Source organism: Azolla caroliniana, unplaced genomic scaffold (genome assembly GCF_043228905.1).
Source record: "Azolla caroliniana isolate FFs.n. ecotype wild unplaced genomic scaffold, voAzoCaro1.0.p SCAF_20, whole genome shotgun sequence".
Classification (NCBI taxonomy): Eukaryota; Viridiplantae; Streptophyta; class Polypodiopsida; order Salviniales; family Salviniaceae; genus Azolla; species Azolla caroliniana.
Window position 1 is genome coordinate 13,578,460 of NW_028230455.1, and position 114,593 is coordinate 13,693,052.

The 114,593-nt window shown below is 39.5% G+C and overlaps 11 protein-coding genes across 13 annotated transcripts; 4 read left to right on the top strand and 7 right to left on the bottom strand.

Annotated features, from left to right (window-relative positions):
- Nucleotides 1-33,939: 33,939 nt before the first annotated feature.
- Nucleotides 33,940-39,806, bottom strand: LOC147851130 (ARM repeat superfamily protein). Its single transcript, XM_087335863.1, has 9 exons — nucleotides 39,684-39,806; nucleotides 38,371-38,493; nucleotides 38,085-38,282; nucleotides 37,924-37,993; nucleotides 37,212-37,363; nucleotides 35,904-36,017; nucleotides 34,879-35,010; nucleotides 34,637-34,750; nucleotides 33,940-34,247 (listed from the first exon to the last, which is right to left on the bottom strand). Exons 1-9 carry the CDS (start codon nucleotides 39,747-39,749, stop codon nucleotides 34,215-34,217), a joined length of 1,002 nt encoding a protein of 333 aa, XP_087191989.1. The 5' UTR covers nucleotides 39,750-39,806; the 3' UTR covers nucleotides 33,940-34,214.
- A 13,030-nt stretch (nucleotides 39,807-52,836) lies between these two features.
- LOC147851131 (serine/threonine-protein kinase STY13-like) lies at nucleotides 52,837-54,985 on the top strand. The gene is made up of 2 exons (XM_087335950.1): nucleotides 52,837-53,779; nucleotides 54,287-54,985. Exons 1-2 carry the CDS (start codon nucleotides 52,977-52,979, stop codon nucleotides 54,627-54,629), a joined length of 1,146 nt encoding a protein of 381 aa, XP_087192076.1. The 5' UTR covers nucleotides 52,837-52,976; the 3' UTR covers nucleotides 54,630-54,985.
- A 1,048-nt stretch (nucleotides 54,986-56,033) lies between these two features.
- Nucleotides 56,034-60,401, bottom strand: LOC147851132 (transcription factor TGA2.2-like). Its single transcript, XM_087335948.1, has 11 exons — nucleotides 60,158-60,401; nucleotides 59,244-59,347; nucleotides 59,056-59,117; nucleotides 58,783-58,959; nucleotides 58,588-58,665; nucleotides 58,422-58,481; nucleotides 58,250-58,327; nucleotides 57,889-57,931; nucleotides 57,487-57,758; nucleotides 57,097-57,333; nucleotides 56,034-56,529 (listed from the first exon to the last, which is right to left on the bottom strand). Exons 1-11 carry the CDS (start codon nucleotides 60,259-60,261, stop codon nucleotides 56,383-56,385), a joined length of 1,362 nt encoding a protein of 453 aa, XP_087192074.1. The 5' UTR covers nucleotides 60,262-60,401; the 3' UTR covers nucleotides 56,034-56,382.
- A 12,720-nt stretch (nucleotides 60,402-73,121) lies between these two features.
- On the top strand, nucleotides 73,122-74,669 carry LOC147851133 (DNA/RNA-binding protein Kin17, conserved region). Its single transcript, XM_087335923.1, has one exon. It carries the CDS (start codon nucleotides 73,214-73,216, stop codon nucleotides 74,600-74,602), a length of 1,389 nt encoding a protein of 462 aa, XP_087192049.1. The 5' UTR covers nucleotides 73,122-73,213; the 3' UTR covers nucleotides 74,603-74,669.
- A 3,035-nt stretch (nucleotides 74,670-77,704) lies between these two features.
- LOC147851134 (clavaminate synthase-like protein At3g21360) lies at nucleotides 77,705-80,057 on the top strand. Of its 2 annotated transcripts, XM_087335824.1 has the most exons (4): nucleotides 77,705-78,162; nucleotides 79,131-79,387; nucleotides 79,590-79,693; nucleotides 79,784-80,057. In XM_087335824.1, the coding sequence occupies exons 1-4, from the start codon at nucleotides 77,776-77,778 to the stop codon at nucleotides 79,966-79,968; spliced, it is 933 nt and encodes a 310-aa protein (XP_087191950.1). In that variant the 5' UTR covers nucleotides 77,705-77,775; the 3' UTR covers nucleotides 79,969-80,057. The 2 variants fall into 2 exon arrangements, with proteins under 2 accessions (XP_087191950.1, XP_087191949.1); XM_087335823.1 differs by having other exon boundaries at nucleotides 79,590-80,057.
- Nucleotides 80,058-81,722: 1,665 nt separating this feature from the next.
- Nucleotides 81,723-84,454, top strand: LOC147851135 (photosystem II reaction center W protein, chloroplastic-like). Its single transcript, XM_087335760.1, has 2 exons — nucleotides 81,723-81,906; nucleotides 83,947-84,454. Exons 1-2 carry the CDS (start codon nucleotides 81,792-81,794, stop codon nucleotides 84,264-84,266), a joined length of 435 nt encoding a protein of 144 aa, XP_087191886.1. The 5' UTR covers nucleotides 81,723-81,791; the 3' UTR covers nucleotides 84,267-84,454.
- A 1,237-nt stretch (nucleotides 84,455-85,691) lies between these two features.
- LOC147851136 (protease inhibitor HPI-like) lies at nucleotides 85,692-86,618 on the bottom strand. The gene is made up of 2 exons (XM_087335946.1): nucleotides 86,492-86,618; nucleotides 85,692-86,007 (listed from the first exon to the last, which is right to left on the bottom strand). The coding sequence occupies exons 1-2, from the start codon at nucleotides 86,507-86,509 to the stop codon at nucleotides 85,786-85,788; spliced, it is 240 nt and encodes a 79-aa protein (XP_087192072.1). The 5' UTR covers nucleotides 86,510-86,618; the 3' UTR covers nucleotides 85,692-85,785.
- A 2,810-nt stretch (nucleotides 86,619-89,428) lies between these two features.
- On the bottom strand, nucleotides 89,429-90,517 carry LOC147851137 (subtilisin-chymotrypsin inhibitor WSCI-like). The gene is made up of 2 exons (XM_087335947.1): nucleotides 90,350-90,517; nucleotides 89,429-89,879 (listed from the first exon to the last, which is right to left on the bottom strand). Exons 1-2 carry the CDS (start codon nucleotides 90,359-90,361, stop codon nucleotides 89,658-89,660), a joined length of 234 nt encoding a protein of 77 aa, XP_087192073.1. The 5' UTR covers nucleotides 90,362-90,517; the 3' UTR covers nucleotides 89,429-89,657.
- Nucleotides 90,518-92,210: 1,693 nt separating this feature from the next.
- On the bottom strand, nucleotides 92,211-96,350 carry LOC147851138 (uncharacterized). The gene is made up of 7 exons (XM_087335758.1): nucleotides 95,784-96,350; nucleotides 95,655-95,686; nucleotides 94,280-94,377; nucleotides 94,104-94,186; nucleotides 93,914-93,991; nucleotides 93,402-93,551; nucleotides 92,211-92,704 (listed from the first exon to the last, which is right to left on the bottom strand). Exons 1-7 carry the CDS (start codon nucleotides 95,865-95,867, stop codon nucleotides 92,393-92,395), a joined length of 837 nt encoding a protein of 278 aa, XP_087191884.1. The 5' UTR covers nucleotides 95,868-96,350; the 3' UTR covers nucleotides 92,211-92,392.
- A 2,673-nt stretch (nucleotides 96,351-99,023) lies between these two features.
- LOC147851139 (protein DETOXIFICATION 54-like) lies at nucleotides 99,024-101,521 on the bottom strand. The gene is made up of 2 exons (XM_087335562.1): nucleotides 99,683-101,521; nucleotides 99,024-99,431 (listed from the first exon to the last, which is right to left on the bottom strand). The coding sequence occupies exons 1-2, from the start codon at nucleotides 101,519-101,521 to the stop codon at nucleotides 99,024-99,026; spliced, it is 2,247 nt and encodes a 748-aa protein (XP_087191688.1).
- A 1,916-nt stretch (nucleotides 101,522-103,437) lies between these two features.
- On the bottom strand, nucleotides 103,438-105,853 carry LOC147851140 (uncharacterized). 2 transcript variants are annotated; one of them, XM_087335773.1, is made up of 5 exons: nucleotides 105,259-105,852; nucleotides 104,883-104,957; nucleotides 104,397-104,471; nucleotides 103,743-103,856; nucleotides 103,438-103,652 (listed from the first exon to the last, which is right to left on the bottom strand). In XM_087335773.1, exons 1-5 carry the CDS (start codon nucleotides 105,796-105,798, stop codon nucleotides 103,590-103,592), a joined length of 867 nt encoding a protein of 288 aa, XP_087191899.1. In that variant the 5' UTR covers nucleotides 105,799-105,852; the 3' UTR covers nucleotides 103,438-103,589. The 2 variants fall into 2 exon arrangements, with proteins under 2 accessions (XP_087191899.1, XP_087191900.1); XM_087335774.1 differs by lacking the exon at nucleotides 104,883-104,957 and having other exon boundaries at nucleotides 105,259-105,853.
- Nucleotides 105,854-114,593: the final 8,740 nt, after the last annotated feature.

Genomic DNA, 114,593 nt, shown 5'->3' on the forward strand with positions numbered 1-114,593 from the left:
ATTTTCGGAAAACATTGTCACACAATATGAAACTACCAGAAAATGCACAATACAGCTGCATAAGTTAAAGGATTCAGTTTACCTGACGACCTAGATGTATATATTAAAAGTATATTTCACAGCATGAGAATTATATAGCAAAATATGTGAACTTGCTTATGCATCTTGAGATGACTGGCACCAATACATATTTTTCCTGAAATTTTGATCTAACGTATAGTAATGCTATTTATAATTAATCATGGAACTACAAAACCTAGAAAACAATGAAGAAACCTGATTGAAGATGTTAGGAAAAAACAGAACTAAACAATATTCGCAGCAGTTGTAACTTAACATTTATAAATTTATTCTCAGGAAACTCCTATCAGAAACAATCAACACAGACTTTCTCTTAAAGCAAAACCAAGATACAATGAGGAAAACACGCACTGAGCATATAACACATATGATAATGTTTGTGCAAAAAAGTAGACTTGTGAAGCATCATGCTCACGAATCAAATGCATTGCATGCATTTCACCTATATCTGTGTCCTTGATTGAAATTTTTTATTCGTTTATCAAAATTCAGGCTGATATAATAGATCAGAGTAGTTGCATCAGGATGTAAATTATGAAATCATAAATACATTGAAAGGAGGTGTGTGCGTGTGTGTATATATATATATAATTTTGTTCAAATGGATTATTCAGCATTGCCCTATAATGCTGAATAGTCCATTTGAAACAAAATAATGAATGGAATTTAAAAAATCAGGCTAGTTATAAAAGCAAATAGAAAAAATTGACTGACCGATATAGAATGAATGAATGAAACATACCACAGCAGGAACATCAGGCAATCTCATAGTAGTATCTGTGCAAAGCAGAATTGAAAAAAAGTCGAACGTATACCTTTTTCTCGAAATGTTTCTTGAAGAATGTGAATAGAAGAATATTGATCCATATTCTTTTGTGAGCAAGATAGCAGCATACATAACAAATATATTTGAAGTAAATCAAAACAAATCTTTCTGATTCACTTTAACTTAATTTATGTAAAATTAAGAATCGAGGGTCTATCACAACATAAGAAACAGGGGCCAGGTTGATCTGTAAATTTTTATAAAGTTTGATATTTTTAAGTTGATCCGTTAGTCTTCAAGGAGTTGCAATCAAAAGATTCACCTCCTTCACTAAATTTTCTGCTTCAGTCAGTTGATTAGCACCTCCCATGGGTTCATGAGACCCCCTTGCCACTCCACTTATCTACTGCAGTGTAATAAAGAAAGACTTTCTTAATATAATATTTACCGACACTTTGAACTGATCAATTTTGATTCTATACAAGCTCTCTAGAGTCGAAATTCCTTTGATTCTTTCTTAGCCCACTTTTGAAGTTTTCATGAGCTCTTTTATTCTTTCTTAACCCACTGTGAAGTTTCGATGAACTCTTTTGTTCTTTCTTAACCCAATGCCAATGTCTACATGAATTGTTAGTTTCCTTCTTGACTCAATATTGATGTCTATGCGCCTTCTCATTCCTTCTTAAATGTGAAATTCATTTTCCATGCTCTGAAGGATCTGAGAGAAGTTGCATAATAAACAGTTGAATCAGGAATGTTATTTTTGTTCTTCCATGTCCATATTCAATAGCTCTTGAAGTCAAACATGACAACACTACATGGACTGTGAAATGTCCAAGCGCCATTGGTTCCTAGACAAAAGGATCCAAGGCTGGCGTACTCCTAAACCTGCGTGCAGTAGGACCTGTGCCTACATCAAATCTTGAACTGTTGCCTTATAAATTCCTTTTAGGTTAGGCCCCACGTAAACTAATTTAAAAGCTATAAGGGAGTGGGCTAAGATACTTTTTGAGGAGACGATGCTTCGCATCACAAGCAAGAATTTACTCATTTGATGTAGCACTCAAAATTCAGATTTAGAGCTGATGGGGAGTCATTTTCAAGTATTGAAGCCTGCAGGTCTCATAGTTGCTTTCCTCCATTTACTACTATATGAATTGGAGTGTGCATTGGAAGCTCCGAGCTCTAGTTGCTGAAATATATAAAAGTCTTTTTAGGTCTTGGCCTCTTATCTTAATGTATACTCTTCTATTAGTCATCAATAAAGAAATACTGAAAAGGGTGCCAGGCTTTGGGGCAAACAAGATATCAAAAATCTTGTTCAGCACTATCTTCATTGATGTGAAATTCAGGTCTTTGTAAGTCCAAAATCTTACGAAGTTGTTTCTTTGTTCATATGAGATTTCTCATTGGTGAAAGTTCATTTGATCAGTGTTTTACTGTCCTCTGGAAGTTATACATGCAATTTCATGAGGTTACTCAATACAATATGCGCTGAGCTTTGTAGGAAATGCTATTTGCAGTACAATATCTTAAATGGCGATAACTATTGTGGGTCATCTGGAAGATAACTAACTCAAGCATGTTTAAGCACCATTTGTGTAAAATTCACCATAGATTGGCAATGCGTTTACTGAGAGATACATGTAAGTGTATAAAAGAAATAGCAAAAAAAACATACATCAATATATTAGCAATGAATCTAATATCACATACCTGCATAGCTAGTTCGTGTGGGAGGGAATATAATAACACCTGCTCTCCTATGAGGCACAAAATGTGCATTATTAAGAATGCTCTATTGCAGGTACAAGAAATACAAGTGTCTTTACCAAAACAGCCCTTGCAGCTCCAAGAACATCATTTCCAGTAAGAAGTGGTGGATAGTGGTGGAATCAATCTAGCTTGAATCTGAGAAATAGAAAACAAAGAAACTCTCTTCAGTAATCATAAATATCAGGGCTTATCCATTGTATACAACAAACTACTTAAAAAACTATGCAGATACAAAAATACATCAGAGACAGTCCATTAAATACCAGTAACAACATTAAAAAAAAGTGCATTAAAAACCAGTAGAGAATACATTTCAAAAAAATTATTCAACATTATAGGAAGTGAGACTCTATCTTCACAAATGTTTTCTTCATTTCTAGAACTGGCAATACTTTTGTTTTTTGCATTTTACTAAAGTACACAATCACTTATTCATGCATAACCCTTTACATGAGGTCTAATTTAGAAAATTGTAAACTGAGGGTCTTCAGATGTAATGGGTGGCATTAACATTTATCAGCTAGGATGTAATGGGTGGAATCAGTAACATTTACAATCATCGACAAGCAAAGAGAAGAGAATAAGTGAAACTAAGCCCACGAGAAACAAAACAGAAAAAAAATGTAAGAATCAAGAAAAGAAAGCAAAAAAATATGTTGATATGCCATTTGTAAGCTTTTAAAAACTAAAAGACCTGAATTGAAAGAGATCAGAAAACGCTGATGGTTTTGGGATAACCATTTCTTTATATGTATACAGGTAGCAATTCAGACAAACACTGGCAAGTAATTACCTAATTACAACATACCATCGTTTCTGTGCATATTAATGTAGTGATGCATAGTAATCCACACGAACACATGCAAGTAACTAACTAAGGCTACTGCTATACACCACTGTTTCTTTCACATATTAACATGTAGTGATCCATGGTAATCTTGGCAAGCACAGACCTTGGTAATTTGAGTGAATCTGATCTCTTTGAATGCGTTCTGTGTCAGACTAATGTAGTGAACGTTGAGGTGCTCATGATTCCAGAAAATTCTGCATCCTTTGATGTGGAAACATATGTGGTATTCGTGTCGTGATTATCACAATCTCCACCTGTACCTTGAATCCCTTCAGGTTGAAATCCTCTTCATCTATAATGTTCTTCTTCTTCATCATCTTATTCCTCCCTCTTCTTTTCTTCTTTTCTTCTTTTCTTCTTTCTTCTCCTTCACCCTCTACAGTTTGTTCATCGATTGAACTATCTCTTTTACCTTCTTAGCTTTCCTTCAGTATCATCATCACGATGATCACCACTAACTTCTTCTCCGCTTTCTTCTTCATCTTCATCCATGATGGCTTCAATCTTCATAATCCGAGATTGTCCGATCACCAATTCGGCCAATCTCACAGATCCCGAGGTCCAGCTGCTTTCTTTTTTCGTTTGCCACTTCCCGTTGCTTTTCAGAGACAGAATTACACGCCATTTCCACTTCCTTACTTCTTCCTCATCATCATCATCATCATCATCATCATCATCATCTTCTTCATTCCTCGAGCTCTTTCTTCTTCAGCTTCCTTCAGATTCACAGACCCACGACGACACGAGGGGGGGAGAAAGGGTTTTGGAGTAAATTACGAAGCTACCCTCCCCTGTTCTTCAAAATTCTCAGAAATACCCTCCTCCTCCTCCTCCTCCTCCTCCTCTTGATTGTTTTTGGGGGATAATGTGAAAACGGATGCTTCCTTATGATCTCGTAAAAATAAAATAAAAACAAACTCTGTCGTAGTTTGGATCGCCCATGGGCCACTGCAGGTCGATCTCCCTCTCTCTCAATTTATCTGCGTGTGATATATGTAACATAAAAGAAGAGGGCATCAGTTTTGCAGTTCGGTTCGGTTCCAAACCGCGAAAAGCACGACTTAACGGCTTAACAATTTAAACGATTCAGTTTGGTTTGGTTTGGTTCAGGTTTAGTTTTATGTAAACGGATTGGTTTGGTTTGGGGGTTTATCGGTTCGGTTCAGGTTCAGTTTTATATAAACAGTTTGGTTTGGTTCGAGCCTTTCTCTGTTTAAACAGTTTAAAACCGCAAATCAAATAGTTTGACGATTTAGGATTGACACTCGATCATTTTCTTATAAGTGTAATTTTGATATTTTAATAAAAATCTTTAAATTTTGGAATATTGAAAATTTTTAAGATTTTAAAATTAAAAAGTGAAATTTTGAATTTTGACTTAACTTGAAAACCAAATCAGAACTACGAAACCAGGGTTTTAACAGTTTAATGGTTTGAAAGTCTTTAAACCCATTTGGTTTGAGCTTAAATTTTTTGTAACCGTTCGCTTTAAGCAGTTTTGGTTTGAACGGTTTCATCGTTTGATTCGGTTCGGTTTAAGTTTCAATTTTTTTAAACGGTTTGACTTTGACACTCTCGAACCAAACCATTGCCAATTGTTAATAATTAGGAGAAAATGGAATGCCAAAGTGCAATGGAAATATGGAGACATGGGTGCTTCAGTAAATTTCCATGCTAAATGTCTTGCAAAACACTTAGGGCTTCATTATGAACTTGTTCGGATAAAAACTAGTTTTGAGATTTTAAAAGAACGTTGTGCATTTTGGCCAATTTCTCTAGCCTTTTGTTGAGCTTGAGGAGGCGTGTTGAGATATCAAGCTCAATTAGGCTTAGTGTTATGTACACATAACATAGGTGAGGGTAGGTCACTAATATTTACAAAAGTGAAGGGTATGTTCACTAAAGTTAAAAAGGGGACTAATGATTTTGGATTGAAGGAATGATAAGTGCATGCACTATTATGATTTGGAGAACCAATGAATGGAGAGGCTTTTAGAAAGGCACATTTATTCAAGGGGGTATGAGGCATCCGGCATTTGGTTTGGGTTTTGGCTTCGTCAGCTTCCGTCCGGTCTTCGACTTTCTTCGGCCTTTCCGAAGCAGTTTTGGTTCCTCCCCCTCAAGCTGGTGACAAAGGCTTGTAGTGTGAATTGGGCGAAGGCCGACTGCTTCCACCCATTGTGGGTCACGAGCCACTTCTGTAGAGCTCTCGGGCTCTTGTTCGACCGCCACCTTCATCGCAAAGGTATAATGATGGGCCATATACTCGTTGTAGCCAAGCTGAGTCACGGGGTTCTTCTCTCTAGATCCAGATGAGCGTCAAAGTTTTTCGCTTGCAGATGTCAGCGTCGTCTTTACTCCGGGTGTACACCAAACTCACTGTTTAGTGAGGGAGCCGACACATTTGAATCACTATCGTCGGGGTGGTCGACTTTGTATTCGGGCATCGTACCTTTGCCTTTGTCCGATGCTAGACTTGGCCGCGACGTGCTTAGGTCACGTGATGACTCATGTGGGCCATCTAGCTCTGTAGAGCTTGGATTGTCATTTGGTAAAGGACTTGGCTGAATATTGTCATTCGAGTTAACATCCACCTCTTCCTCGGTCAGGTCAGGTGGAGCCGAATCAAGCTCATACCATGATGCCAATAGAAGTTCGGCATGTGCTTCTCATGCATCATGGCGTGTGTTACCTCGAGTATTTGCCAATTCTTCATTTCGGCGACTCCATTTTGTTGGGGTGTGTGTTGGCATGATAATTCTCTCCGAATCCCTTCTCCTTGGAGGTAGGATATGAATTTGTCGGAGAAGTACTCCTTGCCTCCATCCGAGCATAAAGCATCCTTCGTTGTTGAAACGAACTTGCATGCCTTGCTCCACGATCTGGCTGACCGAGACCAAATTCTTTGTTATTATAGGCACGTTTTTGTGAAGGATTTGCTTCACGATATAAAAATGCCCTTAAATATTATATTCAATAATATTTTAGAGACTTAACTTGAACCTATAACCTCACACACCAAGTGCGAGTTACACACCACTAGATTAAGTTATTTGTTTTAAGGTAAATAGAAATAAAGGATATAAAAATGGACTTAAATAGTGTCACATTGAGTAACATTTGAGAGACTCAAACCCACAACCTTACATGCCAATACTACAAAGTATATACCACTTGACTAGGTTATTTGTTTTAGAATTATATTTTCATGATCATACTTATCCCATCCTATTTTCATTTTCATACATGAAAGCTCAAATGAGTGAGATGTCTATCGTATATCACATGCATGTCTTGTACCCTCGCATGCATGTGGGGTCACCTATAAAAAGAGGGGAATCAAGTAAGGGAGGGATCAAGAGAAAGTTAGAAAATAATATAAATTATCAAATAAACAAGCTAGCCCATTTGTGAAGTTTATTGTCTCTCAACGCTTGAGTCGAGGGTGTGAAAACGATCATTTGAATCTTCGAGGAAGCCAATCGTCAACATGCAAACAAAGCATGATTTGAGACATGCAAACAAAGTGACCCATGTATGTAGTTGTAAGTGTCACTTATAGAGAAGGTGCATTGTTTTATTGTCGCAACAACAAAACACAAAGCAACAATCTCAAAGCCATAGAGACTCATGTCATAATGTTGTCCATTCATAAGGAACACATCGGACATCATAAATTTTCAGATAAGAAACCTCTTCATCCATCAAGTGTTGTGTTAATATGTTCAAAGGCGAGTTTCTATGGGCATTATTGATTTGGTATGTAATGTTTGCCATTACAATCACATAATGATAAAACCAATGAAATGAACAATCAAACTATCATGGTTGGCATTGTGATTACAATTGCTAGAACCTAATAGAAGAGATTCAAGCGAATATTTATTTTTAAAAAACCCAATGAAAATAATTAATAGGCGATATTTGGCAGTGTTTTAAATAACCATGGTGTGTGTGTGTGTGTGTGTGTGTGTGTGTGTGTGTGTAATAAGGGGTTGTGTGTGTTGATTGAAATAAGGGGTTGTTCACATGGAGCCAACCAACCAATACAAGAAAGAAATGTATGGGGCGGAAACACCTCAACAACCTTGAGGTCGGAAACCGATGCGAGAATTATCGAGATCATACAACACCTCAAAGTTCTGGTGCAAATTGTTACCCACGATCTGAACGTCTTTTGTGTGTATGTGTGTGAACACTGGTATAAAGACGTTGGACTACAAGGAGAAATGTATGTATGTATGTATGCCCTTTTCTTTGTATATATGCCCTTTTGAGTATTTTTTCTGTGATATTACTAAACACATTCATACCACTATCATACATTCTCAAATATACTATGAAAAAGGTTAAAAATCCACCATTTTCATGATTTAAAATTAAATTTAAAAAGTGAAATTTCAAAAAGTTACATTCTCAATTTATATCACAAACTTTACGGCCAATGTTTTTCTCTTTTATAAGAAATGATATTCATAGGAATCGAAAGAAATCAAAACAATCATTGGGCATTCAATCATCGCCAATGTATACTTACCCGTAAAAGCATTTTCACTTCTAGTCTTGTACCAATACACTTTTATAGACTTGATCGTGTTTTCTATTTCATGCATTGGCACTTCTACAATTTTACCAATCTAAAATTGGTGGCCTTGTGAGTTGTCATCAGCAGGTGTTGCAATCAACATCCTCAGCCCGAGCTCTTGCAAATTGTCTTGCCATCTAGCTTCAGTTGTTTTCGTCATCCTTGGTCCCACATAAATGTCTCTTTGTTGTGGATGGACCAAACTATCAAATTTAATCGTGTTAGTTGGTTGCTCCGGAGTTTTATTTACACGATCCTGTTGTAGCGACCATGTGCATGACATTTCCAAAGTCCAATTATCACCAGATACACAATTTTTCAATAATTCCTTCCTCATCACTAAAGAATACATCCCACCATGACGTGTCTTGTTGTGCAGCATATTTCTTTGCAGCCACAATATGCTTCCTTTTTTCTGTTAAGCCTTGGATCCATAAGTGTTTTTGTTCTTCTACCAAGTCACTATGCAATTGTCCTTTCTTCTCAATTGGCATTTGTTTAGCTCCATAGATAGTTATTGTACTCGGCATACAAAGTAAGAACTGGCAACCGCCTTCAGGTTCCCATTTTGGAGAAGATGAATATTGCTTGGCATACAAAAGCGTAGAATCACTTATTTCATTTTTCTTTATCATAAAAATGTGATTGAAGCTTATATTGTTTCACTGGGCGAGCACTTTAACATTCCCAACACCCCCATATGATATATATCTCTGTCATGATATGGCAAGACTCAAACCCATGACCTTATGGTACATAGGAAAATTGATACATAAAATATTATTTTCATTATGTTTTATTATAGAAAATTGATTTATATTCCAGATTTCTCTGGAACATTCTAGAAACTTCAGGAGTACTCCTAAGAACACTATAAAAGGAGGCACAAGGCATTATTTTGAACCAAATCGGTTCAACGCCAGTCTTAAGCCTCCTAGCTACTATTGTATACTCTCTTCACATAATATATATCTTTTATCATCATTCTCTCACCCTTTCTCTCTCTCTTCTCTCTCTCGCTCACTCTTTCCTTCTCTAGAGAGTTCTACACCTCTCTTAGTACTAATCCTCATCTTTTAGTACTAATTCCTTCTCTGTCTTAGTACCGATTTTGCCGTCCTCCTGTCTCCTCCTTTCATCCTCTTCTTTTTATCTTCTTACATATCCCCTTTTTCTGGTCTTCTTTTCGGTTTCCCACATCTTCTTACCCCTTTCTTCCTTTCATACTAATCCTCTTATCCTCCCTAGTAAAATGGAAACTGTTACCGCTCAGGAATACCAATTTGTTTTCTCGGAGCTCCAGTGCTTAAAGGAGAAATTTGTAGCACTAGAACAAGAAAATCAATGTTTGTTGGGGGATCTTCAACAAATAGCGCTGGAAAAACAACAACACGGGGAGCTGACATTACGTGTGCAACAACTCGAAGCAACCATCGTAGCGATGCAACAACAAGGACCCAGAACACAAGGAATTCATAAAGAACCCAAGATCGGCCTTCCCATGAAATTCGATGGAACGCGATCGCAGTTTAGAGGGTTCCTTAATCAGGTATGACTAGTTATTCAAATGCATCCTTCCAGATATCCCACAGATGCATCACGAGTGGGTTTAGTAGGCACGTTGTTAAGTGGCTCAACGTTGGCATGGTTCGCTACGTTGTTAGAAAAAGAATCTCCATTACTAAAAAAAATTGAAGAATTTATGAGTTTAAAGCCTGTTTTGGAGATACTAACAGCATAAGGACAACAATCAACAAAATCCGACGACTACGTCAAGGCGATCGTCTAGCCTCAACATACGCTGCAGATTTTCGTCTACTCGTCTCCGATATCCCCTGGGATGATCAAGCATTGATGGAGAAATTTCGTTATGGTCTACGTAACGATGTCAAAGATTTACTCTTGACCTTTCCCGAAAAACCAAAGTCATTAACAAAAGCAATCAGTCGTGCAGTGAGATGCGACAATCGCCTCTTCGAATGGCGTTCGGAACGTTAGTTCCAGATGCCAAGGGCAAGATCTGAGCCTACCTACGCCTCAATGGTAGTGAAACCTTTTCCGAGGGAGTCATATAATGCGCCTCCAGTAAGTACTCCAACTCCGATGGAAATTGACACCACACATCGTTGTGGACCGCTATCGAAAGAAGAAAAGCAACGATGCCGAAAAAACCGACTATGTCTTTATTGCGATGGACCAGGGCATATCACGATAAACTGTCCCCATAGGCCAAGAAGGCAGGTAAACCAAATAGTTGCTAGTTCTAATTGTACTAAACCCGAGTCTATTTCAATAGGGATATCTGATAGTCGTTCGGAACGTCAGTTCTAGATGTCAAGGGCAAGATTTGAGCCTACCTACGCCTCAGTGGTAGCGAAACCTTTTCCGAGGGAGTCATATAATGCGCCTCCAGTAAGTACTCCAACTCCGATGGAAATTGACACCACACGTCGTCATGGACCGCTATCAAAAGAAGAAAAGCAACGACACCGAACAAACCGACTATGTCTTTATTGCGGTGGACAAGGGCATATCGCGGTAAACTGTCCCCATAGGCCAAGAAGGCAGGTAAACCAAATAGTTGCTAGTTCTAATTGTACTAAACCCAAGTCTATTTCAATAGGGATATCTGATAGTCCTAAGAGTACTAATAGACCAAATCTAGCGAACAAATTTGATGTCCTTAGTCAATTAGAAGAAGAGTTAAACGACTAAGTCCAGCCAAAATAGGAGTCGTTTGGTTGGACAGCCCTAGATCTGTGCAGCCTATTAGTGGTTCCATTCCCTCTAAGCAAGTTAGCAATGTGTTCGTAGCCCAAGTAACAGTTAGTACTAAAAGTACCCCGCTAGTACATGTATTAGCACTTTTAGATTCCGGAGCTAATTCTTGCTTCATGGATAGAAACTTTGCCCAAGCTCATCAGATATCACTCAGAAAACTCCCGTGTCCAGCCTCTGTAGTAGTCATTGATGGTTGTCCCATTGCTTTCGGAAATATCATAGAAGAGTCAGAGCCCGTTAATATTGTCCGAGATAATCTAGCATGTGTAGTATCATTTAATATAATTAGCATCCCAGAACACCCCATTGTTTTAGGATTACCATGGTTAGAATTACATAACCCAGACATAGATTGGAGAACAAGAGAAATCCGATATCGAAAAGCCCGAGGGTCTACTCATGAGATTGCAACCATTTCGCTACATCAGTTGCGGGAAGAAGGACACAAGGAAGAAATGTTTCTCTTCGAAATATCAATAAAGCCCTTAGACACCATTAAAGAGGAGTCCACCGTTCAACTTCCAAAGAAATATCATCATTATGCCGATGTGTTCGATAAAGTACAAGACAATACGCTTCCTCATCATCGACCGTATGATTGCCCCATCGATTTACAACCGAGGAAAGAGCCACCATGGGGACCGATCTACAATTTGTCACCAATCGAGCTAGAAGTCCTACAAGCCTATATAGAGGAGAATTTGGAAAATGGTTTCATTCGGCATTCAAAATCTCCAGCCGGCGCACCCATTTTCTTCGTTAAGAAAAGGGATGGATCACTTCGTCTCGTTGTAGATTACCGTGGCTTGAATAAGGTTACAATCAGAAATAGGTATGCACTTCCCCTTATCTCAAGTATTTTAGAATGGATCAATGGTGCCAAGTTCTTCACGAAGATCGACTTACAGGGGCCTATAACCTCGTACGGATCCAACCAGGAGATGAATGGAAGACCGCGTTTCGCACCAGATATGGGCACTTCGAGTATATGGTCATGCCGTTCGGCCTCACTAATGCGGCAGTAGTCTTCCACCACATGGCAAATGATATATTCCGAGATCTCTTGGATGTTTGCTTGATCATCTATTTGGATGATCTACTGGTTTATTCGAAGACCCAAGAAGAGGATGATTCTCATGTACTATTAGTACTAAAACGACTTTGAGAACATGGTCTTTATGCAAAGCTGGAAAAATGTAGTTTTGGGTGCAACCATGTGGAATTTCTGGGCTATGTCATTTCCTCAGAAGGCATCTCCATGGACCCAGCTAAGGTCAAAACTGTGGTAGAGTGGCAGACTCCACGTTCGGTGCGAGATGTGCAATGCTTTTTAGGCTTTGCCAATTTTTACCGGAAGTTCATACAGGATTACTCAAAGCTTGTTCTGCCTCTCACACAGCTTACCAGGAAGGGACAATCGTTCGTTTGGTCTAAAGAAGCAGACATGGCTTTCGAGAGTCTTAAAAAGGCATTTACATCGGCTCCAATTCTCTAAGCTCGTGTCGATCTGGAAAAACCATTCATTATCAAAGCAGACGCATCGGATTTCACATTGGGGAGCATTCTGTCACAACGGGGTAATGATGAGAAGCTACATCCTGTGGCTTTTCACTCACGCAAGTTTGACGCCACCGAAATCAACTACAAAATTCATGATAAGGAGCTATTGGCAATAGTGGACTCTTTTACGCAATGGAGGCATTTTCTAGAGGGATCCTCTCATCAATTCACCGTATTCAGTGACCACAAAAACCTTGCCTACTTTTAGGACACTCATGTGTTAAATCGACGTCAAGCTCGGTGGGCCCACTTCCTCACGCGTTTCGACTTCAAAATTACATATCGTCCGAGGAAGCACCAAGGGAAGGTAGATGCATTATCACGGCGTTCGTACCTACCACCACGTCCTGGCGAGCCAGCTTTTGATAACCAAAAACAAGTAATCTTGGGACCGACACGACTGCAAGCAACACAGGTCTTTGGCATGCCCATGGATTCCCACGTTATCGATACTACATGTGAGGACTTGAAGACCGATGCTTTCGCCCAAGCCATTCTAGCACAAATTGATCCCTCTCGAGCATCTTGTTCACAGTTGCAACCACCAGGTACGGACTATCGGCAATTCAAATACCATGATGGATTACTATTCTTTAATGAACTCTTGTATGTTCCTAATGGTTCTTACCGCCTTCGAGTAGTCCAAAACTATCATGACACATATACAACTGAGCATTTTGGTAGTACTAAAACATTAGATTTAGTACAACAATCATTTTGGTGGCCCCGTATGCGACAATTTGTCGAAGATTTTGTTCAGACTTGTGATACATTCTCCAAAGCGAAAATGCCAAGGCATCATCCAAATGGTTTATTAGAACCATTACCAATTCCAAGCAAGCCGTGGCAATCCATTGCTCTAGACTTCATCACAGATCTTCTAGTCTCTAAGGGGTTCAATGCAATTCTAACAGTCATAGATCGATATACGAAGATGGCTCATTCCCGGCTCATTTCTTGCCATGTACTAAGGAAATATCCAATGAAGAAACCGCTGAAATTGTCATGAATGAAGTATGTCGACATCATGGCGTTCCCGATAGTATCATCAGCGACCGTGGACCCCAGTTCGTATCAAAATTCTGGAAGCACCTTTTTAAAATGCTCAAGGTCACTTGTAACCTCTCCTCCGGCTACCACCCACAAACCGATGGCCAAGCAGAATGAACAAATCAAATGTTGGAGCAGTATCTTCGGTGCTTTCTAAGCTATCATCAGGATGACTGGGCAGATATTCTCCACTACGCCGAATTTGCCTACAATAACTTTGTCCACGCATCGACTAAAGTTACGCCATTTTATGCTTATACGGGTTCTCACCCCCGGTGGTGTGTATTTGAAACCCCAGAGTTGTCCACAAATCCTTGCGCAGAGGATCGTTTAGAGCGGTTACGCAAGACACAAGCAATTTATCTACTCATCTCCAACAAGCTCAACAAACACACAAGGTTTACGTGGATCGTCATCGACTTCCATCCAGTTTTAACATTGGAGATCGGGTATGGCTACTACGACGACACATCAAGACTACTCGCCCATGTGAGAAGTTGGATTATCGACGATTAGGTCCATTCCGTATTATAGGAAAGATTAATGATGTCGCTTTTCGTCTCGATCTACCTCCGCAACTTCGGATACATCCGGTGTTTCATAGTTCTCTCCTCGAACCCTATCAAGAGAGCACCATCCCAGGACGTATGACACACCCCGATCAAGCTTGAAGATGGACTTGAATACGAGGTTGTCGCCATCCTTGATTCCAAGATTGTTTGCAACAAGCTCTACTATCTAGTCGATTGGCTAGGATATAGTCCCAACGAGCGTACTTGGGAACCGATAGAGAATGTGACCAATGCCTGTGCTCTTCTTGAAGACTCCCATCGTCAATATCCAGACAAACCGGGTCCTCAATCTAAAACGACCCATGACACTCGTCGTTTCAAAAGGGGGATAGTGTCATGATATGACAAGACTCGAACCCATGACCTTATGCTACATGGGTCGAGTTCTTGACCATTAGACCATACATTGTAATACATAAAATATTATTTTCATTTATGTTTTATTATAGAAAATTGATGTATATTCCAGATTTCTCTGGAACATTCTAGAAACTTTAGGAGTACTCCTGAGAACACTATAAAAGGAGGCACAAGGCATTATTTCGAACCAAATCAGTTCAACATCAGTCTTAAGCCTCCTAGCTACTATTGTATACTCTCTTCACATAATATATATCTTTTATCATCATTCTCTCACCCTTTCTCTCTCTCTATCTGTTACGGGATATTATATGGTCATGCTCGTATAATATCCCGTAACACTATCTCTCTCTAGCTCACTCTTTCCTTCTCTCGAGAGTTCTACCCTCTCTTAGTACTAATCCTCATCTTTTAGTACTAATTCCTTCTCTGTCTTAGTACTGATCCTGACAATCTCTTAAAGTCATATACCTCCTTCAAGTGTAACACTTTTGGGCGTGGTGTGTATGCATCACAAATGAAATCAAATAGTTTAGGTAATGTGAAAGCATCATTCCGAGACAACTATCTGGAGAATGTGCTAAACGTCTGATCTATATGATCATGTGTGTGGCCAACCAAAAGAAAATTAACTTTCACTTTTCTAAACAATCCTTGGTTGACCAACATACTTAGATAGCCAAACACAATTGAATTTTTGTTCTCTCTACCAGTATTGTCCAATTGAATGTAGAGAACACGGGGGAACGGCTTGTCACGGATGAACAATTGGGGGTAAAGAGATGGGGAAGTTGATGAGATAGGGAGATCGAGAAGTTGATGACAATGAGTAAAAATATCTATTCCATGACTAGTGTTGATCTCCTTGATGTTAACAAGGGAGATCAACCCTTTTTATACATGTAGTGATGCATGATAAGCATGCTCATGCCAAGTCTTACATACTATAATATCAAGCATACTAATTCTTGCATGCCAAGTCTTACATATTGAGTCTTACATACTAGGTCTTACATACCACTCTTTATACAAAGGTTTGAAGTCTAAAGTTTGTCTAGGAGAAATATATATACAAGGGCCTAAGGTTCACATTCGAGTCGATGTTCATGACATTATCCTCCCCTTAAGTGCCGACTTCAAGAAGGTGCGGGTTTGTGAGGATATCGGAGATGAAAATCATGAACCACTTCCGGGACATTTAGTAAATTTCTAGTGGGCTCCCATGTAGCCTCAAAGATGGGATATCCTTTCCACAATACCAAATACTGGAGCTTTCGTCGGCTCTTGCGCGAGTCCAGAATGGTCTCGACTTCATACTCATCCCCGGTCGCCAAAGCCACAAGGGGGAGGTGGCTCAATGCTTCTTCCTAGAATTGAGGATGGATGATAGAGCTCAAGAAGTGATGCATGGAAGACATTGTGAATTCAGTAGTGTGATGGAAGAGCAAGACGGAAAGCCACAGTGTTGACTTTATCAATGATGCGGAATGGCGCCAACTTTTTGTAATCAAGTTTGTTGCATGGGCGAGTTGTTGGAATATGCCGACGTAATAGCCATACCATGTCACCGACTTTAAAATCAGGTGCAACCCAACGATGTTGATCAGCTTTCTCTTTGTGTCGTTCTTGAGCAATTGAGAGTTCTAGGGATAGGTCATGATGCACTTCTTTCATCAGATGAGCTCGTTCTTCAGCAGATGGATTCATTGAACCAGTAGGGATAGCTATACTAAAGCATGGGTGGAATCCATAATTTGCGAAGAAGGGTGTTACACTAGTTGATGTGTGGAGAGCATTGTTGTAGGCGAACTCAGCCATTGGAAGAAATTTGATCCAATCATCTTGTTGATAACTTATCATACATCGGAGATATTGCTCTAGGATCTGATTTACTCGTTCCGTTTGGCCATCTATCTTAGGATGGAAGGCTGTCGAAAATTTTGTGGAAGTTCCAAGAGTCTGGAAGAGGCGCTTCTAGAAATGAGACATAAATTGGGGACCACGATCAGAGATAATGTCATCCGGTAAACCATGAAGGCGTACAATATTTGTTAACAATAGATCTGTTGTTTCCATCCCTGAAATTGCTTTAGAACATGGAATAAAATGTGCCATCTTTGTGAATCTATCCACCACCACTAATACTGAATTGAATCCCTCAATGTCGGGAAGGTCGGTGATAAAATCCGTTGACATGGAGGCCCATGGCCTACTTGGAATTGGCAAAGGTTGAAGTAGACCGTAGGGACGATGATGTATTGCTTTGGCATGGGCACATGTTTTCACAAATTGTTTAACAAGTTTCCAAGGTTGTGGCCACCAATAACTTCTAGAGATTAACTCCAAAGTTTTTGCAATGCCAAAATGTCCAGCTAGGGCATCATCATGGCATTCCTTCATGATACGGATACGACAAGGACCATCTGGGACATACATTAAGTTGTTCCGAAAAAGAAAACCATCTCGAAACATAAATTGTTCTTGACTATTCTATACCTCCTTTATGGTTGATTTGTTGACTCGATTATCCTTAATTTCTTTTGCAAATTTGTCGGTGGTAGTATCTGTGGCTATTACATTGAGTAATGATTCATCTCCACCCATATAAGTTGCAAAGAGCTGAATCTGATGTGGTTGTAGGAGACAACGTGATTGTTGATTGTAGGTCTCATCTCCTGGTCGAATTTTGAATTCCAAACGCCGAGATAGGGCATCAGCTTTACCATGTTGGGCACCGGGACGAAACCACCTAACGTGTCCACCCCTAGATTCTGGAATAGCTACATGGATCAAATGACATGCCCAAGCTAGAGAACTGACTCCGAAAAGTCCGGAAAGGTGGTGGTTCAGGCGAAAACAATTTGAAAGTCATAGTCAGCCAGGAAGGTCGACCATCGTGCTTGCCTCCGGTTCAAAATGCGAGTAGTGGTGAAGTAGACGAGGTTCTTGTGATCGGTCACCACTTGGACACGGTGTTGTGCACCTGCTAAGTAAGGACGCCATTCTTCAAAGGCTGCAATAATGGCAGAGAATTCTTTGTCATAAACTGGGTAGTTGATCTCGGGAGGTGTGAACTTCCAAGAATAAAAGGCAACATGATGAAGAATCCCATTGTTATCTGATTGAGGGAGAATGGCACCGATGGCGAAGTCAGAGGCATCAGTTTCAATCGTAAATGGTTTGGTCAGATCTGGGTGTAGAAGTACCGAAGCCGAGGTAAAAGCTTTTTTTAGTGTCTCGAATGCTAGTTGGGTTGTGGGAGTCTAGCAAAAAGGGGAATCCTTCCGAGTGAGTGCTATAAGTGGTTGCACCAATGTAGAGAATCCTTGAATGAATCGATGATAGAAGTTGGCAAAACCCAAAAATGATTGCACATCCTTGACCTTGGTGGGGACTTCCCACTGTTGAACTGTTTCGACTTTCTTCTCGTCCATAGTGATACCATTAGATGAAATGACATACCCGAGGAATTCAACTGATGTTTGATCAAACTCACACTTTTCGGGTTTCACATAAAGTCCATGTTCCCGAAGTTTGGTCAAGATAAGTTGAACGTGCTTGGTGTGCTCTATGTAGTCCTGTGAGAAGATAAGTATGTCGTCGGGATAGATGACCACAAATTGGTCTAGATATTCTTGGAAGATGTCATTCATCATATGCTAGATCCTCTGAGATCGATTTTGGAGAATATACGCCCAGCCCGAACTCGATCGAGGAGTTCGGGGATTAGAGGTAGTGGATAACGGTTTCGAACCATGACTCGATTGAGCCCGCGATAGTCAATACATAGGTGCAACGTTCCATCTTTCTTTTTGACAAATAGAATAGGAGAGCCAGCTGGAGATTTTGAGTGGCGAATGAATTCCTTTGCGAGATTCTCTTCAATGTATATTTTGAGGGTCTTGAGTTCAGGTTCAGATAACCCATAGATAGGGCCAAATGGAGGACAAGCACCATCTTTCAAGTCAATTGGACAATCGTATGGGCGATGTTTGGGCAGGCGATCAACATTTTTCTTCTCAAATACATCAGAGAAATTATTATATTTTGATGGAAAAGAGCTAGTACGTAGGGTAGTATTTGGAGTGGACATGGCCGCCATGTCCTTAGAATTAGAAATGGATGCAATCAGCATTGTATCGCTTACCCGAGCAAGAGTTGGAATTGTTTCCGAAGCCGACACGGGACTAACTATCAATGTTGTTTCTATTGGAGCAACCACTGACATGGTTCTCGCTGAAGAGGAAATGGGAGCGACCGATAACGTGGTCCTCATCGGAGCAGAAATGGGAGTTGCCCCTGAAACATGAGTGGGAGCAACCGTTGAGACGGTCCTCACCAGAGTAAGCGGCCAAACAAATGGTGAAGCATTGGCTCGAAGACGGGTGGACGTAATACCTTGTGAGTGAAAATTTGAGGTGAAATTGATGGAGCGAGATCGCCAATCCACGACTGGATTGTGAGTTTCGAGCCATGATAACCCCAAGATGATAGGATGTCGAGGTGATGTGATGAGGTTAAAAGTGATTTCTTCTTGGTGGGCTCCTATGTGGAGACCCAAGGGAATTGTTGTATTTGTGATGGCACCAGATGAGAGCGTTCGGCCGTCGATCACTTCAACTGGAATCGGGACGGTTAATTTGTTGCTTGGAATGTTGTGTTTCCGTGCAAACATGATGTCAATAAAGCATGACGTAGCCCCAAAATCCAACAAAGCTTTTGTCTTCAGAGTGGTAGAGCCAAATTGAAGAGTGATCGGAATTGTGAAACTTGTTGTCGAGGAAGTCAGCTGATTGGGCCCTTGACATAATTGTTGACTCTTGTGATCCAGATGCACAACCCCTACTGCAACTGGACATTGGAGTTTTCCTGTTGGCCGAAAATGTCAACCCCATCCGCACGATGTGGTGTTTGACGGGGTCCCTTTTTTGGGCAAGAGCGAATCAAATGGTCAGGGCCGCCACAATAGAGACATAAATTGTTGGCTCGTCGATGTTGTCGTTACACATTAGTCAATGGTCGATAGCGAATTCGATCGATCTCCATTGGCGAGCTAGAATTTGTGGTAGGAGTTGAAGATAAAGTGGAGGATGACATGGGAGGCGGTGTCGTCAACCATGGTAGGTGACTTCGCGTAGCAGTTGGCCAAGGTGAATGGATCCGGTGAGGACGTTCCTCTTGCCGGAACTCAAAGAGACGGTTATCGCAGCGCACAGCTTGGGAAATAGCCTCATTCAAAGATGTGGGCTCAAGAAAATTAAGTAAATGATTTTTTATCTCACCTCGTAATCCTCAGCGGAATTGATCAAGGAGGGCTTGTCCGTCCCACTCGACATCGCACGCAAGCTGACGAAATTCGGATGCATAGATTGATGTTGCACAATCGCCTTGTTGTAACACATATAGTTTGTTGACTGCGGCTCGTCGTTTGTCGGTCTCCCCAACAGTTGCCTCAAATTCGGTAAGAAATGCTTGGAAGTCATTCAAGAGAGGTGAAGAGGTTTCCACTAGCGGGGCAAACCAAGCTTGTGCTTGTCCTGTCAGCAACGTGCCAATGAGCCCAACTTGTCGAAAGTCATCAAAATAGCATCGGGTCTGAAGACGAATAATAAGGCGGATTTGGTTGATGAAACCTCTTAGCCGTGACCTTGTTCCATCGAATTTATCTGGCAAGCTAACATTGGGTTCTACAGCATAAGGGTCAACAATCGGGTGAGGTATAACCGGTGTGGCTGCCTAAAGTTCTTGAACAAAGTTTCGCAAGTTCGCATTTTCATGTTGGAGTTGTTGCACGACTGCCAAAATTTGCTCAAGATTACTAGATGATTCTGAAATGATAGTGTATTGAGAAAGAAGGAAAGAAGGAAAGAAGGAGATCAATCTGTCACGGAGGAACAATTGGGGGTAAAGAGATGGGGAAGTTGATGAGATAGGGAGATCGAGAAGTTGATGACAATGAGTAAAAATATCTATTCCATGACTAGTGTTGATCTCCTTGATGTTAACAAGGGAGATCAACCCTTTTTATACATGTGGTGATGCATGATAAGCATGCTCATGCCAAGTCTTACATACTATAATATCAAGCATACTAATTCTTGCATGCCAAGTCTTACATACTGAGTCTTACATATTGAGTCTTACATACTAGGTCTTACATACCACTCTTTATACAAAGGTTTGAAGTCTAAAGTTTGTCTAGGAGAAATATATATACAAGGGCCTAAGGTTCACATTCGAGTCGATGTTCATGACACGGTGTTGTGAAGAAAACCGGCCATAGGCGGAATCGGAGAGAAAGCGCGTAAACCGGCCCCTACACGGATGGACGCGTGACTGGATACTTTGTACGCGAACCGGTGTATGTGACTACTAAGCCACACGCATTTATTAGGGGGGATTGTGCGTATCCCAAAGGGGGACAGGGGAAAAAAAGGCAAGAGGAGAAAAGAAAAGAGGATATCGCGCGCGAGGGAGAAGGGAAGCGATGCTGTAGAAGGGAAGCCGAGCTCTCTCTCTACTCCTCGAGCTGTCGTTCTCTGTGGGTCCGTCGCCGCTTGTGGGAGTGCGCTGCCTCTGCTTCGTGGATAGCCCATGTGCTTCCAACAGAGTCGCTCCCTTTTTCCCTTTGTTTCTTGGAGTCGGGTGACTGTCGTCGGTGTGCGTGAGTAAGGTCCCCGTGTCGGGTCCGTCCCCCCCACGTCAGTTGTAACTGTCAGGGATTGTAATCTCTTGTCATTATAATTAAGTGTTACGATTCTATCTCTTTCCTTCTCGCTTTTCGTGTCGGTGAATCTCTCTCTATCTCTCCCTCTCTCGCTCCTCGGTCCAAGACCCCTGTGGTCCCGCCCCTTTCCACACGTACGCGCGTAATAACGCGACATCTTTGGTGAACCCGACGTGAAGAGGCGGCAAAGGCATTGAAAGAAGAGGGGATCGGAGCTAGCGGAGGCAATGGCGGTCGCCGTCGACCGGCTGGTGAGCGCTCATGAGGGAACGGGTACCCTCGACAGCGCCATTGAATTGATCGTCGACTCTTTTAGCCGTTTCGGAGGGAAAGACGCCACAAGTTATTTGGAGGCTTACCGGGCCGAAATGATCATGAGGGATATCCTGGTGGACAGGCGGTTGTCCGGATTCCCCCGGGTGGTGACGTCAGGTATCCATGCGGAGGTGCTTGAGGTGCTGGCCGGATGCTAGGCTTGGGAGGAGTTCGAGCTGGAGCTCCTCGAGAAGTACGGGTTCGACAACTCGCTCCGGCTGTCGAGGCGGGACTTCATGGCGTGGGTGGAAAGCCCCAGAAAAGGGAGGAACACGTCGGTGCTCCTCGAGGAGTTCGAAAAACGGTTCACGCGGTTGTCGACGCTGGACCGGACGGTGCTCGAAACAAGTCGAGTGTTGTTGTTTGTCAAGTCAGTGGATGCGCTCGACAGGGAAAAGGTGGGTCCCCTACTGGAAACGGACGAAGGGCTCACGACGGATTGGGCCGTGGTAAAACGGGTCTGCAGCCGTTTCGACAAACGGCGCGATTGGAGCGACGGAAGCACGTCTGGGTCAGGGCCGGTCCTGGGGAGGAGGCTCGAGGAGCCGGTTTCGGTGCCGGTTGGGAGGAAGGAAGAGACCCGAATCTGGCCGGAGTCGTGGTCGGCATCGAGGGACGTGGTCAGAGGCCCATCCGGAGGAGCGGCTCTGGAGGAGCTAACACATATGGTGCGCGACCTGCAGATCGCACAAGCCCGGAGAGACAGCGGTGAACAACCTCACGACCGGAGGCCGCTGGTTGGGCAGCGGTGCATGTGGTGTGACACGAGCGGTCACATTCGGAAGGATTGCGCGGATTTCGCCGACATGCTCAGGATCAACGTGGTGTACCTCTGGAACGGGCGGGTGCACGCGAGCAAGACCCGGAGAGCCCTAGAACTGAATACGGGGCGCGGCGGAATGAAGAGGTTAATGGAAGAGGTCGCGGCATGGCACGTCGAAGCCGTTAACTACTCAATGTCGGCGGGAATTCGGGTCGGGGGTGATGAGACCCGGAAGGCGAAGGACTCTGGATTCTGGCCGCTAGTGCTAGAAGGCCTCTCCGGAGTTCGGCTGAGGAAGGAAGAGGCGGACCGCGCGGAACAGCGGTCCAGGAGGTCACCGGTTGGGACGATCTGGTCGAAGAGAAAACGGGCTTCGTAGAAGCCGCTTGCCAGAACTACGAGGTTCTGGTGGAGGACAAACGGGCTGGAAAGGCCGGAGGGGTTGGGGCCCCGAGGTATGAGACCCGGTTCGGACCGAAACCGACCGGTGCCGGCAACCCAGGCGTGCCGGATGGGAAGAAGCAGGCGGGGTTTCAGTTGAGCACCGAAATCGAGAGAGCAACGGACCTACGAAAGGTCCTTGAAGAGCGGATTGTCGACAGTAAAGTGGAGCTGTCGTTGCGGGAGGTGCTGGGAATCGCCAAGAGGGAGTTCCACGACTCTATCGTAGACTTGGTGAAGCGGAAGAGGCTCTCGACGGAGCCGGAACCGGAGAAGCCGGTGGAAGTGCAGACCACACACCTAGAAGACGGAGCCTTGGAAGATGAGCTAGCGGGAAGCCACTACACGAAGCCGCATTGGGCCAGGGCGACTACGGAAACCCCAGTACGGATCCGCAACGTTCTGGAACCAGTGGTGGCGTTGGTAGACCATGGATCCGAAATCAACCTGATGTCCATGGATTTCTACAAGAAGGGTAATTGGCCGATCAACACCAAGCATGGTTGGAAGATACAGGCAACGATGCGCGCCACGGAAGAACTACATGGGGCCTGTCCGAATGTACGGGTGAAAATCGGCGATGTCGAGATAGACCAGCAGTTCTTCATGCAGGAGACGTCCTCGCATCCGGTTATACTGGGAGAACCATATATCACAGCAGCACGGATGGAGACCAAGGTGCTGGACAACGGTTCAGCCTATGCAAGAGTCAAGAGCCAGGACGGGCATCACTCGGTCCAGTTCCTAACGGTGTGACCAAACCACGAGCATAACCGCGAGGCCCTCGGCAACGAAACCCGATTGGATTTTTAGAGAGGGCTGTCAAGGCGTGGGGCCGCGATAGTCCGAACACCCGGGAAGAACCCCACAAATGTACAGTACGAAAGAAGACATGTACCATAGATAGGAAATTTTGGTTCTCCGAACGCAGAGGTTGTACTATAACCAACGTCGGCGGCAGGGAGAGGAAGCGAGTGGAGGAGCGGCTCAGGGGATGCGGAGTCCTCTTCCCCGACGAGGGCATCAGCAGCGCCGTGGAGGCGGTCTCTTTTGACGACACCTTGGGCGAACTACGAAAGGTGATCGGTGAAGACCTTAGACAAGACCGGACCGTTCCGGTGGGGTCAATAGGAATGTACGAAGTCATCGCAGACTTAGGGGAAAGGATCGGGTCGAATCGGACGGCCCGCGTGGATACGAAATACAAGAATGTGGACCGGAAGGTGAGGCCAGTCGCGGCACCCTTGCCGGAGGGCAGCGAGGAGCGGATAAAGGGGGTCGCGTCGGACCCAAGTTTATGAAATCCGGCTGGCATAGGGCACCGGTTCACCGACATAACGCTACAGGAGCTCAAGGTCGGTGGGGGCGGCTTCCTACTGCCGGTGGAGGAGGACCGGTTTCGGAGAATGCTCGAGAGGCACGGGAAGGCTTTCGCATTCTCACAGGAGGAGATCGGGTGCGTAGACCCGACAGTTGTCGAACCGATGGTGATCTTCACGGTACCACATGTACCGTGGAATCTCAAGCCGATTCCGGTGCCGAGAGCTCACATCCTGAAGTTGATGGAGCTCCTAAAGCAAAAGATGGAGATGGGCATCCTCGAACCATCGAGTGCCCCGTATTCGAATCGGTGGTTTACGGTGCCGAAGAAGAACGACACGCTGCGCTTCATCCAGGACCTACAACCGGTCAACAAGGTGACCATCCGTAACGCAGGGATCGGACCGACCATAGACGAGTTCGCGGAGGCCTTCGCTAGAAGGTCGATCTATTCTGTCAGTGATCTGTACTCGGGGTACGATCAGTTCCAACTAACTGTGGAGAGTAGAGACATTACGACGATGCGGACTCCTCTCGGCCTGGTGCGGATGTGTACCCTGCCACAAGGAGGGACGAACTCAGTGGCTCACATGGTGAACGCGATGAACAAAGTGCTCAGGGATTGTATCCCGGACATCACCATGTCGTTCTTAGACGACATCCCGATCAAGGGATGCCCGGTGGAGAAAAGGAACGAGGCAATTGGGCCGAACGGATGTCGGAATTTCGTGGCATCCCACATCAATGACTGCGAGAAGGTGCTGCAGAGACTAGAGCGCGCGAGGCTCACCTTCTCCGGGGAAAAGTCGGCCTTCGGACAGTCGGAGATCTTGGTGGTCGGACACTTGTGCGGGCCTTACGGTAGGAAACCGTCTCCGGCAAAGGTAGAGGCCATCTCCGCGATGAGGAACGTTTGCGGGTCGGTCACGGAGGTCCGCAGATTCTTGGGGCATGCGTGTTCTACCACATCTGGATCCCGCACTACGCACATGTCGCGGAACCCCTCTACGGACTATTAAAAAAGGGGCGTAGCTTTGAGTGGAGGACAGAGCACACGGAGTCGGTTCGGAGACTAAAGGAGGCGCTTACGGCAGCGCCGGCTCTCCGTAAAGCGGTTTACGGCAAGGATGTTCCCATCTGCGTAACGGTGGACACCAGCCCGACCGGGATCGAGTGGGTAATCAGTCAGGAGGACAAGGGCGGCGCACGATTCCTGATCCGGTTCGGGGCGAAGGTATTGAGCGAGCGACAACGAGGGTACGCCAAGGATTATCTGATCGGGACGGAGGTGATTATCGAGACGGACTACCTACCAATACTCGGCATGGTTTCCGGATGCGTGACGCCGGACCCAGCAATGCTTCGGTGGATAGCGTACATTAAGTCCCTGAACCCGGAGATACGGCACATCTCAGGAAAGGACAACGCCATGGCCGACATGCTTTCGAGGGCAAGGTTCAACGACAAAGACGGCATGGTTTCTGAAGACGAAGAAGTCGGCGAGGACTTCTTCGGGTCGGCTAACGTAACGACGAGGAAAGGGAACACTCCGGCGCTTAACGAATTTGACGAAAGCAGGTACGACGGGGAGTGGCTCCAAATCGGGAGGTTCCTATGGACGATGACGCAGGACACAGCATGGGCGAGAGAGGAGGTGAGCCGGATACGGAGGAAGGCGTATCGATTCTTCCTGTGGGACGGGTGCATATGGAGGCACCCAAAGAAGAGAAGCGGCATTCCACTCCGAGTAGTGGCAAAGAAAGAAGAACAGGGGAAACTACTAACGGCATTTCACGAGAGCCCCTAGGCCGGACACCGCGGAACGTGGGCCACTTTCAAGAAGCTGAAGGAGAAGTACTGGTGGCCGGGGCTGTACCAGGACGTGCATCGGTTCGTAACGACTTGCGAGAGCTGTCAGATGCACTCCGTAGTCCAACACTAGGACGAGCTACACCCGACCTACCCGCCTACGGTCCATTTCAAGTGGATGGTGGACTTGGTGACGATGCCGATGGGGGTAGGACAGATGCAATACCTAGTGCTTGCACGGGAAAACTTAACGAACCAGGTGGAAGGCCGTGCACTGCAAAGCAAGACAACTGCAACGGTATGCCGGTTCCTGATCGAAGAAGTAGTGTGTCGATACGAGTGCGTCGGGAGGATCGTGGCGGACCGGGGAGAGCTGGATGCGCGGGAGGCCGAGGAGCTGTTCGACCGGCTGGGCGTCAAACTCTCCCTCACCACAGCGTACAATCCGGAGGCGAACGGAAAGGCGGAACGTGGGCACAGACCGATTGTAAAGGCGTTGGTGGGTGCATGCGGTGGGCAGGTCGGGAATTGGCCGCGACTCCTTCCTTACGCGCTATGGGCGGACCGGACTACGCACAGTTTGGTGACAGGGTTTATGCCGGCAGAGCTAATGTACGAACAAAAGCCGATCATGCCGGTGGAACGGACGGTTTCTTCGTGGGCGGCGGTAGATTGGAAGGACGAAATGAGCAGGGAGGAGTTGCTGGCGGCGCGGATTCGGCAGCTCGAGCGGAGGCCGGAGGACGTGATGCAGGCGAAGGAAAAGTTGTGAGCGGCGAGGGAGCGTAACAAGACCCTGTTCAACCGGACACACTGGTTGCGACCAAAGAAGATCGAGGAAGGCAGCTGGGTCTTGCTATACGACAGCAGCCTCGACAATCAGCACAAGGCGGTGCAAAAGTTTGCTAGGAGATGGTTCGGGCCCTACATGGTGACGAGTGTGAACGGCAATGGCACGTACCACCTCGCGGAGCTCGATGGGACACGGTTAGCGGTGCCGGTGGCCGGAAAGCGGATCAAAGCTTTCAAAAAGCGGTTCGAAGACGAGCCAGAGCCTACGGGCGGGAGCGACAACGACGAACAGTTTGGGTCCGGCAGAGAACCGGAGAGCAACAAGTGAGGTCGGGTTTCTTCAATATCTACCCGTCTCTGGCGCATACCGGTGGATGCGCGGTTTGGTGGGGGTGGATGTCGTGAAGAAAACCGGCCATAGGCGGAATCGGAGAGAAAGCGCGTAAACCGGCGCCTACACGGATGGACGTGTGACTGGATACTTTGTACGCAAACCGGTGGATCTGACTACTAAGCCACACGCATTTATTAGGGAGGATTGTGCGTATCCCAAAGGGGGACAGGGGAAAAAAAGGCAAGAGGAGAAAAGAAAAGAGGATATCGCGCGCGAGGGAGAAGGGAAGCGCTGCTGCAGAAGGGAAGCCGAGCTCTCTCTCTACTCCTCGAGCCGTCGTTCTCTGTGGGTCCGTCGCCACCTGTGGGAGTGCGCTGCCTCTGCTTCGTGGATAGCCTGTGTGCTTCCAACAGAATCGCTCCCTTTTTCCCTTTGTTTCTTGGAGTCGGGTGACTGTCGTCGGTGTGCGTGAGTAGGGTCCCCGTGTTCGGTCCGTCGCCGCCACGTCGGTTGTAACTGTCAGGGATTGTAATCTCTTGTCATTATAATTAAGTGTTACAATTCTATCTCTTTCCTTCTCGCTTTTCGTGTCGGTGAATCTCTCTCTGTCTCTCCCTCTCTCGCTCCTCGGTCCAAGACCCCCGTGGTCCCGCCCCTTTCCACACGTACGCGCGTAATAACGCGACAACGGCTCGCCCCAAGACATCAAAACTCGGTGAATCACTGTAACTGTTACGTTAGGGTCATTGTGAACATTGGGGTATGTAAAATGAAGACGTGACGTTCAACTGACCTATTATAAGCCAAGCATCCCACCAAGTGCATTTGAACAAGGCACTCATCATTGATGTCTTTGGGGAGCCTCCGCATATGCGTGTGTTTCTTTTGTTCTAATATCCATAGGGCTTCCCGATTTCTTTTCTTGACCAGAAATAGGGGCAACCACATTAGAGTCAATTACGTTGTTGTTAGGTTGACCACCCATGATCTTCGATGTTTCATTGGCATTACCTTCATTGTCTGTATCTTTATTGACATTGTATTCTTCGATAGAGAACTCTTCACATGAGTCGTTATTCACATGAGGTATAGGAGAAGATGAGCTCAAACAATAAAATCCATCGAGATACTTTCCCTTTTGTTGTTGGGAATATCTAAGGGATGTAAAAGACTAGCCGCTTTAAATCGTTTTGACTTATTAATCTGACATTGTAAGCATTGAGTCATGTATTTATGCATGCCAAAGCGCATGTTAGGCCAGAAAAAAGTACTCGAGCTTAGAACGAATGTGTGTTGTATTCCCGGATGACCAGAAGATGGTGCATCATGACATTCATGAAGGATTTTCTGTTTTATGTTTGGTAAATCTAGAACACAAACCTTTCCATTATGGTAGAGCAAACCGTTTGTAATGTGAAAGGTCGCCTTCGAGGGTAGGGTGCTAGTAACGACATTTAAACCAGATTTGGCTTTCGTCCAGTATTTCGAGAAATAACTGTCATCAACGTATTTCCCTCAGAGGTGATCTAAAAGATCAGATTTTATTTCCGTGAAGCTAAGCATGTTAACTTCTTTAATGCGACTAAGAGCATCTGTGTAAAGAATCGAGAGTGATTCTGCGCAGAGGAAGGACTGTGTGTGTGTGTGTGAATCGAGAGTGAATCGAGAGAGAGAGAGGGGGGGAGGGGGGGGGAGGGAGAGAGCTCTTAAAACAAGAAATTGTATATTACGTCCAACAGTAACTAGGTTACAAGAGGTTGGTTAATATACCAACTTCTCTAGGGCAAGTGCCCAAGTTTCTACAAATTACAAAACTATCCTAGTACGATGTCCACTGACTAGTGTGAACACTCTCTCTATGGGAAGTTGAGTTTGATGCTCAACACGCCCCTTTGATGTGTTTAGTCTATGCGTGGAATACCGGGTTTCGAGCGACGTAGATATTGCTCATGTTATCGCCGAAGAGGCGAATTGGATATGTTATGCGAACACGTAGGTCCTTCAAGCTGCGTTTAAGCCAGACAGCTTTTCACGCTGCGACTACTGTGCCCCTGTATTCGGCCTCCGGGGGGGAGGGAGAGAGCTCTTAAAACAAGAAATTGTATATTACGTCCAACAGTAACTAGGTTACAAGAGGTTGGTTAATATACCAACTGCTCTAGGGCAAGTGCCCAAGTTTCTACAAATTACAAAACTATCCTAGTACAATGTCCACTGGCTAGTGTGAACACTCTCTCTATGGGAAGTTGAGTTTGATGCTCAACACGCCCCTTCTCAACACGCCCCTTTGATGTGTTTAGTCTATGCGTGGAATACCGGGTTTTGAGCGACATAGATATTGCTCATGTTATCGTCGAAGAGGCGAATTGGATCTGTTATGCGAACACGTAGGTCCTTCAAGCTGCGTTTAAGCCAGACAGCTTTTCACATTGCGACTACTGCGCCCTTGTATTCGGCCTCCGTGCCCGACAGTGCGAATGTCAGTTGCTTCCTGCTGCTCCAGGAGATCGCTTTGCTGCGGAGGGAGAAGAGGAATCCAGAAATGGATCGTCTATCGGCTTTATAATCGGCCCAGTCTGCATCTGTTTACCCTTCCAGTTGAATAAGCGTATTCGACTTATACATGATGTCGTAATCCATCGTCGTACTGACATACCTAAGTATCCTATTAGCACAATCGAGATGATCATTTCGTGGATTCTGCATAAATTGGCTAAGTAGGCCAACTAAATAGTTGAGGTCGAGTCATGTAATCATCTAATCACTAACATCGATTTCGATTGAGAAAAGCTTGGAAGGGTCTGGTAAAAGAAGAGTTGAGCCTAACACACATGCTCTATGAGTGTCACAAATGATTTGTCAAGTTGTTCATTCCATAAAATTGGTTTGACAGACTTACGTGGATGATCTTTTAAAATGTTAGTTAATGGCGTAGTCAATTTAGAATATTAGGAATTGATTTTCGTAAAAATCCAATAAATCCTAAGAATGATCGAAGTTCACAAATATTACGAGGAATGGGCCAAAGTTTAACCTTTTCAATACGAGAAGTTTCAATTTCAACGCCATTTTCCATAATTAAATGACCTAGGTACACAATAGATTTTTGGAAAAAATCACATTTTGCATGCTTTGCATAGAAAGAGTTGTCACACAACTTTTGCAAAACAAATCGAACATGTTGAACATGATCTTGCAAGGTACGGGTATATATCAAAATATCATCCAAGAAGACGTCAACAAAATCACTGAGTTGATCGCAGAAAACGTCATTCATCGCTTGTTGGAATGTGGTTGGAGCATTAGTCAACCTGAAAGGCATGACTAAAAACTCATTATGGCCATAACGCGTACGAAAAACAGTTTTAGGAATATCATCCTCGGCCATGCGAATCTGATGATAACCTGTTCGTAAGTCAATTTCCGTAAAATATCGGGCCCCATGCAAACGATCAATCAAATCATCGGCACGAGGTAACGGATATGCATGTTTAATTGTCGAGTAATTGTTGTTCATAATGTGGTAATTTTGTGGCTTCAATAGAAAAATAATAAAATTGAAGTGCAAGATCAATTAGACACGAATAAATTAATGAACTAGAATACTCACTTAAAGATTTAGAAGACACAAGTGAACAAGAAGGACGTTTGGAATATTGAATAAAACGTTTACAATTATGATTGAGTGATTAACCCAATCAATGTACAAAGAAAGGTTTTTATTAAAAAACCAAGGGTATCCTAAAATGACATTTGCGGATTGTAGTTTCATAACATGAAAGTCAAGCTTCTCCAAATAGGTATCTATTTCAATTGGCAATTGACAAACAATGCCGCTGATGTATTGAACACTTCCATTTGCCATGTGAACTTGATAGGTATGATCACTTGCGTTTACGTGGAGTTGCATTTGCTGCACAAAGTGATCATTAAGAAAATTGTGAGAACTACCGGAATCAAACATGAAATGTGTTTATGTTCTATTGATATACCCGATTGCTCGGAGTAAATCATTACGTCCAAGTAAATGTGAAGGAAAAGTGCATTCACATGCACTTAAGTGGTTGGTATGAACTTCAATAACATCAAAAGACTCACATGTGTGACTAGTAGATTTGTCTTGAGGAGGGTTGTTGATTGACTTCCTCTCAAGAAGACGACAAGTATCCTTTGTGTAGCCCCGCTTCTGGCGATATGCACAGAAGAGGTTCGGTTTCTTGGAGTTGCGATCAAGAGTGTCACTAGATTGCTTACGTTTCCCAATGAACTTGACAGTTTTGGTGAACTCAGGTATATCGTGAACTTTCTTGGAAGTCCTATGGTACCGAAGTACAATATTGACGGCTTCCTTGAAAGTTGAGGAGTCATTATCATAAACAATCCAATGGTAATCCCCATTGGGAATACCATTCAAAAAACAAGCGACAAACTATTTCTCACTCGTAAGTCTTGATTTTTAGATCTAGGTTAGAGCATGATGCACATAATCCTCGAGAGAGGTAAATGGCTTACTCGACAACGTGAGCAAGTGTTGCGCTTGTTCGGTTTTAGAAGGTGGATGCAAGAACTATTTCTTAAAAACATCAACGAAACATTCCCAAGTTGTGGGTAAGTTCTTTGCAATCCTTAGGTCATGCCACCAAGCAGCAGCTTGGCCACATAACTCAAGACCGACATAACCTATTTTTACAGCATCCGGCTTGGGTCGAGCTCAAAGTGAGACTCCCAACGACCAAGGCAAGTGCTAATGGTCTCCATGGTTCTTTCTTTCTTATCTCTCTTGAATGGCGTGACTACGAAAGAAAGTTCACCTTCTTTCTTGGACTCAATAGTCAATTCTTGAATTTTCTTTTCCAATGCCATATTGGCCTGCCTCATTTCGGCCAATTGATTCAAGGTAGTAGTGAGCAATTGCTGAATAGTGATCCCAGCTTGTGTGTGAGATGCAAATTAGAGTTGAGAGGTCTTGATCAGAGAGATTGCCTGAACCACGTTCAAAACTTGTTCCATGATGCAAGTTGTGGGTATTCAATATAAATGAGGTTCAAAAAATACACAGCAAAATGAATGCTTGAAAATTTGATTGGAAGAACTTTACCAAGAAAGCATCTCATGTCTTTACTCCGCTACACGTATGAGATGTGATTCGAGATCCGATAACTATTGTAACACTATGGTGTTTTAAAAACCATGGGGGAAAACATAGCTAAGATGTCTTTCTTGGATCTCTATCTTGAATAATCATGGCAGTTCCCCGAGGCTCAACCATGGTTCTAACATCAATGTAGTTTCCTAATTAGCCTTATATTAGAATGTCAGCCCAACATGTATTGATATGGTCAAGAAAGTGTATTACGTGAAAAAAGAAGTGCACTCACAAGTAATATTCTAGTATTGTCAGTAACAAGCAAATGTCATGATAAAAACGATAAAATAAGGCACTACCCTAAGAGTTAAAGAGTGGCGAGAACAAGGGTAAAAGAGAAACCCATGTGCTACCTACTAAAAGAAAAAACAATTTCACAAATAAATTGATGGTGCGAGGTATGCACATATACATCCCACTATGATGGTTGTAATTTGCTCAATTGTGACATAAGCCACAAGTTGATACAAATGGTGGTGGTATTGTGTACAAAGATGTAGTACTAAAATTTATAAGTAAAACATCAATAGGGAAACTCATGTGGTTTCACTTGAGTTCTAAGGATCAATAATATGAGTTAAACCTAGATGACACGTTGGAAAAAAATGTTCAAGAAGTGGCATGATGCCCACTCCATACGAAAAAATAGTCTACACAAAAGCGTTACATCATCAGTAAACGCACGTAAATACTTCAAACATGAAAAAGAAGGGGAAAAAGAGAGTTAATTGTGGGTGGGTAAATGACAATTACAAGAAAATCATACAATTTGAAAAGTGAAACGACAATTTGTGTAATTAGAAATTAATTAGAATAATAATCAATTAGGTGTATGAAACATTATGCATGCCTTAAGGTAAGAAACCCTAGGGTAGTCTACATGCACCTCCTCAAGACCACTACATTATTCTTCAAGAAAATAGATTGGATAGATGAACCTGTTCCACCCGACCACCCCCAAGTTATGATCTAGACATAGCCAACCTACCACCCACGGCCCATACCACCGGATATAAGAATGACTAATACCTTGGAAGAGATAAACACGATCGTCGAGACGAAAGCCTAGCCCGCACCACCGGTGTCTAAGACAATAGCCTTCCAACGTAATGTCCTTATGAGGGTAGCTAAGCCTCATATTTATAACTATACTTCATTGGATTGGTTTTATCATACACTTCATTTGTACAAATTGCAAACTTATCAACAACCAACACTAGAAGGAAAATAAATATTACAACTCCTACAAGACATTCCAACCCATGACAAATTTGTTCAAGACTTCCACAACCATCTCCATATGGCACTGCTTAGATGATCTAGGTTGATACAACTATAAAAACTTTGAATGTATAAATAAGACAAAAAAAATGTGTTGCTCGGCTAGTAAAATACCATGAGATCCTTTCTTTTCTTTTTTGCTATAACATGGGCATTGTCATGTGTGTTTCTTCACAAATTCATCCGTTTGACAAAATTATGATCATTTACAACCTTCGGACTTTTGTTTTAACACCATTGTGTAGATAATTTCTTAACAGTTCCTAGTATATGTCTCAACCATCTTATTTCAGGTTATCATTTACATGTGATGGTCGGCATAGTCTTTACTGATCTGCTCAACTGCAGAACCAGGCTCATTGAGGATCAAAACGCTGAAATTCAACAACTAACTTAAGTTTACCATTTTACCTTTTATTTTTCTTCTTTATTCTACCGTAAATCCGTGGAGGACTTGGCCGCAAAGGGTGCTTCCTAACTATCGCTTGTCCATGGATTTATTGGCTCCCCATGAACGATAATATATCAGCATCATAATCTATCACTTTTCCAGCATATGATTAGATTTGGTGTAGATGTAAAAATGAAAGAAAGAAAATGAGTATGCCAATGTTGGAGAGAACATGTGAGGAAACAAAATTAAACCACCACTTGATAATAATAATGTTAAGAATATAGCTGAAAAGAAATCCTCTAAAAGTTACAACATTAATTCAAAACAAAATTCCAATTCAACGAAGAAGTTTGTCTCCAATTTTGGTATAGTTTGTTTCCGCTAAAGCAATCCTTGTACAGTGGGCAAGCCTTAGTATTTATATGCCTTTTTGAATAAGCGCATATGACCCACGCTTGCCATGCTTTATTAACGGACAACAAATGAAAATTTCTCGGTACATGTTGCATTATCAATAGTCCTCGACAACACTCTCATCAATCAACTGTAGATAAAAGAAAAAGGAAGTAAAAATCTCATTAATCTTAGCTATATCTAGTATTAAAATTAGTCTCTACCAACAGTTGAATGTTGCCTAGTGGTTTGACCACTTTCCTTTTATGCAATAGGTCAGGAATTCCACCCCACCATTTTCCCCAAAATGTGCCATTAACAGAAGCAAAATCAAAATATTTACCAATGATCCAAATCGTTCATATAGTTACATTACCTTAGCTATACCTAGCTATATCTGGTTAAAACATAGGCTTTACCAAGGGTAGGTTCGTTTGGCCTAGTGGTGTGACTACTTCACTTGCTTTTTAGGCAAAATAGGTAACGCATTTGCCTCCAAAACGCCCCATTCAGAGAAAAACAAAAAAATAAAAGATTTACCAGTGATCCCAATCTTTCATATGCCTCCATCACTTTAGGATCTTCTTCATGTTCATATCCAATTTCTAGAATTCTAGGCCCATTCACTGACCATAAAGCTCTTCGTCCACCTTCCTAGAGAAAAAAAAAGGAGAAAAAAATATAATTCAAAATAAAATCCAAGCACTATACTACCTATATCTCCGGAAGTAGACAGACAGGTTTTGATTTCTCGAAAAGTAACTTTTGAATAATCAACATACATGAAGAGCAATCAAATAGAGTGCCTCTGCGGCTTCAATTCGGATATGTGGATCTGTTTCTGGTTCTCGCTCATGTGAGAGGGGATTTGCAAGCTCCAGTGGCATTTTTGCTGTGTCTTTACTACTGTATGCCTGTGGAACAACAAAACTAAGATTTATTTTTTTTAACTAAGGCAGGATGGGACAGTAAGGCATATATATCCTTAGTATATATGGATTCCTCACAATTAAAATTTCTAATTGAAGTATAAAACACATGTATGGATTCAAAGGGTTTTGCTTTGGTATGGTTCCTTCAAAAATAGAAGGAGATGATACTGAATGCTTAATTTTTGATAGTACACAAGCATGTCATCTGGCAACATGCATGTGTATCAAAGAGGGGGGAGAGTGTGATGGATAGGACCCATTTCCATTGTAGAAGGGGATCTTAGAAGTGGACCATTCATGATATTTTCCTTCCTCTCTCTCTCTCTCTCTCTCTCTCTCTCTCTCTCTCTCTCTCTTCTCTCATATTATCGATCTAGCACACCACTAGTATTCTTCAATGCCAAGGAAATTTGTTTCTTTGGCTAAATTTGTTGAGTTTGATTTTGGTGTAGGCTGACTTTCAGTAGAAGAGGACTTCTTAGGATTGTCTCTTTTCTTTTTCCAACAATCAAGTTGAATGTGACCTTTGTAGCCACAATAATGACAAGTGAGCTCCTTGTAGGGAATATAGGCTTGGTATCTGTTCCCATCTCACATGTGCAACACAACATCATTCAACAGCTTAAAACTACATTTAAGGTCAAAGATGAAAAGCACATGCTTTAATGAGTACCAGGTCTACACAAATAAATTCTTAAGTTCAAAGATGAAAAGCACATGCTTTATTGAGTGCTAGGTCTACACAAATAAATTCTGATCCTCTTAAAAACTAAGAAAAATCTTACCATCTGATTACACAATAACTATACATATGCCAATTTTCCACTATCACCAAGGATTGACAGATATAGATACTAAAGTGCTTATTGAAATACCTGTTTTCCAGCAAGGGGTAGCAGAAGGGCAGGCCAAAGATATTGTGAAGCCAGCAGCAAACTTGGTAGCATATTGTCTGCCTCAAAACAGCAATTTCGAACTGTACCAGCCACCTACAGTTTGGAACTTTTGATTAAATACATAGATTTTATGATTAACAGTTAGTAATACCCATAGTGCAAAGGTTGAAATTCTTCTTGAGTCAATCCTCTACATAAATATTTGTCTCTCTTGCTATGTCTCTATGTCTCTCTACATAAATAATTGTATGAACACTAACAGTCCACATGTATGTGTCAAGTATCAAGTAGCATAAACAAATGTTTGAAAGTATGAAAGTATTATGAGCGTATCTAAACATAAAAATGTGAAAGTAAGAATGAACGTATGAAAGCAAGTATGAATGTCTGAGAGTAAGTATGAAAGTAAGAAGTAAGAAAGAAAGACAGTAAAGAAGTAAGAAAAAAAGGTATGAAAGCATGTGTAATGCATGTATGTATGTCTGTAGTATAGACATGGGTTTTGATGCTTAATGTCAGCCTATTGATAGAGAATATACTTTTGATAATAATCTATTTTCATGCTTTAGTGAACTACTTGCTGGAATGTATGATTCATACTGGAAGAAAAGGTTGAGAAAATTTTGGAAGGTTCTTTCTAAGTTAGGGAACACTTATTTTCATTGTGATGGCTACACTGCAAGATCACTTCAACACTCACCAAAATTGTGGGAGGACAGATGAAACAGTAACACATCTTGTATAGCGAGGCCGTGAATCTTTGATTTTATTACAATACGTATCTAACTGCGTACAAGTACTCTTTTCAGGTAAGACCATCAACAATTATTTTTGGCTATTTGGTTGCATCACAGTCCACATTAGCCAGAATGCAAATTTTTTTGTGGGTTTGTTCTGGACATTCAGGTTGGGATAACTTGTCCATGTTCTTTACATCTGGTTCAGGTTGTCCTAAAGGCAATTCCTCTATGATTGCTACTTAATGAAGCAAAAGAAGAGGGCACTTACATCCTCTCTTAATGTTTTTCGTAGATAATTCATTGCATAATCATTTGATGGATGATGTAGGAAAAGTGTTTGTTATCATACAGATAGGTCACTGAGTGTTAGTATTTGAAGTTAGAACCGACATCTTTTTTTTTTTCCAAAAAACCGACATCATTTTTTAGGACTTTTTACATATAAATGTGGATATACTTAGATCCTTCCTGTAGAGATTCAAAATAAGATACACGCTTCTCAATAACTACAGAAATCAAAATGGACATTTGAAGAAATCATATATACCCCTTTTCGGCGCACCATGCTCGGGGAATCAGATTGTGGCAGAATCTGCTTGAGTAGTCCCTTTTTGGAATCTAACAAAAGCTTTCTTCCTGCTTCAATGCGAGAAATATTCACAAGAATAGCTGAAACATGTTCATAATGGTCCGCCGATCCTATAAAGAATGCAAATTTTGGTTAAAAATTCATAGCTGTTCATGCACAATACAGAAATGCATAATCTTCAACTAGTCATTAATTTGCACAAAACCAATCATATTCATTCTTGCTTCTTATACCTTCTTACGTATCATATCAAATTGAATTTGAGACATATGTGTGTTGTTCATCAAACCATAACGTTAGCATCCTGACTTCACCTTAACTCAGATTTCTTATTCATATGAATAAAATGGCATATCATCATACTTTTTGTCTCATTACTAATCGCTTACATTCAAATCAATTAAGCATATCGTAGAATATTATAACTTTGAAAGTTCTTGAACATTAATCTGATGGTGAAGACTCAACTCATGAAAGTGTGAAAAGAGATTAACAATAGTTCAATTTTGCAGCTTCCAGAAGTCATCTCAACCACTAACCATTCCCTGTTGAGTTAGGATCACATCTGACTCTTCTGATTACATAATTAACCCAAAAAACATGTCTATGAATTGAGAAAACATGGAATGCATCTTGTATATATACTGAAGCATTGGCAAATAGTGCAAACCTTCCTCTGGTGACTTGGAAAAAAGTCTCACGAGTTTGCGTACATATAGGCCTTCCAATTGTTCAGTCTCCTAGTCCTTGCAGAAATCGAGAAAGTAAAAATGGAGATCAGATAGAACAAAGCTCGCATAAAGTTGTTTCAATACAATCCACTTTGTATACCTGAAGCAATCGGCTTGCACCAGACTCTGATTGTGTAAGGTTAACAATCAACATCACCAAAAGCCTATTTAAATTTGTGCCCAGCCTTCCGATGAACTCCATTGCCTTCTCAATCCCCCCAGCTCTAACAATTTTGTCTGCTAATTGTGGCTCTTGAGAGAGGTTAATAAGAGCTTCAATTGCTAGCTTTGATAATTCCTTTACAAATGTTCAATGCAAAATGATGAGCATAAATTTTAAAAGTTCTAGAGTTCAACTATATGTCCTCATTGAGATTATTAGATACCTCTTCACATTTAAAAAGATCTAAAAGTGGACCACAAAGTAAATCTGCTTCACTTGAAAGTGTTTTTATCCCTTCCTCGGTGCCAGTTAAGCCTTGCACAATCTCAACTGCTGCTTTCTTCACCTAAAATCATTATTTTGATCATGATGGAAAGTTCAGCTCCAATTTCTCAAAAGTCCACATAAAAGCAAAGACAACCTTCCACTGAAATTTATGAAGATAAACTTTCACTGAAAACTAACACAGCATGATTTGATTCACAGTGTCAACTATAACCTGAATCATTGTATGTAGATCAATGCAATTTTTAGACCTAACTTCCAGAAAATCCACTAAAATAGAAAAGCCAATCTTTCAAAGAGAATAATGAGGAAAACCTCTTCCAAAACCAACTAGCATGATTTGATTCAAAAGCAAATCAAAGTGTCCCAATAAACACATAATTGAGGTATGATTTGGTTCAAAGCAAAGAAAGGAATGATAGCAACGAATATAGTATTCCATAAAAATCAAAAGCAAACGATGTGCTTCAAAAGAAAAACAGCACATGATAATCACACATGCTTCAAGGTGCCTTTGATATATCTTCATTGCACCAGGTACCTTGGGTACGTCAGTTAAACACCACTATTCTTCAATACACATGTATATGTGAGTGAGTGTGTGAGTGTGTGTGTGTGTGTGAAATGGCAAGGACATGCAAAATATTCCAAGAGAATTCGACATTTTATTAACCATAGATCCTATAATCTAGCGCCATTTCGGATTTGCAAGCATTTAATCATCATTTTTCATATATTTGTACCATTATATACAAAGTGCATACTGCACCATAGGTTTGACACAACCAGTATGATAAGCAAATTTAATAGAAAGGTACATGTTTCTGTATGTATGTATTTATGCAAATACATAAACAGAAAAATTAACTCAGATTTGTACTATTCCATTAAAGCCCTAGGAGAGACACCATTCTACGGATGAGACAGTTGAATATTTTTCTATGTTCCTGCAAACAAGGGAATTGTTGTATCCCAATTGAATCTTTAGCTTAGGAAAGAATAGATCAATTTTCCATGGATGAAAAACAAAAACAAAATCCTTGTTTTCTGTACTCTTACTCTACACAATGGAAATTGGATTGGTAGTGTAGGTTTCTCATAAAAAGGAATTAATTTCTGAAAAAATCACGGCTGAGAACCAAAACAAACAAAAAAAAACTTTTCTCTGTACTCTGTATCTGCACGATTGAAATTGGATAGGTAAAGCAGGATGTTTACGAAAGATAACTTATTCATTTCTGAAACAATAACCTGGTAAGAAGAAGACGGAGATGAAAGGAATCCGATCAGCTCATCCAGTTCTTCTGAGATCGCCATAGCGCTCCGCTAAAACCTGAGAAACCTGAGGGGAGGCAAACAAGCCCTACAGTGTGTTTTTCATATGGTATAGAAATTGCTCAAATTGCCCCTCTGTTTTTCATTATTCTCCAAAATGCCCCTTCTTCATACATCATTGGGTAGAGGAGAACATCTACCTATTCTACACTAACCTCTAGATAGAAATGGTAGAGGTGGGTGACAAGAAGCGAGAGCTCAAATAGGTCCCAGTAATAGGGTAGTGGTGTTGTGTTCCTTTAGTCACAATGTAAACCATCACAAAAATGCACATTGTCCATGGTCTTTAGAAAAGGAACACATATCAAACAAAGAGGGTTAATTGCACACATTACACATCGTTGTCACACTCAAATTCTTGTGGTAGTGCTCAAGTTTAATAAAGATGAGTTAAGGCTAAGGCAAGCTTGAGCTAATCAAAGTTTGAGGAAGAGAATATAAATAGAGGACATCCCCATTCAGTATCTCTTAACCCATGATTGGAAACAACTTGAGCACTTGAGTTTAGGTGAGTGGGATTGTTCGTCCATGCCTTGTATTGGAGAAGCAAGATTCTTGAAAATACAAGCACTTGGATAAAAATAATACACAATTGAGTGAAATGATTGCTAATTATTTTACAAGATGTCTTTTGAATAGTTTATGTGATTCTCAAAATCAAGAGAATCAGATGTAAGTCCAAACCATGTGATGGTATTAGGATCCATACCAAAAAACTTGGAGAAATTTCCGAGTTGAACCCTCTTCTCAAAAAAGGTTTTTAAGAATGTGAAGAACACACACAAAATTCTCAATTTAATGGGCTAATCTACAAAAGAACATCACATGATGGTGAATTCAAATTTTAAGAGGATTGATGTGTATACCGTAAATAGATTATATGAATAGACTATAGGACCATATTAATCAATTCATTGATGCTAGAGGATCCAAGCTAAAATGTTATTGTGAAGTAGATATCAGAGAATGTTATTTCGAGGGAACAAACTCTTGGTTGAATGCTTATATGGAAATGGTTATGGGCCATGCAAATCCCAAGAAAAGTTGTGTTATTTAGATGGTTGTTGACACATTATGGCATTCTTGTGAAGTCATGGATGCGGGGGCATTGCCATGATTATAAAATGTGATAGTTGTGGTTCTCCCATTGAATCAGTTTACCATGTTTTATGGATATGGCCTATTGCTAGAGCAGTTTGGAAAAGAATGTTTAGAATCTTGTATCCTATTTATGGTAAGCAGGTGTACACATGGGTTTTTGTTAGATGGGGAAGATTGGCTAAAGAAATTCAGAACTATGGAAAGGAGTATGTTGATTTTCGTCTTCTCTCTTATGGAAGACATGTGTTGGAGGTCTCTTATACTACAACAATCCGTTGTTTGGAAGAGGACAAGGTTTGGTCTACAATATCTTCTTTAGTAGGTTGGGTATTGTGGAAGGCTAGATGTAAATGTGTCTTTCAGAAAGTTAAACAGAATGCGCTTGAGTTAGTCAAGGAGGTATGGTTAATGCTCTTAAATACTCTAAGAGGTCAGTATGAAACAATAACTAGTGAGCCTAAAGTTGTGATTCGTAAACAACAACAGTTTCGAGAATTTTGGAAAAAGGCAGAGGTCTTCACCTCTTTTGGAGAGAGAATAAAGTGGAGATATACTCCACCAAGATGCCTTTTTCCGCCCCCCGTCTTGGAACAACCCTACATGAGGGATTTTGATACTTGACATGCTAGTGCTGGTTAATGTGGATATGAGGGTTATAATATATTGTATGAATTTGTTGTAGCCTTTTGGCATCTTTCCATTAATACCAAGGTGAATCTTCTTCTTTTTTTAAAAGAATGTTATTTCGAGGGTGATTATTAGCCCAAGAAAGAGTTTTAACATCCATACCATAAACAACATAATGGAGATGGATATGAAAATAATTGATGTCAAGGTCACAGAGTGGACGACAACATGTCAAAGATGTTTGTTTATCATTATCTCATCAAAATTTCAAATAATATTATCTCGTGAGGAGGACATTGCATTAATGAAATATATTTGTGTCTTTAAAAAAATGGACATAATGAAGAAGGAAAAATCAACATGTAGTTGTTGTTTGACTACCGGAGCATAGAGTTTGCAAGTATAAAAAGGTGTGCGGTTGACATTGTTGCAAGTATAAAATTTTTGTGACTCTCATGTTTTCATATGATCTCATAAGTCAATTGTTCTTAATGCTAAACTGTACAACATATTTATTCCTTTGATGTATGGTGCCTATCATATGGACGGTTATAACACAATGTTGGGGCCATAAAGTCAAGAACGAGTTAGGCAACATATTGGAGAGGGTCAATCATAGGTGATGAAGTTGGTTGACATAAAAGTAAGAAATATGTGTGACCTGAAATGGTGATGAGGTAGATGGTAATGGAAAGAGAAAGCCATAGATCAACCAATAGGTAGACAAAAACAAACATTTCAAAGAAATTTAAATTGTATATAAACCAAAATTTACACAAGCATGATATTGAAAACACTTTTGGATCACATCGCTGATCCATATTGAAAATTTAAACAAGGCGAAAAGTTTGTAGAGAATGTATTTTAAACTAATTGATGACAAAAGGTTAGAAATAAGATTGAGATTTAGTAGTAAAGGATTAGTAGGAGACATGAGATAAAGAGAAACTAATAAATAACAAAAGTCATTACATGGATGAGGTGGATGAAATACTAATAAATGGCATAATCATTACAGGAGGCATCACTTAATGCTCAGGGATGACCTACCTTTACTACAAAGATCGTTAGTTGACCATGTTAGTTAGAAACATTCATTTATAAATGTCCAAAGGTCATTTGCTTACTTTCTTATTATGATAATGCTTATCATAACCCCTTAAAAATCATACACCTAACGCAACAACGTGGAACAACCTATCTTTGTGGTTCAAGATGAGGTGTTATTCTAGCAAATTGAAGTACGAAAGATTGGAAATCTTTTAGAGCTCCTCTTTTTCTTTTTCTTTTTCTTTCTTTGAGATTTTCAACATTTTTCTATGAAAGGGGAACAAAAGTTTGTGATAATGTACCTGCAAAGAAAACTTTTGCAACAGTTTCAACATAAAATTCATTACATCAGTTTCAAAGAATATATCAATTAACATTACATTACATTAGCATCAATTGCAAAAAGTAAATTGACACTATCATAACATTCTCAAAATGCAGATTTGCATTGCATTGGAATCAGTTCGCAAAAAATGGTTTGAGTGCAAAGATTTATAAACAAGATACTTTCCCTCATTGAATACACTTTATTTCTTGCAAATATAGATAATCATCCTTGTTGGACAATGCTTGAGTGTCCAAAAGTTTGGAAGAATCCTATTGCTACGGATCATTTAGTTCAATTCCAAGAGCTTCAAACCGAGCATTCTCACCATTTGCATGGTGATCAAAGCTACCCACAAGTTTGAGCATATCATAATTGTTATGGTTCCTCTCCGAACAAACCAATTTTTGTGTGATTATTATGGTGTAATGTGGGTTATACTAGATGAGATAAGTTAGATTATGAACACCTTCATCCATTTGTAATCCATAACATTGACATTCTACCTTCTTGTGGTTTCAATTGCAAAAGTTATATATCTATGGTAGAGGATGATTGAAGATAGTTGAGCAAAATTGAAACAATAAGAACACAAAACAAGGTACACATTCATTTAAAGATTGTGATACATATTAGAGAATTTGGAAATTCTCCTTGCATTAGCATATAATAATCAAGCAATAATAAAAAAGTGTGAAGATCACTATGAAATATATCTAAAACTTCTTAACATGATTTGTGTTCACTTCATTGGATTTAAAATATGTATTAGATGGAGACGTTCATAATGCTCGAGCACACACACACACACACCCAATATATGTATATTATGAAAGTATGTGTAGGGATGAGGAAGTTTTGAGCAAAGGATGTGGCACACTAAACCCTACACATTACTTAAACACCAAGTGATTGTATTAGGAGATTATCTACATTGTTAATCAAACCATATTATATTCACAATTAAATAAACATTAATACTTGAAAAGAAGCAAGAAATTAAACTCTTAAGCTTAGTATTGTTCTAAAATTGCATATGGATATTAAACTCTTCCAAAATTTGTTAACATGGTTGAGCAAATAATGATATTTAACTCTTCCAAAATTCATGATTATGTCAAAGTTCAACCCAATGCTTGATGTAAATTTGTAGTACTTGTTCTACTTGTTTATAATAAAAATCCCTTATCTTATTCTTCTTTTTATATTTATTGTTGTTTTTGGCTTCAATCCTAGATAGCCCTAAGCATCCATTTTTCTTGCTTTGCCTTTGTTTTAACTTCATAATCCTAAGATTGACTAGAGAAAGCGAGCAATCAAAGAACCTCAAAAAAGTCTAGAAATCTATAAGTCTCAGAGAAAGAGCACAACAATATTTCTTGCCTAGATAATGTCATATTTGAGATCCCGTCGATAAATGTCTCTTGCATTAGTGGCATAAAGAAGGGAGAAAAGAAGAAATCATTGTATTTGTGGGGTTAACAACTCCATCATCCATCCAAGGTAACCACAAGATCCAACTACATACCAAGTATCAAGAGGTCACAAATGTCTTTGATAAGGTGAAGGCCAATATGCTCCCTAGCATGGATTGTTAGGCAAATTATTTGTGTTTAGATTGTGGATATCCAAGCATATAATGATGAATTTCCTACATGAATCGAAAAGACAAGTAAACTAAGTTTGTTCTAGCAATAAATGTGACTGCACTTCTCAAGTTAGATCCAACAACCATAGTAGTTTCACTTATAATGCTTGGTCTAATAGCTTTGAAGCTTTGAGGCAACTAGATCATATGTTAAGTGAATAAGAATTTGAGCCATTTTCTTGGACAACCTAGAACATCTGAACTCTGGAGTTTGTTTCCAATATTGGTTCCATGTCATTGGGTGAAGTTAGCAGAGTTTTTCCACACACGTTGAACTCATTACATTTATGTTTGATCTAGTCCCTCCTTTTGCTCTCTTAGACTAAGGTGGCAAACTTGTTTCATGGGTCAAGAAATTACCATATTACAAAAAATCCATCGAACATCTGTAGTAGTGATCAATGAGAGCTTATTAGTTTGAGTATTTGTTGAGTGAAGACATAGGTCAAGAATTAGAGTGAGTTAGAGTGATTTTTTATTTTTTAGCATGTGAATTCCTTCAATGTTATCATTACAAGGATGGTAACCCACATGATACACCATGCCTACTTGTAGAACACATGCTATTCCTATTAAGACTACATTTGCAAGGATGCCTACTTCATCACAACTATCCTCTAGAAGCCGACTACTCGTGCCACACCAACTTGCGCAATGAACTCTCCCCACACCATAACTTTACTCACAATGATGCATCCATGCATTGTGCCTCTTTGCACGACTACCTATATCACAGATCCTCACATAATGACTGCTCGTACCATGTCTCCTTGCATATTGACTACCGATATTGTGCCTCCTTTTATGATGACTACCCACACCAAGCCTACTTAATAATGCAATAGCTCCCATCCACACCAAGTTGTTGACCCCTATTAAAGTGGCACCAACATCTTTAGGGACAAATACACCAATGAAGAAATAACAACCACCACAACCATTTCCATGTCCCTACAACTATCGGTACTGTCCAAAGGGGTGCACATGTTGCTCTTTCTTGAGACACATCCTAAAGGTGCCTACAACACCAACCTCAATCTAAGACACTCCCCCAACATCCCTCTCTAAATATATGAAATCGCCTCAATCAATTGTCATCCATTGGAAACCTGTTGTGCATTTCCCCTCTTGAGATCGCCATCCTTGATCCACCAACACCTCATCTCTTGGCCATGGATTTGCCTTCGTTGTAGATGACAAGTGGTTCATAGATCTTCCACCACAATCTTAGATCCTCCATTGCTGCCATTGTAGATTGCAAATCTATTGATGTCACTAGAGCATCAAACCTACAAATACCTCATCAATTTAGAACTAGGAAAAACTTTGAGAACAATGGGCCAAAATGAGTCATCATGGTGGCCAATTTTAGTCTCTTAGCGTCAAAGATTGAGGTTCTTTTGGGATATCTCGATAAGAATTTCACAAGAGGACTTAACTAAAATCTAGGTTCCATGATGGCACAAAACCCATCTTCTTCATTAAGAAGAAAGATGGTTCTCCTCACCAAGTCTTTGTTTAAGAATGACCTAGTTTATTTAAAGAATGATCGGGTTCTTAAATGACAAGAATTCTAATGCATTTCAATTTTGTGATGCAACAAGGCAAAGCAAGTGTGCTAACTTGACACTCCAATCTAGCATCTCCACCAAGAGAACTTGCTTTTGAAAGTCAAAACAAACTCTCTTGGGTTTGAATCCACCGACAACTAATGATGGCTCATGTCTTCAATGCACCCACATGATTGAGTCATCTTGACTCTATCTATACAAACATTTCTTCAAATGTTTTCGCTCAAGATGATGGATATGAGTTTTATTCCAAATCATGCATCTCATTCAAATTCTAAGAACTCTTGTAAGGATTATGACCACTCCAATGATGATGGCTCATGTCTTCAATACACCCACAAATTTGAGTCTTATTGACTCTATCTATACAAACATTTGTACAAATTGTTTACCTTAATGTTGTGGTAACTCTAGAAGCAAGGGTGATGATGAAGACGGGTGGTGCTTCCAGTTGGAAGGGATTCAAACTGTCACGAACACACCAACCGCGGACTAAGAAGAAACATGGATGATGAGACTGTGAGTGACGAGGCTATGACCGATATGAAATAAAGAACATGAGAGCATGAAGACAAAGATGAAGAAGGAGACAATATGGCCTAAAATGAGAATACTAGATTGATGTGTCAATGACTGGTGTTGAATCCCTTGAAAGGGACCAAGGAGGTTACAAGTATTTATACAAGTTCCGAGATTGAATATCTCTAGCATATACCAGTCTAGAATATTTTGACTCTAAAATGTACTACATGCTAGACTATACAATACTAAACTATTATATACAAATGCATGCTCATATCAAAATGGTTCAACATGATATCTTGTTGATGTGAGGTTGTCGGTTCAATCCTCACCAACTATGTATTCTATGTCATTGTGTCGTGACAAATGTGACCGAGATCAATTTTATTCTAGATCATGCTTCTCATTCAAGACCTAAGAACTCTTATAGGGATTATTACCACTCCAATTGACAATATGGCTTGCTCTTGTAAGTGAATCTTTTGTATGTTGTGAATCACACTTCTCATCCCCCAACACTTGTGGTAGTGTCATCAAGAGTCCACCTTTAAGATTAACTATAAAATGATGTGGATTGGCAATCAATAATTGTTCTTCTTTACACTTCAATTGGAAAATTGCCCTTAGCACTTCATATTGTTTTTTATTGCCCATTTAACATTTACATTTCTCAAATTTGGCAAGTTTTTCTACATTGCTACCTTACGCCCAAATAGTGTTTATTGGCACAATTTACATAACCTAACCAAGAATCAAAGATAAAGGTCATTTTTTGTCTTTTTGAGGTATTGGGGATTATATAGTGTTTGGAATACTCACGATGTTACCATGTTTAATGACGGTTAATAAAGGAGTATTGATGTGACATTTCTTGCATTTTAGCACCTCAACATGTCCCACAACCCATGTAACAATGGCACTAAATTAGTTATCATAACATTGTAGTGTTTTTACACTCAATGAATAAAATTACATGTAGAGAGAGAGAGAGAGAGAGAGAGAGAGCCCATATGGATGTAGCTCAGTTGGTGTTTCGAGAAATATTGCCTAACTTAATTTTCTCTATTTTTTTTATAACTAATGGAAGGAGTTTTTTTTGGAAAAAATAAAAAATAAAAATAAAAATAAAAAATCTCTATTTTTAGGGCTTTACATAATACTTTTGAAACCAGGGTTTTAAACAAAATATATTAGCTTGTTAAGAGGGGATGTTACTCAAATGAAAATATCCATCATTTTTTTATGTGGAATTCAGTGCCACTATAATCTATTGCATCCTTAAATCAAATTAACAATAGGAGGAACATTTAAATGCAATGGTTATCATTAGGATTATCAATATCGAATTGACAACCTACGGATCCATGAGACACATTTTTTATCTTTGTGGATAGTGTGTTTGTTATATGGTTTAAACAACATTTTATCCATGCTAACCACAAGCATCGAGAAGATTCTCTAAGTTGTGTGCCTAGAGACACATGTGTCTATTTCTAACGAACCCCTATCTTTAATTCTCTAATGTGACATAAAGCTGATGCTTTTACATTATGCATTATACCATATAATGTTGGCTTACTATTTGATTTAAATGGATTCCAAATATAATTGGGCTTTGTATATCTATTCTTTTGTTTTTATTCTAATGCAAATGTTTACCACTTTGGGTCTCCACGATGGAAACAATTATGTCTAACACTAATATTTTTATTCACATTCAAGACCATGTTACATGCAAACCTTTTGAGGTCAAATGGACAAACAATGGCAAAAGTTGGTGCTTAATTAAGGTTATGGGCTCCTGACTCCAACACTAGGTTTGATGTTATATTCCCCATATAACAAAGTCTTGAAGTTCTTAACAATAATTTCATGAATACAATACCATTACAATCCTATTTGAGATGCTTAAGAAGAGGTATTTACACTTTTACGTTCGCCATAAAAATGTCTTCAGTGTTTTAGTTTGAGACCATACAAACTAGCAATTTGCTCGGTAAAAATATGTCTTTACAGATTCACTTTCTCATAACACTCCCTACAAAAAAAAGGTCTTCGGATTTCCCGCTTGGGCGGTCTTCTCCAAATTTTCAAATTCATTGTCCACAAGAGTCACCTTGAGATTGTACACATTGTCTCCGAAAAATATGGCTTTAAAATTTACTCCCCTTATAACCCGAGGCGTTGAAATCTATATTGTTGCCTTCTTAACCCAAGGGTCCAAATATTTATGGGCAGAAAAAAGTGATAAACAAGTACAAACTAGATTGAATATTTAGAAGGGCTTTGATTGAAACTTGAAAATTTGATATCAAACGAGAACTTTGTTATCAATGCATCATATGTCAACGGATATATTGAAATTAGCAGCCATCCATAATTGGGGTCAACGATCTATTAACATTGTTTTCTCTTGTTGATTATCAACTTGTAAACCATCCCACATCACCTTCAGAAAGGATATCCCAAATATTTGTTTGCAACAATTGTTTGTTGCCCATCTAGTGTGCAATAAAGTGGAAAACTAGACATTTCTAATTGGGTTTTGAAGCCATTTTTAGTGTTTTCTCTTGTTGATTATCAACTTGTAAACCATCCCACATCACCTTCTGAAAGGATATCCCAAATATTTGTTTGCAACAATTGTTCGTTGCCCATCTAGTATGCAATAAAGTGGAAAACTAGACATTTCTAATTGGGTTTTGAAGCCATTTTTAGTACAAATAAATCTTTAAATCTAAACAATGAGATAGTGACATGCTATTTGTAAAGTTATTCAATTAACCTAAGGGGCACAATTATACTCAATGACGCAATTTTAAGATTCAATTATTAGTCTGTTGATTGATGGATCCTCATATATTGTTTAATTTAGTATTGATTCCATTCTATAATCGATTATGTGTTTATTAACTCTTTATGTAATCTATGTTGATATGTGGTACTGTGATACACGGTTATTACCTTTCAAATCCACTCTTACTTAATTGATATTATTTTTTCTACCAAGGTGTACGTGAGAGGTTGTGGGAAAGGACCAAGGTCAAAAGTGTTCGTGGTAGAATGTTACTCGAAGTGCATATCATCCTCCCAATAAGAATGTTAAGAGTAGGAAGTCAATTGGAACACCCTTAGGTAGTGTAAGATAGTCTAACCCTATAGTATTGTATTACGTTGTGTCTACTAAGCGTGTTTGTAAATATTGTGGAGAACATAAAAACCACAAATTGTGTAGATCAACTAGCAATTGGCAACGATTCAGTTTGAGAGGGTCAAAACTGAACCATTAAAATATTTTGAAACCTGAACCGAACCCTTAAAACCGCGGTTTCATGTTTCGGTTTTGGTTTTCAAGTTAGGTCAAAATTTAAAATTTTTACAATTAAAACATTTCATTATTTTAAAATTTTAAAATTTTAAAGAATTTCCTAAAATGTGGGAATAAGGCCTAAAAATGAAAAGATTGTTTAAAAACAAATTTTTTTTAAATGTTTTAAAATTTAAAAACCGTTTAACCGTTTAAACCGCAGTTTCTAACTATTGAAACCAAACCTTTTAAAAAACTTGAACTTGAATCGAACCAAACCGTTTAAACCGTTAAGTCGTTAAACCACGGTTTCGCAGTTCGGTTCAGTTCAAACCAAACCGTTGCCGACTGTTAAGATCAACATATACAACCAAAACCAATGACGATGGCAAAAAATAGTCGACATCAACAACCAACTAAGCATCGAGTTCAACATTTCAATTGTGATATTTGTATCATGAAGAGTATCATTAACCCTTGCAAGCTCAATTGTGCATGTTGTGATTGTGACCATTGAAAGGCATAGATAATCATTTTGGAACTTGGGCCATGTAACCGAACCAAATTCTCTTTAACTTGAATTTGCACAAGAAATAATTGTTTGCATTAGCTTCCAATAGTTACAATAGAGCCTAGGAGTCAAGTATTTATAAAGTTGTTCTCACTTCATGTGTCAGATATATGAACATATGGGATGTGTTCATATACATAACAATTAATTTGGTGGCTTCTCATTGCATATGCAAGGATGGGAGATGCTCTAACAAGTGTATGCCACTTTCTTATGTGAATTTCTAACCACATTTTCTAGCTCTTGAACTTGGAGACCAAACAATTACAAACATTTTGGAATCTATATATCGCCTTCTTTAATTGCAAGATAACTTTTTGTCAGTACAAGTTTAGCTTATGATGTTTTTGGAAGCCCCATCATAACGAATATTTCTGAAAGAATCGACAAGAAGTTCCTTTAATAATTGCTTATTTTGACCCATTGGAACACATGCATAAACCATTGTTTGGGGGGTGGGGGGGGCAATGGTTCTAGATAAGCTCCATTCATGGATCATCATGGAACACGTTCGGTAGAAAATTGAGTTTTGGGAATGCGACAACTATTAAGTCAAGTCTCGTATAACTTGTCTGCCCAATGCTTTCATACCTCTAAATTTGTAACTACATCCTACATCTTTTGTGATTTGGGGTCCATTAAAAACTAATGTGTTAGGGCACTTTTTAGTAGAAAATGAACAAAAGTTATTTCCTAACTCTGTTTCTAGTTTGGGTTTATCTTTGTGTTGAAAGGGAGTTTAACCTTGGATAACAAACAAACCAAAGAAAAGGCAATTCTCCATTTCAATGTTTTATCTTACGCAACGTAAAACCCTAAGCGTTAAACATGATTTCATGTAACCCATTACTAAGGGAGAGAAAGAGAAGACATAGAAAACGATCTTACCATTACATCACAACCAAGTGAGAGAGAGAAGTAGAGGTACTAACATCTTTGAAGACGCCAACACGGCCTATCATACGAAAATAATTTACATCTTATAAGATTTATTTGCTCTCCCTCTTTTAACTGACTTGTTCAAGTAAATACGACAATGACAGGTTAGATTGAGACTATGCCCTTGGATTCTATGATTCCACATAACATGATGAGTTCCACATAACAATGAGATACTTGGATAACCATCCAAAAGACCACATAACAACCAAATAACAAATGTCTTATACACACCTTATTTTTTATTGATCATAGATGACAACTCATTTTTTGCAGACCATTTTGTAATTCCTCGGAAGCATAAATTGGGCAGTTGATAGCAATGAGAAGTTTGCTCGTGGAAAGTCCTACGAGTTGGACACAAACAATAACAAGTTCAAATATTGCACATTGTCCAAAACAAAAGAGAAAAGGGTGTATATTCACATCAATTGCATGCCCTAAGCCCCTTTAACCATTGGATTTGTTTTGAGCCATGTGAACTAATTGTCTACGAACATTATCTCTTGTTACCTTTGGGCTCGAAAATGAATAGAAGTTATTGAGAAGTTGGCATGTGTCATCTTCATTTCCCTTGTACCTCCTTTGCTTTTTATTTGAGGTAGGTGTGCATAATTTATGACTTCTTTAATGCAAATTGAAGGGTAGTGATAAGAATTGAGCTTTAGAACACATTGTAAGAATGCATTGATTTCTCAATGCCACTCATCACAACACTTCAGTTTAATGGAGAATCGTCATCACAAAATCCTTTGTCAAGAGAACCTCACGTTAAAAGTGTAAAATCTATGCATTGTCTTCCAAGCTTTTAAAATTGATATACTTGGCAAGATTAGTCTCTTGAAAATCACTAAATTCCTGAGGACTTGAATTTCATAAGTGTAACGTATTTTAAGAGCGTATTTTCAAGAGAAGAATGTATGAATATTCGGTAACCATCATCCATATTTGTTGAAATGGTTTATTTAGCACAATGTCTTCATTATTTTTGCAAATGTGTTTAAAGCGTCATTCCTCAATCATTCCAAATGAAAAAACTTCATTAAAAGCTCTTAGTGTGTGTTAGAACATAACATTAACCAAATAGAAATCCGTCCACCTTATCTTCCTTTTTAGAGTAAAAAGTAAAGTAAAATTTTGAGCTTAAAAAATCCAATAGTCTTTATTATTTTTCTCTCTTATTCATTATGATGTAGTACATGGCACTAGAGTTTCAACAACATTTAAGAGTTTCCTTTCATAATGCTATTAAAACATTTAGTGGGACAATGCTTCTTTTTACAATACTTTTCGCTTTCGCATTCTAGCATTAAACATGTCTTGTCCTGCTTTTTGTGTGTGTCTGGAGGGGGGTGATGACATGGCTATGCTTGGTCAAATGAGTACACACACTTATTATCATGAACCTATTGAGCAATATATACTAAAAGGCTTTGGATATCTATGTGATGATGAAGATATAGTCTTTAGTAGTTCATTGATAGAGCTATAACCTTACACTTAGCTCTTCTAGATCTAAATACAAGAGGATGATATAACCAATCCATCATGGGTCACAATGATGGTTTCCCTATAGAGAGGCATTATCGTGTGGACGAAGTTTCTACCATGTCTTTTGATGCCTATCAGAGCTATGGAGGGCACAGTAGTGTTGGGTCCAACAATTCCACCACCCCAATGCTCGGTGTTGAGCCTAATAATGATTCTAATCCAGACTTGATGAGAAATACTAGCAAGAAGTTAAGGCATAGACTTACAGATGATGCCCTCTCGAATGCACTCTTTGATAATGGGTCATGTGTAGAAGGAATTCGAGGATATGAGAATTGGGTGATTGACCTAAGTAGGTTGACATTGGGCCCGGCTTTTGCGCAAGGTGCCTTTGGTAGGCTCTACAAAGGTACATATGCTTCCGGAAAGGATGTTGGTGTGAAAATACTTGAACGACCGCCCAATAATCCTCTTCGTGCCCAAATGCTTGAGAATCAATTCTCGAAAGAGGTTGCTATGCTTGCTACCCTAAAGCACGAGAATGTGGTCCAATTTGTTGGGTATTGTAGAAAGCCCTTGGTGTGGTGTATAGTGACTGAATACGCGAAAGGTGGTTCCTTAAGAGCTTTCCTTGTCAAACGTCGAGCTATATCTTTGCGACTCTCGATGAAATATGCCCTTGAGATCGCACGTGGAATGGCATATTTGCATAGCTTTGGTGTCATCCATAGAGATTTGAAGTCGGATAATCTTTTGATGGTTGATAATTCTATAAAGATCGCGGATTTTGGAGCTGCAAGGATTGAATCCCAAGATGAAATTATGACCCCGGAAACCGGGACTTATGCTTGGATGGCACCGTAAGTGTCTTTCGCTTCTTTTCCATGACTTTTGGCACAATGCTTGTAATGCACAAGTCACATACTCACATAACCATGAGTTAGGTTTGGGGTAAGACCCATTTGCCTATGGATGGTTATGCCCTATACACATTATTATTTGTGCAATATTTTATTATTGTTCGATCAAGATTAATCTAATCAATTACATTGTTAATATCATGATATAAGTGTAAGTTGAGCTTCTATCTCTCAACATAACAAATTTATGTTGGGATGTGTTTGAGGTTTTGTGGAACACAGTAATTGTGGATTGTAGTTTATCTATAAGTATGCACATATATGTATTCTATTATGCATAGAAAATATGTTTTGTAATGTGTATGAGGTTGCAAATGTATATTATTCGTAGTGTGTCTAGAGAGCATGAACCATCCTAAACCTATTATTAATGTGATGTGTCTAATTTACATGGAATTACATACAATTCGATTTCTAACCTTTGTTTTCGTATATATCTTTAAACAGGGAAATGATTCAGCATCGTCCCTACAACAATAAAATTGATGTTTATAGTTTCGGAATAGTTTTATGGGAACTAATCACAGGAAACCTCCCTTTCCAAAACATGACTGGGGTTCAAATGGTATCAGCAGTTTTGAATGGAGTGAGACCAGAGATCCCGCCAAACATTCCACCCACGCTTGCATACATTATGACACATTGTTGGGATTCGAACCCCGATGTAAGGCCACCTTTTTCAGAAATTATACAATTGTTAGAGGTTGCTCAAGAGGTGGTCCTTAGAACAGTTGGAACTGCGAAATTCCGAGGATGCGGATGTATAGCTTTGTCTCCTACCCTAGATTAATATGCATGTTTGGTTTTACATGTATATTTTTTCGACAAAAAGCTCCTCTTCGACAAACTCTTTATGACATGGCATCTTTTGAGTACAAAAAGTTTGTAACTTCTTCATATCCACAACAAAAGCTTTGTAACATCTTCTTATCCACTGACATTTCATCATAGAAAGGAATTGACAAAACTTAACACTTTTGCGAGTATTATTAACCCACATTATGTAGAGGCTAGCGCTCCTAGTGAGACTGATTCCAAAAGGGCTGGCAAACCTAATTATTTAGAATACTGAGGTACCTTTGCTTTTGATTATTACAAAGTATGTGATGCATCGGGTATCGAATGAAGTTTAGTTTTGTTATATGATCATGTGCCTTTGAATTGTTCTATTTTGAAGTAAGATTTCAATCTTCAAGAGATGATAGCATTTGATAACATGTGTTACCATGGGTATGTTCATAAGGATTTTATCCATTAAGACAGTAACAATATCGAGTATATTCACGCAAAAGAGCACACTTCCTCCTAGAAAGCAATGTAAATGTATGGGGTTATCCCTCTTAGCGCGGCTCCAATTTGAAGGAATAAAAACAATCCCAATGGCCTCATCATACTTTTCAAATAGTTTGATATTACCAAGGCTTTGCAACATATAAAAAAGAGACCATGCACATGCTTTAAGGTAACGAGTACAATGTTCTTGTGGGTGATTGATTCATCTTTAATTGCCCCTTTTGAGTGTTTAATGCATACATACATGATACTCATCACCCCATTTGAAACAAGTATGCACATTTGATGATCTACTAATGATGATGTTTCGGGCCTAGGCTATCCAAAGTAAAAAAATAATGTGGTAATTGAGTGTTTAATGCATACATACATGATACTCATCACCCCATTTGAAATAAGTATGCACATTTGATGATCTACTAATGATGATGTTTCGGGCCTAGGCTATCCAAAGTAAAAAAATAATGTGGTAATTGAGTGTTTAATGCATACATACATGATACTAATCACCCCATTTGAAATAAGTATGCACATTTGATGATCTACTAATGATGATGTTTAGGGCTTACTACATGTTGCACCAACTGTTTCGAACATCGACTGAGCTGTGTTGTAAGCTTAGGGAATGACCTAATTTAATGATCATGTTTCGATTGCCCAAAGTAAAAACGATAGTGTGGTTAAAAATGTCATTATCCATCATGAATTTCTAGCATAGGATTGCATTTTACATACCAGGATCAGGGCTAATACAAATCAAACATGGACATCCCACATACACAACATCTAGATAATCCAATAACATTTGGATTAGATGGTAAACGAGCAACATTTCAAACTTAACACCATTTACTTCATAAGAATATAAATATAAAGAGATGCTTCTTTCCTCATACCCGAATGATTCCAACACTGAAGATTGGTATTACACGACAAAGTGTTCCAAAATACAATATATTACAAAACGTTTCCATTGAGGGTCCTCTCTTTAAAGAGGCAGCGACACAAATGCGTCGGGGTAAGTATTACATTTTTCTTCATTCACAAAAAAAGGAATGAAAAGTGTACTAGTAGAATGACTGAAATGTTATGCCGTGCTCTCAAAAACTATCTAAAGAACAATTCAGATAGATACACCTTGTCCTAAAGTAGGCCATCTACAACCTTTTGAATCCATTTGGATATATCATCAAAAAATGTCATTCATCTTGCGATAACTACTAATGATGCATCTATGCATTAACAAGAGGCTACTCCCGAGGTCGGGCAATCCAGAGTGAGCTGAGTGCTCGTAATCGAGAGAAATAATCCCCCATTGCAAGTAAACCCCTTGCCGCTTGATGAGTTGTCAAAACACGATGCATTTGTTGCAATGTTTGCTGCCGAAGATTGTCAGCCTGCCAAACAAACCATTCCTATATTATTAGCATCAATGGTTTTATGTAGATACATGCAAATGCATGCATCGTACTGAAACCATCCATGTTAATGTATCATTAATTTTCTACCTCAATACAATGCACATTAGAGAAATTATCCATTTTTATCATCAAGTTTATGCAATCAATACTAATGCACATCAAGAAGCCCTTCATTTATCATCAGAATTTTCGTAAATTATAAATGAGAGGGAATTTGCATCACTTTATTTCTCCTTTTCAGGGTTGGGACTGTGCTAATGTTTCAGAATGTTTCAGTAAGAAAAATTATTGAAACAAAAAATAAGAACACCTAATTCGTTTTTAGAAACACAATGGGCATTCTGGTAATTTTCTAAAAACAAAACATCATTCTCATAAATAATCAATAACTGGAAGGACACCTTGTGTGTTTTTCCTAAAGTAATGCCTAAGGACACAAAAGGCATTGCTATAAAATTGGATAATGAAAACAGGACACAATGGTATTTTAGATTCTAAAAAGGATTTCAGTAAATACAACAAAATCCTGAGGGAAAATACTACCTGCCGAACAAAATTCTCCAATGTGCCTAATTTCCCCATTGCCATGGCCATTTGCCCCATGTAATTAGCTACATTTGGAGCTGCCAACGAAGTTGCCGATAAAGTATCAGCAAGGTTCTGCTGTAGTGCTTCCATTCCTTGAGATAACGCATCTTCTGCTTGTTGTGATGATTGTTGCAAGTTACACACAGCTAGAAGTTGCTGCTCCGTAAGAGGTTCAATCTGAGGAATGAGGATCTGGCAACATTTAAAAAACAAAATCCAAAAGACAAGGTTAAATAATCATAATTTTCATGCTGATTCATTGCACATAGTGCACCCCCAAAGATATTACTACTTAACATTGTATATATATCTTCTATTTTTGCCAATAAACAAGCAGAGATATACCTTTAAAAGCTCAGAAGGGCGAAAACCACCCATCCACATGAAACACCTCTCTGCTGGTGTTTTCCACATTCCAGAAACAATATGGAATACATCCGCCTTTACAGCAACTCCTTTAAGTCGGAAAAGCTCATCGTAATGAGCCATTCCAGCATCAACAAGACTCCGCATCTCATTGTCAGTCACATGAGTATTCAAGGCTGACCTAAGTTCCGAGAGCTTCCTATTTTGCTCTTCAAGCCATCGTGCATAGTCCATGTTAAATATTGCCGCACCTTCAAAAGAAAGAGAGATCAGAAAAACAAGTAATCATAGACAATATATCACAATACAAGCCCATCAAAGCAAAAGGTGCCATATATTACTTTTGAGTCTTTAATCACAAATAATGTGATTTGAACATACCTCTTCCAGAATCCCCACCAGAATTAGCACCAAGGTGGAGTCCCTATATGAGAGAATGCAACAGATCAGAAAAGTACAAAAGAGACGGCAAATCACTAATATTTTTAATATTTACAAGTATATCACCAACTTTTAAAAAAACTCCAATATACTAGCTTATAGCAGAAAACTCACACAAATAAGTAGTCTCGTTAATTTGGTGACAACCAAAAACATCGGGAAGTATAAGATATTATTTTTACCCATCCCAGAGATAAATACTCCAATCATAATTTTATATTACAGATATAATTCCAATTGTGAATTCAAAAGTATAATAACTATATGTTTTGACAACTGTACAATTACAAAATATTTTCACCTGTTGTCGAGCACGGTCAAGCTCTTGTTCGATTTGACTTAACTTCATCCTACTTGTCTCCAATTGTTGAACATATGCCTATAGTCATGAGTGCAATACATTAGGATCCCATCTTAACTGTTAGCACTTCTTTGAATATTAAAATATACATCAATTGAAAGAAACCAAATACCTTCTTTCTAAGACGACTCTTGCGAGCAGCTTCACGGTTTTGTGCCAGCCGCCTTAGTACCTAAGTACCATGCAAAAAATAAGAAGATTCATAGAAGGTTAGAGAGTCAAAAAGATAATTATATGAAAAGATTAGGTGGTGGTATTCTAATGAGGAGAAAAACTACCTTGGAATCCGTAATTTTAGTTCTATCATGATCAGAAGATTTGGATAGGACTACCATCTCACCGCGGTTCCCTTCCAACTGAGAATATATTCAAAATGACATTCATTTAAGAGTTAGATTTTAGCGTTGCCTTCCTTGCTAAATCTAAATGTGCCTCTTTGTGTAATTGGGTACATTTCAAAATTAAACACCTACCCTTTCATCTTTTCCTTCTCCCTCAAGGCTTCCCGAGGTCTCAGTTCGAGGGCTAGTTTCTGCCCAATCTTGAAAATGAGTTGCCGAAGGCGCGTCAAAATTCATGATAGTCTGTTGATTGAAAGACTTCACCCCAGTTTGGCAGTCATTACTTGTTGCTGATGGTGAGCTCACTTGCTATATATGCACATTACAACTACAAGGAATGAGCTCTTTGGGGAGGGAACATGATCTTCAAACTCTCCGCAAACATAATTCATCGCATTTTCATACCTCGCATGTTATGGTGGGCACAAATGGTATTGCATTTGGAAGATTGCGATCATCAATATGATCTATGGAATAAAGAAATCAGCAAAAAGAAGAATACAAAAAAATTCAAACATATGGGAACAGATTGTGGGCATTTTAAAGTAGGAAATAAAAAGAGGCAGAAGGAGTAGTGAAAAACAAGTACTCACTTTCATGAATTTGAGCATGAACAGAGCCAGAGCCAGAGCCATTGCATATGTTGTAGAGATCTGGGCAGTCTTTGAGAGGCTTCACTCCTTGGTGGTGGTTACTACTGAAAAATCAGCAAGGGAAAAGAAGAGAGTGTCAGGTTCAAGACAAGCAGAATTTGCTTGAATTTTTCCATTCAACACAGCTAAATGTTACACACGCATTGACTATGCAATAATGTGGTAGGGTATTATGTATGTGAAACACGCACAACCTTCATCAGGTGTCAAACATTATACAGCACAGACAGATTGACAGAAGTATGCATATAGGGAATTCACAAATGATCTGTTATCAAACACAAATGGTGCCTCTTAACCAAGGCTCTATATTTGTCGATATAAGAAAGAACATGTACAAGCATCTACTGAATTGAGAATCAACAAGAGGTAAGCAAATGCAATCAGCACAATTCGGAAAACGGAGATTACATAGATACAGGTATATACTTGCAAAATATATGCATTAACACATACATATACAGGCAAAATATATGCATTAACACATACATATACAGACAAACATACACACACAGAAATCCATTAACATGTATACATATATATACACAAATGTACATACACACACATTTAGAAACATATACACAAGTAGACATATGCATCCCCAGACATCAATTTATGCATACATATGCATACCAACACATACATATATCGATATGCATTACCTAAACACACACACACATACATATATACATATGCATAGCTACACATTCACATAGACATGTGCATATCGACACATACAAATACACATTCAAACGTATACATTCATAGAGCATATTTATACAGACATATACACACATTTACATTTATACGCACATATATGTATGTACATGGGCTTTGGAGAATAATTTACTCACATGAAGTGAGAGACATAAGCAGGAGAGAATGTCTGCTGCATCGAAGAGAATGGCATGTAGGCGGTGGTAGAATCAGATTCGATGTAGCCATTGGCCATAGGCATTCTTCACCATTACTTCTTTAGGTGAACAAAAACGAGAGAGAAAGAGAGGGCCAAGTTTTACTCTGTTCTTGGGAACAATTCTAGAGAGCACTTGGGTTATGCTGCATTGTATGTATGTATATATGTATGTATCTGAATGTCTTCTGCTTTTGCTTGGCTTGGCTTGTGGCCTGATAAACCCTACAAAAGAGGAATGCACAAAAGAAAGGGGGAGGGGCAATGGAACAGGGGAAGAGAGAGAGAGAAAGAGAGTCTTAGAGAATCTCTCTCTCTCTCTCTGAGTGTTGAAAGGCTTTATAGTGTGAGTGATGGGTGAATGAAGGAATGATGAAGAGAAAGAAAGGAAGAGGAGAATGATGGATGGATGGATGGATATTAAGCAAGCAGAGAGAGAGCATTAACTCCTTGTTGTGTGTTAAAATTAAAAGCAAGGCAAAAAAGACAGAAGGCAGAACAGAGCAGGGCAAGGCAAGGCATGGCATGGCATGGCCTAAGCCTCAAGTTAAGCCTCAGCCTAAGCCTCTCTCTTTCTCTCTCTCTCTCTCCTCTCTCTCTCTCTCTCTCTATGTATACAATAGCCTTCCTAAAAGCTCCTCTCCCTCATGATTTCTCACCCTAATCTTTCCAGGGGTACCCCTTGTAATTTGTTCTCGCACTCTTTACGGTTCGTCGTAGCCCGACCAACCAACCCCTCTTACCACCTTTTCGGTATGGGTTTCCTGGTTTTATTTATTTAACACACGCCTCCGGGTTGCTGTCTCCTCTTTCTGGGTGCTTTCGCCCCCCCAGCTTGCCCGTCGCTTTTCACGCCTGCTCTCATTCTCCGCCAAACAGCACACCAATCGTTTGGTTTGGTTCTCGAGCTGCCTCCAACAAAACATCGCGTGTCTTGTGTAGATTGGGTTCAAATGACCTTTTTGTGTTTGTTTGCTACCTCGAAATCATAGACGAGTCTCATTAGCCCTTTGATTGTTCAATGCATGTCTCTAACCCGAGGTTTTGTCATTGCCTCAAATTCTTCGATGTGTCTTGTTTGCTCCTCGACGTGATAGCCCTTTGACATTCGATCCAGATATAACATTCGCGATCAATTGGTCCATTGTTTGAATGCTTCTTGGAATTACTTATTATCGTTGTATTCACTGCTAACCATGTTGGTCGCTTCCAAAATAGACAATATCTCTCGCTTGCTTCCTAACTTGTTGATCCTCAATCTCCATCCACGCATTGCGTGAAAAATGCTAGTTGTTGGGAAGTGAAACAACCCTATAATTTGTATTTGCATGCCCACACCTGGCTATGTTGCTCCATGCCTCCACGAGGAAGAGATTCCAATCAATTTGATTCCTTGGTGTTTCAAATGTTTTGCATTCATACTTTTCCCTCATTTTAATTGAGCCACATGATGTTATGAGATGTTTATAGCACATACTCTAGGTTTCTATCGAGCTTGACTTGTGTGTAGCCACTAAAACACATAACAAATCATTAACTAAAAGAACGTTATTGCATATTGGCCATTGCCTTACATTGTAAATTTTTTGTGTATGCCTTTGAGTTTTTAAAGACCCACTTTTTCATGTCATTTGTGTAGCATAGCGGCCACACAATTTAGTTTTATTAGTTGGTTTTTGTTAAGAGCAACAATAATTTTAAGCATATTTATATGTAATATGATTGAGGGCTCCTTGTTGGGGTTAGATTTTGCTACTACTCTAACACTAATGGAGGCAATGCTAGAACTAAATTGTGTCAATATGCCACTCAAATATGTTGTTTTATCTCTTAGCATTTTAGGCCTTGAATTAAAATTTTGATGATAGATTTTTGGACGATCTACCTATCAATGTATGATAGCCAATTGTAAACTAAGTATGCAGATAACCATGGTTAACTAAGGTTGCACTAGGCTCATTGACTATTGGATGCCTATATGTTGACTAAAGTTTCGGAAACTAAGCTAGAAAATTTTCAAAAAAGACAAGAAAATGTTAAAATTGGGTCCATTGTAGCACGAAGCATATTGCAAGTGAAGACAAAAAAACAAAGGTAACACAAATGAGCCAAAACGGGAAAAACACTCGGCAGAAATGGTAAAAACATTTAATGGAACAAAATACATAGGTATTGGTTTGAGTTAACATAGTTCGTTCCATGGATAAATTGACTATGCACATGAAGAAACTACACGACCAAGTGCACTACATAAACTATACACGTGGGCGATTGACACACCTTAAGCCTACACACCCATGTATATGATCTCTCTTGTTAATGCTTGTTACATGCTCTCTCTAAACCATCAATCTCCGTCGTACGAGTGTGACCCGATGACTTGTTCATTGTGATGTGCACATTGATCTTAGATACAAGCTATTTGCCCATTGGCACATAATGAATCGAGGCATGCCTCTACCTAGGTGATCGGCCTTACATTAATGATTAGGGTAATATAAAGTCACAGTAAGAAGTCTAGCCTTTAGCCTTCTACATGCTTTGATTGACTAACCATACTTACTCGGTTAATAAAGATTTTGCACACCATAAACCTAAAATGGTGAATCTGTTTGCAATGAGAAACAAAATATCTTGTCTGGCGGTACAATTGTTTCGCTACTTGAACCTAATCTACCTATTAAAATAGAATTGCTATATATCAAGTGCCTCCCATATATCCAATGGATGCAAATGTTATCCCATTCCGAAATGTACACAAAAAAGGTTATGCAAATCACAGAGATGATCGTGATATGTTCAGTAGATCCTTTGACGAATTTAGAGCTCCATACATATTTGTATTGTAAAATCTAGGGATTCGTTAGTCATGGGGGAGAGGAAGGGTTGTAAAAAAAAATAGGCATCATGATCAATGGTCTCAAATTTAAAACGCAAACCTTCATTGGAATCTGGATATTAGGAGGTCATACTATGAATGCTTATGTCAAAATCTTCTACTTGTAAATAAAGGTGTATCCTGCAGTGGATTCAGCAAGAAATGACAGGGAAAGTGGTTTTTTCATTCTTCTTTTTCATATGTGAAGTTGCCATATACGGAATAGGCGAGCATATACACTCCACGAACACTTAATATTCTCGTTGCCACTTGCATTACTCAAGGACCCAAAGTTTTTTTCGATATTGATGTTTTGTGGTTAAAAGCAAGTGAGAAATGTGAGTTGATCATCTTTCTAACGTAGATATCTATGAATGCCAAACTATTCTTAAATAGAATAATAGATATGGTGGGAACCCCGACATATATATAAAAAATCACATTTGAAAATGTGTGTTGTGCATGATATTCATATCTATAACAAGGTGTCCTTACTGGAAAGCTGCCTTTGATGCTTTGAAGGATCGATGAAAATAATGTAGGCTTCCTCATTCATCAAAATCAATGGGCATGAGCGTTGCCATATTTTTCTACCAAAATCTACTTTCCCACAACGTTCACCTTCACTTGTCATAGTTTTTTCTAGAAATAAACAAATACATGCAAATTGCTTAGCAATTAAGATAAAGGGGAGGTGTCTCTGTTAACAAGATTTCTCATCCCAATGAAGGTAAGACAACAATACACTTTTAAGTAGAGGAATAGTACCAAACCTTGGAGATATCGTACCATCATGATTTATCCCACCCCTCTATGCCAATGGTCAAGTAGCAAAAATGTAGTTGCCTTGATTCCATAAAACCTTATAGTGATCAACAATAGAAATAGGGTGTTATCTTGCACACTCGCACATACACACACATTAGTGAGACAATCCTCTTAACATAATGTGTTTGTTGTATGAGGATGCTCCTATCCTATGTCCTTGTGTATGTATTGAATGAAATTTATGCCATGACAAATGGAATTTAAATGACCCATATGTTAAATTTGTCACATGCCCCTCCCTATTCGTATGTTCCCCAAATTACATGGCACAAATATGTTAGTTTTATGTGTGTTTGCTAGTGAATTTAGTTTTACTAGCTATATTGTATGTATCCTATAACTATTAATGATCAAACCACCTTATATGATCAAGTCGATCATGATAAGTACGCATTTGATACAAGAGCTTGAAGGATAGTAGGTTCTAACTTCTTCACAAATCAACAAGCTCTACATAAACAAAAATCACAAATGAATAGTATAATAGAGTGCATTCACATGTATAACACTCATAACATGTAAAAGATCAACTCGATTCTACTATGCTGACAACAATGACTTGACCTTATATCGACATGCTCTCACTATTGGCTCACAACATTGATCATGAGCCAACGAATGGAATGACCGGTGGTGACATTATGTCGTTGGCAAGGTTTAAGTTCCTTGGCTCAAGAAAGACTCATTCACGCTTGAGTGGTAGCGAGTGGTAGGTGTCTACATTTGATAGTGCTAGGGCGCGCGGTCTGGATTCGCGAGTCATGACCAAAATCTTAGGGAAATCATGCCATGCCTTCTAGACTCTAGAAAGAGACATGCTTGGCACTCGTTCCAAACCAAAACCCAAAAGTCAATGGCATTGTCATGACTCATGAAGAAGCAAAGATGAATGAGTAGAGAGGCATCCATCCATCTATGCATGTAGTATTAGTTATATTTATAGTTAATCTATGTGGTAGCAGTTAATGCATGCCTTGAAGTGATGATGACATGGGGGGTTGTGTGTGTGTGTGTGTGAAGTGCATTAATGAATGGTGAAACTAACATCATTTATTGATTGTAGGAGGAATCAAAGAATAAAAAAAGAAGAACACATAGAATTGTAAGTCTCAAATCCTTCCTTCAGGTCCCATGAAATGATGGCCACAAAAATAAAAGTAAAAGAAACAAAATAAATTAACTGATCAAACAATCTCTTGAGGAAATACAAAGACAAATTGTAGGAAAATTAGAAAATAAAACAAATGCAAAAATTTTAAGGAAATTTTAATTACTTAAATTAAAGAAAAAATAAAACAACTTAGAAATATTAAAGGAAATTTTTGGAAATTAAAAACAAATAAAGCTATGAAAAGATAGTGTTGTACACTTTGCACTGAGTCTCACAACTCCTCTTACACACACTCACTCACTCACTCGTTCTACTTTCTCTCTCTCTCTCTCTCTCTTCTCTTGGGATGCTCCACAATACCCTCCCAATCATGCATATCTCAATAATAATGCAGAAAATCGTCCTTGGACAAAATAGTTCAAAAAAAAGCCTTATACTAAGTTCTAACTATGGAGTGTTTCTCTAGGCACACACACATATGGCCTACAAGTCTACCTATAGAGTAAGACTACATTAGTACTATATTCTCTCTCTCTCTCTCTCCCCCCAAACAAAACAAGAGACAATCTTATGTGTTGTTTGTTGTGTGAAGTAGTTACATGGGAGGTATTTAGGTGGCCCCTCACATTCTTTTGACCACCTTGCACACTCCTTTCCCCAACCTCAAAAAAACAATTTTGTGCTTGCACATCTACAGATCCCATACGAATCGTTTTCCACTCCACTTTCTACAAGCTGAACCCCCCCTCCTTTGAATCATGTGATGGGTGGTAGAATAATAAAACTCTTGTTGCCTAAACTCCCTACATCAAGTATTCTCAATGCTAACTACCTCCCCATGGTACGAAACTAAATTTCTTACTATAAACCTACAAGTAAGGAGTCCCAAACATTTGTGCTTATGACACTCATACCAAGGATACAAAACTAGTTATTGATAGGCACAAATAGTATGATTCTCCGACCTTATTACGTTGCTTCAGACATTGTTATTTTTGAAGATCTCAAGCACATCGGGCAAAACAAGCCTTTTGACATGGTATTTGCGTTGCATGTCCTTTGAGGATACAATGGGGATTCACCAGCACAAAATATGCCATGATTTCAAGATCACTTTTGAAAGGTTGGAGTGTAATAATGGCATGCTAAAACTTCGAATAACATATTCCTTGAAAAAGTTGGAGATATTCTATTTGTGGATATTTATATATTTTTGCAGATAAGGGATTGATTTTTAAAGTGGATTTTAGAGTTTACCGAGGCATTTGCAATTTTCCTCTCATTCCTTAATAATGTCTTGTATCTTGACTAGTTTGCTATGATCTAAAATCTTGATTTGTCTAGCAACTCTTGTAAGGTTACTCTTCCTTAAAGTTTCCTACCTTGAGTTTTCTTTATCTACATGCATCATTGCTTTCTAATATGTATACAGTATATATATGTTTAACAACCCAAAAAACATTTGTAGTTCTTGTCACGTACCCCATATCCCCCTTTCAACAATCAAGTCTGTATAATTTGGTGAGATTTAACGGTGAATGGTTCATTATTAAATTACAGACTTCCACAGTGCCGGCATATGTTTTATTGAAAAGGAAAATACCACAGGTTTCCAACTCCCATAAGCCAAGATTTTCCAGCAGAGAATTAGAGAAAGATCATATCCCTGACCACCAAAGTTGACACATGCTTTCAATGAGCCAAAGCGTCATTAACAAACCAATGGGTACTACAAACAATCAACAAATGTCCCTGTTGTGTTCTGGTGTCCTTAATGTCATAGTTACTAAAATCCATGTATACAATATGTTGACAATGAAGATGCAACCAATTATATGCAAGGGAAATTACCTAGGTGAGTAATTATTTCAACTTATAATGTAATAAAGATGCAACATATTATATACATCATTGTTAACAAAACAAAATGCATCTAGTATGTTGTGATTACAGTGAAGTAAGATAGGCTATAAATTCACATAGACATGTATCAAATCATGATGCACAAGATTATATGAATCCTTCTTTGCTATATATAATGTAAAGACATTAATAAAATCAACTGAAGCGTAAAATTAATAACAATGCATTAAAAAGTAAACCACATCATGAAATCATCACCTTTAGACATCATATAGGAGACATTGCGCTATACCTAAATATATGGCCTTACACAAAACTTTTGCAACCCAACAGGTTGAAAAAGAATACCTTTGGCTTAAAGATTTCCCAAAGCATCCATCTTCTTAGAGGGGTAAATACCAGGAGAAAACAAAACAGAGTTCATTGACCTTGGACTCCTCATAAACTAAATAGAAGTAGCGATGACTATTGGAGAGTATAAGCTAGTATTAGTGTATAGTAAATTTGAAAATCAGATAATTTAAAATTGCGAGAATTCTCATATTAACTCGGTAAAGATAATGGGTAGATCTAACCACATTGCAGCTGAATAAATTAGTTTCAGAAGGGATCAGGATGTACAAGATAACCCACCCATTGGCATAGCTATATTCAAACAAATGGAACATGTGTGCGATTATATCCCTCACCTTAGTGACCAAATTAGAGACACATCTTACAACGCAATGTATTTGACTTCCTTCAATTAGAAGTTGCTTCAAAGACGAGCATAGACCATGCCACCTCAGATTGAATTAGAAAGGACTTAGTGCCAGAAGGAAACTCAAACAAATGCCTAGAAGAGGATCAGTTCTAATCATTTACAAAAGGTTGAAATAACATGAGCACAAAGATTTTTCAAACTTAGAGAAAGTAGGTCGAATGCCCCAAAAACGTGTTCAAGCAAAGATCCAGAGGCATCAATACAGAACTGATAACCTACTCTATCAGGATAGCCAATTCGCCCGCAGAAGCATGTATAACTCTCCTTGAATTGCATGGACAACAAACAAAAACTATCCACTAAGGAAAGGATCTATAGATGTTCCAACGAGGATGTTCACCGTTTGCTGTTTCACACAGTGGTATATTGTACTGTAGCTTTGTGATAGGCAAATACACTCATGATAAAGTCAAGCTGGACACAAATGCACACACATATCTATAGCTGCAAATTGTAATAAGTTTTCACTATTATCATTGGGCAGTAATTCTCACAAGTCTCCAATTTTGTTTGATAATTACTGTGCATCTTGCCTGATCATTCAATGCCAGATTTCTATCTTTTGTGAATCTCTCTGTAATTTAAAGGATTCATTCTTTGCATAAAAATATCACTCTAGCCATCTCAAGTGTACTAAGTTATACTAAACAAAGCATGGAAGGGTTTTGAATTCATTGAATATGAGACTATATTTTTATTCTATTTTGGTATGAACCTTCCACATTCACTGAAGGTGAGTTTTTGCCAGTTTTTCACCTCTCATAATCATGTGCACTTGTCAAATGCCTTCTAGATGGCAGCCTCCTTCACAATGAATCTAGTTTCTTGGATATAACATCCAGCCAAGCCAGTCTTAGTAAGTTCAAAATCATAAGAGGAATAATCAAGTTACATTTAGTAACTCAAAAGTTTTATGAATCTTTTAAAGTTACTCAACTCCAGCATTTACAGACATACAAAAGATTTATTGCTTTCTTGAAGGCTTGGTACATTGTTTTACTTAATATTAATTGCAAAACTTTTCATGCTGCTGAATGAAGAGTATCCTATAGCATATCAACAAGATGTAGGGTTTCAAGTGCATTATTACGATCTATTAGAATAGAACTTCTTGATGATTAGAAATACTTATCTATGGAATCAAGTATTGGAAATCCAATAATTTCGTATGCTGATAGTTTGTCAGTGTTATGAAAAAAAGAAATTATTTGATCCATCATAATGTGTATCTAGTTAGCTAAAACTAGCTACAAAACAAGATATTAAGGTTAAGCTTGTGTGACAGGTTAAAACACGTGCCAAAATGATACACATAGATATCGAAAAAAGTTATATTAACATATAAAAAAGGCATATACACACATACCGAAGAATTTATGTGCAGACATATCAAAGAAAGGGCATACAAAAAAATGAAAAAGTTAATAGATAACTATATTTCTATGAGAAAATATAACTAGATGTTTCACTGCAAGAAGTTGTACGTGTAAAAATGAAACGAGCTTAAAACAATTTTGGACCATTGTAAACACTAAAAATAATTCGGACCAAATCAAAGACAGAAAACACACACTCCAACTCCAATGGCAAATGCAAACACATCACACGACCACATTAAAATACATATATGTTTTTTTACATGTACATTTAAATTAAAAAATTTATTTTTCTCCTCATAACAAAAGAATCGAAGAATTTCTTCCCGCGTTTCTATTCTAGTAAGAAATATTTCCACGTTTTTGTCATTTTTACTATCGTCGAAGGGACAGAAATGGTTACATATCATCTTTGACTCAAGATTCCAGAAAAAATCCTTGCCCGACACATTGTAACTACACAGAAAAAAAAAATCCTTTAAATAAAAACTCGATCAATGAAGGTTATGGTTACAATCACAGTAAATCTGATCAGTACAAAGGCTGTTCATGATATCCTCATCCATCAAAACTAAACTGAGTGATGATCAAGCTTCATATCAATTCTCTTTCATTTGATATGTGTGTATGCTAAAGAGAGTCTAGAATAGTACAGTACAGTATAGTACATTTGTATACGCGTCATTCTCTATCGACATAACAAAGCCTGAAGTGGTAAAGATAACAAAACGATCACCAGAAACTTAGTTACACCGACCTGTGCGAAGACATCTCCATCTCCATCTCCATCTTCATCATCTTAACCTCCAAACTCCTTCACCATCATCGTTTCCATTTTCGTCTTCATCGTCGTGCTCCGGATTTCCTGCTGCATCATCGCATTCGCAATGGCGAAACCCTAAGAAACGGGAAATGGTTACCCTTCAAATTCATAAGGTTTGGAGTATTTCCAAAACTACCCCTACGTTTTCACGAAATTACCAGACATAACATGAGAGGCTCTTAGCCATGAGATAAAAGAAGAGGCTCTAAATTAATATTGACACTAGCCAAAGAAAAACTCCCTTGGGGAATAATCGTCTATTATAAGTTAATCATCATTCATAACAAAAGGGTTGTATCCGAACAATTTGCTTGTACGATGGATTGAACGTGCACGCTGGTGAATGAGTCATATCCATTACCAGATAGTTCCCAACAATAGACAATAAATCTCGAGTAAAACGGATACATGCATGCTTAGTATGTAAAAGAAAGAAAAGAAAGATTGGGAAACCAGATGATGTGATGCTCTGAATGTCATAGAAGTTCGAGAGGTTCTTCTTAAAGGTTTGTCTCACCAGATATAAGCATATTCTAGAAAGAAATATTGTGAAACTAGATGATGTGATGGTCCAAATGTTATAGAAGTTGGGGGTTTGTCGAAATGACTGTTTCTCTTAACATATAGTATCCTTTAGTATGATCACGATTCATGTCATCTCTTCCCCTTGTTCTAGCTTAAAACTCCTATGGACTCTTAGACTATGAGCGTTATCATGAGTCATTTGTACATTGTTCACTCTTGTACTATAGTATATGTGCACACGTTTCATATTCAACCATTTCCCGTAACTTTTTATCGAATGAGTGATTATTTAAGTTGTTTATTGAGGATCTTCAAGTATCCATAAATGTGATTGTGATATGTACTTATCCTATTGTGAGACTCTAGCAAGAAAAGGATGGATAAGTGCAACGATGAGTAAATGAAGCAAGGGAGATGTATTGAGAGAAATATCATATTAATGGAATGGGAGTGACCAAGCACATGCAAGAGGGAGCTATATACTTCCTTATGAGATCCATCAATATGACTTCCTACTTTAGTTGTTTACAAAACACATTGTTTGTCAAACGAGAAGGGATGAAAATGCTATATTTCAATCCTCCACGAGGTGATATGATTATAATTTATAACCATGTCATGAAGAACAAAGGGAACCATGTAATGCATAAATCCTTCAAGCACTTCCTCTCCCTCCAAAGGATTTTGAAAATTGAAGTATCATATTTATACAACATCCTCTCCCTCTAAAGTTGTTATAATAGTTACGTGGATGTAATTCATGTTTCTATTAGTCATGACAACCTTGTGTTAAAACAATAGATAACTCTTACTTTAATTACAACTTTTAGTCTTTAGGAGTGTGATTTATGAAATGGACTTATCCTACCATAAATACCATTTGTATATGTTAGATTGTTATTCTTTGTGGAGTGGAGCAAGAGATGAATATGTTAAATCATTCTCATGTAATCCCAAAGGGAGAAGTCTTAGTTGTGAAAGCAAAAATACCCTTCAAGAGAAATTCCAAAATATCTCACCCTTTCTTTCTATTTCCTAAGGTTCCATGAGGTTTTGGGTACATTTCATACCCATGATTGATGCTTGAAAATGGGTAATATGGGAGGGGATGCAGTGAGTATATCACTAATCACACATCACATGTAACAGATGATCGATATGTTGAATAATGCTCGTGAAACCTCGAAGGGAGGAGTTGATCTGTGAGTTTGGTGATACATTTGGAAGAAGTTTTGGGATACCCCCTCGTTTTTCTTTATTTCCTCGCATGCCCTTGGCTCTTTTGGACATTTTCCTATTGAATGCATGTTGGTCAACCCCAAAAAGTCAAGAACATGGGGTTTGGGATGAAGTGAATATGTATACAATTTATAGTTTCGTGGCATGCAATGGATGTGTTAGGGAGGTGTCTAAAATGTGACAGTCGGAAGGCCTTTTTCGAAACATGCCCCCTTTGTTCCTCTTTATTTTATTTTATTTTCCAAAACAACATATTCTTCCATTAGGTTTAAAAAGGCATATCAAATACAAAATACAAAATAGAGAAGTGATAATTCTTCCCAACCCGTCTTGTGTAAGACAATGGCTAGCCATGGATCCTTCATTTGATAGAAATGATTGAGCACTTCCTCAATTTTTCCCATTCTCAACATCTTGAGTATCACCACACACTTTCAAGCCAAAAACAAGTACAAATGTATTTGGCAAGATATTATGTGTTTGCATCTCCTTCATGAGGTTTAGTGCTTCCTCACCATGCTCATGTTCTACATAACCAATTATTAGTGCAGTCCATAGGATCACATCTTTGACTAGGAAGTTGTCAAAAACTCGATGTGCTACTTCAATCAATCCAATTGAAAATAAGAAGATCTTTGTTGAATCCTTTCTTAAATATCTAAGCATGCATTTGCTTGATGAATACTAGACTATTGTATGATTTCATGGAGCAAAGTAATGGTATAGTGTCTTGAAAAACACCTTTTTGTTACATTTTCTCAATACAACAGATTACCTTCTCAACATCCCCACATTCAATATATCCTAAAACTAATGCGTTCCACAATACTACATCTTTACTTGTGAGTTTGAGAGACACGTATTCCTCTTTATTTCTGTAGATGGCTCAGGGTTATTATGGTATTTGCCACCCGAAGGTGCATGCTTGGGCTCGAACAAGTAGAGCAAGGCAGAGGTGTTAGAGAGGTGTTTGATTCGTGACAGTCTGAAGGCCTTTCGGGAATGTTTCGAAACATGCCGCCTTATTCCTCTTTATTTCTGTATCTATGGCTCAGGGTTTTTCTGGTATTTGCCACCACGAAGGTGCATGGTTGGGCCCGAACAGGTAGAGCAAGGTGGTTGGCAGTATAAGTATACTCTCTCTTGTATGTATATTTATCTCTCTATTCTCTTTCTCTCTCTCTCTCTCTCTCTCTCTTCTCTTCATGTCCAAATATACTCATATAATATAATACCACATAAAATTGATCTCTTTTTGGAAGGTTGGCTGTCTAAGGTCATTTATGTAAATAAGGAAATCTCAGGGGGTAGTTTGGGTAATAAGTAAAACATAGAAGCATACATTTATAAATTCCTCTGAGTACTAAATTAACAAAGAAATCGTTCATATACATATATAACATAAAATGTTGTTTCTCTGCTCCTATGAGATTTAGGGTTAGGGTTTGGTCACCCAGGCGAAGAACCAGAGAGAGAAGGCCCACTGACAAGGAGGAACACAGAGACAGAAGCAGAAGAAAACAGGAAACAGCCGAGAGGAGATACAAAGAAGAAGAAGAAGAAGAGGAGGAGGAGGAGGAGGAGGAGAGGGATGGGGAAGAACGAGTTCTTGACGCCCAAAGCCATCGCCAACAGGATCAAAGCGAAAGGCCTACAGAAGCTACGATGGTACTGCCAAATGTGTCAGAAACAGTGCCGAGACGAGAATGGATTCAAATGCCATTGTATGAGCGAGAGTCATCAGAGGCAGATGCAGGTATTTGGTGATAACCCTAATCGTTTTGTGGATGGTTTCTCACAAGAATTCGAGAAATCCTTTTTGGAACATGTCAAAAGAAGCCATAGGTTCAGTAGAGTTGCTGCCACTGTTCTTTACAATGAATACATAGCTGATCGACACCATGTTCATATGAATTCTACTCAGTGGGCCACACTTACTGAGTTCGTTAAACATCTTGGAAAGATAGGTAAATGTAAGGTAGATGAGACTGAGAAAGGCTGGTTTGTGACTTATATTGATAGAGAACCTGAGACTCTTCTGAAAGAAGCTCTAAAGAATAAGAGAGAGAGGTCGGAGATGGCTGATGAAGAGAGACATGAGCGAGAGATTCAACAGCAGATCTCTCGAGCGTCAAAAAGTGGTCGGTTTTCTGATACGGGTGAGAAGGATGAGAATGGAGAAGGAGAAGGAAATGGCGAGGGTAATGGTGATGATGGTGATTCTCGCATTCTTCTTGAAGAAAAGAAATTACTTCAAAGAAGCAGTGAAGATGAGAAAGTTGTATTTTCGTTTAGCACATTGAGGCCAAAGGTCAACCATGAAGAGAACACTGTAACGAAGGGTAAGATCAATGGATTGGTTTCCTTTGAAGATGATTCTATAGGTATGAAAGATATTTCAGAGAATTTGAGTCTTCCTTCAAAGTCTAAATCTAAAGAGTTATCGAAGAATTCAAAGTCAACCATTAAAGATATACCTGAGAATTCAACTCACCAATCTCAAAACAGTAGTGTAATTTCTAGAGAAGATGAGAAGAAATTTTCAAGTGCTAAAGGTGGTAGAGATGCCCTTGCACAACTAATGGCCGAGGAAGAGAAAGCAAAAGAGAAAGTGAATAGGAAAGATTATTGGTTGACCGAGGGATTAGTAGTGAAAGTGATGAGTAAGAGTCTTATGGACCAAGGTTTATACAAACAAAAAGGAGTTGTAAGGAAAGTGATAGGAAAGTATGTTGGTGAAATCAAGATGCTCGAAAGTGGTATGGTCGTGAAGGTTGATCAAGCAGAGTTAGAGACGGTTATACCACAAATTGGAGGTATTGTAAAGATAGTTAATGGAGCATATAGAGGATCTAATGCAAGGCTGTTATCCATCAAAACATCGGATTTCACTGCAAAGGTCCAGATTGAGAAAGGTATTTATGATGGCAGGATGTTGAATGCTGTTGATTATGAAGACATTTGTAAATTCTCATCTTGAACTAATATCTTTGTATTTTTCTCTTCAATTTCTTATTGGAATATGTTATATATTGAGTGGCAAACTCGGACAATCATGTGTCCAAGAATGAATCTCTTGATGCTAGCTTTTAAAGTTGCCATTTGGGTGGTTGTGGAATGATGGTTTTAATTCTAGCCTTCCAAGAATGTAGGTCGTTTCGGATCTTGTTGAGCCAGGGGACTGACTTGCTTTATTTTCTGGTAGCTTTTTGGTTTAACTGATGAGAGCAATTGTAAAGGAATTGCATGAGGTCCTCCTTTAATGTGTGGATGTAGGACATTGTTTATCTTGGAATTTATGTTTTTTAATGTCCTCGGATGTTCCATTCTGATACTCCGTGAAACTTTTGATTTCAACATTTTTCATTTAGTGCTCTATAGACCTGATGAGTAGTCTTATGGATTTTTTTCTCAAATTACTATCTTGCATTGCTATATAGACCTTCCAAATCCTCCAGAAATGGTATTTTTTGTTAGATACATAGGTAAGAACCAGATTTCCAGTTAGTGCCTTTCTTGCGAACAGATCCTTTTGTAATCAGTGGTTCTCCCAGGTCTACCTTATTGTAGACTTCTTGAACCCAATTTTTTCTTGTTTCTATTGAAGAATTCACCTGATCATCGATAGTTGAGCCCTATAGATAAAGCTATGCAAAGGCTTAGGAAGGGTATGAGTGGTATGCTAGAACCATGTTTTGGATTGTATAAACTTAGTATCAGACAACATAGAAAGACAACTCAAGAAGGTAAAAAGGACAATTTGTAGACAGTATTGTTGAAACGATGGATCCCATGACTCCATACCATTGATTTAAGTGAGCTTGGACTACTTTCTCACATACACTTTTATTGGTTACATTTGCATAGCCATGACCATATTGGATTTATGGGAAGTAGATTGTGATTTGATTTGCCACTCACAACAATGTGGCAGTCAAATAGGCATCATCTTTGTATCACTTTCATGTGTAATATTTCACAGACAATGAATGGTAGCAAATGTCTTTTGTTTCCCTTTGCCTTCATATATTTTCTGTCATGTCTCTACAAAAACAACCATTTTCACGAGTATGGTATCTCTTCCACTCCGAAGATTTTTCTATTGAGGGTTCTATGTGAAGCTTATTTGGCATATAAAACCTTATGCTTCTTGATATACAAATAAATAATGGTTCATTATTGTAAATGCTTCCCTGGTTTATAAATAACTTGTAGATCTCAACTAAGTACCTTGAAGGGTAGTTGAATTAACTTCAATTCTTGAAGCCTTTGATATTTATTAGTATTTTTTATCCTTTCTAACTTTTAACAACTATTTGATGGTCATTATTATCAATTATTTCTAGGTGATTTGACTAGGCTTGTTGGTACATCAATTGAAGCGATATGAGTAATATTCTTATAAAGAGGCGGGAATTAGTGCACAATAAGTATTTGCTTCCCGAAGTGGACATCTCTTTGTAAACAAAGTGATAGAGAATCAAGAACATTCCATGTAAATGAGGGAACATTGCCTTAGAGAGAGTTCATGACATGTAGATATGAAGGTATGCATTAAAAAGAGCACCACATATATTGCATCCCAAGAATTTAAAATGGGTTAAAATTCATGGATGTAATACAACCAAACACCAATATCAATGTATTCTTAGAAATGGAGCCCCTCCACTACAACATCATTGCCATCAATGTGTGTTAACAAAAAATGAGGAGATATAGATAATTGTCTTTTGAATTACAATCTTAGATTGGTTGTAACTAAATTGGTAAGATTGTTAGGCGGAGACGAGTAGGTCAAGTGTTCAACACTACATTTTAGAGTGTCATTTAGTAAATTAGGGGAAAACGTGTATGATGTAACAATAAGGAATGAAAGTTGAATGCAAGGTCTTGTGTTGGTGGTCTAACAACTTACCACTAATTACGATACAAAAATTCATGGCAATTGTAGATGTAATGATAATGTGTTTGTATTAAGCAACGAGAAAATATAGAGGCATTTAAACATAAATAGTAGGCCCAAAATACATAAATTTCACTAAAATATAGGCAAGGTAGAATGGTTACCTCCAAAATAGGAAAACCATTTTACTTAAAAATCCACACATCCTTGAAAGTATGTTAGATATTTATTGTGCAAACACATCAAGCTATGATTGAAGACAAGTGCATAATGGAACTTGATTGAATTTGAGTTCTCAAATAGGAAGATGACCCTTTGACAACGTGAGCAAGTAATGAGTGGATAAATTAGTGCCCATATTTTACACATATTTTATTTCCTTAGAAAACATAAAGAAACATAGGGCATGATAAGATAGATGGTGATGTTAGAAAATTTGAGGGAAACTCACTCCTAGAAATGAAGCACTTCTCAATTTGCCTTGTTTGTACAAAATACGTCACTAAATGTCATAGAAAGCATGTGCTGGTAATGTGACGTTTCACAACATTTCAATATTTATAACTAATTGTGTTGTTATAAATCGATGTAAAAGACCCAACTTTTTTTTCAAATATAAGAAAAGGGTGGTTATATTCACTCTTATGTTTCCATCAAAAGCTTGGTTTGTTCTCAAAAGTAGTCCATCTTTGCAAACATTTGTATGCTAGGGGCAACCAATAGTCATATTCCTCTTGGGACGAACATTGTTTTCTCGTTTCCTCTGTAGTGTAAAAAGCTAACAAAAGGTTTGAGTAAAAACATAATAAAGGAGAAAATATTACATCTTTCATCACCAAATGTGAATGAGTCTCTCGAACTTTTTTGAGACTTCTAAGTGGACCAAAACACTTTCTCATCTTGCTTGGTGGAATTGTGAATTCGCTCAATAGTTTACCTCATCAATCACATTGTCTACCTTTTCGATGATTCACATCTTCTCATTGAATTCCTACTATTATCAAGCACATACATTTTTGTTCAACATCTTCTGCATGAAAGATGAATAGGCCTGAAGCTAGACTTATTTAGTCAACAAACGGGATCAATGGATCTCTTGACTCTTGAGACTAAAGTAGACAAATGTGTCATTTTTGCCTTTCTCATCCATTCTAGTGTGAAAGGAACCATAAAATCATATGTGATTTTTCTCAAGAGAACCCTTATTGTTTTATTTTTGGGCTCTCTTTCTTTCCCCTAGTAGTGTTTGCATGGCTCTAGAAGGTCTTCAAGAAACATATTTGAAAGAGCAACGTGTTGTGGATGGGAAGCTCTTCCCTCTTGTGTTCAAACCATCTCTAGTGAACCAAACGATCTCATTAGAATCATCACAACATGACTTAGCATCATCACCTCTCCATATCTTTAAACAGAATAGAGAATTCATTGAGCATAAACTAGATGAACATGGTGTTCTCTTCTTTAGAGGTTTCTCTTTGCATTCTGCATCTCATTTCAATTCGATAGTGGATGGTTTTGGATGGAGAAATATGTCTTATGTGGGTTCGGCTCCTCGAACACGAATCTTGGGGTCAATTTACACTGCTAGTGATGCCAACCCTAATGTTAGCATCCCGTTTCATCATGAAATGTCCCAGGTGAACTCAATCTCATCTTGTTGATTTTTATTTATTTATTTATTTGAAAATTGCTTTAAATTTTGATTTTTATATGTCACATTTGAACTCTTTACGTTCTTGTTGATTTTTTATTATATATATATTTATCTTTTCCTTGAATTGCTTATTTTTCTCGGACTCTTATATCCATGAATGGTGGTTTCTTCAAATTTGTTGATCAATAATTTGTAGAATTTAAAAGGGTGGCTAATCATTACCTAGGAAGTTCAGATGCTGAAGATATTTATGTGGGAAGAATTCGGACAAACCCTCGAGTTTTTGATATTTCTCTAGACACAAATGGTCGACGAGCTCCCAAAAGAAAGAGTAATGATTTGACCATGTTATTGTCTAGATTGCACATCTAGTTGCCCTTGTGAGAGTGAATTCACCATGTGATTGTTTGAAGAGCAAATATAATTTGCTCTTTTGGGATTGACAAAGGGCCTTACGTAAATAAAGAAAACCTGACCATACATCATACGTTTTCCCTTTGTGGATTCATTTAAGTTTTCTTGTTTAGAAGGGAAACTATTCATACGTAAGGCGTTTGTATCACTAGCGATTTGAGGGACAATTAACTTGTCCTTGGTTATGTATACCTTTCGTTAGACATTCAGATGGATTGTGTTGTCAAACTCTAGGTCTAGACCCCTTTGTCCAAATCGTTGTCATCAAGACTATGTACAAATCTTAGGTCATATCCATCCCAATGAATATGTGTATATTCAAACCATAATCCAATAACTATGGGTTTGTTCTAGCCCATGGCTAACCCATAACAATGTACTCGATATGTATGTTAATACCAACCTTGTAAATTTGAGGAGAATTTTGGTTTTAAGAATTTATGCTTTTCATTTTTCTCTTAGAATTTTGACTCTAATGATTATGTATTAGATTTATTGATTATTTTCATCCTACTATTTGAGTGAACATCACAACAGATTACTAAAAATTGGCCACACAAAGTGTTGTTCTTTTGCGAGACTCCTCCATTAGAAGGAGGCCAAACTCCAATTGTGGTTAGCCATAAGGTTGCCGAACAAATGTGGTTGGAATTTCCCAAGTTTATGCAAAAATTAGAGGAGCTAAAGATGCTCTACATCAAGATTTTGCCAATGGAGAAGGATCCTTCGCAAGTCTCCTCTCAAGGGTGGCCGATTGTATTTGGGACTTATGATCACGAACAAGCTGCAAAACGGTAGATTTTTGTTTGTTGTGCATACATCATTGCTCTTTGCTCTTGGACAACTTCATTATATCATATAATGATATATTACATGTCTCGGTAATCATCTAAAGGTTCAATATATCCAATGTAATGCTTGTGTCTCAATTATTTTCTCATGCAAATTGAACTCAAAACATATGAATCGCAATAATAATGTTTTTTGTTCTTTTAGAGCGTCTGAGTATTTCAATGCCAAGGTGGAATGGCTTTCTGATGGAAGGATGAAAATGGTCTCCGGTCCCTTTAAGGCAACGCGAAATTTCGGTCGATTGAAGGGTAAAGATTGTTGGTTTAATCAGATGATAGTATATCACTCTGGTCAAAGTTCAAATTTAGAAATGCCTCCCTATGTGTCATATGATGTAGTTTTTGGAGATGGATCTCCGCTTCCAATTGATGTTGTTGAACGTTGTAGAAGGATACACGATGAGAATAGTGTGGATATACCTTGGCAAGAAGGGGACATGATGATTGTAGATAACTTGGCTGTGATGCATGGACGTAGGCCATACAAAGCCCCTAGGAAAATCTTGGTATCTCTTTGTGAATGAGGTACTATTGCTTTAAGAAGAACTAGATACCATAATGGTACCTCAATTTTTGTATAGTTTTAGGGACAACTCGTGTACATTTTCTCGAAACATAGTGAACCATAAACTTCGTTATGCTTTCATGTGGAACTCATCAATCTTTTGCATATATATTGAGCAACTATAGCATTAATTTTACAAAAAATAGAATACTTTAGTCGTACCTACTATCTACGTGTATGTGTGTAAGTGAGTCCATGATAGAACATGTTTAATGAGATCCTTGATAGTGTTTATAAAATTTTGATTTATTTCTTGCATGAATAAAAATAGGCATTATAGCACATCCCGATAATATGGCTGAGAAATTTATTGTTATTGGATAACAAGCATTAAAATAAAATTGTCGTGCTATTTATTTATATCCTGTATCGCCATTTCTATAATGAGGCTTCAAAATACTCGACATTACATTATCTTTTGTTAATTGGAGCACTCGTGAGAAGGATGATAATACGTCAAGATCCTTATGATTTGATCCCAAAGCATTGTGCATTGTCATGCCAAAAAAATCCAAGTGTGAGACTCATGATTTGATTCGTTGTCATTACTTATACACGTGATTGGCAATGGAGTATTTGTTATGGAGTAGGAGTGGTCCTGTCTAGAACAGGGAACTCATATAGTAGGAGCTATGTCATTCAAAATCCTTTTTAACTTACTATCGAGATTAGAAGAAGCCGTTACGAGTCACGTGCACATGACACACTATGGAAGCAGACATTCAGATTTGAACAACACCACACCACATTACACCTCGGGTGGTATCTCCTAATCAACGGGGAAGGCGGAGAATCTTTAATTCATGAATGAGAACCTGATTATATATAATTCATGAATGAGAACGTGATTATATATAATTGATGAATGAGAACATGATTATATATATATATATTATAACATGTTATTGAACAACCAGTGGGTAACATTTGGCAATGGTTTGCTTCGAGAGGGTCAAAACCAAACCGTTTAAAATTTTAGAAACCCGAACCGAACCACGAAACCGTTAAACTGAACCATTAAAGTTTTTTTTCAAACTGTTAAGCCTTTAAACTGGTAAAACCGCGGTTTCGTGGTTTGGTTTCTGTTTTCAGCTTAGGTCAAAATTTTAAAGATTTTCTTAAAATGTGAGAATAAAGCATGAAAATGAAAAGCTTGTTTAAAAACAAATTTTTTAATTGTTTTTAATTTTAAAAAACAAAACCCGTTAAATTGCGGTTTCTAACTGTTGAAACCGAACCGAACCGTTAAATAAGAAAAAACCTGAACTTGAACCGAACCGAACAATTTAAAACCATTAAGCCATTAAGCCATTAAGCCATTAAGCCATGGGTTGAACCGTTGCTGATTGTTACGGGTGGGCACAACTATGTCAATTTGACTTCATGAATAGATGCTCTAACACAAGAGTAATCTTCTCTCCGAATGTGTTAAATAGATACAGTCCAAATTGGTGTTATAAACATGCAAAAGGCTTATTATTATTATTATTATTATTATTATTATTATTATGCGTGTTATTTATTAGAAGGAAGGGCCATCCATCTCTTATTAGCTTGTGATGATATTTATTATTATAATTTATGAATAGAAAAAATATGGTCACCAACAGGATTCGAACCCACGACCTCTCTCTCTCTCTCTCTCTCTCTTTCTCACACACACACACACACACAATCTTATCTTCATCTCCTTCCACACACAGAGAACAGAAGACAGAGAACAGAGAACAGAGACAGAGACAGAGATAGAGCAGGATCACGAAGAACGCGTGAGCTGTAGCCATGGCCGCCGCTTTCTCTGCTGCTGTTGCCCCTCCTCTCTCCCTTCTCCCTTCTTCCCTCGCCTCCTCACCCGCGTCCGCCTCTCCATCTCCGTTCGGCGCTAAGCAGATCGCTGGTAAGCCTTCTCCTTCCGCTCTCTGCTCTTCATCCCGATGAAACTTCTTATACATGGGCTTGTACTCCATGTAGGAGCATTGTAGAAGAAGAATAAGTCTTTTGATGAACATAGGGTTGTACTCCAGGTAGGGGCATTGTAGAAGAAGAATAAGTCTTTTGATGAACATAGGGTTGTACTCAATGTAGGGGCATTGTAAAAGAAGAATAAGTCTTTTGATGAACATAGGGTTGTACTCAATGTAGGGGCATTGTAGAAGAAGAATAAATCTTTTGATGAACATAAGGTTGTACTCAATGTAGGGGCATTGTAGAAGAAGAATAAGTCTTTTGATGAACATAGGGTTGTACTCAATGTAGGGGCATTGTAGAAGAAGAATTGGTCTTTTGATGAACATAGGGTTGTACTCAATGTAGGGGCATTGTAGAAGAAGAATAAATCTTTTGATGAACATAAGGTTGTACTCAATGTAGGGGCATTGTAGAAGAAGAATAAGTCTTTTGATGAACATATGTATTATAGGATGTGTAAGGATTAGCATTGCTGCAATTGATCTCTTACGAATGAATTTAAACTTTAACTTCAACATTTGGTTTGGCATTGCTATAGTTAAGCGCTTATGACTGAATTTGGGCATAATTTTCCTGCCGAATCTCTTAGGAATTATTTTCTATTGAACTTTTAGTATCCAGTGTACTAGAAAAATCCAACCCCCCAAAACTTGAAAAAGTTTTTGTTTCTCCAAGTTGGAAACATTTCATACGATGTTGCTGAAAAAAGCTTGATTTCAAGCTAATTTGGCAAAGTACCACACTGTTTTTTTATGATTAGAGTTTGATGTATAAAACCTCAAATTCAAGTTAAATTCGTTCATCATTAAAGAACTTGACGCAGGAAAATTTAAATTTGAAGGTGAATACTCTCATTGCTAGAGGATTTTATGTAGAACAGCTTAAAATTCATGCTGAATTCCTGGAAATGGCTTTTTCATCTTCAAGATTAGATGCAGAAAAAGCGTAAAATATAAGCTGAAGATTGGAGTACCCGTTTCTTGAAAACTCCATGATTTTAGGGCTTGATGTAGAAAACTGGTTTTGGATCCGAACATTGGTGCAGCTAAACCCAAATTCAAGCTGAATTTCTGATATTTTCTTATTCATATTAAGGTTTTATGCAGAAAACCTTGAGTTCAAGGTGAATAATCATAAGGTTTATTCAGAAAAGCTTTAAGATCTGCTTCTTGAGCTTAGGGATTCACTCAGAAAGCTTGAAATATATTGTGTACTTACTGTTTTTTGCATATACAAAGGAATTGAAGCTCAATACTTGCAAACTTTTCTCTCATGATTTTCAACTTTCTTGCGCATACAGATTTTATTCAAGCTAAGCATCTTAGAGTCCTCTTGAAATAAGCTTGAATTCAATCTAAATGCATGCAAACTGCTCCTTGATCTCAGAGTTTCTTGCAGTAATAATGTAAAAAGGGTGTCTTGACTTGGGTTTTCACACAGAAAGATATTGAATTCAAGTTGAATACCCTCAAAGGGTCTCTTCATCTTTCAGGATTTCATGCAGGAAAAGCATGAATTCAAGCTCAATACCTGCAAGCTATTTGCTTCTGAAAAGCTTGACCAGTGTAATCTTAGGGCTTCATTTCTTGTCTTTTTTTTGCTTCATGCTTTTTGCTGTCTTATTATGCACTTGATATGGTATTTTAGAGTTAGTGCAACATCACCATCGATCCTTCTCCTTTCAGGTTTTTGATTTTCTCTTCTGTATCACAATGGATAATAGATTTGATCATAGAAATCATGTCTTTTATGAACCACGGAAGCATGTCCGTTCGATTTCTTCTTCTTTTCAGTTTCTTGCTCTTCTTTTGCTGTATCATTATGGATTCGTACCCGAGACATCATGCAATACTCTCATTTAGGGTTTATTTAGGGAAAATGAAGCATCAGCATTAGTTATCATTATGTGTTCCATGAAAGCATCACCATTGATCCGTTTCTTTGTCTTCCTTCTTCATTTTGTGACTAGGTCTACCTACATTGAGGAAATTACAAGTGTCATGCTCCTCAAAGAACATTGAACAACAAGACGATGCAAGAAACAAGGGTGTTGAATTCGCTCGAGTTTCGGCATCAGGTGTAGTGGCTTCAGCTCTAATGGCATCTCATCCAGCTATGGCTTTGGTCGATGAGAGGCTGTCAACAGAAGGAACTGGCCTCTCTCTCGGATTGAGTAACCCGCTCCTCATCTGGATCCTTCTTGGGGTAGCCACCCTCATATGGACCCTCTACTTCACTTACTCTTCCTCCCTTCCAGAGGGCGATGATGACTCTGGTCTCTCCCTGTAGACCATGGTCTTGATTCCTTTCTTGCCTTCCATTTTCTTTTGGTGGTGTGGGTGTTGGTGTTGGTGATGGTGATGGTGTTTGTAATCCAAGGTGTAAATGTGGTATGATTATTGGCCCTTTCGATTGTTGTATCATGGTGTTGATTGAGACAAAGTTATTAGAAATCTGAGAGGGTGAATGGATGATCATTTCATGTTGCATAATGTCAAATTGATGTGTGGAAATATATGATTAATATCCATGATATACCAAATACAAATCTATACGATGGGTCCAAGCCTGAGTCCATGATGAGGATCAAACTTGTTGTACATTCACTAGAGGGCAAAATTAGTCTATAAGACAAATCCTGATTACAAGGTGTAGGTGACCGGAGGCTTGTTTGTAAGGGTCACATAAAGAGAGTAGATGAATGTGGTAGCTTTGTTCGTAAGGTTCACATGAAGGCCAGAAAGTTGTGTTCAACCATTGAAGTTTTCATTGTCATCTAGTCAAATAGATCCTCAAGTGTATGAGTTGATAAAAACATGGCATCATATGAAACAGAGGACAGAATGGAATTTACTTATCCTCTCAATGGAAATTTCCACACAAAAGGGATAAAGAGAATGAAAGGAAGAAATACTAAGCTCTACTAGAGGCCCATATTTGCCTATTGTCATTCATGATACAACAAAAATAAAAGTTCTACCTTTCCTAAAGTTTCATGATCATAATCTGAATTATTGTGGTGGAATGATTTTTGAGATGGTTTACAAGCAGCATGTGCGTAGCTAATATGTATGAGCATAGTGGTGACTAGATGTTTTATGTAAGATTGATCTTTTTTGTTGTTTTGATAAGTCACAAAAGATAAGTTCATTATACCATGGGATTGTCAAATATGTCTAGAGGTCTATGATTTGAGAATTGGCTTTTGAATCCATCGACGTTTTTTGCGAACAAACATTCATAAGAAGACTTATATTGCCCATGTTTTTGATATGGATTTAACATGGACTAATGATATATGATAAATCGTAGAAGTGAAGAAACTAATAACTATCATTTATGTAGCTAGATACATCACAGTTGAAAACAAAAATTGGATTGAATGACCTCAAGGGAGACTATGAATACACGTAACTTTATATGAACTTTAATTATGAAAATCACGAGACAAAATCTAGTCTACATGTAAAGGAATTGCATTGTCCACATCAATCTTTCATTGAGATGTAAGCATAAAATATATGATTTTGTGTAGGAGCCATTAAGAAAAGAGATTTCTATAATACCATGAATATCATGCTAGGAGGCTTGTTTAAATAATGTTGTACGAAGCAAAGAAACATATTTTTCTACATCATTTTCATATGTCACAGTTTGTAGGAACCTATAGGTTATCATGTAATGTAAATATCATATTATGAAAAAGAGGCGGCATATATACAACTATGGTATAATCATTATTATTGGCAATTGCACATTGAGGCTTATCTATAAGACAAGACAAGCTTAAAAAAGGGACCAAAATACATCAACCAATGGTGGGTATTTGATAAACCTTCTCATTCCTGTCAACAAAAACACGGACTCGATTGAAGTGTAAGTCTTCGGTGACAGGAGAATGAACCGGCAAGATAATAACATTAAGTTTAGGGTTATCTGCAAGAATCCTGGATTTGGCTTCCACACCAGGAATGCCCAAAAGCTCTGGCCATGATGTCTTCACGCTTGTCCCCAAATTGGTCTCGTCCACCTCAAAAAAACCACAGACACACACTCAAGTCTTGTTACAACGGTTAAGGCAAAACTTACTAACATTCTCACACTTTTTTTTTTCCGAATGGGGCATTATAGTAGATGGCACAATAGAATGTAGGATGAGGCCACATGGTCTAAAGGCTTGAACCTTCTGGTTTGGTCACCGAGGCACAATCATATAACCAACCAACCAACCAACATCTGTCTCAATGATTTCTCTACCTCTCTCGCGCGATAAGTAGGAGCCATTATTATGCATTATGGGCTCTCTCTCTATATGTATGTATGTATGTATGTGAATGATATGTATGTAATGAATGAATGAATGTATGGATGCATGTATGTGAATGATATGTATGTATGCATTGTAAATTTGTATGTATGTATGTATGTGAATGATATGTATGTAATGAATGAATGAATGAATGAATGTATGTAATATACACACGCATTGTTGATAGGGTTGAGGAATGCCTTACAGTGTAATTCTGACTCATCTTCACTTGAGCAAGAGAATGTTTCCAGAAAATCTTTGGCGAAAGGAGGGATGCCTGTGTTTGATCTCTATTGGAAGAGTGATGTTTTGTGTCGGATGCCGATGGATGTATGTATGTATGTATGTATGTATGAGGGACTTTGTCTGCATTACAAAAACCTCCATTTATAGGCGTCTGGTTAATGCATTGCCTCGTTTTGTTTTATGATTTCTCTGACTCACCATTGAGGATGGATAAGAACTTTCTGACATTTCATTATTGAGCATGTGCTTGAACGTGCTGAAAGTGGGTAGATTGATTCAACGCGCTGAAACATGTAATTTTTGGTTTGTGATGCAGGGACGTGGAATTAAACAACACTTCCAAGGCGGTTTTGATCAGTTGTTTTTAGTTTGAGACAAATTTGTCAAAGAAAGATATTGCACATGTTTTTTTGATAAGGATTTCACATGTTTTTTTTGGCTTCAGAGAGGGCCAAAGTATATGGATTTTGCGAAATTATGAGATCATGCCCAGCCAACAATTTGCGAATCCCATTTAAAATACAAATTCGAGAATCATTGTCCCACTAACAAAAATTTGATCCTAAAAATCATGCCTACTTTGCAAAATCGATTACCACAATCCCAAGGGAAGTAGTTTGGACAAGTTAAATCTCAAATTAATTAATGGACCTAGTTGAGGGAATAGCTAGTGAACGGGACACAGACATTTCTCTAGCTTAACACTGAGAATCAAACAGTGTACAATATTTGTATAACTTAATCATGATAAAAATCCAATTCCCTCATTTAATTTAGGAAATCTTGAAACTGGGCGTGAAAGTTTGGAGCATTGTTGTACTTACCTTGATTAGGCAAAGTAGACGACTAATTAATGAAACAAAGAATATCGAATTTCAGCTTGTAGATGATTAGTCGCCCATGGAAACCTAATGATGACTACTGATTGTGAGAAAGTAATCTTATCTCTGATACAAAAACATAGTTAAGCTTTTAAAGGCAGCAATTCACTGTCTGTCTTATTTGGTCACATATTGGGAATTTGGTTCAGAATTTGAGCGACACTTCAGGTAAGTATGATAAACTAGGGTTGTATATGGGATGACTCAACCATGAAGATTAAAATGCAATTCTAAGCTTCTCCATCACTCTTTAAATAGCATAGCTTTCAGGATGCACAATTTAAATAGACTTAAGGCCAAGCTACATAAAGAGAAACGCACCGCTCTTCAATCGAAAACATTCATTCTGGAGATAGAATAAGACTGGCATTTAGAACCTCTGTATGCTGCTTTTGATATTCTTTCAGCATTCCCCATTCAGAACTTTGGTAAAGTCATTAGCAAGTTGCAAATTGGATTCCCATCTTAAATATGATTATACAAAGCTAAAAGCATACATTATTTTATTGCTACCGATATATATTATAATCCCGACAACACCATCATCTTACTTTCCGTCCTAATCTAATGAAATGAATGTATCTCATCTGTTTGAGTCAACTGGAATTTTCAGAACCATAATTCGAGTTGCCTGAACTTCACCTGGTCTACCAGAGCATAGCTTGTCTGTGCATTATATACTTAGTCATTTTGGTTACAGTATATGAAAATGCATGTAAAGCTGATTTATGACTCTGTAATACATCAACAAGACCTTGAACACACACCTTGAGATATGTTCCTTATGATTGCAAGAAACATTTAGTTTGGTTTCCATTAAAGCTGACCCAAGTACAATACAAATCAAGCATTGATTGTGTGATCATATACATCAAATTCAGCTCCTTTCCAGTAACTATTGTTTCCAGACCCCTGGTTTGGATTTCCCTTCAAATTACTACTGCTGCCTCTCATGTCATTTCCTTGTCAAACTATATTATTCTTACAGTTGAGAGATTCTCTAGGACTTCCTTGCTGGGGATTTTGCCTAGTTTCTCTTCATCTGATTTAGTTACTATATTTTCACTTTCTTATTTCTGTAGGTGTACATGACAAAAGGCCGCTTTAAGGTGGATATGGCTTCTCAAAACCTTGATAAACAGAAGTAGGGGATGCTTATAGAGCAAATTCTGACTTACCCAGCTCATATTACCATCGATAACCCTAAACCCAAAGTCTATTTTTTTCCGATTCATTCCATGTTATTCTCTATAAGGGAGAAGAAGATCCAGGGGGAAGAAGATCCAGACATCCAAAGTGAAAATAAACTACAACTCTGTGAATTAAGATTGACATTACTAGCCCATCTGATAGTGTTAGTAGCCCATGTTTCCGATATGGATTTAATATGTATTACTAATGATATGAGATGAATTGTGCAAGTGAATGAAAGAAATACAAAATTCGTTCATCATCTCTATTTAGTCAGAAATAAAACATCTGAAAACCAAAACATTGCATTGAATGGGCTTGAGAGAGATCATGAACTTCAGTTTCGAGCATAATGACGACAAAGTCTAATATGTATACATGTGTAAGGCAATGACATTATCCACGTCTATAATTGAGATATAAGCACATAAAACACATGATTTTGCATTACAGGAGCCATATTTAAGCGATGAGATTTCTGTGTGACCATGAACAAATTAGATTTCTATGTGACCATGGACAGCATGCCAAAGAGGCTCCTTGAAATCATAAGATCAAATGTTACAATTGAAAACAATTAGTGTGATCATGGACAGCATGCCAAAGAGGCTCCTTGAAATCATAAGATCAAATGTTACAATTGAAAACAATTAGATTTCTATGTGACCATGGACAGCATGCCAAAGAGGCTCCTTGAAATCATAAGATCAAATGTTACAATTGAAAACAATTAGATTTCTATGTGATCATGGACAGCATGCCAAAGAGGCTCCTTGAAATCATAAGATCAAATGTTACAATTGAAAACAATTAGATTTCTATGTGACCATGGACAGCATGCCAAAGAGGCTCCTTGAAATCATAAGATCAAATGTTACAATTGAAAACATGACATAGATATCATATGAATCAAACCGACATATTTCTCCACATCGTAATTGTACACGGCTATCAGTGGGAACATATCACATAAACATGAAATTATGGAAAAAGAAGATCATTGTATACATCAATTATTTTTATAGTTATCTAAAAGAGGAGCCAAGATTCACATCAACCGATTTTAGGGATCTGCGCGACCTTCTCGTCGGAGTCAACAAAAACACGGACTCGATCTTCACGGAAGTCTGCAGTGACAATGGTTCCGACGGGCAAGATAACGACATTGAGTTTCGGGTTATCGGCAAGAATCTTGGATTTGGCTTCCACGCCGGGAATGCCCAAAAGCTCTGGCCATGATGTCTTCAAACTTGTATCTGAACCAGTCTCTTCTACCTACAAAGAAAAAACAAGCAAACCACCACAACAGGAGTTACACAGACGCTGCTCTGGTTTGCAAGGGTCAAGCGAAAAGCTTACGACAATTCTCACTGTTTTTGTGTTCATGCCGGTGGGGAGGGGGTTTTCCAGTAGATGGGCACTATACAATGAATGCAGGACATGGCCAAGAGGTCTAAAGGGCTGATCCTTCAGTCAGGTCTTCTTTCTTAATGGCACAAGAAACAGAGTTTTTATCTACATATCTGTGGTTTGTTTTGTATACGTACATACATACATATATAAAATACATATATGTATGTATGTATGTATGTATGTATGTATGTATGTATGTATGTATGCAGGTATGTATAATGTAAATATATGTATGTATGTATGTATAATGTATACATATATATATATAGAGAGAGAGATAGACACACACACACACACATGCATTGTTGATTAGGGTTTGAGGAGTATCTTACAATGTAACTCATCTTCACTTGAGCAAGAGAACGTTCCGAGAAATCTCTCACGAAAGGAGGGAGGGATGTCTGTGTTTGATCTGTATCGAATCGAAGGAATGTATGTTTTGCGTTGGATGTCGATGGATCGATGTACGAGAGACTTTGTATGTATACAATCTCCTTAAATAGGCGTGTGGTTGATGCATTGCCCCTCTTTTTGTTTTATGACTTTCTAACTCATTGTTGAGGATGGATAAGAATTTCTGACATTTCATTACGTGCAAAGTATGATACTTGACTTTTTAATAAAACATGTCATGCATGACAACAACATTTTAAATGTTTTGCCGTCTATTCTTCTTTTTTGGTAAAAATAGTGTATATATTGAAACAATGTGACAGTACAATCAACCCTCGTTCACTCTATAACATCGAGTACGAATCCTATAAAAGACAACTCAGATATACTCATTGTTTCAGTCTAGCATAGATTTGCACTTACCTTATTAATATTCTTTGATTGAAATGTGCAACTTTGATAGTGATGTAGTGACGTGGAATAAGAACTTTAGTGTTATAAGCAACCTTTTGATAACTTAAGTTTTTTAGTTTGAGACAATGTCAAGGATTGGCACCTATTTTTTATAAGGATTGCACATATTTTTGGTTTGAGGTAATGTTAGAAAATATGGTTTTGCACATCACTCTATTGTTGAGATCATGCACAATAATTTGCGAACCCACTTTGAATTTTAACTTTGTGAATATTCGCATGTTATTATGGTGCACACTAACAATTTGCTCCGTAAAATATGTCTACTTTGTAAACCAATTCCTAGAAGCAATTTCGACAAGTTTCTTAAATTAATGGATCTAGCTAAGGGAAAGGAACAATACACACTACAATAAGACATTTCTTTGCTTAATGTTCAAAGTCAAATCGTGTACGACATTGTACAACTTATCAAGACAAAGATCAAAAGACCTTATTTATTATAGAAACGTGCAAGCTTTCTAAAGTGTGAAAGCAAGAAACAACACTAAAATGTTATGGCTATGTATACGCCAAGTCTTTGTGCTCTTCATTTGTAAGATGGTAAGCCAATTCATGAAGAAATGACCCTAAACCATGTTTGGTCAATGGAGGTTGTTCCGTGTATTATCAACCCTTAGCTCAACAATGTGAGCTTTAGCTTGTGTATGCATACTTATGAATGCTTATCCTCTCATGTCCAAATCTTACTTCAATAGTCCCTACAAGAAAAATTATTGTCAATATATCCAAAGTCAATCATAAAAAACGGCAGTTTATATGGTATGATTATGGTAATTTGGTGAACTAGAGTAGCTCTGGAGGAAATATGATAGTCTAAGGCTGCATATTGAATTATTCAAACATGGAGAATTTAAATACAGTTGATGGTTTAAACCCTAAACTACTCTTCAATTGAAACATTCATTCTGGAGATATAATAAGACTGACAAATTGCAAGTTGGATTCCTTCCGAGATACACATTGTGGTTGTGCTGAACTAAAAGCAAACAACATTTTATTGCTACTGGTATATATGATCATAATCCCTACCTACAACACCGCCATCCTACTTTCCGTCTTAACCTAAGGAAATTAAAGTATTTATCAATGTATGTAGCCCATGGTTTGAGTCAACTGGATTTTTCAGAACCATTAATTGAGTTACCAACTTCACCTGGTCTACCAGAATATAGCATGTCTGCACTATACAAGTCATTTTGGCTGTGTATAGAAAATGAGTGTGAAGCTGGTTTTACCTGGTCTACCAGAATATAGCATGTCTGTGCATTATACAAGTCATTTTGGTTGTATATGACATGCGTGTGAAGCTGATTTTACCTAATCTACCAGAACATAGCATGTCTCCATTATAGAAGTAATTTTGGTTGCATATGGAATGAGTGTGAAGCTGATTTTTGACTATGTAATACATCCAAGCCTTGAACACACATCTTCACATATGATCCTTATGATGGCAAGAAACATTGAGTTTTGGTTTCCATTACAGCAACCAAGTACAATACAAATCACACATTGATTGTGTGATCATCTACATCAAACCCAGCTCCTGTCCAGTTATTATTTTGAGACTTCTGGTTTGAATTCCCCTTCAAAATACTACCACGGCCTCTTGCATTGTTTCCTTGTCGAACTATATTATTATTACGGTTAAGAGATTCTCTAGAACTTCCTTGTTGAGGACTTCTTAGTTTCTCGTCATCTAATTTAGTTACAACTTTTTGACTCTCTTTTTCTGTAACTGCTTTGGATGATCTAGTTGCATCAGAAACTATAGATGGTTTCTCTGGTACTGCTGTTGTTGATGGCTTTGATACTTCCTGCAAAATCACCATGAATCTAAAGTTATACATAATAATCAAAATGCGAATAAATATGAGCACATCTGTATAGAAGATGGTGGTCCTGCGAAAGCTTCTCTAATATGAAGCTAGATGTGACTATCTTTGAAAGAAGAAACACATTTGTGAACCCCAGTTAATAACATCGCAATTGGTTCAATTGTTGCATGCATCAGATGAGTTGATTTGATGAGTTTGTACAATACAGTGGACATGATTAAAGCAAGGAATTTGCTCCTTATAAGCAACGAATAGCTTGTCCTTTAAGTTCGTTTACTCTCATTCATCTCCATGTCAGTAAGTTCATTCTCAAGCAAGAAATTGTTGTGCATGCACCCAATTATTTAATGATTTGAATAGATCATGAGCATGTGAAATATTTACAAATAAAATTTTGTTTTCTACATGGTTCAAACCATGGAAAAAGAGGTTAAAAGCCACTTAAATCAGTTATTCCTCAATGCCAGGAAAACTATGGATACACTTTGTATTAATTACTTTTTTCCTAGGACCATAAGTGAACCCAGTTGTTTTTGCATCAGAAACAAAACGGGTTCTATTTATTGCTAGAGTAACTAAAATATCTTGTTCCATGTTACTCCAGATTATAAATATAACATGTTTATTATATTAACAGTGATTGGTACTCTAGAAACAAATCAAGTTCTGTTGATACCTTCTGTGATTGATGGTCGATTGGGTTAGGTAGCCTTTGAGACGTTTGATTCCCATGTGTAATCTGTCCAACAATTTCAGGATTCAAAGCTTCAAGTTTACTTTTCAGGTCCTCCAACCGTGAATACTGACTTGCTGCACTCTCTTGAACCTGCAAAGGACATTCACGCAAAAAACAAAAAGAGACCAAATTTATAAAAGCAACAGACTTTTCTAGCTACTTAAAATGGAAAAACTCCAGAATACCCTTGAGATTTTCTTTACTTTCTCAAATGCATCTGCGTTTTTGTTATTTCCCCAAATGCCCTCGGACAAACCCCAAAAAAGGAGAAAAAGAGGATGATTCAACCATTTTGTTGCTCAAATAGCACATACAATTGAGAAAACGAAAAGGTAATAAATTGACCACGGGAAATAATGAAAATTCAGGAATATTTGAGGAAAAACTAAGCTATTTCAGAGTTTTGCTTTGCCTACTTAACATTGATGATTTTGAGGGCAAATTTTGCATACCAATCGATTAAGATCTTCACATAGCCTTTGTTTCTTTTCTTCTTCTTCCTTCAATGCTTTAAGCGAAGCCTCCCAAATCTAACCATGAAGCACTTACTCATCAAACATAGACATATCAAGATATTATGGTTTCTCAGAGTCATGTAAAGAGCTAGCACACCATCTTTATGAAACAATGAGATCATCAAACCTTTTTTGCTTGTTCCTCCTTTTGCCTAGCAACCTTGATCTTTTCACCGGAAATTTCTATCTTTTTCCGAAGATGTTCAAGTGCTTTACAGAAAGACCAATTGCAATATAAAGAAATTAGCTGAAGATCAATCCAAATGAAAACCAATTATTCATATAGAGAAGGAAATCCATCACCTGCTTTTTTTGGTCCAGCAGTACGTTTTACTTCTAATACTAGAGAAGCCAGCTCACGTTCAACATTTCTTATTTTAGAATAATTCTCTTCAATATACCTGTTACAAAATGAATATGAATGTCATAAGAGGACTTCCAGAGATTGCAAAATGGATTCTGTGCCCCTGATATGAAGGCTTCAGATTCTCCATTTTGTCAGATCTTATGTAGAAAAAGGCACGTCTGAATCAAAAACTTGAACTGAAAAATGCATTTCTATTTATTTGAATCTTTAGGCTTCTACGTAGCAATGTCAGCTGATGTTTAACATTAACATTTTAGAATAATTCTATTGAATTTTACTAATAAAAAATGAATATGAATGAAATATGCATACTTCCACAGGTAGCAAAATAGATCCTATGTGCCTGGAGGCTGGTATACAAGCTTCACATTTTCGTTTATTTCAAATCCCATGTAGAACAAAGGCTCTTCCTAATCAAAATCTCAAAATGTAAAAATGTGACCAATATTTATTGGTTTGGTTCTTCAGAGTTCCAATTAGCATTCTGTTATATCTTGTTTAGCACTTCAAACATTTGCAACTCTGATTGTTATAACAAAACTCAATTTCTCTAAGTGTGATGACTCCACATCAATAGTATTGTGATCTGGTACGTTTCATGGAGCTGTGCATAACTTATGCAATGAGTTAGATCATTTGTTTTGAAAGACACTGCAAGATGCAATGAAGGTTCAAAAAGAACAGCACTGTCAACTTTCACTCATGTCCAGCAAGATCCTAGCTCAGTGAGTTGATAGTTCTTGTTTGCAAGAGGAATTGCTACATCTATATACAGCTTTAATTCAGTTCCTTGATAGTGCTTGCTTGCAATAGTAAATGCTACATCTCTACAAAATTCAGAAAACTCTTGATTTCTTTTGCAAATGGTGCTTAACAGGAAACTCTACATCCGTGCCCAAGTCAGCGAAACCATAACCTGGTTTATAGAAATTACTTATTTGCAACAGAGAATGCTAAACCTGTACGCAAATTAGCTTGGTCCTAACTCAGTTTACCTTATAATAGGAAATGCTACATTTGTACACATATCATCAAAATCCTACATAGGTTTATCAACAGTTCTTGCTTGTAAAAGGAAATGCTAAACCTGGACACCAATTAGCTCAGTTTATCCACAGGGATTCCTAGTAATAGGAATGCTACATGATTTAAAGGTGTTTCATACTTCAACAAGAGGTGATCAGAGTAGCCAGACCACTTTCTTCATTATAAATTTTTGAAAAGAACTGAAAGTTTCCTGACAAGATCATGCAGGAACCATGAAACCTTACATGTTCACAAATTAAAACATATTAGAAGCGCATCACTTACTTCTTGATCTCAAGCTCTTTTTCTTCGATGACCTGTACACAGAAAGAAACACATAAAATCAGCTATTATTTGCTTCAGGATACAAAATAACAAATAAGAGATCAGTGAACAAGAACAAGAATGTGGTACCTTTTCTGTGTAAGCGATGACGGGATGTTCCATGGCCATGCCATCAGGTCCAACTTCTGTAACAAGGTTTGGTAATGAAGACATGATGAATCAAAATGGAAAAGCTATAGCCACAGATTTTTAGAACTTCCGTTGCTGCAGAAAAGCAACAGACTTCGAGTCTTTCTTTGCAGATCACAGAGAAAATGTAGTGCAGGAAGAAAATCTACAGATTCATGTCGTTTTCTTTGCAAACAGAAAATCTACAGATTTCATTCCTTTCTTCACAACAAGAAATCCATAAAATTGATCAAGTCTATCCTTTCTAAACGAAATCTAAAGTTTAAAATCCTTCGTTTGCAACAGCAAAATTATTGATGAAATAACAAAAGCTGAAGATTTCCGTTCGATCGTTTACAACATGAAATCTAATGACTTCAATGCATTCTTTGCAACAATAAATGTATAGGTTCCAAAACCCTTCTTTTGCAACTGCGAATCTGCTTGCACAGATCTCAATCCCCTTCCTCAGTAACAGAAAACCGGCAGATCTCAAGACTTTGTTTGCAACTCGACTTTAACAAATTTCCAAAACAAAAATGTGGGAAGTTTTTCAGCGACAAGACTTTTCCGATCCTCTTTTCCTTTATTGCAGAAGCAAAGCTCCAACAGGTTGCAAGATCAGGGCAAATGCATTGCTCTCATTCAAAGAGATGCAGTCGTGGGATGAACAACGGAGTCAAGGCTTCGATGAAGGAGCTTCGCCATCGCCACAGATCAAAGAAAGAACTGTCATTATATCCACTCGCTCCTAGTAGCAGTCATTTATTTGTCTGAGATCTCTCCTCCTTCTTCTTTTTCTGTCCCGGACATTTGGCCGGACATCGGGCTTTGCTTATCTTATTTTCATTTGGCCGGACATATACCCCACCCCCGCGTAGTATTCGTCATGAGCTCGTCCGGCCGGCCGGCACACCGCCTTCACTTGTCCATCCCAACTCCCATCAGCCGGTAACCATTTGCTGCTGTGTAGAAGATATGGCATGTCCAATCCTCGGATCATGTTCGTGTTCGTGTTCGTGCTCATGCTCGTGCTCGTGCTCGTGTTGGTGTTTGTGTTTGCATTCGTGCTCATGTTCATGGGCGCATGCGTGAATGCCTATCATCGTCGAGAATCCACATTTTCAAATAAACGGTGATGAGAGTTCCGTGATTGTTTGGTCATTCGACCTGGATGGTTACAAATCTGCAAAGGTGGAGCTCGGGTTTCGGTTTTGTATAGAGGGTGCTATGTGTGTATGTGCATGTGCATGTCTGTGTAACTTTGCCTTTTCTAAGTGCTCCGTGCTACCAACCAAATCCTAGAGATAGCCCACTCGTCATTGACGCATCTTCATGGCTTCTTGTAATAGTACACGGACAACCTCCATGCAGAGTTACACAAGGATTTTCTATTGTGAAAACTAGTAATCAACGCATGCACGCCATTCTTCTTCTTCTTCTTCTTCATGATGATCTATTGTTTATGACTTGTAACTATGTGTTTAGAGGCATTTGATAATACATGTTTATGGTTGAAAGAACCCAATGCTCGTCATGCGTACCCATGGTTCCTCATACTCTCTCTCGATCATGGGATCCATCAAAGTGCATTGTGGTCATTTTTTTTATAGACACAAATATGTTCATGATGAAAATAAACACTTGGAAACAACATAAAATACTCGTGTGGTTTTCATTATTCCCGAATGCCCTTGACTTTCCATTATTTCCAAAAAGCGTCATTGGTTAATTACCATAAGGAAGGAAAAAAGGGAATGAACTGACCATGTTTTCATTGAACTATCACATATAATTGCAGAAAAATAGTTCTTTTTGAAAGAAGTCTTGCACTACTAATTGATTACACACCATTTCATACAAAACAATCATGCTCATCATACACTTCAACTTTCAAGATTATTTTTAATTGTTTCCAATTTCTTGTAAGTGTTGACTTGTGATGCATTTTTTGAGCTTTAAAAATCGTCACGTTTTTGTTGTGAGAGCATTAAAAAAAACATTGGAAATGTTCTATTTTCGCACATAGGGTGTTTGAAATCTTAAACTAATGACTATTCTGGCTCTAAATTCTTTGATAAAGTGTCCACCTAGAGGAAATGGAGGATATTAAACTTCTCATGATTGACGATTGTGAAACTTTAGGTATATAATGTAAACACGGAGACTAACATAAGTACGATAGATTGAATTGATGATTGTTAACAACAATGGGGATGCTTTGCACATGAATGCCATGATCAAGGAGAGTAAATTGCAAGCTTAGTTGTAAGAGTGGGAAAGAAAAACAAACTAATAATAAGTTCCTAAAATTTTTGTTGTTCCATAATTAGGTGGAGAGATAGTGAGGGTCACTTCAAGTGCTATATATTTAAGAGTTGTAGGTGATGGTTTATTGATAGTGTTAACACTTATCATTCCCACAAGTACAACATAATAATTTTATCGTAACAAACTTGGAAAGAAAAACTCGATAATTCTCAGCCAGTTAGATCCTCATGACTATCACATGAAGTCATCAGGTATATTGTCAGATCTTGTCATATTGTAGCGCTAATTTGCCTTACAAAGTAGGAAATGCATTCCATGTACATATAAATGTGTTAAATGTATGTGCATCAACTATCAACTATCTCTTACCAATACCGATCTACTTTGCTCACTATGTAAGGCCGAGCTTAGGGTTGAGTTACATTTATAAGGTGGAGCCCAAATTACACTCAAGATTGACTGTATGTTTGCCCTAATATAGCTCTAGACCCCACAAGCACATTGCAAACAATTACTAGCACGCAATGGACAAAGATTACATTACATTCATACAACACTCAAAGATAGAGATAACATGGACTTGATGCATGATGCGAGAGATGGTGGTTTCGCTATTCACAATAGTAGAGCACAATACAATGAAAATGATACAAGAGTTGTTCTCTCTAAAACTCCAAGATCTACCAAAATGACCCATCCTCTCCAAACCCTAAGTCTCTCATACTCATATACATATGTGTGTGTACACATATGTACTTAAGTCTTGGGGTTTTTAGTTTGTTAGTCTAGGTTCACATAATCTCTTCTTTCACTCAACCTCTTCTACCAAAATGACCCATCCTCTCCAAACCCTAAGTCTCTCATACTCATATATGTACATGTGTGTGTGTGTGTGCACATATGTACTTAAGTCTTGGGGTTTTTAGTTTGTTAGTCTAGGTTCACATAATCTCTTGTTTCACTCAACCTCTTCATTGAGGAAGAGAATAGACCGAATCCTTTGAAGGGTTTCTTCATCTTAGCCACCACCACACCACCACCACCACCACCACCATGGTCTCTATTCATACCATTCCTCATTGTGCTTTCATTCATGAGACTCTTGGAAACTTCCCAACAATTCCCGCCCGCCCAATCCCCAGCCGGCCTCACCGTGTTCTCGTCCTCGAAATAATATGTTCGGCGGCCAATCGTCTGCAACTGCCCGGAATCGCTATATTGCATCTGAGCTGTCCCATCCGATCCATCCGAGGGTAGAGCTCGACCCTCGGATGGATCCTTGCACTTCACGCTCTCTTTAATCTCCACGTTCTTGATGTCCTGAACTTGATCTTCACCCTTGCCTAATAATCCCCTCTTACAATGGCTCTCATCATATTGGGCACTCGATTCGTCACACTTTCATCGGCTCACCGACCGCAGTCCGGAGGCATCGACCTAATAAATAACATCATTATAAATAAACAGCATCGAAAGCTATGATTAGTGTCAATGGTACGGAAATCCGGCATCGTCCATAAGCTCGGATCCGGAGCTACATGATTGATTGATAGTAGACAGAACATCTGATCATTCTATGCTAAGCAGACCTTATTATTTGAAGCCTTAGCAATGTCCGATTTGGGAGGAGGAGGCGTAGTATCGAAAGGGAGCATTGGTAAGGGTGTGGCGGTTCTCGCGGCATTGTGTTTGGTGGTTCTCGTGGGGGCGCTGTGTTTCGTGGACAATAATAAGCGTTGGACTCGTAACGTTTGGTGGTTCCAATCGGTCCGAAGGACAAGGATGGATGTGGTGAGTGCGGCCACCGTGACACCGGCCGCGAGGCCCGCCCACAATCCGAAGAGCCCCATCTTCCTCTCGAACCCTAAGTAGATTCCCAACGGGATCCCGAGGCCGTAAAACGCAACCAGATCCACCGCCGCCGCCGCCCTCTGCCGGTCGCAACCCCGCAGAACCCCTCCCCCCACAATGTGCACGAAATTCCCCATCTCCATAGCCGCCGTGAGAGGCACCAATTCCGCCACACCCGCCATGGTTCGATCCCCATCCTCCCCTATGAAGAACCGCCCCCAGCCGAAGGCGTAGGAGAGTGCCCAATAGGCGGCGCCGCCACAGCCCAGGAAGGCGGCCATCCACAGCGCCGCCATGGCCGCCCTCTTGGCCGGAGCTGCACGGCTCGCCCCTAGCTCGTTGCCCACCCTGATGCAAGCGCTGGACGCCATCGCTATCTGCAGGGCGTACAGGAGCGTGTTGCTGTTGAGCACGATGGCGATGGTTCTGCTAACTTCCGCCGCCTGCTGCTTCTCAGGGAGGCGCCCCGCCAGGAAGACGATGATCTGGTACGACCAGCCGTCCATGCAGGTTATGAAGCAGCAGGGCGCCGCAACGCGGAGGATCTGGGGCCACGACGCTATCGATGGCACCTCTGTGGCGATGGCACCGCTTCTCGCTGGTAGCAGAAGCGGCGTCTCCGCCTCCGCCTCCGCCGCCATCGCCGCCGCCCTCTGATGTCTGCGTATGTAGAGAAAGAGGATGAAAGCGTGAAGGAAATCGGTGACGGAAATTGCGACTGCCGTGCCAGGAGCGCCCATCTGGCGGTGGACCACAAATATGTAGTTGAGCGCGAGGTGGGCGGCGATGGCGGCGATGGACGCGCAGGCGAGCGGCTTGTGGAGGGATTGAGAGCGGAGGAAGCCACGGAAAGGAGCCAGGAAGGAGGTGGCGACGAGGTCGGGGATGAGGAGGAGGAGGTAGCGTTGGGCGGCTTGGGCGGTTTGGGGGGCGGCGTCTTGGTGGCGGCGCAGGAGGTGGTCGGCTTGGGTCCAGGAGGCGGCGATGGGGAGGGAGGCGAGAAGAAGGAGGGAGATGCCTCTGCGGAGGGTGAGGTCAAGGTGGCGGCGATGGACGGCGGAGGAGGCGCCGTGGATGCGAGTGCAAACGGCTTCCAGCCCAGCCGCCAAGCCTAATAGGATGGACCAACCGCAGATGTTGGCCACGGTGAGAGCCAGCATGGCGCCGTGGACGTCTCCGCCGCCGCCGCCGCCGGCGAGAAACGTGGCGGTAACGACGAAGCGCGCGAACCACATCACGTTGGTGAATGTGATGGGCGCTCCTAGATGAACGCTCTGCCGGTTTATCTCGCTCCAGTGCGTCGCGGTTTGGGCGGTGGCGGCGCTTGAATGGGGCGGCGGCGGCGGCGGCTCTTCTGTCGGCGGCGGAGGCGTCACCGTCGTGACGGCGGCTTCGGACCTGAGCCGCGGAGCACGGTGCCGCCGAATCTGCGCCCCGGATGGCGACAACACCGACACCTCCGGACGCATTTCTGCTGCAACCGTGGGATCGGCCGAACTAGCAGGGATATCATCACCATTGATCGAACTAGCACTACTACCATCACCATGGATCGAGCTAGCATTGCTACTGCCCATGTTGCTTTCCACCCGCGAATTCGTGGGTGTTCGGTCTCGTCTCAATGATCCGGTGCTGCAGTCTTCGCTATCGTTGCCATGGCTCTGCGGCCGGACAGGCCTCGACGACAACATTGACCCATGAGAAGAACGCCGGCCATGCCGCCCATGGCCCGAACCGCTATAACTAGTCCTAGTTGGGGCATTGGTAGTAGTAGTGTTTGTTCTAGTGACAGTTGTTGGGTCACCGTGATCTTTACTGCTCCTAGAAGAACTTTCGTCGCCCGACATTGTGGGTGTCGATGCTAATGATGACGAGGAGGAGGAGGAGGATGATGCCGTGGACGAGGCCATTGAACATTTCCGTATGTAGAGCGGATATGGCGAATCGAAGCTCAGTGATTTCTTGATCTTATAGTTGGACATATCGACGGGACCGGCCGCACCTCCCCTCGGTACACACGAGCGATTAATTCTTCGGATCGTGATGGCCGTGCCCTGCCTCACAACCACCATATACTACTACTGCATAATGGATATGGAACATCTTCTTCTTCTTGCAGATAGATTCATTTTTGTTGGCGCCATCGTTTCTTGTCTTTCTCTCTCCTGCGACGAGAAACAAATGGATAGATTTTTAAATGGGCGCCCTCCCCAGGAGTCGCGCCTTATCTGCTTTTCTTTTGCTGCTGCTTAGAAGAGGATTGATTCATTTTACAGCAACATGTAGTGTGAATCCCCCCCCCCCCCAAGGCCTTATCAAAACAATACATTTGATAATATGTATGTATGAATGTCCCGTGGCTCCTTGGCATGTTGGCACGAACCCATGCCACTTACCAATGTGAGTGGGAACATTACAATTTTTTCTAACATCCGAGAGCAACCACGATTCTGCCGACACAAAAAAGAAACAACCCTAAGTAACTACCAGAACAAGCCGTAACATCGACATTTGCCACACTTTGAGTGTATGGTAATTTAATTGCCTCTTCACACATTAACGAGCATAAGCAATGACAGGTTGCTTCCCACCTACTGTGATCGAAATCACAAAACATGCCTAACTTCCTAACATGAGTATTTTCTTGCCGCTTGAGTGAGTGACGACAACTCATTTGTTAAAAATACATTGGGCGTGATTGGGCAAACACAAATGTTGACACAATTGATGATGGATGTCCAACCAAAATGACACATGGTGTGATTTATCACTTGCCTCATCATTACGCAAGGTCATGGAAGAGTTGGGATAACTATAAGACCTTTTAACAAAAATCTATATTAGGGTTACGCTCTTGACCATCACATTGTCAAATGTGAACAACATTGTTGCCCAAAATGTTGTGTGCCTTCTGAGTCCCACTGCTCTGAAGACAATAATTGTTATGGACTCAAAATTATAAAGCTCCCCCTCTAGAATGTCTAATGCATCAACCAAATTTAGGTAACCCATCTTCATGAGGTGCATATTGATTGATCTTCTGTACAACGACATAGTGTGAAAAATGGCAAGGACCAATTAACAAGAATGTAACGCGATTCTATCACACTCTTCATCATATATGAAAGAAAGTCACGATTTTAAATATGGAGTCTTTGAGGCCCCAGGCTACGAAAAACATTATGTTGAACAAAAAAAACTCTAATATGATGCATTGACAACCATATGTCAAGTGTGACCTTAAAAATATTGTTGCAAAATATTGTATACGATCATTATATCCAGAACATCAATCATGTGTTTAGTTCTAAGATTATATTTGAGGTTTAGGGTTAAATGGTTGCATAACATAATTGTAAATGGAACTGTCTTCTCTCACAATAGATTAAACCAGGGTCATGTTATCTATTGGTGAGTGAACGGGTTTGAATATGTATAAATAATGACCTCAAAATTATGAGACCTTCAGTTATTTTCTATGTCTATATCTATATATATGAAAATTGGAGAACCCTTCATTGATAGAGAACACATGTTGTAGATCAAAATAATATTCCTGAGCTTCAATTGATTTTAGTCATGAAAGAATTTACATAAAAAACTTGCTTTTGTGTAAAGAAAGAATGCGTATTTGAACTTTGGTTGTCATGAAGTGGTGATGTCCGAGAGGAGCAAAGCTTCATGTTTCTTTTTACTTTGCTTATTAAACTGCAGGAAATGGTCATCAGAAGAGCAGAGCATTCAATGATTTAATCTTCTTATTATCAAAACATCTGTAGTGATTTAATCTTCTTATACCTTTCTGAGGATAGATTTTTCATTCAAATTCTCCTGATGGCTTCTATTTTCTTTGCATTTGAAGGTGCCATGGTTTGTCTTCTTGTTATTTCCAGACTTTGTGAGTTGTATCAACTGCAAATGAAAACAAAGAAAAAAATACAAGGATACTGGCGTTAACCATCTATATTATCAGTTTTAATCAAAGAAAATGCATAGGCTTTTGGTTGAATTAACCAATGTCCATATCATGAGTTTTAAGGGAGAAAATAAACGTAATTGTCATAATGGTTAACCATCCATGGCTATCATTTTTAACCAGAAAAAAGCACGAATTTTTGGTGGAATCAACCGTCCATAGCATGAGTATTTTATAACTACAGAAAATGCACGAAATTGGTTGTATTAAATTTTCAAGACATCAGTTTTAACTAGAGAACTGCATAAAATTTCTTCAGTTTTAACCAGACACATTGCATGAAGTTGGCTGAGTTAACCATCAACAGTATCCATTTCAAACCGAAAAATATGCACAATTAATTCTTTAGACATACATAGATGATAAGTTTTAACCACAGACAGGTATGAATTTTAGTTAAGTTGAAGCTCATGAAATTAGTTAAAAAAAGGTCAAGGCAATAAGATTTTTGAATGAAATAAATCAATCCGGCTTACATTAGTGATTCCCTCCAAAACCATAGAGTTCCTACTGTCTGTAATATTATGGCTCAATTTTTGCTTTTGCTTGATCTGTGTATAAGCACAGAAAATCATAGTTAAGATTAACTATCCATAAGAGAAGTAAGAAAAAAAGAGAGACATTCTTAATCAAATCAAGCTGAAATTTTAACGCTCATCAATTTACATTTGAATCAATGGTTTGAGTTACGATTGGTCACACATTTTGGGCTGCACAAGTCTCGTATAGGCCTTGTTTGGCTTGCTAAAATGTCATCATCCACTTTGGATGAAATTTTGCAAGCCTGTGGAAAGGCTTACATTTTCATGGTATCAGCTTTGATCAGAGAAAGGAATCGATCATATACTGGTCAGCCTTTGTACCATCCAAGGCATCATCTTAAATCAGTGGAAAACCCTTTGAAAGGAAAAAATGTTTTAACCATCAAGACTAGGCGTAGAAATTAAACGGGTGTGGCTTACGTTGGTGGTTCTCTCTAAAGTGCTGCGATTCCCTTCACTGGAGCGATCTGGCTTCTCACTTTGCTTCTGTTTGGGCTGTATATTAACACATGTATTTGTTCTAGTCAGAGAATAGACACCATTTACGATAAACAAACGGATGCGGATGATAGAAAAGTCATGAATTTGCATAAATTAAACAAACAACCGGTCTGGATGAAGCAAAATCTATGAATTCAGATGGTTCAAATCTGGATCGAGAAGAAAATACAGATTTTTCTTTCATTAACAAATCTGGTATCAGTTGGTTTAATTAAATGACAAACGGATGTAGATCAAAGAAAAGTAATGAGACACGGTTGGTTTAATTTATTCAATATTAAACCTGTTGTCTTACATTAGATATTCCTGCCAGAACGCATGAACTCCTGTCATCTGTACGATCAGCAACGTTCCATTTTTGCTTCTGTATAGGCGTAATCTGTATATTATGGTCGTTCTCCGAAGTATAATTAGAAGGCAGGAATAGTTGTTTCTTAACAAGAATCTTCAAATCTCGCCATGATGAAAAAGATGGTTTGTTGGTGCGTTTCAAAAGGGAACAGGAAATAGCAGTAGTAGTAACGGTAGTACGAGAACAAGTAGAAGAAGCGGAAGAGATTTGGTTCGATTCATCCCATACTCCATTTCTGTCTTCATCATGATCACCAACCATGGCTTCGTTAAGGTAAAAGGAGCTCTGATCGTCATGATTTATAGGATTTTCAGAGCGTGAAAGATTGAAGCGAGATTTGAATGCTTTTAGAAGTAAGGATTCATTTTCTTCATCCCCTTCTCGTTCTTCTACTAATGCTTGTTGGTGCAGTCGATCTGATCGATAATCATCGACTTTAGAGTACCGTTGCCGTTGGCAAGGGAACAATCTGAAACCGGACATGGATATGGCGATTTCTCTCTCCCTTTTTTCTCTCAGATAGATCTCTCTGCGTCTGAGCGTGCATCAGATCGCTGAAGAAGAAGAAGAAGAAGAAGAAGAAGACGGCGAGTGTTTTGATTCCCTGTTCAAAGGTAACGGATACTTTCTTCGTCACGAAACCAAATTAGTTTTATAAATTATAATCACACGACAGACAGATAAGAGTGGAGATGTGTCTGCAGACAATGATTTGCAGAGAGAAAATAAAAGATATATATTAGAAAAAGATATACATATATATATCTTAACGCCTTTTAAGAGAAAAGGATAAAAATAAACTAGGATGTGAGAAGCTCCGGTATTGAACCCGAGACCTAAGTTAAAAACTCCAGCATTTAAACGCTAAGATAAATCTTAGGGAAAAACTCCATCTTTGGACATAGGGAAAATCTTATTTAAACCTTAAGAATGGTTTATCTGCATATTTCACTTTATCTATATATTATTTTGAAAACTTAAACCAATACCCCATGTTATACGTGTATTATATACACAGTATCAACCATACGTATCATACGCGCATTCGCATTCGAGAATGTTTCAATCATTCGGGTATGGTAAACACCCTCGAAGTATGGTAAATACTATACTTTTGTATTCATTATTTATTATAAGGTAAAAAAAATTTTAAGGTAAGAAAGTAAAGGTAGAAAGTGTAATGAAAAACATATAAGAATGTTTTGATAACATACGCATTCGTTTGATTTCGTATGAAAAAGAATGTTTGCCAATGCATTCGAGTATATTACGTACTATGATTATATATCTATCTATCTATCTATCTATCTACCTATATATACATACGCATTCGTTTGATTTCGTATGAAAAAGAATGTTTGCCAATGCATTCGAGTATATTACGTACTATGATTATATATCTATCTATCTATCTATCTATCTACCTATATATACATACGCATTCGTTTGATTTCGTATGAAAAAGAATGTTTGCCAATGCATTCGAGTATATTACGTACTATGATTATATATCTATCTATCTATCTATCTATCTACCTATATATACATACGCATTCGTTTGATTTCGTATGAAAAAGAATGTTTGCCAATGCATTCGAGTATATTACGTACTATGATTATATATCTATCTATCTATCTATCTATCTACCTATATATATATATATATGGATGGAGAGAGAGAGAAAAGAAAGAAAGAAAGATATATTAACGTCTTCTAAGGCCAAAATTGGCCCATGAGACAAATGGTTTACAACAAAAAATGGGATATTTACCCATTCATCGAAAGTAAAGTAAAAAATAAAAATAAAAATAGAGAGAGAGAGAGAGAGAGAGAGAGAGAGAGAGAGAGAGAAACAAAAAAAAAGTTTCCCTAAACATAGTTTATATCCTAGTGTACGCGATCCATGTTGTTATGAACATTCCTTCCTTCAATCCTTGACACCTTCTCAATTGAGGTCTTCAGCTATAGACGGGATACATCGTTGTCAATGGAGGTCTTGGGTTGTGAAATTGTTGCTACATCCTGTGTGCCCATATAAGGGTTGATTCCGGATGCAATATTTATTTGAATCGCCATGGGTCAACCCTGCTCATCATATGTTGAATGGTGGTGGAGTTTGTATATAAAGGTTGTTATATTGTGATGTACAAAACTTAGAACCAAATTCTCTCCCTTTTTCCATTCATCATTTGCTCTATTTATACATTCATGTTCCTTTAGTTACATTCTTGATTCGACCTCTAACTAACTCTAGTGCTTTCTTGATGTGTCTTGGTTCGACTTGGGACCGAACCAACATGGTTTGGTCCTGATACATGACACCTCACCCTTTGAGAAAATGAAACCCAAGCTCTCACGCATTTCCCACCAGGTGGCCCAAAAAGTTGGGACACCTAAAAAAAAGAGCTTTTTGACTTTTCCCACGTTTCACAAAATGAAAAATCAATTTTTTAACATCTACTAGTGCGCAGTGGACTGTGTGTGATATTGTGACTGTGGTCGGCATGCTTGATCCAGGTATCTTTTTAATCCGTGAAATGTGTGCAACAGTCTGGGATGATGTATCCATTCTCCGTAGTTAATAAGTATTAGCCCTGATGCGGTGTGTGACCTGATAAGGACCGAGCCAATGATGCATAAAAGACTCGCACAGTCCTTTGCGGCAAATAGGGTAATAAACCCTCACTTGGTCCTCGATTTCCAATTCTCCTGGCTGATGTGTGGCATCGGAATGTTTCTTCTGGTGTTGTTGTGCCTTATTAAGGTTGTATTGGAGTGCCCGTCGAAGGAGAGGAATGTTGGATTGCAAGTATAACCACCATGACATTGCATCCGTGTGATTGGTGTGTATCTTGATGACTTGTGGGTCTGGTGGAAGTCGTGGATCCCCGCCATACAATGCTCGGAATGGACTCACTCTAGTTTATTCTTGAACCGAAGTGTTGTAAGCATGTACTGCAAATGGAAGTACCTGATCCCATGACTGGTGCAGTGGATCAACATAAGTTGTTATCACTTGTTTTATAGTTTTGTTCATCCTTTCTGTGAGCCCGTTAGTTTGGGGATGGTATGGTGAGGTAAATATTGCTTGATCCCCAAACTTTGTGCAAGTACTTTGAGAACTTCACTTCAAAATTGAGATCCCTGATCTGAAAGGAGTTGTTGTGGACACCTGTGGGGAAAAATGATGTGTTGCAGGAGCACCCTCGCTACTGTACTTGTTGAATCAGGTAGAGCAACTGCCTCACACCAACGACTCAGGTATTCTGTGATCACTAATATGTATTGGTTGCCCTGAAGTGAAACTGGAAATGGCCCCATGAGGTCCCAATCGACCATCTCAAAGGGTTCTTTCACAGTGATCCACTTGTGGATTGTGGATTCTTCATAGCCTAGCACGTGGGACATGATTGGAGGAACGCCGATCTGGATTGTCGCAGCTTCGGCCAATAGTACATGGAGCGTATTCGATGGAGAAGTTTATGGAAACCGAAATGACCAGATAGTTGATGGCTATGATAGAAGTCAAGGTATGTCACTCGCAATGCTTCGGGGACACATGTTGGAAGCGAGGTCGTTAATGCGGAAGATCTTGAAGCATTCTGTTCTGTTCAGTACCTGCGTATGAGAGATTGTAGGTCGTTGCACAGAGAGAGAGAGAGAGACACAAAAGACTTTCTTATTGCATAAACAAAGAATACAACAACCAACCTCACAAAGAGGTTACAAGGTCACTATATATAGTGACCAACTTAGGGCAACTACCCTTTATGCTAATTACATAAATGGCCAAAACGGGATAGTGTGAATACGTCCATTATACACATGTATTCGACACTCCCCCGTAATGGGCGTATACATGGGTTATCTAAGATTACAGGTATAGACTTAGGTTCTCGGACATATCAGCTTTGTTCGAGTCGGCAGGGTCCGAAGGCAGAAGACCGAGCTGGTCGGGTCGGAACAGTTGAAGCCGATCATTAAGGAACTGACGTCGGTTGTCGGGAACCATCCTGCTCTGTGTCCGGCTCTAACCGGACTGGTTTGTCGTTACGCCCATCTGATGCCGAAGAGACCGAAAGCGGTCTGCCGAAAGACACTTGGTCATTCCATCTGCGACATTGTCGGTTGTGGATATTTTCTCTAGACCGATTTTCCCTGAAATGACGCAGTCCCGAACGAAGTGATATCGAACGTCGATATGCTTGGAGGCGTTGTGGTGAACCGGATTTTTCGACAAGGCAACAACACCTTGACTGTCGCTGTAGACAACTGGAGCCGAGTCATGGTCGACTTGTCGAAACGTGTGCGCCAGCCGACCAAGCCATAAGGCTTCTTTTGCTGCGTCGGACGCAGCTACATATTCTGCTTCGGTCGTTGAGGTCGCTGTGCATTCCTGAAGTTTCGACTTCCACGAGATTGCTCCATTGCCGAATTTGAAGCAGTATCCGGTTGTTGATTTCCGACTGTCTATACAGCCGGCGAAGTCCGAGTCGGTGTAACCGACTACGCCTGAGGTTCGGTTCGGACCGAAAAGAATGCCGTGGTCTTTTGTGCCAGCCAGATATCTGAACACATGCTTGACTGCGTTCCAATGCGATCGGCCAGGATTGTGCATAAATCTGCTAACGACTCCTACGGCATGAGAGATATCAGGCCGTGTCGCGACCATCAGGTACATAAGGGAGCCGACTGCCGGTGCATACGGTACCGACTTCATATCTTCCCCCTCCGGACCGGATGTCGGGCAGTCTCGCTGAGAGAGCCGAAGATTCATGGGGAGCGGGGTTGAAGCAGATTTGGCTGATTGCATGTTGAAGCGTTCCAAGACACGTCCGATGTAGTCGGTCTGAGACAAAAAAAGATGTCGTTTATCGCGATGCCGACTAATCTTCATGCCGAGTATGTGTCGTGCCGGGCCGAGGTCCTTCATGGCAAACTTCAACCGCAGTTGCCGAACGAGGTCGGCAAGTTCGCCCGCGTGGCGTCCAGAAATTAGCATGTCGTCCACGTAAATGATGAGGAAGATGGGTGATCCATCTTGAGCTGTGTTGGTGAAGAGACAATGGTCCTCATCGCTTTTGGAGAAGCCGATCGATTGGATGAAGTCGTCGAACTTCTTGTACCATTGTCGCGGTGCCTGTTTGAGGCCGTATAGACTCTTCCTGAGTCGGCAGACTAGATGTTCTTGGCCGGTTGCCACGAAGCCTTTCGGCTGCTCCATATAAATTTCCTCGTCAAGATCACCATGGAGGAATGCTGTTTTGACATCTAGCTGAATCAGCTCCAAGTTGTCGGCTGCCACTACGCCGAGTAGGAAACGAAGGGTTGTCATTTTCACCACTGGTGAAAAAATCTCGTCGAAGTCGACGCCATATTCTTGTCGGAAGCCCTTCGCAACTAATCTGGCCTTGTACTTTGGGGTGGTCGAATCTGACGTCTCTTTTAGTCGATAAACCCACTTGCAAGGAAGAGCACGTCGGTTCCTAGGTAATTCGACCAGATCCCAAGTCTTGTTTGCCCGAATGGAGTGCATTTCCGACTCCATCGCCAGATGCCAGGTGGCGGAATCGACAGATGTCGATGCTTCTTCGTAAGACGTCGGTTCGCCGGCGTCGGTGAAGAAAATTCCAGGAGAATACCTCTCCGGAGGTTGCGACAGTCTCTCGGATCGTCGAGGCATGATTGGACTGGTCGCATCGGGTATCGTGGTCGGATGGTCCGAAAGCGGATTGTTCTGCTGTGCCGAGTCGGAGTTGTCCGAGTCGGTAGTGTAAGGTTCAGCTACCCGTGAAGCTGACCGTGTGTTGAGAGCGGGGCCTTCTTGAAGGGTCGGCACATCGGAAAAGGTTACCCTTCGGACTTCGATCGGTTTTTCGACTGATGGATTCATGGCCGACTCGTTGAACACAACGTCCGAACTTCGAACGATTTGTCTGCGTTCGGGGTCCCAGAGTCGGTATCCCATTTCGCCGTCGGATCCATATCCAAGGAAAATGCATTTCCTGGACCGAGGTGCAAGTTTTCGGCGATCATCTTTCGGAATAAGGGCGTACGCCTCGCATCCGAAGATCCTCAGCTTGTCGTAATTCGGCTTACTGCCGATCCATAGTTCCTGAGGAATTTGAAGTCCTAGAGGTCTACTTGGCGACATATTGATTATGTGTACTGCCGTGAGTAGAGCCTCTGCCCAGAAGCCATCCGACAGTCCGGAGTGTTGGAGCATGGAGACTAACCGTTCTTGGATTGTCCGATTCATGCGTTCGGCAATCCCGTTTTGCTCCGGACTGTGTGGTGCCGTAAGTTCACGTCGGATGCCGCGTTGTCGGCAGAATTTGACGAATTCTTCGGATTTGAACTCTCCCCCATTGTCTGTCCGAAAGCATTTCAGCTTTCGGTCGGTTTGATTTTCCACCATAGCGAGCCAATCTGAAAAGATCGAGAAGACACGATCTTTGGTGCGAATTGGATACGCCCACACCTTTCGAGTCGAGTCGTCAATAAAAGTGACGAAGTAAGATGCACCGCCTAGAGACTGATGCGGCATTGGGCCACAGACGTCCGAATGGACTAAATCGAGAGGTCTCGTTTCTCTTGGTGCTGATGTCGGGTGTGATGCGGCTACTTGTTTGCCATACTGGCAATGCTCGCAGAATTGATGGTCCGAGAAGGAGAGTTTGGGGATGTATCCGGCTCTAGATAGGTGCGTGATGCCGGCCTTGCTGAGGTGTCCCAGTCTTCGGTGCCATAATGATGACACAGGAATATCCACCAAGAACAGGTTACCCTCTCTGAGCGTAACATGTAACGGATACAGGGAGTGTATCTTAGGTCCTCTAGCAAGCAGGAGGTTCCCCCTGTGGAGTGTCCACCCTCCCGAAGAGAAACCGGCACGAATGCCGTCTTCATCTAGTTGTCCGACTGAGATCAATGGCCTTGAGAGCTCGGGTACATGTCGGACATTGTGGAGTACAAGTGTAGAGCCACCTGCAAGGTTGAGCTCTACTGTGCCGATTCCGATGATGTCACAGTGTTGCGAGTTACCGACCCGAACTGAGTCGGAGTGACGGATCGTGTATTGCCGAAATTGGGATCGATGAGGAGTCACGTGAAATGACACGCCCGAATCTAAGAGCCATGTGCTCGATTCTTCAGTCGTGAGTAGAACTTCTGATCCGACTGGATTTTCGATTGATAGTATATTCGGGTCGTCCGGTAGTACATCAGCTGAGAAGCTGACGTAATTGATCTCCTCATGCCGGCCACTCTTCTTGTTGTTCTTGTTCTTGAGTGCGCGGCAGTCGGCTTTGATGTGTCCGGGTTTCTTGCAGTAGTTGCAGATTCGGTTATCCCGTGACTGGCTCCGTCTTCGCTGATTGTTCGGCGGTCGTGAGGAATCTCTTCCTCGTATGTTCGATCGGTCTGTCGAACCTTGTACTACATAAGCGTCTTCTGTTGAGTCTTTGCCGAAAGACTTTCTCCGAGCTGCTTCGGTTAGGATTGCGCTCGTGACTTCGGAGTATTTAACAGCCGTGGTTGACGCGTTGCACACAGTTGTGACGAAAGTTTCCCATGATGAGGGAAGGCTGCTCATGAGTATCATTGCTCTGAGTTCATCCTCGATTGCCGTCCCCTGAGATGAGATTTGGGAGCTGATGCTTTCGTACTCATTGAGGTGTGCCTGAACCGAATCGGATTCTTTCATCCGCAAGTTGTAGAGGCGCCGGATCAGAAACATCTTCGTTGCGGCGACCTTCTTTTCGTAAGTGTCCGACAGTGTTTTCCACAGTTCGAATGCTGTCGTACACGATTGCACCGTAAAGTATACCGATTCCGATAGGTGCATCCGAATCGTGGCGCGGACGATTCTGTCCAGCTTCTGCCACTCAATTGGTTTGTATCCTTCTGGAGGTTCTTCATTTTCGATGGGATCGATTTGCCCCTTGACTATGAGATAGTCCTGCATTTGCTCCTTCCAGAAGTTAAAGTTCGATCCATCGAACTTTCGTAGACTCATTTCTGACGAGCCGGATGTTGATGCCATCAAATTCGGTTTTGGTTGACGAAGCTCGGTTCAGAGTTGACTACGAACCTTGTTGGAGTGCAGCCGGTTGGCTCACCCGATATCGTTCTAGTCGGATTTGAACCCGAGTCGGTTCGGCTTCGGAACTTGCTCGAATTGACTCCGGTAGCTTGAGGGACAGAACCGACTGGTCTTCCCGAATGTTGCCGAGTCGGCGTGAGCCCGGTTCGCTTCGGATATATATGCCGAATACCGATAATTGAAACCGATTATCTGGACCGATTCTGCTTCGGGTGGCTGCAGCGACGAGAGAGACAGATCCAACTGATCCTCTCGAATGTCGATCAGCCGGATGAAGCACGAATTGGGGTTGTTGTCTTGAGACCGATCTGCACCGAGTGGTTACAACGAGCAGCGTTTGGTGACCTCTTCGGTTGCCGTTTAACCGAATGGAGCACGATCGTGTCAATGATGCACAAGGGGATTTCACCTCGAACGGTTACGATCACACGGAAGAGAGTACAACCTGTGGGCTTACTCCAAGCAAGAGGATCTAACGCGATGAGGTGCAAACCTCGTTTTTGTTCTTCTTCTCTCTTTCTTCGAATGACGCGGATACTGTGCAGGCCGAGATGAAGTGAAGAACCGAATGCTGTGCAGGCGGTGATGACGGCCGAACCTCGCTCTGATACCAGATGTTGGAAGCGAGGTCGTTAATGCGGAAGATCTTGAAGCATTCTGTTCTGTTCAGTACCTGCGTATGAGAGATTGTAGGTCGTTGCACAGAGAGAGAGAGAGAGACACAAAAGACTTTCTTATTGCATAAACAAAGAATACAACAACCAACCTCACAAAGAGGTTACAAGGTCACTATATATAGTGACCAACTTAGGGCAACTACCCTTTATGCTAATTACATAAATGGCCAAAACGGGATAGTGTGAATACGTCCATTATACACATGTATTCGACAACACAATCGTGGTGGACATCCCTGACTTACATAATATAGAACATTGTCAATCATGATAAAATTTCGGTTTAATTGTGCATCATGACTTGCCTGAATTTGTAAGATAATTTTTTGTAGTGTGGGGTCTTGTTGTTGCATCTATTTTATTTGATGTTGATGTAGCAGAAGATTAGTCACACTTACTTGAGCAGCTTGATATTCCATCCGTGAGAGGGCATCTGCCACGACATTGGATTGGCCACGTCTATAGATCATCGTGAATTTGTATTCTTGCAAAGCCA

What these genes read in the sequence shown, in the direction of transcription:
- LOC147851130 (XM_087335863.1), bottom strand. Translation starts at nt 39,749, where the DNA reads ATGGCGATCTCAGAAGAACTGGATGAGCTGATCGGATTCCTTTCATCT. An exon ending in CTCCGTCTTCTTCTTACCAG is followed by an intron (nt 38,494 to 39,683) that starts GTTATTGTTTCA and finishes TAATGATTTTAG; the next exon opens with GTGAAGAAAGCAGCAGTTGA. An exon ending in ATCTTTTTAAATGTGAAGAG is followed by an intron (nt 38,283 to 38,370) that starts GTATCTAATAAT and finishes ACATTTGTAAAG; the next exon opens with GAATTATCAAAGCTAGCAAT.
- LOC147851131 (XM_087335950.1), top strand. Translation starts at nt 52,977, where the DNA reads ATGGGTCACAATGATGGTTTCCCTATAGAGAGGCATTATCGTGTGGAC. An exon ending in ACTTATGCTTGGATGGCACC is followed by an intron (nt 53,780 to 54,286) that starts GTAAGTGTCTTT and finishes ATCTTTAAACAG; the next exon opens with GGAAATGATTCAGCATCGTC.
- LOC147851132 (XM_087335948.1), bottom strand. Translation starts at nt 60,261, where the DNA reads ATGCCTATGGCCAATGGCTACATCGAATCTGATTCTACCACCGCCTAC. An exon ending in GCTTATGTCTCTCACTTCAT is followed by an intron (nt 59,348 to 60,157) that starts GTGAGTAAATTA and finishes CTGATTTTTCAG; the next exon opens with TAGTAACCACCACCAAGGAG. An exon ending in GAGAAGGAAAAGATGAAAGG is followed by an intron (nt 58,666 to 58,782) that starts GTAGGTGTTTAA and finishes ATATATTCTCAG; the next exon opens with TTGGAAGGGAACCGCGGTGA.
- LOC147851133 (XM_087335923.1), top strand. Translation starts at nt 73,214, where the DNA reads ATGGGGAAGAACGAGTTCTTGACGCCCAAAGCCATCGCCAACAGGATC.
- LOC147851134 (XM_087335823.1), top strand. Translation starts at nt 77,776, where the DNA reads ATGGCTCTAGAAGGTCTTCAAGAAACATATTTGAAAGAGCAACGTGTT. An exon ending in TTCATCATGAAATGTCCCAG is followed by an intron (nt 78,163 to 79,130) that starts GTGAACTCAATC and finishes ACATCACAACAG; the next exon opens with ATTACTAAAAATTGGCCACA. An exon ending in CACGAACAAGCTGCAAAACG is followed by an intron (nt 79,388 to 79,589) that starts GTAGATTTTTGT and finishes TTGTTCTTTTAG; the next exon opens with AGCGTCTGAGTATTTCAATG.
- LOC147851135 (XM_087335760.1), top strand. Translation starts at nt 81,792, where the DNA reads ATGGCCGCCGCTTTCTCTGCTGCTGTTGCCCCTCCTCTCTCCCTTCTC. An exon ending in CGGCGCTAAGCAGATCGCTG is followed by an intron (nt 81,907 to 83,946) that starts GTAAGCCTTCTC and finishes TTTTGTGACTAG; the next exon opens with GTCTACCTACATTGAGGAAA.
- LOC147851138 (XM_087335758.1), bottom strand. Translation starts at nt 95,867, where the DNA reads ATGTCTTCATTACCAAACCTTGTTACAGAAGTTGGACCTGATGGCATG. An exon ending in TCATCGCTTACACAGAAAAG is followed by an intron (nt 95,687 to 95,783) that starts GTACCACATTCT and finishes TTCTGTGTACAG; the next exon opens with GTCATCGAAGAAAAAGAGCT. An exon ending in TCGACCATCAATCACAGAAG is followed by an intron (nt 92,705 to 93,401) that starts GTATCAACAGAA and finishes GTGATTTTGCAG; the next exon opens with GAAGTATCAAAGCCATCAAC.
- LOC147851139 (XM_087335562.1), bottom strand. Translation starts at nt 101,521, where the DNA reads ATGGGCAGTAGCAATGCTAGCTCGATCCATGGTGATGGTAGTAGTGCT. An exon ending in CTAAGGCTTCAAATAATAAG is followed by an intron (nt 99,432 to 99,682) that starts GTCTGCTTAGCA and finishes TTATTAGGCAAG; the next exon opens with GGTGAAGATCAAGTTCAGGA.
- LOC147851140 (XM_087335773.1), bottom strand. Translation starts at nt 105,798, where the DNA reads ATGTCCGGTTTCAGATTGTTCCCTTGCCAACGGCAACGGTACTCTAAA. An exon ending in TTCTGGCAGGAATATCTAAT is followed by an intron (nt 104,958 to 105,258) that starts GTAAGACAACAG and finishes GTTAATATACAG; the next exon opens with CCCAAACAGAAGCAAAGTGA. An exon ending in CTTTAGAGAGAACCACCAAC is followed by an intron (nt 104,472 to 104,882) that starts GTAAGCCACACC and finishes GCTTATACACAG; the next exon opens with ATCAAGCAAAAGCAAAAATT.